General features: G+C 32.5%; 1 long non-coding RNA gene across 1 annotated transcript; it reads right to left on the bottom strand.

Annotated features, from left to right (window-relative positions):
• Positions 1–36,788: 36,788 nt before the first annotated feature.
• On the bottom strand, positions 36,789–100,037 carry LOC119085743. The gene is made up of 4 exons (XR_005089342.1): positions 99,794–100,037; positions 92,436–92,483; positions 66,579–66,610; positions 36,789–36,947 (listed from the first exon to the last, which is right to left on the bottom strand). It is a non-coding gene; the product is annotated as an uncharacterized LOC119085743 (long non-coding RNA).
• Positions 100,038–124,805: the final 24,768 nt, after the last annotated feature.

Below are 124,805 nucleotides of genomic sequence, written 5' to 3'. Positions count from 1 at the left end.
TAAATAATTTTTAATTCATCGCAGAATTTTTATTTTTGTTTTTTTCTTTCGCTTGATAAACGGTAAAGTTCAGGGATTTGGTGATTTGGTAATCATTGCTGGGGGTCCTCCCATTTACATTTAAATTGAATTTTCCGTTGAAAATTGATGGGGCTTATTTCTGATTTTTTTTTTTAGCATTTGTAAAACTCGCCTGAAATAATTTCCCAAGAGAATTTGAGAACATGCACCCTTGTATATAAATATTAGACAAAAATTGAATCGATAATTTTCCGATGAATGCATAGGTGCGAGGAGTGTCGAAGCCAGTTTCTGCCAAATAGTTTCTCTAACTCTTCTTTGAATTTTAAAAGAATTCTTTTTTAACAGTTTTAGTTTTAAGGAATTTAATCAATTTTTTTGTGCAAAAATCAATAGATTTCAGCGAAGAAGAAATTTAAGAAAATATGCTCTGACCTGTACTCATTCAAGAAATGTCAATGGGTGCCCTTTAACCGATCGTCATAAAATTATCTCTCTTTTATATGCTCAACTTTCAATATATACCAAGGCGATCGAAATTAATAACGATCGCCTTTGCATAAAATTGCAGCACTTCTACTTTGAAGATTTGAGTTAGTCAAAAATTAAGCACTTCTTCTGATCGGAAATACTTTCTATGATTTTTCAATTTAATTGCTTGAAAACACAGTTTATTCTATCGAGTTTTTTGATAGATCTTTCCTACTGAAAGAATTGTTTAAAATTTAATTCACTTTCAATTCCACTTTTCTTTTGATTTTTTTGTATGTTCGACATTACCGATCGATTAAAATTTTTGGATTGATCGGTAATGTCACTAAAAATGAGCATTCGATTAAAAGTGGAGCACTACTGACGTGACGCCATTTCATTAAAATATATCATTAAAATGAACCTGATTTTTAAGAATTGAATTTATTGTTAAGCCATTGTTTGACATAAAGGTAGCCCTAAAGAAAAGGAAAGGTGTTTTCACTTACGATCTTTTATTGTTTATCTCCGAAAGCAATGTTTACCAATTCTTTATTACCATAACTGCCTATTCATCCCCTACTACTTAACTGAAGTGCCGACAGGGTTTTTGTAGTGACAGTAGGTAAATTGAAAATTTCCGATAGATCGACAAGAGACCACCTTACAAATCGAAAATTAATTATGGTTCGCAACAACCACTTAGTGACATCTTTGAATTTATTATTTTCCCATGTTCACATTGTGGAAGAAACAACAGCATGTCAACGTTAAAATTTATGGATTTGTAGTGGGTTTTTTGTTTTCTACACATAAAATTTATTCAATATTGACAGTTTTCTATGTAATTCTTATATCCATAAATGTTGTTCGGTATTATTTGGTTGACTGGTGTAACATGAGAATAAAAATAAGAAAAAAACTCAAATCTGAGACTCGCTCTATCGCCCTATCTCACATAACATGAGAACAAAGATCGAAACCAATAAATTGTTTTAAGGATGTTCTTGAATGATTTATTGCATAAAACATAAAGAAAATGGGGAATACTCTTTACCTGACAACGGCATGGCACAAACCAATCTTTGGTTGAGTTTATGTGGACTTACTGGGTATGAGTATTTCGCTTCTAAAGTATATGTATTAGAGTATGTCAGCAAAGATTTTTAAATTTTTTTAAGATCATTTTGGACGTACGCGATCCTTTATATGGACATGATTTACAGCAAATTTTTAAACTTTTAAATTCGAGAAGCGTAAAACTTCGACAGTTGAATCGAGCTTAAAGGACTGGTTCTGGTCATTTTTCTTTAAAGTTTCATAGAATTTCATTTCATTTATTTAATTTCATTGTAATTTTTACATAAAATTCAAATTATTGCTGCGTAGCTCCAGTATGCTAAATAGTAATTCTAAGGAGCTACCGGCAAGCGACTTTAGGTGGGATACGTCCCACTCTCGTTTTCCTAGAACGCCTCAGAAATGCAGACTATTTCAAGATAATACAATTATTCAAAAAGTCTGTCTTTAGACATCAACAGTGGCGCACATATCTATTACGTTTACGATAGACATCGAGCTATGTACATGATCTGAAAATTTTTAATTCATTGACGTCGTTTTATAATGAAATAAAGAAATATTTTGTGAGCAGTAGTGGGTGCTTTACGTAATTGTATTTTTCGTGCAAAGATTTTAAGCAAAAGGTGGTAATTGAATCGTGTGCCCTTAATCCAACCAAACAACAATTTCCATATACACTTTCGATTAATAGTCCGTTTAAACTCTAAAACTCTCATGGCAAGACAATCTTTGTATTACTTTCTTCCATCACATGTGAACGAAAACTTGCAGAGAGATCAATTTTAAGATAAAGTAAAACATACAAAACACAACATTTACCAGTGGGGTGTGGACCTGTACCTTTTTATTGGTTTTGCTGCAAATAAAAAAAGAACTATACACAGAGCATATGACTTACAAGATCGTTCAGGCTGATAGCATAAGCAATGGAAAAGCGTGCATTAAAATGTTATTTTTGGTGGGTCACAAGTTGCACTCGTTTTCCACTGGTTCAATGGGGGAGAAAACGAGACCTAATCGAATTTATTGAGTTCCCGCATCTCGGTCGTCTGCATTCTGCAATGTGCAAACTGTATCATTTTTTACTGGCGAAATTGGATTAAAGATCAGGGTAAAAAATGTTTTACAGTCGGAGTAGTTCAGTAAAGCAATATCTTTATACGATAGCAAGATCACCAAAAAGCATCTACGTAACAGAAACAGCAAGGTTGTAAAAACGATTACGACATTTTTTGCTTGTAAATTAAATTAAATTAAATGAAGTAAAAGGTCACAGGTTACGTACAATGATAACCAGCTACAAAGAATCACATCCACACAAATGGTAATGTGTAGTGCAGCTTGTATGAAGTGGCCTGGAAAAAAGTTCTTTAAAATTGTGAAAATAATCGTTCAGTAGCGCTCTTTAAATTACGGATAAATTACTTAATAACGTGTTATCAAATGCATTCCATTAAAATTATAAAACAAATATTTTGCACCATTCAAACTCAATTACATTTTAACGAGCATTTATTATGATTTTATTTTATTAATTACGGCCGGTATATGGCAGAATATCTACTTATAATATGTGTAGTAGGTACAACATTCGGATCATGATATTAAAATTGTGTTTTGCATTCATATATCACACCTATACCGTGCTCAAAATGTGTCTATATTACAGAGCTATATTCCATTCCGAATATCCCATATCACATACCGGTGTACGTATAAATATTTATGTTTCATTCTAACATTCCATTCCACTCATAAAAGTTATTATCGTTATTTCATTTACTCATCCGCTTTAAATCCGGCAAATGCTGACTTTTCATCTCATTTACACGTTAAGCTCATTTCAGCAAAGCACACCATCATTTCGATTTTCACAATGCTTTTTACGTAAAATCACTCCCAAACCAGATATACACTTCAATACATCCCATTCACACGGCTATAAAAATAACTTTTACTATCTCATACAGTCAGTTAAACAGTTAAGAAAGTGCACCTTTCATAATATTTTGTGCACCATTTCATTCTTCCCAATGTATATAACAAACATTTCCATTGATTATATCCAACAGCCGAAAGGTTTTTTTTTGTGTGTTGTTTGTCGTCATATCGATGCATTTACACCTTTCGTACCATTCATACCACTCATAGCACGCCTATAGAATTACAAAGGCTGGCAATACATTTTCCGTCATCAGGAAAAAGGAAAAAAAATTAGATTCGAAATTCGCAATAATTTGGAAAATCTTTTATGGTTAAGGTTGGAGGAGACATTTTTATAGCAATAAAAATTTTCCTGACAATTTAACCCACAAATTGTGTGTGTATTGTGTTTAGTAAGTGCAGAGAGACAATGTGTACACATAAATTTTCGGGCTATGCACGCACGGTACATTTACCTATTTTAATGTTAATAAAATGATTTATTGCCGAGAGATTAGATAAATGGAATAAATCATACGGTCTTAGGGATTTGCATAAGTTAATTTACGGTAAAGAATTTTTTTTTAAAATAATTTTCCTGTAAAATCAGATAGACTCGCATATATAACGCAAATTTTAGCATTTCGTACATAAAGCCAACCGATATACCTATACAAATAATATATATATTTTCGGCCACGCAGAGGAATTTCATAGTGATTGCGCACATTCCGAGTCTACACATATATACACAGCATATGTACACATAAGTTATTACCGACGAAACCTGATCGATAGAATATTGTTTTCAAAATAAAATAAAAGGAAGAAAAATGTGTTGGACAACGTCACCGTTTCTGCGTCAATTCCTTTCCATACATATTTCCACATATCCTTTTGGTCTTTTAGATGCCATTGTCTCGTGCAAATATTTTTTAATTAATTTCTATTCATTAGAAAAAAAATTCTTTGCCTATTGCATAATTCCGACTTTCAACGTCGTCGTGTTTTTTTTTCTCCTTCTTCTTCGTATCGAGTTGCAATTTTCTTTTCAATAATAACTTGGGTGATAAATAATTTCGATCTGAGAAATATGCACAGTAATTTGAAATATTTACGCCTGTGCAGCATAGACGTTTAGGAATTTTGGAATGTTAAACCAATATTCGAATGGTTTAACAATTTCGCAGAATTTAATGTGCTTTTTATTACCAAACTCATAACCAAATGGGCTAAGTTCATCTCAGAAATAAATTCATTTTCAATGGTGCTTGATCGGAGAATAAAGAATATGATGTAATGGCCAATTCAGCAGAAATAATGCACCCTTACAGTGTACATAGCGATCAGCATAAATTTCATGGAAAATATTTTTTTTTTTGCACATTTCATCGATGATAAGTGTACGTTCAGAGACTGTTTTCTGTTCGCTTGTTTGTGACACGTTTAATAATAAAATCAATATTCCAAACGACTTTGCATTTCCGAAATCTTCAAATAAATGCTTCCACTTCAAAAGCACTGGAGATTTATTTTATTTGGAATCGAACGGAAAGCGTTCTCAGCAATCTTTAAATTTGTAGGATCGATTTTTCATTTACAAGTTTAGCTCACACTTTCAAAGTTGAAAAGCGTTGAACTACCTATATAAAATTGACCGTATAACCGAACCAATCCAATTCAAAAGCTTTCTGCTATCGGTTTCAATGAACTTTGTGAAACGAACTGAGTCAGGAAGGTAATAAGGGTTGAAGGTGGTTTCTGGTAGCAATTGATGATTCAAGCAAGAGAATTACAGTCTTATTAGACACAATCACAGAAAAAAAACGTAAAAATTATTTCTTATATCAACCAACCAGGTAACCATTCCATTCGAATTAGAATTCAGTTATCAAATGGGAATTGTCATATTTAAGGACACGTTTGCTAGCGCCATCTGAATAACTTGTTGAGAACTTAATTAGAAGTTCGTAAAAGCTTCTTCACCAAATTTAATCAATACAATGTTTGTATAGGTAGCTATAGTAAATTTCAATCGATGCTATGCGGAACGAAGGCCACAATACGCAGGACAATATAGTCGTATTATTTATAGAGTAGCTCCGACGAGAAAAAAAAATGGAAATGTAACCAAAAATATATATTGTTGAAACCATATTTTGAAACACGTGTTCATCTGGGAACTTTATGGGATATATATCACATACGAAAAATGTGTGGTGTGCTTGAGTATGCATTACATCACAGAATGCATGCATACACCGAGTCTCATTATATGTATATAGGCGAATAGGAATAAAATTTGTAATGGCTGCTGAAATAGCTCAGACCAATGTAGGTTATGGTTGGAATTTTCGTCGGGTCATCAACCTGACTTTTGAAATGGAGAGATAATTTCACCATGAACCATTTCTCTTCTCGTTTATCTTGTGACAATATTTTCAGCCTTTCTGTTCGGTAGTTTTATTGAAGGAAATTAAAAAGTGACTGGTCGATGTGGTTTTCTCATCATTAACATGGCAAAACGCTCTTTCGGTAGAGGTACAAATGCATTTTTGTTATCTAAACTTGAAAAACTGGTAATTTGAAACCGTTTAGTATATTTTAAATTCAAAATTTAAGACGATCGAAATCACAATCACTTTTATATGGATCGTTATCGGTCCTCAAATAACCTTGCACTCGTAGCTACGATATTTTATATTTAAGTGGTACCCGGTATCCTAGCACGGTGAATGTCTATTTATAATTTACGAGACAAATAATTATTGAGCTGACTGCATGCATGTTCAGTCGGATATAAAACCATAAAATGTTATTATAATGCTTGTGAAAAATATAGGCATTTGATCAAATCGTTATTGTCACAAGTTGTGCTGAATAGCTGCACCATTTTTATCCAAACAAACACAAAACGTGCGCAAATTCGTCGTTTTTTATCTGAATAAAACTCAGATGCCATACAGTAATTTATGTTGTTTGTGTGATTTGCATGGATTATCTTTTATGTTTAGCTTTTTTTATCAGTGGTGTCATTTGGTGAGTCTGAACATTTTTTCATTTTGAAATTTGAACAAACAGTTATTTGTTTCCCAAGCGGGAATTCCAGCAAGAGTGACATTTGTTGCCAGAGCGAAGCGAGTTGAAGTTTTCTTTAATCCAGTCGAAAACTGACTCAAATGACACAAGAAATTTTTTTTCTTGATAAACAAATAAAAAAAACTAGCGTAAGTTGCAAGCTCACGTAAAGCTCGCAAACATTTGACTATTGAAACGAAAGTTGAAGCCAATACAAAGTATATAATGGTGTAAGTAAACAATGTAGTAAGGCGATGTCCGAAGGGCTTTTGATTTTTTTATGGACGAAATGCCTTCAACAAACTTTAGGCATTCAATGTGCGAATGGCTTTTGGGTGTACAGTTCAGCCCTGGGTTGCGGTATTCAAGAAAGTTATTTTAACCGACTTTGGATAATGCCACATCTAAGTGTTTGTTATATCTCGAAAAAGTTTGCTCGTCATTTTATTTTGTAAGGTTTGTCGCTTCTGACTTCTGCTTTATTTCCGGCTCAATTTTTCCATGGCCCTCACTAGTTGCACTTATGTCAATGTGTATACTAACGACTAAACTGAATAACTTAAGGATTTTTACACAAGATTCTTGTTCTATGTTTCAATGTTGGGTATTACATTACATCCTTCGGCTCTGGCTACAAACCTCCCTCTCGGCAAAACAAAATCTCCAAACAATTACGTAAGGTATTTAACTTGGGAAGCACTGCGACAATGAAAATTATCGCAGGTGCCAACGGTGTCCCTTGCGAAAATTTCATTTTTGCAGGGTGTTGCAAGTAAATATTATTTACATAGACTGATCCATCCAAATAATTTTCTATAATAAATGCCTACTGTTTCGGAATGAAGTCTTTTTTTCCAAAAAGGAATTATTAAAATTATAAAAACAACTCACAACTGACAATAGTAATTCCAGCTAAAGAGACGATCAATTATCATAATGTATGAACTGAACATCCGCTTCCTACGAATGTGCTACCTTATTGTAACATTCTGCAATTAAGATTTGTAAGAGTGCATAATTTAATCAGTTTCCGGCTGTTCGTATATATAATGATGAAATTACATCAGAATTAAAACGTTGATTTGCCACACGCAATATTTACCGAAAGTTTTTTTTTTTTAATTCGGCCAGATCACACAATAAAAACAACATTATTTATCGATTTACGAAAAACATTATTACAATATTTCAAAAAGCAATAAAACATTGTGCAAAAATGTAACCAGTCGAGTAGAAACGAAATTCTTTAACTTCCAAAGAGTAAGAGAAAAAAAAAGAGCTGAAAGAAAAACAACAACATAAGAGTATTCGAGATCATCCTATAAACATAAACACACAACATCCATTTAATATCCATATAATTTGTCTATAATTCGTTTGGAGTATAATAAAAAATTTTACTGCCAATGAAATGCCACTAAAAATATCGTAAAACTGATTATGCAATGAATCCTATAATATCCATTTGATTTACATGGTAAAAATTAAATATAAAAATATTAATGTTTGAATAAAAATATCTTATGTGTGGACTCACCAAAATGATAATAAATGAACTTTTTATATACTCCGATAGATAGAGAGTTTAACTATAAAGATTATTAATTTGTGTGAGATATCGTTAAAACGACACTTTGTAAAAATAATTAATTTTTAATGTTGTTATTATTGTTATTTTTATGTTTATATTTTAAAAAAAATTGTCTATAAGATAGATAGAGTCTCTAAAATCTATAAAATGATAGTGTAATAATAACAATAATAAACCATTTGTTGACATAATTAAATTATTAAATATTTTGATAATTTTGCATGCTTTAATTAAATTCTAATATTATTGCAATTTCGCGTTTTTCCCGCTTTTATTTTTATTACTAATTTTTTTGTCCCGCCGAGAATGATAACGTTCTATAAATATGAATTATTTGATCGTAATTTGCTTTTTTTTGTTGGAAATTTTGAAATTGAATTTCATAACTTCAAACGCAGAGTTCAAGAATAACAGTGAAACGTGTGACTTAAGACTTTTTTGCCGCTTAATTTTAAATTAAATTGGTGACCGTGTCGACCTTCGATAAGGCGCTTACGAAAGTACTATCGGTAGCCATTGCCTTTTTTTGGGTCAATGATGACAGCGAAAGATCATTTCGCTAGAAATCTTGAAAAATGGAAATACCAACCGATGGGAAATCGTTGCCAGTTTGGAAAATATGTATTAAAGAAATAGTCATTGCTGGGCTTTCGACTTCTTACAAATGTTTGTGGTCGAAAAGCGACAACTCGATGAGATTTATATTTTATTCATAAATCTTCACAGGTCTGTTTTACGACTTCGATTGCAAAGTTTCATGAAACGATAGCTCAATTCCTATCAGGGTAATTCCAGGGTTACTTGCGTTACAAATTTCGTCATTTCTGAGGCATAAAGCGAGCTGTGTTGGCTAAGTTTTGCGGTAACCAATCATTCTATACATTTCCTAATACTCAGGAGACCCAGTGCTTTCATACCAACAAGAATTGTAATTTTTAGCATGCGAAGTGTGACTTGTGTGATTGAAGAAGTCGGCGTGTAACGCAACTATACACGTTTGTGATTTTTCTAAATATTTTCACCAAATGTAAACTGATTTCGATAAACTGCTATGGTCAAGACGTGCAGTTTAAGCCCAATATGAGGTTGGTAGCCCAAAATCTTTGGGAGATATGTCTATAAAAGTGATATTTTTCGGTTGTCAATAATAGTCAGAATAGTATTTTTCGTACCAAGACAGGAAATGACGATTTTTTCAGCACCAGTTCTAAATTAGGACGTGTGCTGAAAAAATCCATTTCCTGTCTTGGTACGAACAACGTTTTGTGCATCGGACAACTGAAATAGACAAAACACATCAATTTACTTGAAAACATACACACTTCACATTCACCATATTAAATTTAATCAATCGTATAGTCGTAGAAAAATTCATGTAATTCTTTTCCCGCACTATAAATCGTAAAAAAATGAAGTTTTTTCCCGCACGATATATAGTTCGGGAAAAACTGACATTTCTTAATGGAAAATCATGGCAAAATAGGTCGTATTTCAGTTGTCGGATGCACAAATATTTTTTTGGCTCAAAACCGTTTAAAAAATGGTAAAAAACTTTTTCGAGATAACCTCGACGAGTTAATGTTTGAAAATGACACTTATCACCTCTTGAAAGCTCTTTTCACGTACTTCACACACCCAACTAACCTGACCGAACCAAAGTAATTTTTCTCGTGAAGTCATATGCTGTAGCTTTCGAATGACCGATCTTCAGTTTTTAAATGAAAACACTACAGGGAAACAGGTTTACAGAAATCATTTGAGATTTATTGAGAATATCTCGAAATGTCGAATACAAACAAACACTTTTTGGTCGCCAATGACCTCACTACGCGTCAATAGCTTTCAGCAAAAAAAGTATAGTGAAATCGGTTCAGGTTTCGTGAAATGAACTAGAATTTTCAAAAATTTGCTAAAAAAGCATACATTTTTATGGTGGTATCTCACCGAGATTTTCGTCCACCGACCTAATATGGGGCTTAAACGACGCGTCAACAGTTTTCAAGGAAAAAAAGTTTACCGAAATCGGTTTTCATTTGGTGAAAATATTTCGAAATGTCTCAAATTTGCTGCAATTACCTGTCAGAGCTGCTACTGTCAGTTAAATTTATCCGATCAAAAAAGTAGTATCTGAGCTACAATAGCCCAATTCCCGTCAGAATTTTACGGAACTCTATGATAAAGTTCGGTTAAATTTATCGATCGGTAAAATTGAAGCTCCGACACTACTTTTTTGATCGAATAAATTTAACTGCCTGGCAGCGCTGACAGCAATTGAGCTAATAAATTTAACGATCGATAAATTGAACTGAATTTTACAATTTAATCGGGTTTGTTTGTTATCATTTCGAAGTCGACTATTAGTCGCTATTAGTAACGGCAGACGGTGATTTTACCTTGTAGCTGCTTTGTCGTGCTAGAGGAACCCGTAATGTTTTCAAATACTCATATATTAGTGTTGATTATCCCTAAACACAATAATATACGTTTTGACCCACAACTCGACAGCCTCAGGATCCACTGACACCATGGAGAACCACGACCTTCCTCACGAGTAACTTTTTTCGGTCTTGGATCACCTTCCACATGATCTGCATTTTTTTAGAGTGGTTTTGGATTCTATGGTTTAATACTTTCCTCGACACATACAGATGAGTCCAATTTCGTTCTCTTAAATGAATCCATATCATTCTTCAATTTAAAACAAAAAAAATTCATTATTTTGCCAAAAAACAAAACAATGTTCAGAAATAAACATACTTAAGCTGCAGTTGGTCATTTGTAGTAGTTCTCGTCGATATTTTTAGAAAAAAAAACAATGCTCTTTCATAATAAATTCGTAAAACAAACACATTGTGATCGTTCGTACCACATCGTACAAAATGAAAAACACCTTCCAACCTTTCTCCCATACCTGAATGTCAAATACCGAAATAAATTCACCATTTTAAATATGACCCCAATTTATATTCAAAGATCACAGCAGCAGAGAGACGAGAAAAAAAAACGTTATCGGCCATGATGCTTCTGTGGTGAATGAAAAAAAAAACGACAAGAAGAAGACATGATGGAGGTATTATAGCTTGGCCTTGAAAAGAAATTGATATTCAAATAAAAAGAAGCATTGCATAACACGTATCACAATATTTAGTCTAGTAGGAAATGTTAAATGTATTACAAAATGTTATTCGAGTGACACTCTCTAATTTGTTTAAACAAATATATAAATTTCTGAATCTACATAATTTAAGAATTAATTAAATTTCAGCAAATTATTTTCGTTCGAGCACAGCAGAGAGGCGAAAAAAAAAACATAATTACGCGAAAACGTGAGAAGACTAAGCAACACTTTATTATAATGTATTCGAAAGAGCCCATGTTTATACAATTCCACGGTTTAATCTACGCTAAACAATATTAATTATGTTTGTGCATAAGTTGAAGAGTGCGAGTTACACCCAAAAGATGTATTATGAAGAACGTGTCAGAAAATAATAAATACCCACTTTGAGACATGGAAATAATGAAAAATTTATTTATGAAATGAAAAGAACATTTTTTCCATCCTCTCTTTTCTTGTGTTGTTGTTTTTTTCCTTTCGTTATTTTGTTTATAAGACGTTTCAGTAAACAATGCTGTTTGCTTATTTATAAACACCTAATAAAAGATCAATTTGAATACCAATTTATTTATGGTGTGTTATATTCATATATTATACATTCATCAATATCATGTACAAAGCATACGTGGTTACATAATTCATAATATTTTTTGTTTTGTTTTGTTTATTAATAACGTCGATCAAATTACAAAATGAAGTTTATTTCGATTACATTCTTACGGCACTGATATTTCAGTGTCAATGCCGTTCTTAAGTTGCTCATTTAGGACTGATAGTCTTGGCTTATATAAAACTATTCTATAGTGACTATTTATTCTGCTATAAGTGCTACTATAAAAAATGACTTCTCGGATAAATATGGAGTAAACGATTAAAGACGAAATCAAGGACCGAATTCACCACATCGAGAGCAGATCATGGCTTATGAATTCTTTTTCAATAGTTTTTGATAATTTCAAGAATTTCCAGAATTTTTCTAGAATTTTTAGAAACTTTTAAAACTTTTAAAAAAATTTAAAATTGTAATTTTAAACATTCTGAGCATTCTAAAAAAATCAAATTCAAGAATTTTTGGGAATTTGCAGACATTTGTCAATTCTTTAAAATTCTACAATATTTAGAAAATTTTGAAAGAACTTAAGAATAATAATCACTGCATCAACTCGAGTTACTTATACCCACTGAGTTACGAGATCGCCAATCTTCGTCCTTGTGACATATATGACAGTTTTTTGTTATGCTGGTCTAATAGTTTGCCACACAGATTCTCACCGTCACCTTTCTTTCCCTACCGATACTGTTCCCAAGAGCCATACTTGTACGTGTCTTGTCCCTTGAAAACCTGGAAAAAGTGTTTCACACCGGAAAATCCTCGGCGGCGGTATAATGCCGACTTAAAACGGTGGCTATGATTCTTTATTATTTTTACGCAAACTATCAAAGAAATTGAGTAATAAACAAGAAAAGCGCATTGATACTGGTGTATTCAGTGTAAAGAGTGAATGTAGAATACTTTGATACAAATGAACTTCGTCGGGACTTTTTAGGAGCTACATAGGTCTAAAATAACCAAGATTGCTTTCCTCTCAGCAATAGAGTCAGTTTTTCTTCATTAGGCGATTATCGATTTCGATGCAATTTTTTTATCTTCCAGTCGATTCAAACCGCCTGGATCTGATTTTTTGCGCGTGCTCGGCTCGGCTGGTTCAAAAGGCCAGCGACGGCCCCAACGGCGACTCTCATCGCTATGTGAAAGTATAGAGCTTATTTCTATAAAACAACGACAAAATTTGTCTAGAATAGTCAGAAATACAGGCTCAGTACATTTATAAAATTTGAATTTCGCGTTTTTTTTCGAGTAAAGTCACCATATTGTATTTTCTCTGGCAGGAATCGATCTTAGATCCGCGTCGATCCGTCTTAGAATCGATAGAGGATTCCTTTCTAAGAACTTTGAGCTATTACACGACTATACCGAATGTGATTTGCCCGAATTATGTGTGTTTTTGCATATATGGTCGCCATCTTGAATAACAGCGCCACCTACAACTTTCTCTTCACTTTTATATTTTTGTGGGGTCATGAAAGGAGAAGAGAATTTAAATCAATCTAGTTCAGCGTACTTGCTCAAAAATTGGATTTTATACAGCCATTAGTAGTTTTACTATACTCAATCTACTATAATCAACAATAAAATCGCTTTTAACATTAAATATGAGCGAAGTCACTTTTCTGGACATCTCGCACTCGACTATTGTGATGAATATGATCAATGTAATATTTGGATTCAAGGAAATTTAAGAAATTATTTCCGTCATTTCTAATTTTTCAATTTTTTAACGTTGCAACTTAAAAAGCTTCTCAAGCAAATTTCCTATTGAAATTTCATTAAATCTTTCACATACGAAAGCTCTATGGTCCAACTTTTTCAAAGCTTAAATAAAAACTTTAAAAAATCCTAATTGCGAATAGGCAAGTTGTATTTTTAGGATTGGATCTCTAATCCTCAAAATATATTTCTATGGAGTTGCCACCGGGATCCCTCAAGTTACAACAAAATAATTAGAAGAATAAATTCAATAAATTCTTTTTAATGATAAACCATCAATTTTCTTATAAAATAAATCTATTGTTTGTCTGTTCCACGTTAAGAATAACCATCAACAAAGTTACTTGTATATTTTAAATCTCTTGTTTAAATGATAAAAATGGTTGATTTATTCACAAATTAGTCAGTAACGCATTTCTTGTAATTTTTGTTGAAAATGTTTATTTTTTTAAATGTAATGAATTACTCGTATTGCAGATCTTTAAATGCATCTGATGAGTGTTATGAGTAAATTCTCGTAATTTAACTTGAAATGAAAAGTATGATCTTGCCTGAATTATGTATATGTACATACAATGTCACTGTCTGTTCGAATCATGCGTCTATATTTATTGGAAATTCAGAAATAGCGAGAGTTTTACCTTATATAGTACTTCTGCCAGCATAAACTCTGAATCTGAATAACAAACGTCAAATTTCGAAGCTTTGGTGATAAACTCAATCGCTTTAGATTGATTGTATTGCATAATTTACGTAATTACATCGAAAACAAGTAATCTATCTTTACATAAGAATTATAGTGGATACTGTGTGATTCAATGCTAGAACATTGCAGTGATTTTGTATAAAAAGATATTCAGGCCCGGACAGGCCATACAGTGTTTTGTATTTTTGTATGCAAATTGGTCCTAGACTCATCTCATATCAAGTTGGTATTAACAACTGTTTCGAATTACGGAGTCCCTTAACGGCTTCATACCTTTTAATTTATAATTTTCAGAGCTACCTACACAACGTTAAGATAAATCCTTCGAAATATAATTCTTTGTCGTTTTTAAGTATTTTATGAAGAATTTCCAATATATAACACTAGGAATTTACTTGCCTTTGAATGGGTAGGATCAAACTGTTCTCGTTTGATTGCTGGAGATGACTGGGAAGAGACACTATTCATTACACATGTGACAATTTTGTTCCAGTGCATATTTCCATCGCCTTCTTTTCGATCAGGAAAAAATCGAATTCCATCCTGTTACGAGCGGCTATCATCTGCTATCTAATTGGATCTAATATATATTAAAAAAAACAACGCATCAGAACAGTCGGAGCGTTTGCTGCGACTTAGCCCCGTACGACCCGTAATCCTATTTCTTCCGTAACCATAATATGTCCGTAGCCGTAATACGCCCGGAACCCTAATACGTCTACAACCCTCTATTGCGTCTGTTACCAAAATGCAAGTCAAGTTGGGCATGGTCAAATTAACTGAAAGTGTTCATTTTTAAAATTGCGCAGAGCGCAATTACGAAAGCCCGTACGAAGTACCTTTCAAATAAAACCAACAATTTACGACATTATTTTAGAAACCCAAAATTTTTTGCCAACTTTCCATTGGGTATTCAATTACCTCTCAAATGAAACAAAAACTAGCAAAATCGGATGAGATTTACTCGCTTTATGTGCAAAGAGCACTTAGGGCCGAGTAGCGGCTTTAGTGCAAGGGCTAAAATTTGAAACTTTTTTCGCCACGTTCTTTCGGTATTCAATTATCTCTCAAACGAAACAAAAACTAGCAAAATCGGATGAGATTTACTCGATTTATGTGCAAAAAACACTTAGGGCCGAGTAGCGGCCTTAGTCCAAGGGCCCAAATTTGAAAAAATTTTCGCCATCATTCTATTCGGCATTCAATTATCTCTCAAATGAAACAAAAACTAGCAAAATCGGATGAGATTTACTCGATTTATGTGCAAAGAACACTTAGGGCCGCGTAGCGGCCTTAGTCCTAGGGCCCAAATTTGAAACTTTTTTCGCCACGTTCTTTTCGGTATTCAATTACCTTCCATAAAAAACTAAATCTAGCAAAATCGGATGAGATTTACTCGATTTATGTGCAAAAAACACTTAGGGCCGAGTACCGACCTTTGAGCCCTCCCAACAAGCCCACGTTGCATCTTACCCAAAAACAATGTTCAGCAACTTTGTTCTACTCGTCAATTCCTTTCATTTGATATATCACAAGCAGCTATTGCGTGCGTATTTCGGTAGATATCGTCGAAAGACTGAAAAACACCTATAGGGCCCTAGCTCTGGAAGGGCCGACCATACCATGCCCATTTTCGAACTTGACCTTACTTTTGTCGATACCAATCAGGGAAAAAAAGAATTTTGAAAAAAGGTTGTGATTTACTCAAGCTAGAGGGGTCACAGACGGACGGACGGACGGACGGATGGACGGACGGACATTTTTTTTATTGCGGATTCGTAGTCTATGAACATAACCAAATGCTTTGCCCTTACTGTCTGCTTCCAATTCGACGTGTTACAAACGGCATATTAATCTTATAAGCCCCCAGTACTTCGTACGGGGCTAAAAAGATTTCAAAGAAATGAAGTAGAAGATTTGAAATAAATATCTTCAAAATTTCTAGATGAAAAGAAGTAATAGATCCAATAGCAAAACTGCTGAAAGCCGTATGTGAAAAGTGTAAGGCAAAACTGTCATTTGATGCAGATAATCGGATGGAAAGATTGAAAAGATATCGTGCGGGTCTCCTTAATTTTTCACATTCAATCGAATCGTGCAATATGCTCTGGCTGTCGATAAGAGTATGCAAAAATGGAACTGAATAAATCGTAATGGATAACGGGAGTCTTTATACAGAATTTGACAAACTGTAAGCCACTCTTCCATTATAGTTTTATTAACCTACTATACGCGCACATACTACATTGAAAATCGTCGCAGTGATATGAGCGCAATTACGGACTTTTATCTGTAAAGGAGAAAAAAAAGAAACTGAAAAATATATTATGTCTTACATGCAGATAATACGACGCAATAAATTGTAATTCCTCTATTTTCCTATGCGGATAAAGTTCATAGTAATAAATTCCCTTGTTGGGTAATAAATTGTGCAAAAAAGACACGTTAGCAGTTTATGTGTGCCATGGAAATGGATAAAAATTAAACCCATTCAACGGCATTTATTTCTGTTATTTTTGATGCTATACACTTTAAGTCGTAAGTATTAAAAAAAAAAGTTTTGGTTTTAAGGTCATATCCTAAGCGTCAACAAGTGTTGCACAAATCTTTTATCTTTTATGGTCACCTTAAAATGTTTATTACTCGGTGTGTGTTGTGTATATGTTTTTGCTTTTTGAATGACAAGGTATGCTGCATTCTCTCATATATCTCAACAAGACATAACATAACCCTTCCGTGTTCGTTTTTTTATATTTTTTATTCTTCAAATTTAACCCTTTTGAGGTTCACTCAATGTTGTATAAGTAATAAAATAAACAAAACATTATCGACACAAGTTTTATGGATATAATATTTGAAGGACGATTGATTTATTGCACTGTTCGCAATTTTTATTGTAAAATTCCCAAAAAAACGAACGAAAAAAGGATCAATTGCTGGATGTGTATTGCAGTCGAGGAGAATTTATTTTTTAAATGTGTTTTTTCTTCCTCCACATTTATGGTTGATTTAACTTGTCTCGATTTGTAATGATTTTGAATATTTTCTTTTCCATTTCGTTACGTAATTTCGGTTTTGTGTACAATTTTGGTAAAACGATTTTTTTTCCTGTTCCCTGATCAGTCCAACACTTCCATGTGGGAAATTATAAAAAAAATACACAATTTCGTGCAAGGGGATTCAAGGGATTCAATTTAGCATATTTGTTCTTACGCACGAATTGCCAATTTTTATGTACAAAAAAAAGTCAATTATATGAACGAAGACTTTCATCCATTTATTACTTTCGAACACGAAACGTTGATTATTTTCGTATAATATTTTCGAAATAACAAATCACATAGCCACACACAATTATTCCAGAGTAGACTTTAAATGGATAACATAGTAATGTAGCGGCATTATTGTCTAATACTAATTTTGCTTGCTTTTCGTGAGTCATTTCAGTTGACACAATTTTTTTCTTTTATGGTAATATTGTAACCGAATGAAGTTAACGGACAAGTAAGATCTCTAAAGCATTGCCTACGAATCAGATTTCAGTACTGAATTTAGTAACAATAAAACGGGCAGCTCATGTAATTGCAGTTCAGTACGAATACTCCGATACTTTAAGATTTAGTCACGTCATTTTGTGCTTTTAAATTTACTAACGTTTCAAGTCATAAATGGGCATTTTCACTGTCATTCACGTAACACAAAATTCGTTCATTTTACGATTAAATTATAGATTTTAGATCCAGCATAACTAACCTGTCACAGACGGCTGTCATCTGTTATCGACAACGACAGCAATAATAAACAACAAGCTCTTACTATTTAGGTCTTATATAGTAAAAAAACATGTTCAAAACGGATGAAGTAAAAGATTTCTGAAATCTATTTCTGAAAATCTTCGATCAAATGAAGTAACAGTTTGAATAGAAAAATTGTTAATATGCGAAATACCCAAACGGTGCAAGCTAGTAGATGTTTTTATGCATTGAAACACCTCTTCAGAAGCAATCTAGTAAACATTACCATGAAGTATCGGCTATCAAAAACTCGGGTTAGGAGTGTTGCCACATATGCCTGCGAAACCTGGACTTTAACAGTAAATCAAGAAAACAGGCTGAGGTGTTTAGAAAGAAAAATTCAACACTCTATCTGTGGACCAGTCAAAGACGATACATGGCGAATCAGAACAAATAGAACAAATTCATGGAAATTTTTGGTGCCGAAAACATTGTTAGTGTCATCAAAGCTGTACGACTAAGATGGGCGGGTCATGTGATCCGCATGAACGATGATAGAGTGGCAAAGGAAGTTTTTGTGAGTCAATTTGACGGTACTAGGCCCAGAGGCCGCCCAAAGAAAAGGTGGATTGACTGCGTGGAAGATGACCTATACTAATCATTGCAAGATTTTTAGTGTAATGTTACTTTGCATACACAACAGCGGCACAAGTTGCGTGGAAGTGCCCATACAATTGAAATGTTAAACAAATAAAATGTTAAATGCAAGTGAGAGTAGATGTGATTGTGAATCTGAATTCCAGATTTTGTCATCAATCTAGTCTCTAATTTTAATACATGCGGTGGTATAATCAACTGAGTTCGATAAAAAATGTTTTACCTCATTCGTATTAGCCATACAATTTACGATATAAGAGAGCAGTCAGAGCTCATTCCTTACTCAATCAGTCATTATCAATAACAGATGACAAGCAGTTTTCCAAAGTCTTTCGTTTGGACAATTGATAAATGGAAATAGCTAATCTAGTATTTTGCTCAAGAAGTATGCTGAAAATAAAATCTTTTACTGTGAACACACATCTGCGAGAACATAGAAAATTTGTAGATTATTAATGCATGGGGGTTGTTTAAGTTCTTATTAATAATCAAAGCCACGTATGACTGTTAATTTCGTTTAGCCAAATACTAGAAATAAGTTTATGTGAGGTTTTCATAAAATTCCCCAAAAGTCATCCTCATCCGAGATTGAAGCTTTAAAAATTGTCTTTCTGTAAAGGTTCCTGTATGTTGGTGACAGTTGCGATGATTTAAATTATGACTGGGAAGGAACCAAATGATCATTAGATATGTGTTTCGAGATCACATGAGTTGACCAAAGTAAGTATTTTGCGTCTGGATGAGATATATTTGTTCTGATGTAAAATGGTTTTCACTTTTATTTTGCTCAAATACAAACGTTTCAATAAATGACTGTCCGAAATCCACTCCCACCATTTCTTCAGAAATAAGGAGGATCTTTGTAAAGAATTTTAAGGAATTTCAGAGTCTCTTATTGCTACTATATATTGAAGAGTTTTCTAAAATGTTCGTTAAGATTTTGCCCCTAAAGAACATTTATTTCTTAACAATTTGTTCTGGTATTTCTTAACTACCGTGTCGCGAGTTCGCCGGAGTTAAAATCTTAATTTATTTATAGGAAAATCAATTAACATTTCCCACTTACGTTGCCACATACATATTCAATGTTTAAAACGAGCCGTCAGAACAGTCGGAGCGTTTGCTGCGACTGAGCCCCGTACAAACCCGTACATCTATTGCGCACGTGACCCTACTTCGTCCGTCGCCCTACTCTTACCGTAAGCCTATTGCGCCCGTAAACGTCGTAAAATTCTTATGCAATGTGTACGTCTTAAAAATTGCGCATAGCGCAATTACGAAGCCCCGTACGACGTTCCTTTCAAAAGTAACACAAACTACACTTCCCACTGATCAGTGATTTTGGAATTATCATTTTCACCTATTTATATTGATTTTACAAAAATCCAAAATGGCGGCCGACGGCCATTTTGTTAGGAGGTGGAAAGTACAACGGCTGCTTTACATTCGTTAGTACCTTTCAAACAAAAAAAAATTCATGAAATTCGGTTAAATTTTACTCGAGATATTAACAAAAAACACCACCTTCACTGTACGGCCGAGTAGCCACATATAAGCTCACTCCAAGAGACCTAGCTCACGCTCCGGTAAACCGAATTTCATAAACTTTTTTTTCCCTGATTGGTACGGTCAATACCTATCTAATAAATCAAAATCCATCTAAATCCGTTCAAATATGACTAACCTACAAGCAAAAACGGATTGCCGCCCTGTACCTAGTTCACACCAAGGGGTCTAACTCACGAGTCGGTCATCCAATTTCCATAAACTTTTTTTTTGTGGATAGGTATTGTAAATACCTTTCATTTAATGTATCACTTACAAGTGTAGCCTTTAAATGGCCAGAGAAATCTTTGGAAAACGTTAAAGCACTTATGGGGCCCCAGCTCTGGAGGGGTCGACCCAAAATCGCCCATCTTCGAACTTAGCCTCACTATTTCAACTACCTTTCAGGGAAATTTTTTTTTTTTGAAATCGGATTTGATTTACTCAAGATATCGACGTGACAGACGGACAGACGGACAGACGGACAGACGGACAGACGGACAGACGGACAGAAGGACAGACGGACAGACGGACAGACGGACAGACGGACAGACAAAATTTTTATTGCGGATTCGTTATCTATGAACATAGGCAAACACTTTGCCCTTACCGTCTGCTTCGAATTCCATCAATTACACACGGCATCGTAATCCTATAAGCCCCTTCGTACTTCGTACGGGGCTAAAAACCGTTTACAAGCACTTATGTACAATTTTACTTGTCTTCCATTAAAAAAGGTAATGCTGAATGATTTAAACTAATTTTTGAAATTACTTGTTCGGTGCAATCAAAAGTATCATCTAGTCGAAGACGTGTGGAAAATTGTATCTCGTTAAGTCCTTTAGACAATTACAATAAAAACGTAAAAACAAGTTTTTATTCCTAGTTTATGCAACCAAACCCATTTGCATAATTACATGTGCATTTCAAATTGTATTGTCAAGATAAATTAAATGATAATTTTATGGGAATGTTTACAAATAAATTATAATTAGCTTTCTTACTTGTTATGCTACTTTTGTACTTTTGCATACAATGTATGAATATTGGAACACAGTGATGTTATATACGAATACGACACACTGTTATTATTATGTAAAACGTAATCGAGAGTACTATCTTCGTTAAATGAACGAATACAATTTATTTCACCGTATACATACCATCGGCTAAATTATAGTAAATCTTCTTGAAAGCAATTTTTTGCATTACATTATTAGCCATCTTACCTTATAAATTAAACCTGTATTTCGATAAGACTACGTTTATTTCTATTTATATATGAGAGAAATAACGAATTTATATGGAGATTTAGTTTGTAGTACGCTCGATTCTGCTCGCTTTTTCTGAACACATTCGTTTAGCTTGGAAATGAAAAATTCAGTGATTTTATGATGATATGAAGAGGTGGAACGATGAGAGCATCCTTTTTTGTGTAGACAAAAAAAAATTCGAGAGAAATTGTATTATCTTTCGAGGTATCGCCTGAAGATCTTAATAAGATTTCCGCGAAAGGATGTCCGATGAAAACTATAGACAGTAGGTATTGGCGCCAAACATATTCAGTAAAAAGGCTGGTCTTCCAAATACCTGATAAATAGTTGATAGCTGACTGGAAGTTTTCTACTAGGTGATATACATTTAATAGATGTCTTAGAAGTAGTGATTACGGCATTTAGCACTAAGATTTCATCGACCAATATATCAACAGTCGTCAGTATAATTACAGAATCTGTTACTTCTTTTAATCTAGACGTTTTCAACAGATTTAAACAAAATCTATTACTTCATCAGTTTCAATAAATTTTGCATTTTGCTATACTACCCCGAGGTCGCTGGTTATTTTGTCGATATCGATAGTAGAGGACCTAGCTACAAAACTTGTACGTATTTTTACAACTACGGCCTGTTTGCAACGGTACAACCTTGAGCTTTCAGAAATATCAACTCCGAAAATCGTCCCCGCTTCGCCAAAGCACTTCTAAAGCATGAGTGGTACTCCAAATAGAGTACTGAAATTGGACAGTATCAAACAAATTTTGGTACGGTAAAGAGCTTGGAAAACATTTTTATACAAAATAGTACTCTATTTGGCAGCTGTCACTCGAAGCACTATTGCTTGAAGTGCTTTCCCTGATTGGTATGTAGTAGATTTGTGAATAACTCGAACGTAGCTACTTGTAGTTCTCGTAGCAAACTTAAACTTACTACATACTCCCTACCATAGAGATGAAAAAAAAAAAGTTCCAAAGTACCCGGAGGGTTGTGGAAATATGATTGATAATCAGCTGATTGATGCAGGGACATGCCTTTCTCGGTCACATTGGTTCTGATTTTGTACAGGAGAAACAAGAAGTCATTCGCATGTATAATTCTATCAATTTGAATTAATCTCTACCATGGTCCTCTATGTCAGCCATAACCTATAACAATTTTTGTAAAATAATTTGTACCACTCTGCAAGAACGGAAAATGGATATAATCATATTTTATTGGCAATGTGCCCTCACACTCACTTCTGTGTGTGACTGTGTGATACACAGTGTTGACAAATGATTTACGGAAGAAATACAGACGACGCATTAAAAAATAATGGCAGAATAAAAGGTGGGCGTTAAGTAACAAAAATTCTTTTTTCTTTTTCACTTTTCGTATTTATAGAATTTCCCGAAATTCCTTTCCGCATAGAAAATGTATAGAATCATCAGCGTTTACCACTCCGAAAAGTAATTTTTTTTTTGGCGTATTGTTTATACTCCGGGAAAAAAAGGCCTAAAACCCTCTAAAGAATTTAACGTTTGCGCTTAATTGGACGCCCCAGATTACTTTGGATGATGAAAATACAATGCAAAAAGATGTTCGAAGAGAGAGAAGAAAAAAAAAATCTCGTCCAATATAACGTTTCATTGACCGCACTAAATGATTCGTACCCTTTTCGCCTAAAATAAAATGAAGTACAATAAATATTACGATTTTACGACGGTCATAAATGCTTGGAATCTGATCACATTTAAAGTATAAATGTAGGTAAGACAAAATGCAATACAGAACACCGAATCCATTTATGTATAACACACATCCAATTATATGAAGGTCTCCTCTTCTAAGTAACGTGTACAACACATTTCTTATATGTGATTTGAGAATATACAAAGTTGAAAAACCAGCGTATACAATACCCAGTAAATAACAAATGACAATGAAGATAAATAAGAATTGTTGTTTATAGTCATTGGCATAACAACTAATTGCTATAATTTTGCTGTCAATGATCTAGATAATTTATGAAAATGCATTTGTGCGGATAAATAGCATTTTTTATTGTTGTGTTGGGTTTCCGACGCGGAGGTTGTGCTGGCGGTATTTTGATATTAACTTCTTTTCTCTTCATTTTTTTGCAATTGATTATTTTGTGCGGTTTCATGTGAATTCCATTGGATATGCATTATCCACAAAAGTCAATAAAATGCTAAAATTCTTGCAAATTTTCATGATTATGAGCCAAACTTGCTGAGAAAGTGTGCAAATGGAAGGAATAATTGATTATTTTTTTATGTCTTTTTGTTGTTGTTTCTGTGTTGGGCTTTTAAAATCAAAATATTAAGTCGTTTCAGATTTTAATTTGAATCTGATAATTTTTAACAACTTTTTTCAATTCAAACTTTATTCTGGATAATTTCAATTTTCATAAAATTTACGACCGTAATTAGTCCAATGAAACGAACAAAACTAAATTTTCGACCATCCATGCGCGTACATGTAGTAGATTGATTTGCTATAAAGATTTTTTATGGCAGTGCCTCGATAAAGAAATCAAAGAAAATTGGACAATACGTAAAAGGGCAAAACAATAAATTAATTTTATTGCCACTTTGGAGTACATAAAATTGCACTGTATCTGCTTCAAAACGTGTAACGGAAAGCATCTACAAATCGCGTCATTTACATCTACTTTTCATCGATTGCAATGAAGATAGCTCCTTTATCACTTTTTCTTAAAACAAGACATAACATTTAAACTGAGAGATTTCGACATTTATGCAGTTTTGAAACTCTTGTTAGGGTCTCGCTCGAAAAGGTCTATAAGGATCTTACGGCAAACAGGCATACCTATCTTATAAAAAAGGTAGGCTCAGTGTAGGAATACTAGATTACATTGGATGCTGCGGAGGTAGTTCATTACAGTTCATTACATGAGGGATCAATTTTGTGATACGAGCCGAACTCACAAGTGTGGTTTTAAGCAACAAGCTTTGGAAAAGGTATCGTATTTTGTTTACTTCCGGCCAGTAACTTGCTTCCAGATGGTAACGAGTCTTTTTCTGGCCGCAGGCAAACAAAATAAATTAAATTATTAACGCGACACGGTGGTCGGTGGTGCATGACATTGGGCGTTTGTGGGAATTGGTACTAAGGAATTGCTCTTTCACCTAAGCCACCAGTGGGCTTGCTTTGTGCATGGTTGTTAATCAGTATCCGTAACTATTTGTTGCATTTGTCGCTTACCGTAAAGCCTATTTGCGAGGCTAAAAGCAATTGCAATTCAGGTTAGATAATATTGTCAATGTCAAGTTGACCTACATGTTTATTCTCACAAGTAGTCTGTACGGTAGCAGAGACTTATATACAACGAAAAGCCCACTAACAACCAAGTCATTTACATCCACTGCTGTCCTTTTAAAACTACAATCGAATTTATTTTCTAAAACTTGTGAACTGACCAATGATTAAATAGAGAGTATAGATTGGCCCTTCGTAGAACATTTTTTTATTTAATTGAAGCCAAAGTAACATTAACTTCTTTCAGTAAGCCGAGAGCAGATGTATGGTTTGTGTAGAACCACCTAAATTAGGTTCATATACCCCAAATATACATTAATCAATATTCACTTCAAAAAACATCTTAGTTTATTCCTAGATATCAGTCGAGTACCATAAAAGTACCATAAATTTTACACTGAACTTTTGCTTCACTTTTAAATGTATGAAATGCCGGTCAGTGTAGTATTATGTCATTGGTTAGAACAAGAGCTTTTCGTCTTTTTTTCGAGCGTCGACTTTAATAAACTGGGACTTCAATCAAACCTGTCTCAGCTAATAGAAATATTTCAGTCATTATTCTTGCTTGCAGAATTTTTCATTAGCCTGGGGTGGAATTACGGCTGCAGTTTTCTATATAGAAAAGTCTCTTTTCTACGTAGAAAAGATTCTTTTCTATATAGAAAAAGAAGCTTTTTCTACTTAAAACGTTTCATTTTTAGAGTCAATAGTATGCGTAATACAAACTGACGATGAATTCAATCAAAACAATTATGCCTACTATGAATACGCATACTATTGCCTCTAAAAATCAAACGTTTTAAGTTGAAAAAAATATTTTTTCTATATAGAAAAGAATCTTTTCTACGTAGAAAAGAGTCCTTTCTACATAGAAAACTGCAGCCGTAATTCCACCCCTGATGCGTTATAACGATAGATTCTATAGATAATTTCCATTGATTCCTGCCGGTAGACGCGTATATTTATAAAGAAAATGTGTTAATTATCAGTGAATGACTGAGATGATATAAATAATTCTGGATTCATTTAGTAAACAAAGTTTTGCAATTTACGCCAAGAAATACGACTTCAACAGCTAAACGAAAATGCACAATTATTAAGTTGTTATTATGCAGATTGAATCGTAATCAGGTTTTTTTTTCTGCAATCTCAATTCTAATAACCAAACACTTTCATAAACATTCATTTCTAGCATTTATACGTTCATAAAATGTGAAATAATTGACGATAAAAGACACCGACGGCTTAAATATTCAACTTACTTTTGGGCATAAACTGTGTCGAAATAAACTAAACAAAAATCCAGAGACACTGAGGCACCGAATTTCAAATTCTATGTTTCCTGGAATCATTAAAATGAAAAATTGAAAATGTTTTTCCCATTAATTGCTATACATACATACAACTGCGACAGTACGATACACATAATATGAGTGGATAATCGGCGATAAAAGTCTTCAATCAAACATTTTTATGGTGTTGTCTTATGTAATAAAAAAAATGATTAAAACGCTCGGTTAGAGAAGCATGTTGACCTAGTATATATATGCGTCAATGTGTGAAGACGGAAAAAAATCGACTTTAATGTAATAGCGGTAGCGGTCAAGAAACCCAATTACCAATAAAACGTTTTTATGATTTTTCATATTTTTAGTCCAGATACTATAAACGTCATTCAGACATTAATTCATTCCACCTAAAAAGAGGGACTTAATATTGAAACCGACTTCTGTTTCAAATTACGTTAAACTATCAACATTTTCAGTTCCAATAACCGTACAGCTACAGATGTTACCACTCAATTTTCTCTGCAATTCATTACTTAATAATTTTGATTTTGCTATCATGGTTGACGATTACGAAAACACAATCGATTTTTCAAACAATTCAAAAAAGTATTTTAGAAGAATTTTCCACCATGAAAAGCTTTCTCTCTTGTTTGTTTCATTGTATCATTTTCCACCATCAATTAATAATTTTCCCAGCAATCTGCGAATCTTTTCGGTATATATATGAAAAACGAGCAAACAAAAAAATATTTTTTTTTCTCCGTATTTTTCATTCATAGCGGCAAGTAACCCAAGGTACCATTTAGGAAAATCAATTAATTTCCTATGATATAAGATTTTATTATATTTTGTCGCAATGGCGTCACACACACGAAATATGAAAATGCTTTCATCTCCCCCAGCTTACATATATTTTGTTCACGTTGCCGCATTTTGATTATTAATTAAATCTTTTTCCATTCAGTACGGTTGTTCCATTCTCACCTATGGCATATTGTTTGCGTTTTATCATTCGGTTACTTCATTTGTGTGGGGAATTATTAACCATCTCTTTCTAAAAATGGCTTTATGTCAACAACCCAATTAACCACGCCCAAACTTCTTCAAACGCCCAAGTATTTTAAGAGATGAAGCTCACTCTATACCCAGATGAAGCAGAGTGTGTATAATGGTGAATATCTTTTTTCCTTTACTGTTCTTCTTTTTTTCATTCTTTGACGACGAGTCTTGAAACGGGTTTTAAATGAAAAATATGCTTTCTGTTATGAGCCTTATGGTTGATAAAATATAGGGTATTGTTTGATGCTCTGTATAGTTCTTTTTTTTGTCTGTTTAAATTGCATTATAAAAACTTCTTGCCTCATTTCATTGTGTCTAAAATGTTATACAAGGTTAAATGTTTCGCTTATAATGAATTGAAAATATTCAAATTGACTGTCTGTGTCTCTTTGGCATTGCGGTTTTTGTTTGGCATCAGATATATGTATGTATCTCTTGCGAAAAATTAATTTTGATATGTAATCTTTGTGGCTTTTATGTGAATGGCTGAGCTATTAATTTTATTTTAAAGACAACATTTGAATGGATTATGTAATCCATAAAACAACAACAAAAAATTGTTTATACGATAATGGGCTTCGGTGTAGTAGCACTGACCTTCTTCATAAATTCCAACAGTTTATCCACTTTAACTTTCTACACAAACGAAATATATGCATTTGTTTCACTAATCTTTTAATGTAACCATTCGCTGCTATACGCTATATCCATTTCGAATATTTACATAGATCAACATTCTTAGATTGTCTTTTAAACGTACGCATCAATTGGAAAATAAATGTTCTCGGTCTCATCAATAAAGATGATTATTGAACCACTAATCAGAGTAATTAGAATGGCTATTGAAAATCATCCGAAACCAAAGCGATAAAATTAAATAATTTACAACTCGTCCGGTTCGGTGTTCGACGCAAAATACTAGCCGGGTCGGCTTGTATTATAATAAACTATGCAGCAATTAAAAATGCATTTTCCATTTAACAAATTGGTCGCCAATGGATGTGAAAGGTCGTTCGATCAAGTTTTGTGGCTACATGATGCGTTAAAGGAAAGTCGCCGGAATGTGTCATCGAACTGAATAATTAATTTTAATTATGTGGATTCCGTAGTTAAAGTAAAAGCATTTAACACCTTCGTTATGTCAGCATTACACAAGGTCGATAAAAGTTACACAGAAGTTGATGTGCTATAACATTCAACAAGAATTTGATGATTTAAAAATGAGGATAGACTCGACAAGTCCAGGCATCTGAGCTGTTTTACTTTACACTATATTTGAATATTTAAATGTGGAAAAAGAAATGTCATATTACCGAATTATAAGCCGAATGAAATTTAAATCTGCTTTCCTAAAGCGACACGAGAATAAGCAGAATGTGCAACTTTCATTTTTCTTATAATTCAATAGTGCGTCACACATTTAATTATTCATTTAGAGATAAAAGTGATTACATTTTAAACTTCTGTGATCGACAAATGTATTGAGAAAATCATTTGATCTGTTACTTCTCTTATTTAAAGTGTCGCCTAGTGTCACCTCCAAATCTTTTACTTCATTAGTTTTAACATGGCTATGTAATTTGGCTATGTAAAGGAAAGAGGTAATGTTAATTGGTTTTAACAGGCAAGCCGAGAGAAATATACAAATACCTTCCAACCCCACTTCGACTATAAATTTTAATTCCTTTTTATTCCTGCCACATACCCACCTCAATGACAATCATTTTTCCACCCAGCAATAACACACATAATCTACTTACATTGGATTTATATCCGTCATAGAGAAACAGAATAACCACAGACATGTCCTTCATTTAGTGATAATAGTTTTGGTTTCACTTTCCATCAACGACACAATGCGACATTATACAACGGTTTGTCGTAAGCAGAACTGGAAAACGAATACGGAACCGGCGATAAATGAAATTGTTTTATTGCTGCGTTATTTCGTTGTTTAGTGGAGACAAACTTTGTGATTCTAATCATTTTGACTTTAACACAGTCCATTGCATTGATAGTGAAAAATGATTACTGGCTTATTGTTACCGATTACACTACAGTCTTGTGAATAGTTGTCTGCTTAGTCATATTAGTGAAGGTAATTTGGTTGGCCGTTAGTCTATATTACACTAATTTAATGCATGAAAATAGGTTTCTCAAGCAGCCAGTGGTAGAACACAAGATCGTATCGATACATAATCGGCTTGGATATAAAAGGCTACTAAAAATTGTAGAAAGAAAACTGAACCATTGTCTAACGACGGCTTTCCGAATCCTCTAGAGCTACAGCCTACAGCGAATCGGTTTGCACTTACACAATTATATTTGAACTCCTTGGACGCTGGAACTTCTAAACGCAGCAGGGCCTATTATGTAGAATTAAATTTGCAAAAATTCCCACAAAATTCTCCACAAATTTGCAAAATTTTTCAAAAAATAACTTCTACACACCATCAAAGTCAAATTAATTGCTTTATTCACTTTAAATTGTACTAAAACAGACAAAAGAACGCAAAGACTTGTAAAATGTGCTGAAAATGAAGCGTAAATTTGTGCAAATTTTTGTGAATTTCTGTGAATTTTTGCAAATTTTGCAAATTAATTCTACATAATAGGCCCTGAAACGCAGTGACTACATGGACGTCTGTTCGCCACTGAGCTGCTATTGTTCGGCTTCACAAGTCCCCTCATTTCGTTTATCATATTTACGAACATAGAGCAGCAAAGCTAATGCTGACATTCTAACACGTACTTTTATCCTGTGCTATATGTATGGTGAGGTGAGCATAATTCATAATTTGAATTCGCGTTGCAGTCTGAAGAGGGTGCATTTTCCCGTTTGCAAATCGATATTTTAGACAAATGCGTAATCAAAAAATGATTTTCATTTTCCCCCCATGGTGTATGGCCGATTGTGAGTGCACGTCATCATGAGTAAACGCAATACGATAATGTATATATGAAGGCGGTTTTATATTTAAATGATGATTTTAATGCGGTTGCAGTGGAATATAGCAAAATAATCGAAAGTTAATTTTTGATCGGAGAAATGAGGAAAATAACGTTTTGTTCCTCAATAATTTCATCGAAAATAGTAATTTCGCTGTAGATAGGGGTCCGTAGGTCTTACAAATGTACAACACGATGATTATCGTCGATTAAAATGAAATATTATCAGACTGTATTACGATCCCCTCCGAAAGCACACGAAACAAAGGCCGTTTCTTCTGTGGCTTTCAGGTTATAAACCAAGTTAAATTATCTAAAATATTAATTTAAAAAAGACGGTAGCGTAAGAGGTTGCAACAGAGCATCCCCATAATGTACATCTACCTGTTCATATAAATAAAATCAAAATGGCTGACTCAGCACTAATTAGGGTATAATTTTTTCTCATTTTTACAAGTTGCGGGGTAGAAAAATGTATCTCTCATTTATTTCCATTTATAAAAGGAAAATATCTTACAAAATGTACATTATAACGTGAACGTCATGTCTTACATCAACGAACCACAAACATCAAGGTAGCAAAAGTATATCTCTCTCCATATACATAACACGAATGTATAGTATATAAAAATGTAGTTCAAAAACAAATAAAACTCAAACTTTTTAATGAAACAGTCTTTCGCACTATACGGAGGAATACGGCAAAAAGTGGAGAGGTAAAACTTTTTGCTTGTACATTGAAGTTTTTACGCGGAGAGATAACTTAACACACCCACACAATAGAGTTCATCTGTTCAACTACGTTTACTGTCAACGGTGAGGATTTTAAATTTACCCGAAAAAGACTTAAATTCTTATCTTGAGTCCCTTGTGATGCGTTTAGGTACATGTGAATTTGGTTCATCATTTGTGAATTATTTTAATTTATGTTCATGTGGGACATTGCGGATGGTATGAGATAAAATTCTCATTCCGACTTCTTTTGTGCAAGTAGATTATGTGAGTGCTACACTTTTTAAAGTTCTGCATATTCCAGCAACAGAAGTACTTCCTATGCTGACAATGTACGAGTGTATGAAACATCTGAGAAGATCCAACGCAATAATGCCTGTAGAAAATAATAGTCATCTGCTATCGACAACAACGACAATGATAAGTGATGTGACCTGGCTAGTGTTCTTTTATATGTTAAAATCTTTACTCAAACTAATGAAGTAATAGATTTTGTATCAAACATTTTACACAAATGAAGTACCAGATTAAATGATTTTGTTGCAATATGTTTTCTGCTTCGAAACAATCTTATATGTTATTGCAATGACAGTCAGCTCGGATCCATATAATTGACTCGGACTATTATGCGTTTGGTGTATTTTTTGCTATTGTACAATGAATAAAGAACACTTTTCTTTCATATCAATGAAACCGTCGGTTGAATGCTGTACAGTTTTTTTTTCTGTACGTAGAAGTATATAACACATACACATCTCGCTGGTAGTTTGTACGTGTACATTTTTCAATAAAAACTATTTCTTTGTTATAGAATTTCAAACATTTAGGGGATGTGGCATATGAAGAATCAGTAACAACAGAATTTTTTTAACTGGGAATTTACTAGGTTGCGAAGCACCTCTTTGAGCATTTGTTAGATAATTTATAGGCTCACAGACCTCACGATTATAAATTTAATTTTTATGTGCTCGTTATGGTTGCTTTACCAAATGCACAGATATAACACAATGCCTCGAATATTGGGTCTCAAAATTACAGAGCAATTGTAATTGTACCGAGGAAAACGAAAAGTATTACCAAATATGGGCGTTAGTGGATTTGTCTCAGGATGTGTGTTAAGCGAATGTCTTTTTACGAACAATCTGAGAACAAAATGGTAAAGTATACCGCAGATCCGTTTCGCATAATACAAGTAATCCCTGTCTAATGGCACGGAATATAATGCGTCTATGAACATCTTACATCAATGAGAAAACCGTGTTGAATCAAGTTAATAGTCTGGTAGCATCTCGCTTTTGTAATTATGGAATTGCTGTTTTTGAATGTATTTATTGACATTGAAAGTGACGAGATAGAATTTTTGAAACTTTAGTGTGTATTCCAGGACAACGCAATTTTAGGACAAGAAACATTCTACATCGTTCATAAAAGGTGCGACTATCACGAAAACAGTAATGGCAATATTGACATCAAATGTGGAATGAATATGAGTAGAAACCATGAAAAGTTAAAAATTTGACATTGCGGCAACTTATCTTAAAAAGCTTTTATGGCGGCGAAAAGCTTAAATTTGACATTGAAAATACGGCAAGAATAATTGCGAATTTAGGGTAAAATTAACTCATTTCCACTAAAATAGTAATGGTAGCCATCTTCAGTCATAGCCACGTCTCAATTCCTACGTACCGACGTGGTATTAAGGGCTAAGAAACACCGGTCAAGAGATGGATGGAAAGATAAAATCATTCCTGTTCTGTTCAAGAGTGTGGTTTTGCTGTATGCTACACAAAATAATGAAATTTTAACTTCTCAATAAGCAAGGACGCTGTTGAAAACATTCGTTGGGTACTACTTCATGGTACTGAAATAAAACTTCTGCCTTGTGGCAGAAATTGGCTCCAACTGAAGTCTCATTATAGAAAACAGCAATTTGAAGAACCGATGCAGAGTATCTGTTATTATCATTTGTTATCGACAGCGTTAACAAAAACAAACGAAAGGCTTCATCTAATGTGACCTTTTAGCCAAATTAATGTTAATAGAAATGAAGTAATAGATTTTATCCTCCTTATGACAATACTAAGTAATAGATTTACGCTGATGATGAGCTTGTCTTCTGTGAAAGCCTAACTATAAAAATGCTGCAAACTCTACATCAGTATCTTTAATAACTCAGCCTATCCAATCACTTTCGACTCTTACAATTTTTGGAACCTCTCAATCTGTTTTTGGCTTATTTGTTTTGCAACCAAAAAAATACTTTTGATCCAATTAAAACGAAAATAATTAAAACGATTTTCTGATTGATCATTTGTTTTGAAAAGATACAATTCAAAGTCACTACTGTAAATGTCCCACTCGTTCTACTTAAAGCCAAATTAACGAAATGAAAACAGAATTAGTCTTAAAATGCCAGTCATAACATAAAAACTTCAGTTTTTTTTCTTCTTCTCTGCTGTGTGTTTTGTTTATGATGTTGATTTTGCAATAAAAACAAAAGTTCTGGCTCCTATTAAATGCTAACATAATGATGAACTGCGGTGCACTATTTCTGGTGGTCGATATACAAACATTTTTTGTTGTTGTACATTTTTCGTGAATTTAGACATTGACTCGAAATCAGTGTGACCGGCTCGCAACATTTAAGAGAAATGTATTTAATTTCAGACTGGGGAACCATTATTCTACGTCATTACACTTTGAAAAGTTAATTGAATAAATTCATTCCGTTAGAAAGAGTTTAATGGAAAATTGTATTTTTGTTGTTTCGAAAATCAGGGAAAATCCGCAACCATTGAATCGTCGCATTAAACGCTACGTGAAAATATAACCGTTTGAATTGCACAAGAAGAAGAGGAGAAGCGAAAAAAAATTAATCCATTCCCACAGGACGTGTTTTTCGCTTTATATATTTTTTTTTGTTGAATGTCATAAATTAACTTTGAATGAATCGCTTATCCGAAAATCACAGAATGAGTAAAATTTATTGTTAAGTACCTATTATTTATAAAAGACGAGAATGAAGAGAAAAAAAAAACTAAACATGGCATAAAATTGAGAAAAGAAAAAAAATCAACACGAGTAATAAAAATTTTATGGCGCATAAAATCGCTTTTATGTGGTCGCTTAGAGTAAAACGGTAATACCTCTATTGCTTTTATATGTTTTTAAAATTAACGTATTTCTGAATAAATAAATTCTACTTTGCGTATGAAAGGGATACTAAGGAAACTTGAATTTATAAAGAGAATGTAGATGAGTAGCAGTTGTATTATAATTGTACATATGGGTTCCTAAGTAAGTCTGTGCGGTTACTCGCAAATGTTGGATGAAAATCTAATATTTCCGTTTTCCCAACGTCAGAATACAAATATAAAAAAAAGAAGACTCATGTGCAACATCATCTCCTCGTAGAGTGAGATAGGCAACACACAACAATGAAATTTTACGGTTCCACTCATGTTCCATCCATGGACACAAACAAACGAACCAAAAAAAAAACTTTAATATTGAAATACCAATCTGCACAGTGTGCATGTGTTGAGGCGACCGAAACACCAACACATTCGCAACGAAGCAAAAGCCACAATATTCTGGCTCACGCCTTTTTATATGTGTATAAATCATCACAATACAAAAACAAAATTTTACGTTTTGAATCCGAGTACAAGTGTTGGTAATGTAGATTTGTTTCCATTTTTTCTCCATTTGTATGGGTTTTCTGATGTTTAAAGCGTCACGGCGCTGTTTGTTAAATTGTAGACGTTTCAAAGCGTCGCTAAACGTTGATTCGAAAGCATCGTTCACTAAGTTGCTCCCAGCTTTTCATCCCTTAAATATAATTTCCTTTTTTGGGAAATAGTTCTAATTTTTTTTCTAACTTTTGGTCTTTGTTAACAAGTGTGACTCTAAGTTAAAATATTTTTATCTTTGGTTGGAAGTAAATTATTTTGAACTGAAACGAAAACGAACAATCGGCATTAATACTCACATATTGAAGCGACACCGAATTCTTCTCTACTTTTTTTCGTCGTATTTAAACACATATGCGGCAGATATATGTGTATGGATTTAACAGAAGGAAAGAACAAATATCAAAATGTTTGTTTATACGATGGGTAGGCTATATAATTTGCAAGAAAAATGTAACTATTTTATTTCAGTATTGGAGAAGTGTTGGAAGAGAATAAAACTATTTCATTTCGGTTAAAAAATTTGGTTTAAAATGTGACTGAAAAATTGTGAATCAAAATTTGTTATACCTTTTTTTGACGGTGAATCTTTTAAGCTTAAATTTATTTTAATTTTTCCGTTCGCTATCAAAGTGATGTAAGTTAATTTTTTTAAACCATAAAAACAGTGTTTGTTCGATTGAATTGAAAGAAAAAAATTAGAGAAGATACAAACTGTAGGATTTAGTGAGCGTTTCTGTGCAATAAAACTTGATCTTTTTCTGTTCGAAACATTTTTTTCCCCGGAATTTTATTAACAGAAAATTTCCATAATTTGCTACCAAACAAAATGGAAATTGAATGATTTTCCAAGAGTGTTACAAAACGTAAAGAATAACGAAAGAAGAAGCAAAAGAAGCAAAAAAAAAAATTGAAAATCGATTCAGACAACACTCTAATATTGTTAAAAATAATGTCTACCATATCATATATTGTATATTGTACATTGTACCATTGTAGTGCCATCCTAAACGGATAAATATGTATATGTAACACCTTACATTTAGTGCTCTTTTTTTATGTAACACATGGAAAGAAAAGTACAGACATTACAATATGAATATACACGTTGTGTATCGCACATATATACACGTTCAATATTATGTGTGCATACATATATACGTGCAGCGAATGTACACATGTACACATGGAAAGATCATCTTGTTTAATAGGGTTCTATAAAATTCAGCTTTATAAATATATATGTAAAAGAGTAAAAGATTGCTCCACGGTGGAAATTGTGTATAGAATATATGGTAGATGGCTCAATGGTAGACATTTCATGTGAAAAACTGTTTTGTATTCAAGTTTGACGACATTGTCTATTGTCTATTGCACATAATAATGGAAACGTATAGTAGCTCAAGATCGCAATGGGAAAATAAATTTTGTAATTGTATAGTCTCTGTCTGTGCTATTCCCATTCATTGTTGCCCATTTAAATAAGTATATGCAATGTATGATGTCGAAACAGTTTTGTTGTTGCTTGTTGTTCTTTTTTTTCTTCGTGTTAGGAGGAGATGGATGGGTATAGATAGAGACACATGACAAAAAAAAAATCCGAAGAGACACACAGCTTATAACATTTTGTTTAATATTTAATTTAGCATAATATAATATGGTATATGAGTTAACAAATGAACGCGAATCAAATTAGTTATGCAATTTATTAGATTAAATATTATTTATGGTTGTTTAACCCCGGGAACACGGAATATTAGACGAAGAAAAAAAAATTGTTTGTTGGTTGTTTATGGAAAAGATTAGTTAGACTGAATGAAAATGATAATAAAATTTAAATTGTTGAATAAAATGTCGTAACATACCTGAGATTTTACGAGCCACAATATCACAATATATCACAATTGAATATCAAAAAATACAAAGCACTGATTTACATTTTTTTCCGTTTTTGTTTTTCTATTTCAGGTTTTTCTCCGTTGTCGTCATCTCGGTAGCAGCTAATAAAAAACGCAGCAGTTGTTTGGCGGTTTCAGTTGCTGGCATGTGTTACTTCGAGTACGTATACTGAATGTATCCTGAGTGTATCCTATCCGGTATACCTTCTGTATACGTAACACGAGTTAACACTTTCATCGATGAGGAGTTTTTTCGTTTGTGTTGTCCAAAGAAAATACATTTTTTTAAAATAATTTCATCAAAATAATAAATTGTTAAGATTTGAATTGTAATATAAGATTTCTTGTTACATTTAGTTTGGAAATAAGAAAAATTTAATGAAAAATTATTCCAAATACAATTTTTGCTTTTTAACCAAAAAATTTTCTTTAAAATGTTGTACGGAAATGTCTCTTACCTAAGTCTTGATATTCCAATAATTATGACGGGTCTATGATCTCGATTTTATGTTCTGAAAATGAAAAGAAATTCAAACTTAAGTCAATATTAGACTAATGATTTTGCATTGTTTAGAGTTGAACTAGAAGTAGATCGAATAATTTTCCTATACATCCATCGTATCATTTACTTTCAAATTCAGGATGTACGACAATAGACAACTCATTTTTATCAGGAAAACCCATTCTCGAATCTTAGACTTTTAATATCTAGAATTAATTGTATTTGTTGTGTAAAGAACCTATCAAAACTGTTTAGAATATAACTAGTCAATGCTACATTGAACTCAAAAAAAATCTAATGTCCATTTATTGTCAGTGTCAGCTTCATTGAAAGCAACCATTTGCTAATGTCCTCAGTACCTTACTTAAGTAAGACTAAAATGGTTTGTAGGGATATTTTCTATAAAAGAAGTTTTATTACCACAAAACATGGTAGTTCGTCCATTCCACGTCGATTCAAAGACACATTTAAATCTCTCATGCCATAATTACGTATAAAAACTGTCGCTCGATTGTTTATTTTTCTCGAAAATATTTGATTGTATAACTGAAGTTAGTTAATCTATTTAGATTTGAGGTTTAGCTCAAACTTTCATTTGGTGTGTAGATCTGTTACTTCTGTTGTTTAAACTATACGATGCAAAATCTATTACTTCATCACTTTTGTCAGACATTTTGCTATTCATAGATAATAGCGACAACGCGTCGTTTATTTTTTTGTCACTGTTGACGATTATAGATGACTAAGGCTAATATCAGACGAGCTTGACTTTAATTTGAAAATTAGAAAACACTTAGGAAGGGGAGCATTGACTAATCCTTAAGAATTCTATGGATTCTCTTTGTTAACGTTAAAGTAAGACTCGTTTCGAAAAGAAAGTAGGAATCAGACCATCACTACGGAAATGCCCTCTCACCCAGTATTTTACTCGTATGTCTGGTCTAGTAGATAATCGAGGAGCACTCGAAAAATTTTGAAATTATTTAAGGTGGTCTTTTATTCATGTTGATTGGGTTTTGTCTGTAAATATAAATTGGGCAATGAGGTGAGTCAAAAGATTTCTAACGGAGCACAATGTTTCATCCTCATAAATGTTGAGCGTAAAGTTGTTGCATTGTACACAACCTTAGCACATGGATCACAATACGAAAAGCATTTCATCATAAGTCCAGAAGATGTTTAAATCGGAAAAAAAGGAGAAATAAAAACAAAGAGACTGCATCGACGATGCCGACTTCTTAGGTAGACAATTGAACGAAAAAAAAAAACTTTTTCATTGAAATAATTTGTATTATCAGTTACATCTTTGCGTCTTTTCAAGTTGTTCAGAAATTATGAAAGAATAACAAGGAATGAAATACAGAAATTACTCATATGATGTTGCAATTGCTAATGACTTTTAATGTAAGCAGGCCATAAACTACTCTCAATTAGTTTATCCCAAATCGAAAGGGAATAAAAAGACAAGACGTCATAAGATGATAATGGTAAGTTGTGGTCAGATCGACACTAAAGGGTAGTGGAAACAGTACATTATGTCCTTGTTTGAAACTTTTGATTTGTCCAAATGAAGTGTTTGAAGCTCTAGCCTAGCTCTAACTCTGGGTCCGAGGGATGCAACCATTCAAGGCAATATAAAAAGTTCCAAACAATTACGTAAGTGATTTTACTCACTAAGACCCCGGAAAATTAGTTTTATCGCTCATGTCAATGAAGTAATGACTCATTTCCCAGAGGCTTGGTGAGTAAAATGATTTTTGCTTTTGCTCACACAACAAATTGGAACCATTCCATATTTAAGCGTAAAAAGTCGCCGCTAAGATTAAAATAGTTATACCAGCGAATATAATTTATGAAACGTTTTTAATGGCCACTGATGAAGGTGGCTGGAAAATTTAAACAAATAGAGAGCTTTATGATGCTAGTCTTTCAGAACCTTGGTACTTCTATGCTTCTTATCTAATACTTTCACTTAGTCCTCATGCGTCCTAATTTTTTTAAGGAGTGCATTATCCAGGAATTTTTAAAACTGACTTATTTTCTGTTTTGTGGTTTACTGGCTTTTTGTGAATTTTTATTTGGAGAAATCAAAAACTCAAATAAAACACAGAAATAGAAAATTTGTCGGTTTTCAAATTTCCGTGAGTGCCCATCTATTAAAATTTATTAAAAGTTCTACCGATTACAAATCGTGATGGAGGACCTACGAAAAGGCTCCAATTTGACGCAATACTATTTTTATTTAATACTTTTGGTGGCATGCGCTCAGATTGTAACATATTCATTCAAAATGATTAACTGCTAGTACGTGCAAATAGTCGATATTTCGTAACCGATTCACTTTTAATGGAAATATTGCACGTACGGGCAATAACATTTTTTATTGCCATTCTATTCATTTTGCGGTTTTTTTTTAAATGAATCGTTGAGGTTTTACTGTGAAATCATTCAGCTAAATAACCGAATTTAAGAGAGACATGTCGTTGAAACTAACTATCGAAATCTAATAAAACGAAATTCAGAACACAGGAAGAAAACAGTGTCGAATAAGAATCTGGTTTATATGGTTCTTTTGGACTGCCATCTATCAGTCAAAATCTGTATCAGAAAAATAAATTCTTACAAGAAAATATTTTTTCTACAATCGGAAAAGGTAGTTTGTAATTCTGTTAACGTAGTATTCTTATCAGCAGGTAGAAAATATTCCTTATAAATATCACAATAACAGTGTAACAATTAAAGTAAATCAAAAAGGGCGACTGCTTTTTCATAAATTTTTATAAAATATTAGAAGAAATTATTTTGAACTAGAATTTTGAATCGGTTTGAATAATTTTTTGTGAATCTGTTTTGGGTAGGTAGTGCTTTTCTATCAATTTTGGAATGATTATTGACATGAAAGTGTTCAACAACATTCGTTCTGAATATGCCCAGCTGTCTGTGGTGCCACTAGAAGAAATTGGATAAAATTTTCTGATGTCCAGTGACTTTTACCTTAGTTCTGAAAGTAGCAGCAAAAATAACTGCGAATATTCAGGGCATAGTTTTATGAGCACGTATACAGAAATGGTTCTTGAACGCTGTGGACTAAATCGTTTCATAAGTTAAAGTTATTCATATGAATAAACGACTAATTCAAACTGAGGCAAATTGGATTTGGGCCGAGGCTTAGGCCTGTTATATTTGGTAAAACAAATAAGCATTAATAAAAAATAATCAACCTCCCAAAGCTATAACAATTGTTCGATCAATTTTTTACATTTGGGGATTTCTACAGTCGCTCACTCTTAAAACCCATCCATACTACAAAGTTTTTGCAGTGTCCAGTATACTTAAAATGTCAGATGTCACAGGTAGAATAGCTCGGTAATCAACATTTTAAAGTATATTTGCTCACTTTTTTTCTCCCATAAACTTGAGAAGACGAATATGCCATGTCAGAGCGACTGATGAAAAGTTTATCAACTCCCTTTGGTTGACTTAGAGACGATGACTAGTCATCTGTAATCGACAAGATGAAAAAATAAGTGATTAGCTCCACCCCAGTGTTCTACTACATTACAAAAATTATAGTTAAACTAAATAAAAAATACAAAAAAAACAGCCATAACACTGCCATAGTTTGCTATGACAACGCTCATTGGCTGGATTCCAGTCATAAACTAACCGATTACACTATAAGATTGGATATCAAACAAAAAGCTATAAAAGGACGTAGCAAATTCAATCTCTACAAGACAAGGAGATACAATTTCCGAATTAAAAAGGTTGAACGATTTTTTAAACTCAAAATGTTGATAAAAATAGTTCAAGTTTGAGTTATCAAAGTTCGATCTTCAGGTTTACCAATTATTTGTTTCTAATTTAAAATTGCTGATTCCAGAAACCAATTTCTCTTGCAAATGTTTTCCGGCAAAATTCAGAGTTGTACTTTGAAAATTGGCATAAAACTGATCCCCAATTTTTGTATTTTTACCTACTGAGTGCCGAAAAATAAAAAGTGTTCTCTCAAAGTTGGAAAATATCTCTCAATGTCTCCTAACACATTCTAAAGGATACAAGCTATTGACCAAAATATAGAGAATAATAAATAAATTGAAAAATTCATCTTTTGTAATTTATAGGATAGTGTGTCCGTACAAAATTTCTGCTATTTCGTGTAACAGTTATTTATACAACCGAGTGATAAATGCTTTTTTAGGTACTAGATGTGAATATTGTCACTCGAGGCCGAGTGTGACAATACACATCGTCTGCCTGAAAAAGCATTTATCATCGAGCTGCATACAACGTTTTTTGCAATAAAGGCAACGGAAAGTCCTACTTTTCGTCATTCGTTGCGAAAAGAAAGTTTATGAAATTGAGTGACAGTAGAATCCAATTGTGATTGGTGCTTAAGTTTAAGAAAGTCATACTCAGAGGCGCCGACTACTGTATTGCCGCAAGGCTCGAGCAACACTATGACCAAATTCGTCGAGGCTGAGCAATGACTCGACAACACAATAAAATCATTGTTACATCAAAAACGGTTTAAACGGAAGAAGAAAACGAGTCGAAGCAAATCAAAAATTCTCGCTGCGCGATTCCAAAAATTAAATCAGCGCCTCAACTGAGTAACAAACTGAGATTTGTGCGATAGGTCTTAACTTTGTATGTTCTGTTCTAGCTTCTAATCCAAAGATTTAGGGAGATTTGTGCTATGTGACCCATGGCTAGTGCTACTTAATGAACCGTGAATTGACTCAGTATCCAATAATAAGGAAAAACGAATCATATATTATCACTCTTACTAGTCACCTGTTATCGACACTCACGACAAATTAAGCAGTAAGGTCTTGCTAGTGGTCTTTTATATGAAAACGAATGTAAATTAAAACAAACGAAGTAAAGAGTCGGATGTCACTTTAAACAAAATAAGTAGGAGATTTTGTCGTTACAAAGTAAAATGCCTCTGAGATGAATTTTTTAATGTAAATTTTAGGCTAACAACTCCTTAGCCGGTTTCTACAACCATTTCTACACAAGTATTGGCATATAAAACGACATCTGATATAAATAAATCGTGTAAGAAGTCATTCCACAGACGATATGAACTGTAGATTAAACGATAAAATGAACGAAAAGAATCCATTATTGCGAAAATAATCATTTAAGATGAAAACATTGTTTCGCTCCAACATCCAACCCATCAACCAATGCAGCGATTAACTATAAATTTAACAAATAAAACAAAAATCGAAAATAAAAAAATTGGGAATTACAAGATGGTTTCGCAAAATTGTGCCGATAAATTCCATTTTATCCTTTGCCGAAAATTCGTTTTGCCATTAGAAATAAAAAAAGGATAATCATAGTAGACTAAAACGACCGCATTTTAAGACAAATCCAATTAAATATATTGGTTTTTTCGCTATAGAATTCAGTGTCTTCGGTTCAATGTGAGCAATCCAGTAAGAAAGATTGTAATACCTTTCATTTTGCGTTCATTTTTTTTTCCTTCACCATGTCCTAATCATATTGAAAACTGGTATACTGGCACAAGTATGGCTGATTGCGTTGCCATGACAACAGACATATAATCATGTAACCACACCACTCTCTCTTATCCCCCCATACCATTTCCTTTTATTATACTTTCTATATACATACTTCTGTTACATACTTTCGAAGTTACATTACCATAATGAAGGTATTTGGTATAGAGAAGACAGTCGAAATGATAGAAAATTAGATGGCGGAAGTTACAGAATTCCTCAATGTTTACCACTGTTAACTAGTGTAAAGGAAAATTACGTTTTTTTCTTCTCACAATTACAACTTTATTAGGAAGGAGTCAGTTTAAGAGACAGGTTTTATTAGTAAGCACATACGAGGTTAGTGGCAAGGTGAAATTACTTGTGAATGTGTAACATTTATTGTGTCTGCTCATATTTATTACAATTGCTATTCTTATCTGCAGTGCGTTCTCGTCTTGACAGTAATTGCTTAATAAGCTGATCTTTTGAGTCCCGGCGTGACGCAGTACATTTTTCTTTCATTAATTGTACAATTTTCACTCGTCTCATGATTAAATGAAAGATGATTATTGCCGTCAACCCCAAAAATGGTATCGCCCTTAATTGTGTTACATATATCGTTTGAGTTATATGCAACAATTTCCGTTTTATTGCTGGAAATCTTCGAAGGACTTTTCATAGCTGGAAATCGTCGTAGGAATTTAACGTCCAACGAAACGGATCAGTGAAGAAATGGGTTCAAGGCAATTATAAAGAAAGCCGATTCATTACATTAGTTGAACAAAATTAATTAATTTTTCGTTGAAACGACTAGAGTTGATATAAGACAAAGACTTTTTAAATTTATTGGTGTCAAGTCAAGCTAAATATTGTTTATTAACTTTTGGGCTCCCCAGAATGTATATTGTGATGGGCTGATCTATCTCATTAATAGAATTAGTCGATAAAGAACAACCAATGTCATATGTTATCGACATAGATAAAAAAGCCATGAGCTGACGCTAATCTGAATTTCTGTAGTAAAATTGATGTTAAAAGCTAATGAGTGATGTGAAAGATTTTGTATCGATCTATTAGGAGCACATGAAAGGATCTAACATACTCGACATTACTTCCTGTTTCACAAAAGTTTTTGTTGAAACAATCTAATATGGACAATTTATTGTTCACAATGTTTTATGGTTAACAAACAAACGCAAACGTTTAAATCTGTTAATCCTTTTGTTTTAAGTATCGTTATATGTTTGATCGAAAGTCTTTTACATCTTCAGTTGTAATTTTATTTTTGGTACGATAGCCAGATCTCCTGTGTTGTTCTTGTTGTTAGCGAGCTGGCTTTTTCTATGAGACTTATAATTTGAAGGTAAATTTTAATTATTTTAGCTTGACTTGACTATGTATAGTGAAAAAATGCTATAGATTTTATCAAATCCATCCACACTCACCCGGTTAAATGCTGGTTAATCACTGAATCGTCATAATGTTAATCATGTTAATAAAGAGTGGTTTTGCCCCCGCACTCAACGCCGAACCGAATCGTTTTAAAATTAAGGCGAAAATCGAAAACTGAAGAAATACGTGTTATCAAGATAGACCATCACTTTCCATAAATCATTTTTATCTGCTAGGTGCTGATAGGTAATGTCGACATTAAATATCTGTTTTTAGGGAGGTAAAGTGGGTTCTCACACACGCAGATAATAGTATATTACTTCCGAGGTTCCAAGTTGTGTATTTGATAAGTGGGGTGTTACAGCCCGACCCGAAGGGTATACCCAACTTGTCAAATAACAACTTGGAACCTCGTAAGTACAATGCTTTACGTGATTAGGCAATGTAAATGAAAATGAAACATGCCGTAACAGGTAAAATATAGTACCTAACTGTTTCCAAATTTTTATTTTCGTTAGTGGCCTTTGGCTCGGGTTCCACGTGTAATATTTTTCCCAAAATTTTTGTTTGCTCTAAGTCGATTATTCATCAGTTTTTTTTTTCGAATCAGCCCTGACTTTTATGTTCGTTAATATTGAAGCTATTTAAGTTACGGAACAGTTTATACTTTGCTATATTTTTAGACATTTTATCGATTTTCGTTTACCAACAATCGCAGTAACGTTAAAATTAATCGTAAGATCCTCGTCTTCTCAATAATATTGTAAAGAATTTTTACAACGCACTTCAAGCATGAGTGATCATAGTGGTCAGCTGCAGAAAGTACTCCATTTTACATGAAAATGTTTTTACAATGTTTTACGTTTGTATGATACACAGTCCAGTTTCAGTACTCTATTGAGAGTACCACTCATGCTTGAAGTGCGTTGATTGTTACAATTGATAACTATGATATATAAGAAATTTGACAATAAAATGGCTTAATTATCTGAACTAATAAGGACTCAACATCCAAAAGGAAACCGTCACCAACAAGACAAATAAGTAATATTAATGATTGCACCAAATATTGGATGACATGGTTATCTACGACTTTCTGAAGAAACGGCAAGTTCCTCAAGAAATGACCATGAAGTCACTATTTCTTCACTTTTCAATATTTTGTAAAATATTCTGTAATTAATTTCTGTAAAATCACATTTCCTTTCATAAAATGTTACGAATCTATGTGGCAAATGATAAGGAAAATATGTATCCACATCGATAAATTTACCTAAGCTTTTTATTTATCTAAAAAGAGCTTATGTTTCTGTTTTGTCAATTACGGCTGCTTTGTAATAATTCTCACTGTGAGTTCCTGGAGCCCTGACGAAGTAGCGTCGACCACTGGTTATTTCTTCAGGAGCTCGCCGTTGTTTAGAAAAGTTTTTTAAGAGCACTTACTGCCCCCGAACTAACTTTGAAAAATTTGAGATAATGACGACGATATCAAATTACTGTGTAAAATACATATTCTGCGCACTTTTCGCATCTAAATTGTGTCAAACCAACGGAAATTTTAGGAGCATCTATGACCAATTCTCTTGCATTTTAATTGGAGCCGGAAAAACGTGATTTCAATGTTTTCTTTCAATAATTTGTATTCATGTCATGTTTTAAACTTTTGCATCAATTACAAAACGGTCGAAAAGGGTCATAATCCTCAGCCAAAGTAAAACGCAAAGCGAAAACTACTTCACGTTTACTCCCTCACAATAGATCCTCTTAAACGATTTTCACTTTTATCAAGATAAGAAAAATCAAATTTCGAGCTACAGCACATCTGTACCAAGCGCTCATCAGGTGTACAGAACGTCAGCATATGTGAAAAATTTTCCGTTTCTCGACTCCAAAATGGAATATGTGAATCAACCTAAAGGTATATCCCTAATATTTGCCAATGGAAAAAATTACAGGATTAAATGAAAAAGGGTCGAAATATTTTTTTAGGGATCTTCCTCTCTCCCAAAACGAAGGAAAAAAAAAAGTTTCTTCTTTTCATGTAGCATGGAATGAATACAAATTTCGTAAATACATAATAAATGAGTTTGTTGTACATAACGACATAACTACATAAATATTTACATGATCCAAACAATGTTTTACGAATACATAAGGACATAAAAACAACATCTAAAACATATAGAAATTTCGCAATATGTGGGCTCACTCTGCTCAGACAAAATCGATGACAAAAATATTATCCTTTCGGTTTTTCATCATGTAAAAATATAGAGAATTATATGTTTTTCGGTATATTTCTTCGGTTATTTTTTTTTTCTTTTCTCACTCATATAGACCATGTTACAACGTCATAACGAATTTTGATCCACATCATATAGTAATACGAATTGGTATTGAAAATGTGAAAATATTTTTCTTTTAGTAAAGTTACGTTATCTCTCGTAAAAAGTACTTAAAAAATGTTTTTAAATTATGTGCTTCTTAAACAGAATATCGGGAAAAAAGAGAGCTTTATATACAACTATATCTGTAAAACGAAGCATATTTCTATGCTAACAGTATTGCCTGGTATGTTAAAAATGTTGAAATAAATATAAGTTTTTTTTTCCTCTCTATATAATCAAACAGGCTACACACAGCTAGGCTATACGCACATATATAAAATGTATTGATGCCACACATAAAAATGGTGTGCTGAGTGGAATGCCAATTATAATAAATCATGTAATAAGATATTTTGTACGCATTAACCAGAAATCAATTAAAATATAATAAATTACTGCATCCGAACCCATCAGATAACCGACTCTTCAAGGTTATAATTTTGTAATCATAAAATGGACTTTCAATAGAAACAAAAATCAGAATCGTATTTGACATAAACGTTCTCTGTTTTTATGGTTGGATTGAAGTCCAAGGTGATAATTTAGGAATATAATAAATAATTCAAAAGAACTGAAATGGTTTTTATTCTCAGCATTTTAGCATATCTGTGAATTGAATAATGCCAAATGTTTCGAACCAATAACCGAGCATTTGTGAATGGGAATTTCTTTAGTTCTTTGAATTTCGTTTTACTTCAAATAAATACAATCCAGGCAGTTTAACATCGACACATCAGTCTCGAAATGGATTTTATAACTCCTAAATCAATTTAATTGGTTAAAATGAGCGATTTATTATAGAAAATATCGTGAACAAGCAAAATATTTTACATAAAAGAGCAGAAATGACAATCATCACGCCATGAAGTTATTTTCTTCGTTATTTTCTCGTGAAGAAACCTTTAACCTAAGCTAAATGTGTCCGATAGTCAAGTGACGTAAAAGAATACTATGCCAACATTTTTATTTATAGACTTTCTTCTAGCGACATTCTGAAAAATTGTGATATTAGATATCCAAAATGTTAAGATAAAAAAAACCTGTGAAAGACATATCCCATATCTTCGGTACTTTATAGAGGCTTATTCTTTATCATTCATCTTTGTTACCCTGCTTCTAATACTAGATACTTTTGTTCCGTTTCAATTTATTTTCGAGTGATTTTCTGAGAATTGAGTTCCTGAAATACCATACATAATTCTTAAGAGGTTCCGAGCGTACACTGAAATTGTAGCCTACATTTCTGCGTTTCGAAATTTTTGATCGCTGATATCTTTTTACGAGAGCCCTTTTTGAAAAATGTACGACCACATTTTCGAGTAAAAATATGTCAGCTTTGAATAAAAAATAAAATTGTCTGTGAAAGTTCCATGTGTTTTGAGAAAACTGTACCGATGCCCCAAATTTGCATCAAAGGTACACTTTTCTCAAAGAACATGGAACTTTCACAGACAATTTTATTTTTTACTCAAAGCTGACATATTTTTACTCGAAAATGTGGTCGTACATTTTTCAAAAAGGGCTCTTCTAAAAAGATATCAGCGATCAAGAATTTCGAAACGCAGAAATGTAGGCTACAATTTCAGCGTACGCTCGGAAGCTCTTAATTCGAAAGTCAAGTATTGAAGATGAATATAGAATCGTTGACGAGACTTTCCGTTCAACGTTCGAATTATAAAATAGAATGGGTTTCTTGCGATCAAGGTTCTCTTTCATTTGTCACTTGCAGGACCGGCCCAGTTATCATCAGATTTAACCAACATAATACTTCAGCAATTAGATTTACAAATTGCGGTGGAAGAAAATTTACAAATAGATGACGATAAAATTGAAGCAGAATGACGATAATACGAAGATTAAAAACCAATTCCGCTTTGTGTACTTTTATTATCGTGAGCCAAATTGACTACATCGATCAACGACTAAAGAATTTCGATATTTCGTATCTTTCTTGAGTAAGAAACACAAAAGCGGCCAAATTGCTTAACTTTAAGTGCGAAATAGTTTCTCCAACTTCGCTAAGTTTGACCAATTTTATTTTCGTGAAGTTATGGTACATTTATTGAAATTTAGGTAAATCTTTCAGTAAGATTTAGATCCAAAAATCAACCTAAAGATTATTATTCGTCAACATTCGTCAGAGCTTCGTTAAGTGTACGTATATAAATTATTTGCGTAGACGTAGACCTGTCAAAATTTTCACAGTGATTTTTACTGTACGCACTCTCAATAGCGAATTTTTGACACTTTTAAGAAGGCTACCCATATCGCAGGCATGGAGAGACATGGGTAGAGGAGAGGGATGGATAGTGAACTTTGACAGTTGTCACTTTCAGGAGAACAATTTCTGTACGCGCCCAAAGTAAATTCTGGTAAAATGTCAATAACTTAAAACTGCCTAACGAACTTCTCAAAATTGGTGAAATTCTATAGTCTTGTTTCAACATGGCCGTGTAACTTTCATACAGACTTAAGGGCCGCCTAAAGTATAAAATAAGGGCTAGCTTAAAGTTATTTGGTCATATTGAAACACAGCATGTTTGGTATTGTTGGAAAGGTGAGACTCTAGGCTAACTCAGCAATACAAATTTAGCGCAAGAAAAAATTGATTTAGGTGCCAGACAAATAAACAATCGTCTATCTCAAAATTTTGCCGTACACTCGATTTTAATGTTATGTGATTATTGATCACGAGGTTGCCCTCTACTGATATCAATAAATAAATTTCATGTGCACGAAATATCAGGTATGGATATTTTCAAGCTCATCGTTAATAGACCTTTAACATATTTCACATATTGTCTTGGTCTAGGGCAATTTTTACAAGCCACTAGCACAGTGTACAGTAGCGTGCATCGAATTGAAATAAAAATAAAAATTCTACAACTCCCCTTCAAAAAATGTACAATGTTCAGTGTTGTAAATAACTGTAAATTTTGCTATCACGAAAACATTTTTTGGTTGGAATCAATCGACTTGGCAAGAAAGAGAATTCGATAGCTGTAATTTTTAGATGATCTATGCTCTTCTGCAAAATGTGTTTAAAAACGATCATTTACTTACGCTTTTTATGTGAAGGTTGTGTTTTAATGAAATTTAAAAACACTAAAAAGAGTACTTTAAGAGGTCGGAATACTTTGCCATCGACAAATAAACATTGCTGACAAAGATATATTTGACGTGTAGTTTGGTTACTATCAAAATTTTGTTAGGTCATATCTTGCTTTGTTTATAAATTAACGACGCAATTAACTTGAGTACTAAAATATATGCTCTGCATAGTTATAAAAGTCAATCGAGTTTCAAAACGATCAATAGAAAAAAAAGAAGTTTACATTCATCTGAATCGAAAATGTATACAAAAACTAAGAAAAGTTGTGTATGGGAAGGGCCAATTTATTTTTTTCCAATATGTTTACGATGATGGAGAAACACAACGAATTTAATTCGAAAAAATTTCTGAATAGGGAATACACCAAACAGCACACATAATTGAAACATGAAAATCAATACCCAATCAAATATAAAAAAAATTCATTTAAAACTGTCTGAGAAATGCCATACTTTAAAAAAGAAAAAAAAAACTGAAGCGAAGCCATTAAGTTCTATTTTGATTGAGCGTAATTATTATGGATATTATTCAATAGTGAGCTAATAGAAAAATTGCTGCTTGATATACCGTTACTAAACAAACAAATTCGAATTAAGAAGTTAACGATTGAATTATAAAAATATATTCGATTGTGCTGTTGTACATTTATACCGTCAACGAATGCTGAATTGCGTAGTTGATGAAATTTAGATTTTAAAGTAGCTTGCGGATGAGGAAAGTTTATCTATTCTATTGACCATTTCGTTACTAAATAAAATTCTCCAATCAATATAATTTATTGTATACAATAGGCAATTGATAGAATTGATTATGCCAAATTATTTGAAAAAATAGCCTGTAACTGCCTCCAGTCTTCGAGTTAACCGGTTTTTATTTTTAAGATTTTTAAAAAAATTGTTGTTGTGGAAAAAGATCTGATATCTTGAATCAGGATCAGTTGTTTTGGTTATTCATAATTATTGTCATTTTTCGGTTCGTTAGACAGCCTATCAAGTACGTCGGTTGAAACATTTTCATAGTAATTTTGGTAGAGCAGAGAATAGGGAAGGCATGCTGTAATTCCTCTCTTAGTCTTGCCACGGTGCTAAGTTAAATGTGTAGGCACAAACCATGAGTCAGAAATCTTGCGTAGCAGCATAGCAATGGTAGGAGAACATTGTAGATTTTACAATTTTGAGAGAACACTTTCTGAGTTTCGGCAAGAACTGTGGACCAATTTAACGTCAATTTGTAAAGGAGAACCTTTGCAAGATTTCTGCCTCATGCCACCAACAGTTTCATGTGATTGTCGATAGAATGTTCTACTTAAATAATCAGCAAATGAGTCACATGATCTATCACTGATTTCGAAACGATATCACGTCTCAACGGTAGTTCAGGTTGTCAATGATTTTTTTATTTAAATCAATCAATAAATGATCCATAAAATCACAAAAATAAATGTTTGTCATTGCAAACTGCTGCTTGAAACGTGTAGCGAAAGGGTAGGTAAATTTGCTACAGCGAGTTGAACGAACAAGCAAAGATATTTCTCATCTGTATGCATATATCACCTTTTAAACATCAACTAGGAAGCAGTGAAAGTTTCTACAAAAATTTCTCTTTTACGACTTAGTTTTGGATAAATTAACCCTTTACTTCAGGTGTGTTTTTTCTCTCTCTCCTTTGCTTCGCTTGAGCAATAAAATTTTATGTGCCACTATTTTATTAACCACCACTTTTGTTGAAAAGGTCTATAAAAATAAATAGGAACCATTTGATGCATAGTAATGGAGTTAAATTTGTGTTTCGTTTTTTTTTGCTGTTAAACATATCAATGACTTTCTAAAAACGAAACATACATTTATGTGTATGTGTAATGTTTACAGAAAAAAAGGATCATAAAAAAATTCGAATACTTTTCCGGGTTACAAACGTAAATGATGCAGTGGTTTGCATAATTTTCACTTTTTTTTGTTGTGAATTCGAATGATTGAGGGATATAAATAAATAATTTAGATGGTTCAGACAAATATGATGATAATCACACACAAAATACGTAAATTCTGTAAGTGAAAATTTGAATTTTAATATTAAAGGTTCACGTTTTCTACTCTCAGCTATTACGATGAAATATCAAGTATTAACCATACCGTGGGGAGTCACGTTTCGAGAAAAGTTAATTTTCAGACCGCCAAAAATAAGATTCCAAAAAAGCATTATGAGATCTAATAAGCTTACCGCAGACATCTGTTATCAACAGCGACAGCTTCAAAAATAGGCGTGAGACTTTGGGTACTGTGGTCTTAGCAAAATATCTACCTACACTAATGAAGTAACAGATTTTGTCTCAATCTGTGAAAAATATTTAGATGAAAAGATATAAGAGAATCGATATGCTGGTAAGTGGTGATCATAAGATTTTCAACACATGTATGCGAATGCCATGGTAAAATGACAAATTGGATTGAATCAAGAAATTTTATGTTGGAATTTATTTCCAATATTTCACAATCATTTTAATCTTTGTAAGTAGTTTAATGTAATAACCTGAAAAATGTTAATCTAAAAAATTATACTTTTTTGTTTTATGAGTCTTATTAGTGTTTAATACAAAATCTATCACTTCAGTTTTCCACCACGCATTTACCAATAGAATACAGCGCAGGGTGAACATCAGATATCGCTAATTTTAGGCGCAGACTATTCTATCTATTTCTGAAAGGTCACCTTATTCACGGGCTTCGAATTTAAAAAAATTTACAACTTCCAGCAGTAACCAAATTTTAAAATTATTTCAAGATTGTTGGGACATCGGAATTAATAGATGATGTCTCGTACACAATTTCGACAATTTAATACAGAAAAAAAGACAAACGAACGAAAAAAGAATCAAAGACTTTAATTGATTACTGGGGACTTAACTTACAAGAACGGTACAATTTTAGACTCAAACTTTTCCCAAGAAGTCCCTCACACTCACTTCTTTCGAAAGTTAATTACCTATGTACCTATTACATCTACATCATCGTTAGCCACATTCGCACATTTTCGATCTGAAACATAAAACTTTCTCACATATTTCTGGCCAAGACATTCTTTAAATAGATTTTTCACCATGAAGCCATGATGGTCTTTTTTGGTCAAATGGAGACAAATGTGCCATCATGGCTTTATGGTGAAAAATCGATTTAAAGAATGTCTTGGCCAGAAATATGTCTGTAAGTTTTATGATTCATTAGGGCAGTCACTATTTAAGAAATTATTCAAGAAAACGCTACAGCCGAACTTGAAAAATCGAATTAATGTACGCTTATCGTATCGCTTCTTTTAATAATCGAAAAAAATATGCCGTCGCCAACGAAGTCTCGTTATTTACTCATACATGAAACTATAGAATGGTTACATTATGTTTAGAAATTAGGACATGGGGTTGTTCGGGTGCATAACGAATTAGAAATAATTTTTTAAGTCTTCAGTATGCGTAATCTAAAAATCGATTTAAAAAGTGCGTTGTTGTTTTAGAAAGCAATTATTTTATCCAAAATGTCTACACTTGACGATGGTAAGCAGAAAACAAACAGCATAATGATTCTTTCTTGTTTGAAATATGAGGAATGTATACTGTGTATAACTGGAGCCATTATATTAGTTCGAAGACATGTTTACTCTATACCATCGATTTGTTCATACGAAAAATTATTCATTTTACTATGTCGTTGTTTACGAGACATAAATGATTTTTTTTGTTTTTATTTTGTTATGCAAAGTACCACAATTCACTTCATTTTTTACGACCGAATCGAAATATTTCAACGCGTAAGTGCCTTCAGTCAGACTTAGATCACGTAAATAAATTATTAATTTTAATGTCGCTTCGAAACATGATTTTCAACTTATATTTCGTCAAGAAGCCATTACATTCATAAGAACCAAACCATTAAAAAGAAACTCTTTCCTACAATTTCGTCAGACGAAAATCAATTGATCCTTTATAAATACAGCAACGTCATTTAAAATAAATCAATGCACAAATCGCATTTTACTTTCTTCATTCGTTCCAAACTAAAATGGTTTATCAAAAACTTCTGTTCGTTGGAAGAAATGGGAAGTTGAGGTAATATTGAAATGATAATAAGTTCACTTCAAAACTCACTTTGGTCAATTTATTTTGTCATATACTTTAGTCAAGCTCGTACTCTTTTATCAAGAATCATTAGACTGTATTACATTCGACTATACGATGTTCTATTACTTGTCTACGTCGAGAAACTTTAGTTCATCAAGAGGAATTTTTGTGTGTGTACCAATTTGTAGCGAAAAGGAATGTCAGCTAGATGGATGCGAAAGTTTTCAGATATTTGTAGCACTTCAAAATTGCAAATGCTTTGTGATTTGTAAAAATTGTTTTATTATTGAAATTTGGAGCAGTTTACAATACGAATTTGATGGCTAAATATTCATTTCAAATGGAAATATTTTCTTCCTTTACACAACATTTTGTCTGAATTCCTGAAATGTTCATTCAAGTGCGGAGGTTATCTTTTTAGCATTTTCTATTCATGGGTCGTGAGTCAGACAAAATATTGCAGTGTCGTAGCTTTTCATAGCAACTTATATCAGTCTTAACGAAATGATAAATGTAAGTATGATGGGAAGGGATGATATAAAATTAAAAATTGGGGTAACATTTTATAGCAATTAATGATCATCTTTTGATGTAATGTATGTATGGGAAAGACGGTTATTAAGAATCAAAATTTTAAGAATATTAAAACTTCAATTTCTAAAATATCACATCCGGCATGCGTGCTGTCATAATCATTACATCTGTTACTTCATTTAAATTTCATTTAAAATCTTTTATTTCATTGGGTTAAAATAGAGTTTACTATGGAAGAGAGCTATGGCTCATTGCGTATTTTTGTCTTGGCGTTATCGATAACAAATTACTCGCCGTTTCCAAATAGGTGTTTGACTCTATTTGACAGTGCTATCTATTACAGGAAGCAAGTAGTTCGGACACGAAATATGTAATTGTGTACAATAAGGAAACCTACCAAAATGGAAGGTACAAGATGGATGGAATTATTTTTTTTTCTTTTTAAGTATTGAACCATCGCCTTTTTTAAACTGATTTAAATAGAGAGAACTTTGCCAAAAAGAAAACCAAACCAAATCTCAAGTGAATAGTCCACTGAGCTGTTTGTAGTAGACCAAACTTTTTCTTGATATTTCACAATTTAACTACAACATTTTCGAAACAGCAATCACATAAACGTACACTACTGATCTGCTTCTTCTCTCGCTTCAATTACCAAACTGACGTTTATCGCAAAATCTTTTAATTCATTTGTTTAAACAACTTTGTTTATTGTTTATTTTTGACGTTGTAGTCGAGAACAAATTGATTCAGCAGAAAAGTCGTTCATTTAGAATTTTTTTAGCGACATAATCCGTTCAACGGATATAAATCATTTCCTACTCGGGCGCATCCGAATCCAATCAGGATTAAAACTTTATTTCATTTATCTGAAATGTCATGAACTTATGGGATCCCAATAAAACCACAATTTATTTGCATGATTCCAACATTATGGATATGATTGAAGGGACCATAAATATTCATAATAAAGTCAACTTGGCGTATAATTATTTGTATTATTTTATTATACTTGATAGGTTCTCCATTTTTATATTTATATAACGCAATGGTAAATGCGTTTCATTAATTTATACTCGATTTTTTTTTCTTCAGTTTTTGGTTTTCTTTCTTATTTTGGTGAGGGCATGTACAAAAATTATTGACGAAAAACAACAACAACAACCAACGAATTGTATACTTTTTATTGGGAAAGAAGGTATGATGCCATAGCAAATGCAACGTATTATTAAAAATAAATTTAAAAGCAAAAATATCGCGCGGTTTTCTTAAAGGTAAAATCTCAGTTTTAAAATAAATTTCACATAAATTGTTGACTTTATCGCCATGGAAGATTATGCAGATGAGAATCGTATAAAAAAAATCTTATTTTAACAGAGAACACAAATTAGGTATTTTTTTCATTTCTTTTTTAGGTATACATATTATATATAATGTACGTACTACTCGATACGGTACGATATATATATTTGTATTATATTTTATGTAAAACCTGATATTGAACTCCTCTCTCTCTTATCTTATTATATTGTTTGCTTATATATGCGCATGCTTGATTATAAATTATCCTCTTATATACGTATACGTCGTGCCACATGCCACATAGAATATATATGTGGGGATACATATATCTATGTATATAATCAAATAAAGCTTTTTCAATGGGTAGGTGTGCTGTATGCTATTTATATATAGAATATTTGGCTAGGTATTTGATATTTCAAAACCATTTTAAGTACATAACTTGTTTGTATTCGATCTTTTCGAAAGCATTAGGGATATACTTTGTGAAATATGCTGTAACTCAGGATATAACTTCACTTCTATATGTACATAATATAATGATACTTTCACATTGCTATTTATATTTGTCTATATTGCTGAATTGAGGAAAAATGTGTTGTGTGTTGTGTATTTACTACGACCTACGTAACGAAGCAAAATATGTATCGTATACATACATATATAAATAATAAAATATCCTTACGCAATTTTATAAATTATGCGAAAAGGTAGTCATTTTAACGAAAAATGTTTGATCAGAAATTCTGAAATTGCATGTTCTGTAATATAATTATATATCTGTTCTTTCAGGGGTGGATGATATAGACAGATAAATTACGGCAGCAAAAAAGGAAGGAAAAAAAAGAACGAACGAACGAAGAATATTATACGAAATTGTATCGTTATTTAATGAGATGATATCTCTCGCATACAATAAGAGAGTTCTGCTAAGGTATTTTGGGTCTTTTTTAATAAATAAATACGTTTCCTTGATGGAATATTTTAAATAAAATAATTAAATGTATTCCGACCATGGACTGGAATTGAATTTTATATGCGTCAGCATAGCATCTCGTTTCGAAATTTGGCATATAGATAAAGATTTTTTTTGGGTAATTTCAATGGTACGATAGATTGTGAATGATGTACAATAAGAATCGTGAGTTAAATTTTTGGTGAAAGTTTCCATAGATTCGTTTATTACAGCAGGGAAGGTTGTATTGAATTTTGAATTCTCATGGGTTTTGGTGTAGGTTCACAAATATTTTTTTTTGTGAAGTAAATAGAAACTAAACAAATTGAATAGGGTGGATCTGGCATAGTTCTATAAAAGGTGAATTCGAATAGTTCGTAGACAAGAAAGGGACATATTGCAATATTCTTTTATTTAATTTTGAATTCATTTTGATTCCAAAGGGCATGCTTGGTATGATTGGTGTGTTAGCAAACAGAAGTCTGAGTCACTTTTTATTTCAATGTTTACACAACAAACTAAATATTTTTTCAAGGAGAAGTGAAAATAATACGCAGACAACGAGATTGTTAGATGATATAGACAAGAGATATGTTTTGGTCACATTTTTCTGTTGTATTATTGTCAACAGTTGCATATAATAAAATATACAGATCTTGAGTTGTGTCTGCTATAGCACAATGAGGTCGATATTTATGTTTATACACAAACTGTCCCGGATTTTTTGTGCTATTAAATTACAAACATTACGACCATGGTTCATGCGATGCTCTAACTTTTTATAATCTACGTCATGTTTAAATTTGAAGATATTTTCAGATGGAAAATATCGAGAAACGTTTTAACTCTAGGAAGGAATCTCACACAAAATATAAGAAAAATAATTCATGGTACTGGTCACATTTGCGAGATATTTTTTTTCTGTAAAGAAAATTGAAAATCTATAACGCAAACCAAATTTCGCAAACCACAAATAAAATGTCCACTCATTACGCCTTCTTAGTCCAAATCATTCCTTATGCTCTTAAGTCATTTTATGTAATAATACGGATGTGGGATAAATTGGATTGAGGAGGCGTGAAAATTTTTCTTTATAGTCACTTCTTAAGAACCAGAAAACATCTTCGGGCTACGTTCTTGCGCTCGAGCTATATTACTAGAACAAAGTGGCTTCACAATATAATGTAAACTACAAGATATGGAGAGAGAAAGTTGGCGAAAGTGAAGGTTTAGGGGTTTCAATTGTCATTCGATCACATGGGAATTTGAGAATTGTTATTTATAGTCGATCATGTAAATCATTACTATTCAGTAAACACATTTTTCATGATATGTAAGCGGAGCCGTACAGAATAAAATTGAGGTGATACGTCAATAATACTCTGAATCCAGTACGATCCAGTACGATCAAATGAAATATTCTCCTGTCGATAGAACAATCTCAATATTGATAAAAATAATAAAACTTTGGTTAATTAGAAAGGTGATGGACAGATCTTTCAAAACTATTTGTGTTTTTTGAAGAACTACTTTTTCAGCAACAATAACAATAATCATGGGACATGCTCACGCATAGTATAAGTATATTCAACCACCATTGCTGACTGTGCCATCTGTGGTCGACTACTGGAAATACTCAGTCAGTTTGTAAAAAATCTAATATGTTTACTTACTAACTTAATTCAAATAAGAATTGCAGTTTCCATGTATTGTTTAAAAAATAGTTTGATTAATTGTCAACGAAAACAACAAAAAGAAATATTTTTTTTGGTTAGTTTCCAGAGTCTCTTCTGTTATCGACAGCGACGAAAAAATATGGGATGCGAGGACTTTAACGAAAAAAAAAGAATACGAAAACAGTCGATGTAAATGATTTTGTATCAATCTGTTAAAAATGTTTAGATGAAGAGAAGGAATAGATTTGATAATTATACTGATGCTTGCCGTTTGTGAAAGGTTCATACCATTTTTTTTAGAATATCAATAATGCGAAATGTAAACCTAGTAAGAAATGATTGCATATCTCGATGCGCATACCAACCGGTTGTCTTCTACAATAAAGGTAAAATGTCCCTAAGAATGCACTTTGCTTCGTAGAAATTGCTATCTTAAAAACCCGAACGAAGAATTCTAAAAACCCATAAATTGAATTGATTTTCCAGTAAAAATTATTCTGGTTAAAGAAGCTTTTCTTATACACTATAATACCTTATCCTGACGCAGACGCTGCAATACTTTTAGAAACATAGACCAGATCTTGAGGTAGTAGATGATTTCTGATAAATCTGCAATCATTATTATAATTCGTTTCAGTCGACAGAACAATAAAAAAGGGTAAGACGAGAAAAGCAACAACTGAATCATAATACTAAAAAATTGAAATCAGGCTGCTCATAGAAGCAGGCTGGTGTCAATTTAACAACTATCGTTATTCGGAAATGGTCATCCTGTTTCCACATTTATCAGATCTTTGACTCTGAATTCCGGGTTCAGGAACAAAAACAATAACGACGAAATTCTCATTAGAATTAATTCATTTATTGTTAAATGGTAGGCGAAATATCTGGTTAAATTAAAAAACAAATTGAGCTCACGAGCAAACAACCAAAAAACAATAAAAGTTCCAAGTTGGTAAGCATTTGGGAATCAAAGTACTCAATAACATAATAAGATTGTTGACACACGGTGTAACTGACTAAACTGCAGATGGCAGAAAGTCTTTGAAGAGGAAGATTGAATCTCATTATTGAAGTTTAAAAAGGTTGTAAAATGAAATTTGGGTAAATAAAGAAACTTGAAATTAAAATGCAAACCCCCACTAATTGCAATTTATCCTGAAACTGGATCTCAAGATTCCATCATAGTCAGTTCGTACCGTTCTTTGTCTTTGGTAGGATTTCTGCCTTTGTTTTGTTAAGAAATTAAGTAGTTCGCCCTTAGAGAGTTTCATGCGGAATCTTGTACATACATTGTTCAATATAAGAGAGTACAAGAGAGAACTTAAAACTTATTTTTATCGTTGCTGTCAATAACAAATGCGTAGACATGTTGTTCCTTTACATAAAATTGATTAAAATTCATGAAAAAATTAGATTTAGATCTTATTACTCCATATTGTTGAGTATATAAACTCTCGATTTATATACATCAGTACCGTAGTAACCTCTTGGAAACTGCAAGGGAAACCTATTAATTGTTTTAATCTATTGTTTTTTATGTTTAATGTTCGGTACAAAATCTTTTACTTTATTATTTTCAGCAAAATTTGCTAAATAAGGAAAACACAATATAATAGTGCCATAGCCACACCTTATGGCTTAGTTTTGTTTGTCATTGTTGTCAACAACAGTTGATTAGCCTTCTCAGAAAGGTATCATCCGTTGAAATTGTTGTTATAATACAAACTGTATAATTCTAGTAAGCGATCAATAAAAGTTCGACCGTTATGCATATTCGGTAAAGATTTTGAATGGAACAATGTCATACTGTCTTAGACAATGATGTGACCATTGTAAATAGATTATGACTTTATTTATGTATTTAAACTGTTAAATTTACTTTGTTTAACGTAACTTCTTAATTTGCATATTAAAAATTCCGTGACATATTCGAAAAAGAATATTACACATTAAGTGTTCTAATTGCGGTTGATATAAATTGAACAAATAGCGATATATATATAGTGCCACATGGCTATTAAATTTAAGTCACGTCACATTCAAAATATGATAAATGGAGCAGCTAAAGAGCCTGGGTACGACGGATTCTGGCAAACTTAGATATTATGTTAAGTAGCACCAGTAAATTTAATATTCGAACTTTAGTTGCCCACTTAAATGGAATTATTTAAGAGAAAATTGAATCTTTCACGTATCACACTTAGAATTATTATTTGCCCTTTTTGTTTGTTATTAAACTCTCCGGAAAACTTCAGGAAAATTTTGATTTAATTTTTTATGTTCGGTGGAACTGGTCTCGTTAAAAATTTGCATAAAGAAAATATTTTTTTTTACCGTCACATTTTCAAAGTCTAAAAGAAAATGAGTCAGCAAAATTTGAAAGTATCCACGGTCGATGTTTATACTTTTACGACAAATAATAAAAAAACGAACGGCGGCACACGGAAATTGTACATAGTGACTATTAGCAACACTACCTTATCGAGTAGTACAGTCTTACGGTGTACGGTGTTACAGCCGGCAATTTAATTCTGTTGTTATTGTTGTTACATAAGGAAATGGGAGATAATGAATCATATCTGAGAAATAGGTGTGTAGTACTGTGTACTGTACTAATCTTCATGGATGATTGATATGCCTTAGCTATATTGTTTGTATGAGTTGAATATCTAAATAAAAAGTTTGTAATTGTTCAACAGAGGAAAACAATTTTATTGCCAACAGAACACATTGAATTGTTAAAACCATTAACGATTTTCTTTGGCTATATACATTGTCATGTAACCATGTTTATTAGCCGAAATGAATGTAATGAATCTTGGGTCAATATAAGGAAATGTGTCCAAAATAGAATATATTGACAAAGAGCTCTACGAATAGATTGTGTGGGCGAAGTACATGTAAGTTCTTTGTGATATCTGCCGTTCGTAGAGAAATTTACTTTTTCTATTTTTACAAAACTAAACAAAAAGAAAAATTATGTTAGGTATTGAGAACGAAACCCAATGCCTACGTGTCGTCGAAACAATCAAACCGCTGAACATTGACACGTATTTGTGCCATTAATTTTTTATTTTAATGACAATCGTTCAAGCAATTCGGTTAAAATTCGGCTTAAAGTTAGTTTATTCATCAAAGTACTCAAGAAAATTAGTTTTGCTGAATACATTTCGGTTAAGTTTGTAACACAATTACGAAAAGTTTAAATAGAGTTGGCAACATTCGTCGTATAAATTCTTAATGGAGACCGGAAGATAGTAAAAAAAAATCATTAAATGTCGCTGTAAATGTATAAATTTCTTTCAAAGACAGTCCACATGCATATCAATAGTGTAAATATCGAGTCGGTTCCTTGAGGAACAGCAAGCTCTTCTATGAATGTAAGGATTTTGAAAATTTTCGAAATATTTTACTTCATTGTTCTCATAGACAACATAAGCCAAAGCTTATCGCCTATGTCGGATTTTATGAAAGAAGAAATTAACGTTTTAATGTGTATTATGTGATTGTAAGGACTCGAAACAGATTGAAGAACTAAGACCTTTTGATCGAAAGTCGATGAATCTTCTTATTGGAAACAGAACTTTGACAGCAAATACATAGTCCCTCGTTTTTCTCAGCACTACAGGACTCGGGACACTACAGGACTCTTTCGTTTTTTCTGATGATTCGACTTCGGGAGAGTCCGTGAAAACTACGGTTGACCCTTTTGGTGTATTGTGGGACCGAGACTACAACTTATTTGATAAAAATTACAACAAAAAACGGCTGCAGAGAGGGCACATTTTTAAATTCTTCCAAAAATTAAGTTGGAATGTCTATTCGTAATCACTTTCATATGAAGCTGACAAGAACCAGTCAGCGTACAGGTGCTTGAAACATATCTTTATTACCGTAGTGCCTTTTTTATTTAATTTAATTGAAACATAAAATGAACTGATAATTATCTGCATCGAAATTGTGATATTAAAAGAATTCTTTCAGTGTAATTTGTAATAAAGTACACGACTGATTAGTTTCACTTCGCATTTAATTGCATCGATAGACGTCACAAGTGTCTTCGCTGCCCATAGAATAGTTCGAGTTATCGCACCTTAAAGTCGTGATGAGCTAATTGCGGATTCCATTTATTACATTAATTTATCTAAGCGCCTGACAGACAAAGAAGACATAATTTCTTGAGTAAAAAAAATTATTAATTTTCATTGAGCAATAAAAAGCTGCGGTTTACCTTTACAAGTTGAATAAATGTACGACTTTTATAACACTACATGCTTCTCCGAAATAGCAGGGAGCAAATACGGTAAATAAACTTGACTATAAACTAATTGGAGATGACCTATCTGCTATTCGAGTTTTTCATGTGCAAGCAAGTTTAAGAATGAAACGATTATGTAATTCGTGTGCTACGAATTGATAAGCTAGTGAATTAGCATTGAATTTGCCGAATCAAAATGAGTATTAATATCTACATTTCAAATGTAGATAGACATCTCATTCTAGATTATCAGCAATAAGTCTTGGTCAAATTAGAATTTTGTATTTTCAATGCATTGTATTTCTAGCCAATAATTTAATGATAAATAATGATAAAAAACTGGCAAAGTACAAAGTCCACAGTGACTGGACACCATACCAACGAGAGCCTAGCCATCGGTGCTAGAATAATCCACTTACTTTTAAATTAAATACCCGGCAACGGAGTCTAATTTAATATTTCCTTATAAGATAAGCCATGTGCTGCCATCTATTCAAACACGTTTGAATTACCAGCTTCACCGTAATTCCAACAGATGGTGGTATGAATGAAAATGGGAACATGCGCGGTAAAAATCAATAACTGAACGTTTACTCCATGCGTTAGAAAGAGATGGAAATAATAAAGACCTTTTGTTATCTACAAACCAACACATTCAACAATAGAAAATGGGTTTTTTTACATTCATACACGAATCCGTGAATCCGTACAGTGTGTGTACACACAATTTTCCTGTACGACACTGTGATTGAATAAAGAATATACGTGAATGAATATGAATTTAGTTGGCAGACACACACATATATGCATAAGTTGAAATAAAGTTATTTTAAAACCAAGAGTTTATTGGTGAATGCGAGCAGCCATGATTTTAAGTTTATTTCTACCAATCACTGCTCGGTATTGTTGAATCGATACAATTCAGCCAGCCATTATTAAAAAGGCGTGAAACTGAATGGAAACATTTTGTCGTTTGTATTAGTGATCGGGGGTTTATATTTTATTTTTTGGTTAAACGGTTTCTATGGCCCCAACACAGAAAAAAAAAACTTCTGTTCGAACAGCCATGATATTCTTTCGCACTATACCATCTCCTTTATAAACGTAAATGATGTGGATTGTTTCTGAATTTAAATTGAAGCTTTTCATATTGAAGTGAATGGAAAAAAATATCTTGCTGACTTGTTAGTATGGAAGGATCTCATCATGCAATAAGCTATATTCATTCTATTTATATTCACTATGTTTGTGGATAAGTAGTTTTAATAAATTTGAACTAATTTAAGGTAATTTACAGTCAAATATCAAATCGATATTGATATAGCGCATATATTCTATTTTAGATATGTCTCTATATATTCACAAATGAAAATATTAAATAAATAACAAAAATATATTATTTTTTGCTGTTATCATCGCATCGTAGCGCCGGATGAAGAATTCTAATATTTAAATTCATCATAATTCCATTCCAAATCTATATCATTCTGGTTTGTTTGCATTAATTTTCATTTCCCTAATATTAATCAATAAATGAACATTCCGTAGATTCTTTGCAAAAATATAAACGCATACGCCACGAGACTTTTTATGACAACATTTATGTTCAATTATAAAACAATTCAAATCGAATAAAAGTGTCATAAAAAAGTCGTATAAATTCTGTGACATACAACAACATGGGTATTAAAATATATAAAAAAAAATCGTAACATCTCTCACGGTTAGCAATAATTAAATTATTGTTAACTAGGTAATAAGGAAAACCTTTTCTTTTCTTTTTTTTATATTTTACGTTTATTTATTTTTTTTTTCTTCCTCTCATTCCGTATAAACCAAACATTTTGCTACATTTTTGATGTTATGTGAACCCGTCGTAACAGTTTTATTCAAATACCTATATATATAACATTATGATTATACGGCATACCCAGTGATTGACACTGACATTGACTGTTAAGATTTTTTTCTTTATTTACGTGACGTTTTATATACACAACTTTATGATATATAGAACAGACTGTTAAATGTTTTATTAGCTTTTAAACTTATTGTTATTGCGATTTGATTGCGACTAGACTGTAATCATAAAAATTCACATAGAGTTTGGGAACATAAAATCTGCTTTTTTTATTTGAATTTTATTAAATTAAAAGCACGTGTCTGTTTTGGGTTAAGTGTATATTATGATGTAACATTAAAGCTACAGCTACAGGTAGGTATGTGCATGGTAAATACTATTTTTTTATAGTAAAAATATAAAAATTATTTTGCTGACCTTGACATCGTAAAAGTTTTTAATAGCGTCATAAATTTTGATTTCCTTCTCGTAGACATATATACATAACCATAAGCTTAGACAATATAAAAAAAGAAAAATTTGTTGTTTGCTGTTGTACTATATAGTCTGATGTGCAATATTCTTTATTCTGCTCTTTATATTACCATGCACGGTGCATAGTAGACATACACAAATTTATTGTTTAAATTTATTATCACGGTGAAGTAATTAATGTTACACATTAGTGGTTTTCTAAGATGCTGAATTCGAATTTGGTTTTATTAGGTGTTGAATTTTATTCACGCAACATTTAACGTTTTAAGTGCGATATTATTGTTTCTTTTAATGTAAGACAGTATCCGTCGGTAGTTAAATTACCACTTCACTGTCAGATCAACGAATGGGTTTTGATAAATATTTCCGTTTCGAATCGATTGTTGGACAATATGATGTCATTAAATATATTACCATTCAATTGATGAGATAGCACGGAAGAGAATCTACTAAGACTATATCTACAACGAACGGATTTGTTTTCTCAAGAGATGTCGGTAGATTACCGCTGATTACTCTTACTTCTGATTAAAAGATAAAACTAGGAAAGATGCTGAACTACAGCCATGTACATTTAAATGTACCGTCATATTATAAATTTATTATTTCTCCAATTTCTCTCATTTTTCCATATATGAGTATATGGAGAAATGATAGAAGGAAGCAAAATAAGAGAAATAAGAAATTTATAATACGACGGTACATTTTAATGTGCATGGCTGTATAAGCAAAACTCTTGACAATTAATATAAGAAATATCTTAGTCGCAAGTGAATAAAGAGAACAAAGACTTAAATCCTAATTCATGTATGGATAACGAAACAGTACTCTTTTACACAAAAAGGAATAAAAAGATGAAAGAGTCTTCGTGAGCATTTTGTCGATCGGAGGCGAAGCCGATGTCAATAAATACACGAGAACGAAAATTTTAATTTTTATCCAGAGTTATATATAATGCTTTTGTACTTAAAGTCAATTTACTTTACATGCTTATGCACGGTAAAGTGCACTTTACATCACTGTTTGTGACAGGGAAAATACACTAACCGTCCACAAACATGTAAAATGTGCCACATCAATGCTTGTAAATGCCTGTTTAGGCACGTGTGATTACTCCACTCGCCTTCGGCTCGTTCCGCAAACCTCACACATGCCTAAACAAATATTTACAAACAGTGACAAACAGTGGGTCTAGACAACCAAACTGCAGAAATAAAACGTAGAATTGGTCTTGCGTTCGGAAAACTCAGGCTAATTTTCAAAAGCAAAATGAACAAAAACGTAAAGTGTTCGATACGTGGGTCCTTCCTGGGAGCGGAAACGTTAACGTTAACAAAAGCTTCCGAAAATAAATTAAGAGTGGCACAAAGAGCCATGGAACGGAGTATGCTTGGAATTACGCTCAGATATAGAATGACAAATCAATGGATTCGACAACAAACAAAAGTCGTTGATGTCATGGAAAGAATAGCATCTTTAAAGTGGAGCTGGGCGGGACATATTGCAAGAAGGACGGACGAACGTTGGACCAAAAAGATCATGAACTGGAGACCACATAAAATACGACCTAGAGGTAGACCACCAGAGAGATGGAATAATGGTATAAAGAGAATTGCAGGCGCAAATTGGCAACAAGTGGCAACTAATCGTTCGGAATGGAAGAGAATTGGGGAGGCCTACGTCCAGCAGTGGACAGAAACAGGCTGAAAAATATGAAGAAGAAGACGTAACATACTATTTCATCCCTGGGGTTGTAATATTTAGACATTAGGAAAAACTAAAGAATGTAAATTGACATTACGTTGCTTATATGTTCACGCTAGGATTGACTTACACATTTACGAAATAAATAAAAGTCAAACCAGTGGTTTCCAGCATTGTCCAAAACAAAAATTGGATAACTGTACTTCAAGATTGAAAACGATAAATTAAATTTTGTGGAAAAATAAATTGGAAAAACAGAATGTAATTTTGAAAATTACAACGTGAATCTGATAATTGTATGCGGACCATCATCAACATTTCCTCAATAACAACTAAAATATCAGAAAATAATTACTTACACTTCGCCGCCTGACAGTGCAACCTGAGATCTCTGCAAAGAAAAACAAAATATAAAATTATTTAATCAATTTATGTAAATTTCTACTCATGGGTAACCACAGCGCATAATTAGCATTTAAATACATCGAATCAATTAATATTATTTCAATGGAATTAAATATAGATTGACGCTAACGTATTTGCTCACAAATCACTTAACCTCGAGTCTAACCTGTTCTCTTCACACCGAACCGAATAGTAAGGTAATAAATAACGAGTCACGTTGCATGTCATTCAACAATGTTTTCTGAGTGGAAATCATTGAACAATTCTTCTTTTACCTAATTATCTTTAAACTCCTCTCCATGCGTTATCAACAGAATCACGCCATGCCAAACCTTAATGCATTTCTCAGTCCATTGCCGAAAAATTTACATCAGAACATGAACCGCTTTGGAGGGTATAAAAAAACGTTGCATCTTATCGAAATGCATCGATGCGATTCAAGATACTTCCACGCAATTAAAGTAATAATTAAGATAATTGCCACTTTCAATTAATACAAACTAAGCTCAAACCATGCTCACTGTGTTGTCGCACACAACGAGCATTAATTGCAAAAATGTGTACAATAATAATAACCAGTTTGTGATATGATTGTGAATCCAAACAAAGTAAATTAAATTATTTAATTAATGCAAAAATAACATAAATTGTGCAGAAACATAGTTTGCCAATGCCACAGGCTATAGGAGTTATACATATATGTGGATACTAATTTACTTTTATATGAATGAGGCAATATAATTGTTGTTGTTGTTGTTGGTTGGCTTTTTTTTGTTTTGTTTTCTTCTTTAATTTTCTGACATATTTACTAAAATAACAAAAAATATTGGCATTTTTATCTTAAAAATATCTTGTGTGAGTAGCGTGCGCGTTCATAATATAACTCGATGGAACTTAAAGAAAAAAAAAAATTGTTTAAATAAAAACTGGTTTGCTTGTATGATAATTTGTAATAATTTCCGAGATAATTTCAATAAAATGTAAGAATTTATTTGAGAGAAAATAATCTGAAGTGTAAGCCAGCGTAAACTCCCATTTCGTTTTTTCGGTTCGAAATGTGAAGCATCCAGAGGTGAATCCGTTCGGTTAAATTTATTTTTTTTCCTCGTATAAATACATCATAAATATTGGATTTGTGGCAAGCAATGGTCGAAATCTGTCTTGGCAACTCATTTCAACTGTAGCTATTTATGAAAATAACGTTTGAAGTGCTGTATAACCCAAAGATTGTCCACACTACACGCACGAAGATGGGTCGAGCGTCTATTTATGGTTCGTATGTTATAATCTATAAAAGGTCATTGGTCCTAACAGAATATTGTCGAAACTGTTCTTGGTCAAACACGAAAAAAAAATTGAAGCAAAACTCTCCCGTTATACAAATCCAACGACATTATTTTAAGACCAAGCAACAAATTAGAGGAAATGCCGTCCTGACTGACAAATTAGAAATGCGTTTTAACCGTGTCCCATGGGTTAACCATGTTTGTACCCTCACAACAACAAAAAATTGAACTCGCAAACTTAAATCCAATATAACATTCTTTTCTAAAACCCCTCAGTTAACTCAAGTGCGGAATAACGCAAAAATATTTTTAAAGATACATCCACTCAGGTCATAATGTTGAAACTTGGAGACTCATTATGCGTATCCCTTTAGTCATTTTCTTTTAATAATGGAACCAAATTGCTTATCATCTTTGAAACAACAACATGCTTTCTACATTCAGACAATATTTTCCATTTCTATCGTTGTTATGCTTCCATATCATATACACAAGACTCAACATTGTGTTAAGGCGATGATATATTAGAAAACTTTTAAGTCTGCATTTTGGTTATTAGTTATTGTTATTATGCAATGTTTTTCTTCAGGGTTGCAAAGTGAGGCCTGTGTTGTAGGAAAATGTACATTTATTATAATATACACCAGCTCGGGCATAATTGGTATATTATACACGGTGGATGTAACCACGTTTACGTTCCAAAAATAGAGTATAGGGTGACAATAACGGATTATTCTGTTGCTGTTTTGTGTTTTCCAGTACAGTTAAGAATATAAGATGTGGATTTTTTTTGACTGCACAATTAACGTATAGGTTTAGTTTCTTATATTATTCAAATATCAGGCCCGCTGAGATGCACCCAATAAACAAAATCCTTACTGTGACAACTCAAAACCTTTTGCAGACGGCTTTGCCATTTCAAATTACGTCAATTGTGAATCCACCCGATTTATGTTCCTTTCAAATAACCTACCTACCTAGCATATTCTCATTTTCAGGGATTCGTTTAGACTAAAAATCATTATAAAATTATCTGTTCTACTGATGAAAACACACTCTCACAGCGGATTAAGTGATATAGGCTGTGAATGTAGTTTAATACAGAAATTACAACTAACAAAAACTCGCTATCATCCTCTGAATGGGTGATGCCTATTAAGATCCCACTTGGAATGAGCGGAATACTGACATTTTAAATGTCATTCAATTATCACCTTCCAAGTGGGTGTCCTAAGCTCAATAGCAACTATGCCAACTTAAATAAAGTGACAGGAGTAGATGGATCTTCCGAGCTCTTTGTAAAAAAGAATTAGAAAGTTCGTGGACTGTGGTTTGGAAGTTGAAGAACGTTTGGCAACTCTGCAAACGAGATAGGTAACAATATATGAGCTATGTACTGTATGTATTTAATATAAAGAGGGCAAGTTAAATTTTTTGAAGTAGTAGATTTTGCTATGCAGATACTTTGAACAATAGAAAGATAGATTACACGATTGATCTCTGTAAAAAATGTTTAAGAGTCAAATCGCAAAAACTTCGAACAGTCGGGATTCAAGCCGACGCCAATCCAATCGAGCTATAGCTCAAACGAATCGTCGTTTCATTCTGAGATATTCGTGGAACAACCTTTTTTCTAGAAAAATTTTTGTTGGGCTGACATGGCCCTCGACATGGCCTTTAGAAAGTTTTTCTCCGGAGCTGTCGCGAAAATCGTTTTTTATCAATAGCTCTAACATGCGTGATGTGAATAATGTCAAATATTGTTGATCAAGAAACGCTAATGTCCAACCCACACAGCTGTCACAACAAACGAAAAACTTCGAAAAACTGAAATTTGTGAAGGGCTCTGAGCTGCTGGGGAAGCAAGTAGCAGGAAGCTCTAACCTGGAGTTTTGGAGTTCACTTCACGCCCTATCCATTGACACCCCACACGAACTTACCTACCGTCACAGATAGAAATGGAGTTGATTTTTCACAACCCATCAAATTCTGGAAAATGGTTGAACGGACAACTCCGGAGAAAATTTTTCTAAGAGCCATGTCAGACCAACAAAATTTTTTAGAGAAAAAATTGTTCCAAGAAATTGTCAGAATGGAACGATGATTCGTTTGAGCTATAGCTCGTTTGGATCGGCGTTGGCTTGAATCTTGATTCTATATTCAAAGATTTGGCGAATTGACTCTTAAGATTCTCATGTATAAAATTTGAATTGAAATGAGGCTTAAATGAGGTTTAAGCAAGTTAAACCGTTTGATTGTAAATATGTTTGTAATCTCAAATGAGTTATTTATAAAAGGTTCCCAAAATCCTCTTAAAAGTCCTATCTCCATTGAATTGGTAAACTATTTAACTTATTGTTCCCGGCCGAATGTTGGCTCGAAGTACAAATTTTACATAAGAATCACGGACTAAGGACTTACATCATTTGTCACACACTTTTTTCGCTGTGTTTCGTCTCTATATGAACGATACGTTTGAAAATCAAATGCAGTGACTTTGCACCCTGTGTTTATTTATGAAAAACGAACAACCACCCGTCTTATTAAGAATGATAGGCAGTTTTCAGTTTCTGTATATAGGGGAACAAAAAAAATTGTATATTTAATGAGTGTGGGTTGCGTGCAAACTTAAAATTTATTAAAATAATTTATATCCACATGTCTATCCTGAATTGTAAATATAGCGGAATTTCTATGCAAAGTGTACAAGATCGATATGCTATTCCATTTAAAAATAGCCAACTTTTTGCCAAGATCTGTTATTGAAATTTTCCACACAAACACAAGAAACAAACTTGTTTCGAATAATCAACCATTGTCCTTGTTAAGAACATTTTTTTCCTGCGTAAATAGACCGATAAAATGTCTCGACAACATTTCGACCGGCAACTTTGGCATTTTGAATGGAAATTTGAATTCGGTTTCGGAGTCAAACTGTCTGTGGTACTGTTTCAAAATGTTTGGCATTCTTTTCGTATAGCATTTCTCTATATACTTATAATTCGAGACATATAATTGAACATCCCATCAATTACTGTTTGCTGTCTGTGTCGGTATTAATTTATGTGTTAGACAAACCATGACGCAAAGTGATGAACATGGTGTTTCATTTTATTAGATTCCTCATACACACTGAACCATATCGCACCTCTATGGTATTATTTTACGCACATGTGTAACAATAACACTGTGTTTACTTACAAAATAAAATGAGAAAAAACAAAAATATCTTCCAGATGCGAATTATTGTTTATTAGGTCATTTGAACTTATGTATTTGTAAACATGTGCATTAAACTATGTTTTTTTTTGTCTTCTTTTCATTATATTATTTTTGTGGTATGTAGATGCCTTCATCATTTTTTTTCCTTTCCTTTTAATAAAAACTATTTTCATGTGTAATATGCATCGTAAAAACCCATCGGAAAATATTATGTAAAATGCCCGAATGCTTATTAACCACACACATGACTATAAATATTGGCTTGTCGTGGCGGAATGGTAAATTGCAAAATCAAATTATAAAATTCGAAAATGATCTCAACTTTATTTCGTTAGATATCCCGAAAATATCTTTTAATTTCTTCATTATATTACACTTTGTGTGCATGTATGGCTGAGTGTGTGTTTGTGTGGAATAGTTAATTTTCTGCAACGAATATTTTAAATTAACATCACAACCAGAACCGTGTCGAATATTAATTTCAACGAGATCTGTTCGACATTATGGTGTAGCAAGCAGCAGCAGCAGCAAAAGTTATAAAGTTATAGCGTACACATTGCATTTAAACATTTTTGGCAATGATTAACGAAAATATATATGCATGCACCAGCAGAAGCAACGTATACAATTTAGACATAAATATACATGTTCGGTTCAATGTTGAATCTTGAAATAAATTACACGAAACTTAAGTAAGAAAAGTGTTCATACATTTAAAACTGCAGTTTTATTGGAGACGGTTGGTTTTGATAGACAGAATCTTAATGTTAATGCAACTCTTTAGGTTGCATTTCATATGTTGAAATTGGTCGAGAGTGTTAAATGAGAAATAAAGTTCGGTTGGTTGGCGTAACATCAAGAGTGGTATACGATACCGTCAATTAGTGACGAGTGACTTTCTGTGACCATCAATTGGATCAAAATTATGGTTCTCTGAACGGTCACTGGATCAGGAAATGAATGTTGATTGAAGACAGAATGATGATAAAATCAGCATTAAATTCGTTGACTGATTCTGTTACCATTGTGGAAGCCCAATTTTGCTGTATAAAAGGACTGTAGGTAAGGTCTACTCGCTCTTATTTTTCGTCGACGATAGCAGATGAATAACCAATTTAAAAAGGTTGTTACGACTAGTCTTTGTTGCATTTCGAACACTTCTGATGTCTTATGACGTTCGAACGAATTTTGAAAGTAAAACTTCTAGCAGAAAATTGTGTTTTTCCACGTACTGCATATTTTAAAAATAAAAAAATTTCTATAAAATTGAATTATCGATATTCATCGGGGTCGTTCACAAACGACGTAGCGCTTCAGGGAAGGAGAGTTTGAACTTCATGTTATCATACGAAATTTCGACTATAATATGGATCGTATCTGGTGAACTGTCCCCATTTTGATATTTGTAAAGCAGACCACATTTTACAAAATTGATTGCTGTTACATCCACCGAGAAAATTATAGTCAGAACTCATTGCCCGCAACAAAAGCGGAGAGAAAAAGATCATTTCTTCATTGAAAGCATTCCCTCCTTCGGCACAATGGAACGGTTCATCACCAATTTATACATTCTTTCAAAACTATAAGAAAAAACAATTCAAATTCTCCTCTCAACTCAGTGGGGGCGGATTTTTTTTTCCCTGCCGCCATGTATAGAATAATTTGCGATATATCACAAGTTATTTTTCTTCGTCTTGTTATACAAGAGCCTTATTCTTAACCCATCCTGCGTGAATTTATTTTCATCCCAGACGCTTTTCTATATTATAAAATATTGTTCCTTTTACCATGTGAATGGGATGTATGCTTGGCTCAACGATCATATATGATGGTGTTGTGTTGTATATTGTTGAGGAACATTATTTTGTATTATATTATTTGGAGAAGGTAAACAACTTCGTATATACAATAAACATAAAAGAAAATCTAGTTTGAAATTTTTAGATAGTACACTATTTGTCTGAATGGGTAAGACGCGGCATTCATACAAATTATAAAAAGGTACATCGAAAATATGTATGTGTGGAGTGGATTCTCGTTTATAATAAGACAGAAAATATATTCCAACTGTATGCACAATATTATGCCATTTATTCCATCTAAACTCTTGGAGTCTGGGGAGTCTGGTTTTCATCTAATTCAAAACATTTATGGAGAAAAGAGATAAGTTTTGAAAATTTTGCCAGGCGACAGTGCCAGTTATGAGTGTGTATATGCAAAGAATTAAATGAGATTAGTTTCAAATTGTTTTAAAAGATTCAACATAGCAAGGTAAAAATAGCAGACGGACGTGTTTGACAGCAAGGGCAACACATTCTGCATTCGTAAGCTAAAATATTTATGAATTTGGTTGATATATATACACTCTCATACCATCCGTCCGTGTGCTTTTTGTCGCTTTAATTATAATGGAAAAAGTCACATTTTTCACTTCGGGCTACAAAGAAAAACCTCTGTCGTATACGACAATGATTTATGCGAAGCTAGAGAATAGTTTTACTTTACAGTAAAAACATCTCCAACTTTATCCGGTAGTTACTTTTATCTAAGAACATTTCATTGCCACTCTAACTTAACCGATTCAAGTAGTTGAATATTTCATTCTTCTTGGCAAATTGGGTTCGTCAATCTGAATGTTTTTATCAGGCATCAGACAACACAGCCAGAATAAAATTATATTCCGTTTTTTGTTCCTTATCTGGTGTTTCAGCAGCCATCTACACATTCTGGGCTTTACCAATCATTGAAAACTAACGAAAAGTTTCCAAAAAAAAGCTCTTTGCATAAAAAGCACCGTACCAGCCTGAAACAAGCGCAATAACACAATCCTGAAATCAATTATGTCGGTTACAAAACAAAACGAAAAAAAATGTAAATCTCATTTCATTTAACACTGCGTAAGGTTCACTCCGTCTCCTCGTTGCAAAGAGTTTTACATTTATCTCTCCGATTCTTTGTAATATACACAGAAGAGTACAAACGCAATCTTCAAGGATAGCAGAAAATTCTGTTTTTGCCAGAGTTCAGAGCTACAATAAAAATTTATTTTTCAACGCAATTTGAACGAAAAAGTCCCTATGAGTTTCGAAAACTTTCCTGCTTTTGTGCAATCAATTAATTTTGTTTGTTTGTTTGCTTGTTTTAATATTACGGAACAGAGAACATCATGGTAGTTGCGAATTAGAAAATTATCTGTACGAGTACAATATTATGGGAGTGTGGGTAGTGGTGTAGACGCTGCTGTTGTATTAAGAAAGGTTTGAGTAATTGGTTGAAGTTATTAAGTTGCATTAGAGGAATGTAGTGGAGCTGGAAGCGCCTTCCCAGTAATGTAACAGACGAAATTTATTCCAGAATTAAATTATGAGATGGCATTTTTACTTTTTGCTTGCAACGAAATTGAATGGATAAAAACTGACGGTCTGTGAATTTTTGACTGTTATTTTCTTTAATTTACAAGGAAGAGTTTGCCATTTAGTAGATGGATGTGCGTCTTGTTGTTCTGTTTTCATATTTTGCAAATTATAGATTTTATGTAACAGAAACGTTCTTTGGTCGAAATACTGGGAGATCAGTAGAATTACGACCGATGCAACTTTTATATAGATAAATTAGATGTCCAAAAGTAATAGAAGTACTGGTGTCGTGCTAGAGAAGGGTCGAGTTCTTACTTATGAAAGAATCGACGAATTTATTTACATTTCCCCAAATTGTTTTACGAAGTTCGATAGAAATGGTACTACAAATCTTATTCTTTTTTAAATTTAAATTTTGTTCGCAAACGAATTTAATATTCAGACTCAAAGACATTCATACAGTTGCTACCACACACAGCAAAGATACATTGACCGTAATAACCACCGCTCACATTCAATTATGTTCTTTTTTAATATCGGGTTTTCAATTTGAATATATCTATAGTTTGACCTCAAATGTTTAAATTATCTTTTTTTTTCTACTCATACACTGAAAATGATATATAACCCGAAACACAATGCCAATCAACAGAAAACTTCTCAATATTTTATACCCATCCGTTTGCAGAGCGGTTTCGTAACTTTATATATTCATTCGTAGCACACAAAACGAGAACAAATTATATTTTCGGAGATTGGCTTGATTGCCAGTGGATTCCAGCATTCCAATATATTGATTTTAACACAGAAAGGTCAGTTGCTTTTTTTGTCTATTATCTGTCTATTTTATGTAATCTTAGGAGATTAGGAAATTATTTTCATAATTTTATGATTATTTATAGCTTTAAAAGTTGAGTCAGAATATGATACCAACCGGAAAATCAATATGATAAAACAATTATGATCGATACTACCTTTTCCCATCATTTTATATTTCTTTTTCATTTTTTATTAGCTTCCACAGCTACAGTAGACTAGACTGGCCAAAGTTCAGCCGATGGTAAGATTTTTGTAATAATCCACTTTTTTAATACCATTTTTTCAGTGTTAGCTTTGTTTACTGGGATTTTTTGTTTGTTTCGACGTGTGAGATATTTTCCTCGCCTCCCCATACGCCTCAACAAAAAATGTCCCAGCAAGGCAGTAATGTATTATTAATCTATGGCGCTTTTTTCAATTTTAGCTCCGAAGGAAGAATCTGTAGTCTCCTTCTGTCCTAAAATTAATATGAAATATGCTACAAAGTAAAATGTTCAGACTCAGTTTCGTCCAGCTGAATGATCGTGACAAGAATTTTGTCACTTTACTTAGCAGTACACCCACGATTAGTTGCGTAAACTTTTATTAAAAAATTCCCATGAATTAGTGAATAGGAAAAACCAATCGTTTGAAGATATTGCAATAAAAAATGTTAAAAATTGAATATTATAATGAGAATACGAAATATATTCTTCAAATTCCTAATATTAACCAAAACATACTATTATTTGAGATATATCTTCGAGAAAATGTAGGATACATCACATTCCATTCTAATAAATTAGTCAACACTCGTCAAAAAACTTCAACCACTTTAATCACTTAAGAATTGGGCACAAAAAAATATTATCAAAAAATGCTTGGAGATTTTTTTTTCGTTTGATCTGTGACCTGGCTATGATATGAAAATCAAAATTGTTTTTTATAGTATAAGAATCTACACCATAATTGAAAATGACTGCTCCGTTTCAATTAACTGAAATGGAACATAACTGTGGCGATACAAAATTTGAAAATAAAACAGTTACATAACTAGGAAGTCCAATTCTCAAGGTCATAGATAAATTTACTTTCTTTCATTCGATTTCAAGGTTAAAAATGCAAGTAAATTACATGTCATAAAGCGTGATAAAAAAGGGTTAAACATAATTGCAGTCTTTGTTGATGTCATTTGACCCGAAATTTTATGATCTTTGAGTGAGTAGTTTTTGTGAAATTTGTGCCGTAAATATTATAATCACTTTTTTTTAAACGAAATCGTTTTCGTGTGTTACCAAAAAAGAAATAAACAAATAGGTTTATTGACAAAACAAGTTGGATAAGGCATTTGGAATTCGTCATGATACCGTCGAAGCGAAATTATAATTTTTCATTTAGAAAAAATAAACGAAAATGTGAAAGACCTACCTAATACATACATCACTGATAGTATGTGTATATATAATGGATATTCAATCTAAGTGGAATAAGTGGTTGATATAGAGCGTCGATTAATAATACAGTAAATTAGTTCATTCATTTGTTTTGTCCAACCAATAATCATTCATGTGGGTCTTTTACATTCCAAACAGTTTTCTGTTCGTTGTTATATTTGCTTTGCCGATGAATTTCACATAATGTTACGCGATGGCGCCTTTTCCATATTTTTTGTTTTTTGTTTATTTGAACAACAACTCTGATAACGCGATTTCTGTTCGTGGGCAAAGCAATTTAAAAATGCATTTTACAAGTCAACATTTTTCTTACTTATTCCTGCAGCAATGTGATTTCGTGCCATTAGCTGACATGAAAAAATATATACTTTTTGTATCAAAACAACGCACTTCAAGCATGAGTGGCACTTTCAATAGGGTACTGATTCTAGGTTCTTTACACAACTGTAAAACACTGTAAAAACATTTTCATGTAAAATAGAGTACTTTCTGCAGCTGACCACTATGATCTTTTTTGCTTGAAGTGTGTTGAACAAAGCGATGGAGTTCTCTGAATCCGTACCGTTTACAAATTTACATGATTGTAAATCCTACACACAGCAAATTGAATGGATGTGTTCTCCACTTTAAATATTTTTCATCTTTAAATGAAATTTACTTTCATTGATGGTTGATAGATAAATTGAGTTTTTAATCAACCACACATCTTAATAAAGACCTTGGAATATATTTAGACATTACTTTGTATACATATTTGATTGAAGATTGAAAATGAGATACAAAGTTTGATTTTTGGAATGCTTTAATGACGTTACGATGTATTTATGCATACCGTCGATGGGTGCACCGAATAGTTGAAATGTATTTCGGTGCACAAAAGAATATATTACTGTGAATGAATTACATTTCTTGTGCATTTATCGCTTCGCCAACACTGTTCTCTGTTCTTCTTATGATAGTTTGCCGGTTCTTTTGACGAAGCAACCAACAATAATACGACAAAAAAAAACAATTTACTGAACTAATTTAATTCAACACATTTTTGGTCATTCTAATTCTGACAAAGCCAAAAAAAGAAGTTTACAAAATTTCTTGAATTTTTTAGAATTACCATTTCTAAAAATAAGCCCTGGCTTCAGGCTACAGGAAGATCAATTAATCTTTTTATGGTTTTTATGCTCCACAACTCTATTTGTTCCACATTGTTTAAAATGTTTTAAATTAGCAAATAGAACTGGTTCGCTTAAGTATGGTTTCCAATCAACAAAAAGTACTCCGTGAGAGAGCCGTGAGAGAACGATGTGTCAAGTAAACAAAGCAAAAATTAAAAAAAAAATGAATTTCGTCTCTCACACGGAGTACTTTTTCGGTAAGTGAAAATTAAGCATTAAACGATGAAATTAAAGTAGAAAGAATAGAGCGAATGGAACAAATAAAAAGTAAACTCTTAAAATGGGTTCAGTTTAACCATTTAGACATTTAAGCGGGCACCAAGTCGTTTTTGGAGTTGGTTGTTTCATATCTTTCAAAGGGGTTGTGAATATAAAAAAAATTTCGTCATATTTTTGGACAGCGTTAAACATAACATTTTTCGCTCGCAATGGTTCAAATTTGTCACGCAAACGATTCACTCAATAGAAATTTCAACGAAGTGGAAAAACGGAGAAGCGCGCTGCGATGCTCAATTAATGCGGTGTATAAAATATTGTTCAATTGTTGGACGTGCAACAATGGTGCGATAGTTTCTAGTTGTGATTGTTCGTTTAATACGCTTTGTTATTGATTTAATTGTACAAATTAAGTACTTCACTTTTAATTGTGTATATCGTAGACAAAGTACTTTCGCATACGATGAATAAAATTTAATCTTTGAACATACAATAGGAATTCTAATTTCAGAAGTGTACATCAGTTTCCTAATAACACATTATTACTAAGTGCAACGTTTACCATAACCATACAAAATAAGTAATGACCAAACACAAATCACAAAGCTGAAAATGTCTTAGGAGCACTATATACCCTTCGTATCTGTGTTATTTATCACAATTTACGTCCGATATAGAGCTGTAATATCTTGAAACAATAAAAATGCCATACAGAAATGCTTGTAACACGTAACCGAAACGAAGAAATCGAAATGTTCATTCCATAAATTGAAGGAAAAACGAGACCTTGATTTTGTACTGTGGATGAATATAACATGTGTGCCGTCCAATTTTTTTTTTTTTTTTTGACACGAAACAATATGGAAGTTTGTGCAAAGAAAATATGAGTTCAGTCGATTGAATAGCATTCCAATGTTTTAGATTCGGTGATTTTATCATATATTGAAATTAAAATTGTTGGCCTCTTTGGCATCTCAGTCGAAATAACCTCATCAACCTCATCGTCTTCGCTTTGTACAAACGGAGCTCTTACCAATTGAAATATTTGAAATAGTTTTGAGCCACTTTATCTATACTAATTTTCATGTATTGAACTTATTCTCAAATTATTCTGTGAAAAAGCATAAAAGAATTCTCAAACGACTGACGGATGACCACTTTTCAAATATTAAATTCTGCCTAAAACAGTTATGCATACCATGGCCAAAATACGACAGATATAACAGTATTCTATATAGCCACGTTAAGGCAGTGATGAACAGTTTTCATATGCATGTGTCAGCGCTTTACATTTTTGTAGAATCTGTTTTTTACCGTCGGTCACGTAAGCTCAAATGAATTGATTTCTTTTTATTTTCAAATTGATCTTAATTGAATGAGTTACAATCGCTTCCTGCATATCCATAGCGCGCAAGGCATTCCAAACCTACATCAATATTACGAGCCGAAAAACATTGAAATTTTTATGTGAACATAATTTGAATGCCGAAAGCAGTCGCATCGGTGTTTATTGACTTAAATGTTTTTTTTGTGAATTATATACGCCCGGTAGTCATTGATTTAAAGTTGATCATTGATCGAACATACGAATATTTTGCATCGTTTTTTAGAAGATGGGGCAACGTATAATATCTGTCTGTTATGTGGCACACAGATGTTTCCGGAAAATTCCACATTCATAATAAGTAGTCAAACTTTCGTAACATACATTGTGTTACATTTGATCTCGTACTTGAAATTCAAAGCAAATATTTAATCAAATATTAAATCTTAATTTAGCAATTTTTTTTATAAAGTGTGATTGTGTAAGAAAAGCGTATCATTCATGCAAGACGAGTAATGATAAAATGAAAATTCTCAAGAGTGTTTCTGAAAATTTTCATATGAAATATGTTCACATATACGTATATCGGGATACATGGTATGGCAGTTTATTTCGCCGGCTGTGTATGCGTTTGTATAATAAGCATAGTTCGTATAAGAATTGCTTATACGTGTCACAAGTTGTCGATGTATGCATGAAAATAGTCCGAACCACGCCTAGTGACAAATACAAATGAACATTCCAAAATACTAACATTGAATGAAGGTATTTTGGCGTTGGTATTGATGCATAGCATGGGCACATGTACTACTACACTGAATAATATTGAACAAAAAAACGTATCATTCAACCATTCTCTGTACAGTTTATGGCTGACTCGGCTACACTATTGCCATCTTTTGGATATCGTAGAAAGCAGAATTTTGTATTTTGTGTGCTACAAAGTCCAAAAGAGAAAATCGAAATGGAATGATAAATATTGGCATATGGAATGTAGGTGTGTGTTGACACGAAAATGTTTTATCTAAATTGTAAAAATAATTCAATCTTAGGTATACCCACATGATTCTTGCTATTGATAGTTTGGTTGTGGCTGACAAATATTGTTGCAAGAAAATATGGTATTCGATAATCGAGAACAGTTAAAGCGAATGCATTTTGTAAATTGAAAAATGTTAGACGTTCGTTTGATAAAATTTTATCGAATTGGAATTTAAATTATTGACTTTTGTTTCTTGTAGAGAAATGAGAAATAGTTTTCCAATTGGATTATAACGTTTATGTGTAGTATATGTGTGTAGTACACACTGTGTACACAATATTTGTCATGTATTTCCTTAGGCACAAAATGAAACTCCATTGTTAGGTTGGGCAAATTCGTTAATTCAAAATGGACATTAACTTTCTTCGATTTTTCTGGAAAGTTTAACTGCGAATGATTGTCAATTGCATCTCAAATCAAGTATCAATTCAACGGAAAGAGAATTTTAAAAGCAGCCATAGTCCCGTATTTCGGAATTTTATTTATAAAAAAAGCTGCTCGAAATTTCAAAAATTCGACTATGATAAGCCAAATCAAGTGCCCAGAAAACTAGTGAAATTCAAAATATTAAAAATTTCTGATCCTTTTCTCGAACCCAATATTTCGGATCAAAAATGCTTAAATATGGGTACGAGCCAATTCTCTAAAGTCTTTTCAGGACAATTTACGAGAGGCACTCCGACAGTTTGAGGAATCGGGTATTTCTCGTGGAAGAAATCCTTTGGAATGATTGTATTCATAAACTAAATGATTTTCTGAAGTCAGTCGCTTCAACAGAATCTAAAACTTTATTAGTCTAGTGACACTCAACGAAGGTCCTCAAGAGTGGACTTTACATTTTCAAGCACTTATATTTTACCAAGGTCACAATCTTTTCCACCTTCTGAGATCTTCCACCAGCAACCAGGTGCAACCGAGACTATCTGAGGTCTGTTTTGAGGTCTACTGGCAAAGACCTTTCAAACCATGTAAATATCCATCACAGACAACATTTTTCCGATTTTGATAGGTGGATTTTCAAAAGAATCGCTTTGTTCGTTCACAAATTTGTAATTAAGACGTAGGGGATAATGCTCGAGCAGGCACTTTAGGCACGCCGGAAAGTGCTAAGGGAGTCGAGGAATACCGCCACCAATTGCGCAATATTGTCTTTCAAAGTTTACGAACTTTTCCAATATTTTCGACTTTTAAAGGGAAACGTATAGCCACCAAGTGTATATGAGAATGAAAGAGATCACGGTTCTGGACTATTCAGGCCAAAGGTGTATTAGGTATATACTAACAACTAATAGACGTAGGTCCGTTTTCAAATAAAAAGATCTCTTACAACAATTAAGTCCATTCGTCATCATAACAATAAGTGGAAGAAAAATTATTTTAGTTTTCTTTCTGTGATATAATCGGACTTCGCACTATTAACAGCACTCAGTACAAAAAAACCGTACATGTCTATGACAGGGCAGTCGTCACACGAGAGGAGTGTGATCGTATATCGCATGTTGAATGTATATTTGTATGTGATGCTGAATGTTTTTCTAAACGAGACGATGATTTTGCATCTTATAAAACTACATTCATCTATTCAGACAATATGCGAAGGTCGAACACAACAATAATTGCATTTAATGAGCATCACAAATATAATAATAATTAACAGGGAAAACCTTCTAGGAAAAACACAGCTCATCGCCATTCACGGTAAATAGAATTTTCAGAACGAAATAACTATAACGTAATTACAAAACAAATCATAAAGAAAAAACCATTAACCAAGATCAACGTCAACTCAAATTAAACGATCTTTACTTGAAGCTAACTACATCAAAGGATATATTCAAAATGATAACTGAAATAGTATGTTGTGTTACAAGTATTGTAATGTTGATTTTTTCAGCACTAGACCCAAGTTTTCCTTACGAGCGGAGCGAGTAAGGAAAATTGGGTCGTGTGCTGAAAAAATCTCATTACAATACGTGTAACACATCATGCTTTGTGCCAACCGAGAATTGAAATAGACAAATGCACAAAAAATCAGAATTTTCATTGTAAACAATCACTCTTCGAATTTGATCGATCACGTTGCTTTGCATTTTTTTAAAACGAATGCTGTAATAACTCATACGAATTTCATTTCAACACTGGTTTGAGTGTTGTAATAAGCCATGAAAACGGGTGTTGTAATTTTGGACATTTCAATCTAGTTATCGATATTGAAATCCGTCGTATTTCAATTCTCGGTGGCACAAAATCTTTTGTGCCACCGAGAATTGAAATACGACTCTTTTCAGCACTCATTTTAGTGTTGTAAATTGACTTATTTCAGCACCTGTTTGATGTGATATTACAACACTCAAAGCAGTGTTGATATGGAATTTGTATGAGTTGTTACAGCATTCGTTTGAGAAAATGCAAAGCAATGTGATCGATCAAATTTGAAGAGTGATTGTTTACAATGAAAATTATGATTTTTTGTGCTCTTGTCTATTTCAATTCTCGGTTGGCACAAAGCATGATGTATTGTAATGAGATTTTTTCAGCACACGACCCAGCACACATCGTGTCATTTACTATACGTTTTAAATGTACATAGTGTACGGATAAGTAAACCATTGGTCTTATCGTGTTTTTGAGCGATTGAACACAAAGCACAAAACTTTTTTGATTTTTGAGTGGACCACTCATTCCATTGATGATTGAGTTGAGGCAATTTCACTTGTTGCAGACTTGGCAGATGGAGACAGGCAATGACATTTAAATGTTTATTTAAGAATAAATGCAACTTAATTGATGATTCGTCTGTTTGACTGACTTTCGACGAGACACAAGCAAAAATTTTAAAAATAAAAATAAAAATTTTACACTGGATTTGAACCGGGCTCCACTTACTTGCCAGGCATAGACTTACTAGCTGAACTACTAACGGGCTGCTGAGAAGAGTGAATGTAATTTGAAACAGCTTATAATGGACGTTTGAAAAGCAAAGTGAACCATTGATTGGACCAGTGCAGTGACATGGTTGGGTTTTTAAGTGTCAGTTTCTAATTATCAAAATGTTTGTCGATTTTTTTAAATTTTAATAAAGTTTTCTCAAACATGTAATTACCGATCGAGGTCGGCCAAATCTATAAAAAGGCACGTTTATATTGATAACTGACACGACACTATGAATCGTTGATTGGCAGTCTTCCGCCAGAAAATAGGTTTGCTTAACAAATCTAAGCATTGGCTAGCCCCATCAAAATTAACTTGTTTGAGGATATACAGTGTCGTAGGAGTCTGACGTGTCAAATATAGAAATCACAACGGTCACCTGATAAGTACGGATTAATCCTACAGCAGTATACGGATCAAGTGTACATCGATGTACGGATAAAACTCCTAAAAAAAAGATCAGACCAATAGTTTACTCATCCGTAAATTGGACATTTAAAATGTACTTTCTGCGAGTTACTCGTTAAAATCGGGCGATTTTAATGTACATCCAAAATCTCATTTTTTTGGGTGTGATGAACGTCAGAAAACTGAGAAAATTGTAATAGTTATTTACGTCTCAAGGACCGTTCACTTTCGCGTGACGTATAAAGTTTTTCATGCTTGTTATGGGAACTGAAAGTAAAAAATGACAATTTTGAGGGGCAAAAGTGACGATCAAATATGTTGAAAAAGTTATTGTTGCATTTTTTTAGTATTTCAAATTGACGTCAAGATATATCAGTTTGCACTTGCCACAAATCTGCAGAATAACCTGTGCATATCTATACTACTGCGGCTACGATTATTGGAAGAGTAATCGATATTGTACTACGTTACGACTGTTACTAAGAACTGCGTTGTCATCATTGAATGAATGTTTAATATTGAGAAATACTTTACTGAATTTCCCCAAATTTCACCAAAAAATTGTCAATTCTTAATATTAGGCCCTACATTGCATATTTCGGCCGATTATTGATAGACTTCGTTGTCAATTAATTATTTGCGTCAAAAACAACCGCGACAAATAATAATTGAGACTGTGATGTGCGCAGAAAAAATACCTCATGTCACGCGTTTATATTCATTAAGTCTTTGAGCGAAATTCTAGTGAATAGTTTTTTCAACATTGCAAATAATTAATTTGGCAGCTTGTAGAAATTTTGATAGAGTGCAATATTTTCGATGCCAAAATTTTCTTATTTTAGAGCTGTGTGCTCTGACGGATGACATTTCTGTTTTATTCCACATTTTTAAACGGAGTACAGTTGCTGTTTAAATAATTGACACAAATTTCTAATGTCAATAGGTTCATTTAATTATGGTAAAGGTGTGGTGTGTTCGACCTGTATCTACTTCTGATGTAAAAAAATTGTCTACATAATTTATGGACGACCCCTAAACATATTCTGTTTCTTTGCCATGTAAATATTTAATTTTATTGAACATATATATACACACATTTAACATTATTTACCTGGGGACCAAAGTGTGTACTCAGTATTTACATGCCTTTTTGCCTTGGCGAAGTCGGTATTATGGTCTCCATACTCTGGTTTATACCAAATTTATTTCGAAAATATAAATGGAAAATATTTAATTAATTCGACAAACAAACAATTGTCTGTCTTCTAACAAGACTGAGTAGAACATGGATATGTATAAAAGTGGACGTAGAATACAGAGAGGGCTACTGACTCTTGTATCTAGGACGTTGTTAGGTACATTGTATCTAATGTTAAGTGATCGATTTCGGGAAAAGCTTCGAATAAATACATTTCAGAGCCATTCCTGCTTTCGATTCGAAGAAATTTTTTTCCGGCAAATAAACATCGCAAAATATATTGACCAATTGAAAAGTTAAATTTAAAAATTCTGTTTAGTTAATTGACGATCGATTTATGCTGACAGTCTCATGGCAAACGGCAAATCCAATTTTTTCTAATTTATTTTATTTCGATGCCAATTAATGAATTCCAAAAATATTTTTCGTTTTCTAAATGTTTGCCAATTAAAATTGAAACCATAATTCAATTTTCCGACTATATAATACTGTCGTCGTGACCAACAACGTGATACATTTATTTATACTTAATTTTTCTATATCAATACACTTGATTCTGCTCACGTTTTAAATATACACTTTTCGGGTGGGTGTTTTCAGTTCTGAAATTTCGTTGCATTAAATTTATTCGTTCTGTTCAATTATTTTCTGGTTTTTATTGTTGGTTTTTCTCTTTAATATAAAATTAACTCCGTTTTATACGTCTAATCTTCTTTAAATACCATTTCTGTAGCCGAATAGCTGACTCAAACAATTGTGTGTTTTTGATTAACGTAAAAAAAAACACACGAAATAGGTGCTCGACAGAAATTTGATATGAAAAGTTCTTTCTAACCTTCCTGCTCAATTTACTTTTAGATAATATCGTATAGATATATAGCGGTACACTCTGTCGTATACGAGCGTACATTATGTATGTAAACCTAAGTTTAAACAATCTTAGGAGAAAAAGGGTGGCAATCCTTTTGTGTGTGTATATATGTTTTAGTCAATTGCGTAAGCATTGATGCTCTGTGCTCTGTTAAACATATAAGGTTTGGTTTTTGCAGAATGTAATATTCCAACCCTTTCAGAAGTTGCTGTGTCTTATACAAATCTATGTACATGATCTGCATAAACAAAACATAAGCTCAACGAGTTCAGAAAAACGTGGTGAATGCAGGAAAATCTATTCAATAAATGTCTTTTTCGTGTTACACCAGATAATGTTATAATGACAGTACTGAGTGAGCAAATGTCATTCTTTTATCCATTAGTTGCAGAGACGTTTGAAGTGGAAACATTTATTATAAATAAAATTTGGACGAAAAACATAAAATTTTTACACCCTTTCACTAAAATGCAATTTGAGCATAGTATACATCCACGACAAAATTTAAACTCACCTGTTGATCATTTACCCTCAAATTCGTGTATTTCTGTATTACACCCACCCTCCAAACTTCAATAAATGTGATCTCCAGTAATATTTTCGAAAGACTATGTTTAAGCTCTTACCAGTTTATTTAAAATTTATTTTTCTTTTGATTAGAGTGGATTTGTTTAAAAAAAACTGGGGCGTCATCTGTTTTATAATCAGGACTTATAAAGACGTCAAATTAAATTTTTGGTTCTACTAAATTACTACCGGTTGCACAGTCATTTATATACAATTTTGTTTTGTCAATTATTCGATAATATCAGAACTTTAAACCACCTGAACATCGTATCTGTTATCGACTACAAAGACTAAATTAAGAGATTAGCAGTGGCTAGTGTTGTCTTTTATCTTAAAATAAATGTTAAAACTGATGAAGTAAAAGCTTTTGTATGAAACATCTTTGAAACAAACGAACTAGCAGATTTCGCATCTCATTGTCTTGGCAACTTACTACATAGAATATGACTGAACTCAGTGAAACACTTGTGGATCTTTGAACCAATTGTTGCCAAAGTTTTCTTACATACGATAATACGTTTGATACGAGTGACTCAAACTTTGAAAGGTAGGTGTTTCGACCTAAGTTGGTTCTCGTTCAAGAATGATACTCAATTTTGATTTTAATTCTTACATTTAATTAAGTCATTGACGTGGTGCTAATGTACCTTTTCACAGTACTCATCAAAGTGATGGTATTTTTTATAAAACCCACAGGTCATTTGAATTGAGGCATTCTTTTGAATTTCGACTGACCGGAATCGGCACTATTTATTAAGGGACCTTCATATATATGCCTAGGCCCCAAAACCAGTACCAGATATTTTTGATCTTCCAAACCTGGCTGTTCACCGATGTTACATCGACTTTGAGAAATTTTCCGCAACTCATATTTTCGCCCGTTTATCATCAAATTTTATGAAGTTTATGTTTGCCCCAGGAGTATTCGACATCAGCTTTACAACGAACCCATTCACGCCCGTGTCCTCGCCAGCTTACGGAAATGAAATCCGGACTACAAAACCCCATTCTACGACTTTTGGCCACTAACCAGCCAGGTTTGGAAGATCAAAAATATCTGAGACTGGTTTTGGGGCCTAGGCACCAAGGCCGAACTAGGCATACATAAAAAAGTCCCGGAATAAATAGCGCCGATTTCGGTCAGTCGAAATTCAAAAGAATCCCTCATTACGATTAGTGGGTAAAACTTTACGATTCTATAGTCTGTGATAGAAATGAATGAAAAAAAAAGATTTAAATTCTCGTAATACAAACTTTGCACCCTTAAGAAATAGCAACCGTTCGCAGATTCTTTCCCATCATCGCCACAGAATGTAATTTATAAACACTGAAATTGCGAACAAAGTTACTCTTTGCTATATGAAAAATCCAAAGGTAAAAGCCATAAAAAAGATAAAGTCTCCTAATAACTCAAGCTCGGAGCTCGAATGAAACATAAAGTGCAAATACTCTAAACGAAATTGAATTCGAATCGACCAACACAAAACAACAGCCAACAACAAATATAATCTCTGAAATATGTATCACTGTGTGTTTGATTTTGTATAGCAAATACGACACAATATCACAAAATGTATGGTCTCGGTTTTTGTTTTTCTTCATCTTGTTCTCCTTATTCCTATATATGATGGGAAACGAAATGAAAAACACTTTTCTTTTATTTTCGTTTCGGAAAAAGTCTTAATTGAAGGTGTGATCTGGATGGGTTGTGTACAAATAAATGTTGTACACAAGCAAATATTATATTCAGCACTAAGATGCGTTTCAATCTATTTTCATCGCTAGATTTACCAATATTATTGGTCATACATAATACATTTGCTGGAACACCGACCAAAAAACATCGAAACATTATTCGTAATGAGTGTAATAACACAAAATATATTAGGTATGACCCATTTATGTATATCTCAAGAAAACAATATTTGTGAATTACTTCGAGTCGTGCAAGCACGTTCACGTATTATTTTCTTTATTTATAAAAGTAAATTGTAGGGTGGATTGAATACAATCTCTAAAACTCCGTATAGATGAGGGGATATGAATGAATGTGGTGTGTATCACAACAAAATGTATACGAAGAAAGGTAAAATAAATACAGAATGCAATGGAAATGGTATAACGGCAAAAACACAGTCCTACTGCTATATAAATACATCCATATACATATATATATATATAATTCAATAGCATCAAGAACTACCCTTTTTGAGGAGGGGTGAAATGAAAGCAGGCAGACATATTTGTTATTGAAAATATAAATATATCTTGTGAGCGACATGTTCCGATGGGACGAACTGAGGCATAAATCCTTGTTAATAAGCATCATTTTTTGTCATTGTTTCAATGGTATATATGGTAGAAATAAGGTGAAATTTCTGGTTGTGTACATTTTGGCATATAGACACCCTTCAATTAGACATTGCTTTTGTGGGATATTCTTTCTGCTTTAAAAGGAAAAAAAATAGAACATTTGATGGTCTAGAAAAACATATATATCTATCCACCGATGGGTGGACGTATGTAATTCTTGTTAAGTGCAATTTTCCGGTTTTTATGAGTTTATTTGTGCTGCAATGTGACTTGCAAAAACTTTTGTCGTCATATTCTGTTCATTGTCTTATTTTCTGTGGCAGTAATAATGGTATGATGTCTCGTTCTTGGTATATTTTTTTTACGACAATAAATGCTGTTACCATTTTTTAAATTACAAATTCGAAACAATTAAAGTCAGGTTTTTTTACATGATATAGTGATTGATAATTGGATTAATCACTCTTACGGTTAGCTTCTTGCGAGATAAGTCATAAAAATGTAATTTGAGAGGGAAAACCCAACAAACGTTCGTTAATATTGCATCAAAAAGTAGATTTGATCTGAATGATATCGAAATATTAGTAAACAATTTTCATATTTGAATTCAAAACAACATTCGTTTTACTGCAAAAGCAATCGTGTGACTTTTGGTAAGAGAATTTATTATACGAAAAACAAACTGATTGAACTAACAGTACTGTGTGTTCAATCGTGTTATAGTCGAAAATAAATAAATAAAAATGAGAAACGTATTTCATCAGTTATTCACTTGGCATAATTCTAAAATTACAGAGCTGACTTGAGTCTTGAAGATTTAAATATTCAACAACACAAACCGACAAATTCGTCTCGTTTGCTTGTCTCGCAAATTTTAAAAGTTATTTTGGATAGCCAATTTGCAATCAAACGGAACATGAGTCCAACTCTCTAGATTGACGATACATTTTCGGTGCATCGTTTTAGAATGAGAAAAATGTCAAAGAAGGCAAAAAAAACTCGAAGCATTTCGTTAGAACTTAGATCGTTGAGCCACATTTAATCTAAAACTGGCATGACTGTGTGAATGTCTTTGCCAAAATAGATAAAAGATAATATTTTGTTTAACCGCGTCGTCAACAATTTTGATAATTCAAGAAATTTTGTTGAAGGGGTTGTAACTATTTCGATGTAGCAAATGTTTTGCGAGACTGTGATTAAAAGGTATATGAAAGCGAACGACTGAAGAAGTTCGAGGTTTTCATTTACAATTTTCCTTTTATCGGGAGAGGGATCACTGCATCAGTTCTCTTTTCTTAATTCTACATGATAAAATACTGTTCCCCAGTTTTCGAAAAATCTCGCTGCCACAAAACCGGTGTCAACAGAAAATTAATCACATTTTTACTCGACGGATTTTACCTCAGATCTCCAGACTAGTAATGTTTTTCAATCAGTATTATATCAGCTTGGCGATAAATGTTTCAAAAAATGTTTTTTGTAGTTTCATCATGTCCAAGAATCTATTACCAAGCTGATATGTAGCCAATTTCAAAACTGATTATTGTTCCAGAGTCCTGAGGTCATGTGCTATATGATGGCATTTTATTTGCCAAAATCTGTCGAGTAAAAAATTAATTATTTTTCTGTTAACACCCAGATTGTTGCATCGACATCTTTCGAAAAAAGGCGAACCGTCCTCTATCAGTTAGAAATGAGAAAAGAGAATAATATAAGATTATGCATCTCTACCCAAAATTGCTATCGAGACGTGTGGGTCTCTTGCTGGTCTAGCCGAAGGCGAGAACCGTGATGATCACACGTCAAGATAACAATTTTGGCAAGAGGTGCATACACTTTTTTATATACCGAGATAAGCAAAAATGCTCTAGAGGGATAACATGCTGTTACTGCTGCTCCTCTCCGTTTCTCGGCATTCTGTCTTTTCGTATGCTATTTCAAATGGCAAACGAGAGTAACCAGAGAAGAAGAGCTTACATACGAAAATGTGGCTTTTTCGTGTGATCCATTCAGCATGAAAATATTAACGGAAAGGGCATGATCTAGCCCATGATAATCCGTGCGTTCTACAACTACAATTTTTTAAAGTCTATAAAGGAAACGCTAGGTGATAACAAGAATAGAGCTTGTAATATATATTATGTACCTGTTGCCAAGATTGTTATTTTGACGTGTAGGACATTATTGCCAGAGCCGAAGGCGTGGGCAGTAATGCCTACACGTCAAAATAACAGTCTGTCAATAGGTGCATACTATATTTTATCTGTCGAGAACAGATATATCGAGATAAGTAAAAACTCCCTAGGGAGATAAGCTCGAGATTATCGTTCTAGATAGATAAAAATAATTAATCTGTTACTTTGATTGACCTGAGTTTTTCAGCAATAGATTAGCGCAAAATCTTCTACTTCATTAGTTTTAACATGCAAGCATGTTTTAATGTAGCAATACATTTGCAAACAAATGTTTGAAAAACGATTGCAAGTGATCTCAGTGTGAAAAAGTTCATTACTATACCAGTGAAGTAATTTGATGTCTCGTATCTGATAGCCCTCGGATACTTTTACTCATCGTGATACGAGATATCAAATTATTTCACATGTAAACATAACGTTTTAGTAAAGTAAATACTTTTTCACACTAGACATCAATTGCAATCGTTTTGATTGCCATAGTATGCCTGAGTCGAAAAATTTAATAACTTTCAAAGTGATTTCGACGATTCTAGTCGAAACTAAAGCCAACTAAAGCTAATAAAGCCCTCACCAGTTCCTTGTAAGCCCCACAATTACAATAAAATAAAAAGAAGAAACTCCGGAACTTGTACAATACGATTACGGGTATTACGTGAGTCGATGCAGGCAACTTCCTCGTATTTACCGTTACCATCTTCTCCTTTATCTATGCTTCTTATATGTGAGGTCTAATTTGGTTTCATATAATGTATTGACGTGCATCAGGCAGATGAAATGTAATTTCGACAAAATATTTTCTATAAAAAATTCAGCGTGCATAGATGAGATGAGAACACCATGTGTATCAAATATCGAAAGATAACATTGATGAAAGATATTTATGTATATAATACATACAGCTATGTTGGCGGAACGTTATTGTGTAGCAGCCGAGAAAAAAAGAACAGTTTTTGAATTTTTTATGAAAGAATTTTCAAACAGAAAATCCATCAAAAACATTTTTTAAAATGTTTGAGACACGAATTTTTCAAATATAATATTAGCATAGAGTACATTTATTTTGGTTAGGTATATAAAAATTTAAAGGCATAACCTGTCGTGCACGTATGCTTTTGACATGTCCTCAATATGTCTATTTAGCATATACTGAATTTAAAATATTCTTCTGCCATTTTCTCTTTTTTTTATCAAATAACTTTCAAATGATGTAACCACATGTTTCATTCACTTATTTTTGTATGCAAATTACAACGAAATGCGATTGGTATTACTCTCATTGGTACTATAAAATCATATAGATATATGTATTCCATATCAATATTGAACGTGGTGTGCTCGTGTGTGGTCTTCCACGCAAAAAAAGAAACATGTAGCACTACGATCGCGTTTCGTATTCGAATTATATGTAAAACATTTTGTCCTAACCTAAATTTGTAATTAATTTGAAATTAAACTTACGATTGTCGTGTTTAGCATCATCCGTCCGATTAACGTTTAAATACATATCTGGAAAAAGAAAGTTAATTTTAGTCAAAGAACCGAAATAGAAATGAATTCTTAAAGTTGAATTGTTTGTCTTTCATTTTATATTTTTAATCCCGTTTGAAGTTCGGTACGACTGTATCGTGATAATGGCGGAATCGTGTTGATGGATTTGGTTTAGCATATATATAATAAGAGAAGAGATGTAATAAGACAAGTTGCAGAGTTTAACACTGCTTGAGTATTCACCTATATAACACAGCATGTGTGTGTTGTATATCTACTGCTGAGTGTAATTCAAATTTATGTGTTTACATTTTGCACGAATTCAGAAGCGTTGTTAAACAATCTTATCCAGTCAAAGAGCAAAATTAGCTTTTACGTCTCTTTATGCCATGGATAGAATACAACTCGTGGAGCATTTACGTTTATTCTGTCATTGTAAATTGATAAAAGATCATAATAAATGATAGCCGACCATCATTTGAACACAACACCCGTTTTAATGGCTATTAACGAAACAAAATTTAATGAAGCAATCACATTCAGTTGATAATTTTGCTGGTGTTCAGATTGGAAGTCAATTTATATTTGTACGATACGCAGGAGATATTATTTATTCAGTAGGTCCTTGATCTCTTTTCGTCTGTGTCTCGTTAAAAGAATCAAAGAAATAGGTAGAAGGTCAAGGTTTTGGACCTGATATTTCTTCAATTTTTGCATTCTGTCTTTTCCTAAGATTATTTTAAAATCGAATGTTGATCATGGCAAAGAGTGGAATTGGATAATCCAATTTGGATTAAAGAAAATTTTAAATTATTTGTCGCCTAGTACCAGACCACTACTAATTAAAAAGAATTACCCGTTTGTCCCGGGCAACGACCGCTCATAGGTGGATCCGTGTATCACTAATAAATCAGTGCATTTTTCAGTACTAACAGCAAATGACAAAATAATTGACTGTCTTGGTTAGAAAATGAAGAACCTTGTAACTAAAACAGCAAATCGTTTTTATTCGCGTTCCGTTTTATGTTACCACTCAACCGCTCCTTTCTATTTATTGCAAAAAAGAGCGAAAAACGGAAAAATAATTGAATCAATCCTCAACATTATGCTAAGATTCAATCCACATTATACGACGATTAAAACTTTTGATATTCTCAATTTAACTTGAAAATTACAGTTTTACGTAATCATAATTATATGACTTTAGTTGACGGTAATGACGCTAAGTCTTAATTGTTTTTCATTTTAATATAGACTTAACGTCATTATATGGCCATGTTCACTTGTACAAGTTAATAGTTTATTATATCCATTTTAAAACAAAATCCAAAAGTGTTTGCCATTGTGCCATCAGCGATGACTTCTATCACCGAAACATGTACGTACATACATGTTGTATATAATAATAACATGTTGTTTATATTTTAATTAACTTGTGTGTACGGCTCCATACAATAAGGGATTATTATTATTCATTAAAATATTTCATTTTACTCTATGCCTTGCATAACATGGTGAATTCATAATATATGTCTTATAGACGTATGCTTATATTCGGTGAAAATTGTTTTATGCAAAAAGGGTTAAATACTATATGTTTAATATTACATCACCTCCATGGTATGGTCGTATATGTCAATGTAAATGGTATTAGTAGAAAACACATTTAATATTTAAATATATATTCAAAATTATAATATTATTCAGAATTTGCATATACACAAGTTTTACGTAAACCTATTAGATATAACCATATCAGCCATAAAGTTATTTAAATTTTGCAAAATTATATTGTGTCTATTGTAGTAAATAAATTTCAATTGGATCATTAGTTTAAACATCAGTTGCGTTTTATACTGATGATCTCTATGAAAATTGTAAAATAGTTTGCTTATATTTTGTGTCGATTAGTGAATATTATTACTTCTTTCATACACATAAATATTATAGGATGATTCAGACATCTTTTTCGTATTTGCTTCAACCGTGCTATTATAGCAATCGTGCGTTATATTTGTTAGGTTTATGGCTATGGTTAGTGCCGACAAAAAGACACATTTATTTTGCGACTTATTTTAATCTGAAGAGTACATTCAAATCGAAAAACATCATATTTTCCTGTGGCTACCAATGTCTAATGTTTCTTGCATCATCATGCATGCGAACTATCGATTTGTTGGTATTTAAAGGGAATATACACTCAATAGGAAAAAGAAATTCGATTTTATGGCTGGAATATTGACTACACCGAATGCATCAACTATTTAATTGCTTCTGTCATTGACATAAAATTAACGGTGTGAACATATAATTGGCTGCTAAGACTAGCATACGAATCGGCTATTAGGCATTGAAGAAATTTTTATGTGTAGTACATCGCACATCAAACAAAAAAGTTTTAATTTATGATTTTTGCATCGTATAAATAGCAAAAGTGTTTTGTTTGCGATGTCTGCCAAAAGACCTAAATTCGTTTTCTCAGCGGACCTATTTACGAATATTAACGTGTGAAATGAACAAAAATTCAGATTTTTTTTTTACTCTAAAATAAAATTGGAAAAGTTTTTGAGTTTATTTGATATTTCTTGATTACTCGTGTCGCGACCTGACATAAAAAAATTTAAGTGAAAATGCTGCAACTATTTCAGATTTTTTAAAACAATTCTTTAAACTCTGCAAATTAATCTAAGCTACTGTAAGAAACAGTAGGATTAACCCAAAACTTATGTGAATTCATTGAATTTGAATATTTACTGCTCATTTAGTGAGCTTCTAAGTCTGTTCCAAGTCTGTAGCCAAATGGTTGCTCCATATTTCAATGAATTTACATGCACATTGAATGTCGATTGAAATGGATTTCTATTACTGAGCTAAATATCTAGCATTCCATTCATATCTTGAGTAAGTAAAGTGCTGAAGAAAACTAAATTAAACCAAATCAATTCTCAACATTTTAAAACAGACTCTCGCCGACAAACGATTTCAAAAATATTTCGACCTTCTACAAGTTGGAAACGTGAAAAAATGGTGAATTATAAGATAAATGAAATGTATAAGTTTAATACTGCCCTACAACGCATAAGAAACTTGCATCTCTTTTGTACTAGACCTCAACACAATTAGAATATTAAACAGAATCAATCAAATTTTCGTAACTCATAGAAACAAAAAATCAATTTTTACATTAGAAGTGATTGATTGGTCGATAGATTGATTGATTGAAATTTATTTTTACTTTTGTAAATATTTTGCCATTTTGCGTCATAAACATGAATATTGTGAGAATAAGACATGTATACATACAGCCCAAGACGAGGAAATATCGTTTAAGGGCAATAACTTTATAAAAGTAAGAAAATCTTCTCTTTCACATAAATCATTTTAATATTGACACAAACGTAGCACATTTTTTTTATTTACTGATCTCTCTCATCCCAGCTAATAATCCAACTTATAATTTACTTTTCTCGGTACACAGTGTTGCAGTGTTACTGGTAATGTAAATTTCGAAAATATTTTATTTATGTTGATACAATGAGCTAGTATATATATAAACCATTAATAAATATTTAGATAGGAGCGAAAATACAACTCAATTGATGATTTCATGTTTACATTTTTAAATACGTGAACAAAAAATTTAATAACTTTCCTAGTCGCAAGTCTATACAGTTGTTTATGTTATTTTTAATTTACATTTCCTTTTCACGAAATGTATTTTTAACTTACAATAGCAAATGTATAGCATTCACCAGTGATTTGAAGTTGAACGATACGGGAAGTAAAATTGATACTGAGACTGTTAATTGTTACTGTTTCGTCCCACTTACCAGCCCAAGGCTATACTACTTCGTAACCGACTATATTGATTGAAATCGATTTTTTTTTTCTCGATAACAGATATCGATTGTCTCGATATACAAAATCAATTCCAATAAAATTCATGAGTTTTGTTACAATGTTTGCATTTGTAATTTATTTATTTATCGATCGCCAAGCGTTGCACGATAAGAAAGTTAATTTTTTCTTTTATGTTTGTCCATTTTTTTGAAGATAGATCGGTTTTGTCCGACAAAAGAATCGTATGAAAACAAAATATGGCAAGTATGGCACATGTATCGCCACATTATTTATAGTGTTGTTGTGTCTGTAACAACGAATTATACTATCCACAATTAGCACCTAGCTTAATGTAATTTTTTTTTAAAGAAAAGTAATTCAACGGAATATTTTATTCGTTCGGTGTCGTCATCGCATAAGTTAAATGTTTAATTTTTGTTGTATATGTTGGTGGTATATGAAATCTGTCTGACAACATACACACACTCGTTCTATGAAAACGTTTAAATTAAAAGAAAATAACTCAGTCTTGCAGATTTCGCAACGTGTTCTGCCTACAGCAGGCATATCTACGGTCATATGACAAACTCAATACTACTTTCGTTTAATTGACTTTACTAAGTAATGTTGATGGCAAAGGGTATATCAGAATTAGCGTCGTCATTTTGTCATACTCAATCTAATTAATGCCAACGAATATGCAAATTGTTTTCAATTAAATTTACATACAAATTATTTTCAGAAAACAAATTATTTTAGCATTGACTTATTATAGTCGCATCAATCACAACGAATTTTTTTTGTTCGATTAGTTCGACGACGACACAGACTGTAGCGAGTTAAACAAAAAAAAATTGAAGACGAATCAATCGACCGATGAACCCTATTTTAATTAATAATTCTTTTTGGGTTTGTTTTTCGGAGACGCTATGAAACATTATACAAATATTCGCCACGACTTATTTCACCTTATTTACATATCGACGGTAAATAGGGACATAATTGCAGTCATTCATATATGATGGCTACAGCGCCATTAATTGGATGTGACCGTTTATTTACTGAAAAATGTTTTAATCTTTGTTTTAATGTTCGAAAGGGAGAAAACAAATTGCATGTAAATTATCGTTATGTAGACTGTAGCGATTGAATAACGTTTTTATTGAAGAAATAACTGTCACTGCATGTAATTATTGAATGGGAGTACAGAGCAAAATAACGGTTTTTAATATTTATAGCTACAGAGTTACAGCTATATTGTGTCATTGGACGACAATAAACGATGAGAACGATTTTTGATGGTGTTTATGTGAACCTTTTTCAAAAATATGGACCCACTCCCAGCACACTTACAACCTATTTACCCATATAGTTATGCCAAGGATATGTACATACGAAATGACAAAAAATCAGTTCAAATTCCTATTTACGATTAGTTTAACATCGCATATACTCTTGCTGAACTTTCAAAAACGTAAACTTCCCAAAATAACTTTCCGCCTAAAAATGAGTAACGGTAACGGTCCTATTGTTGAAAACAAATTTCAACGTCTTCCAAAAATGATACCATAAATCCTCTCAGCCAAAAAAAATGCGAGCCATTCAAAATGCTGCAACAATTTTTTTATTTAAATTTTCTAAAATTAAACAGAAGCGACACAAAAACTTTTTTTTTTCGGCTGATGGCAAAATCAATGTATAAAAAATTTGAAAATATTTTGGTCAATATGAAAAGGGTTCAATTTGTTTATTGCTGGTTATAAAGGACGTTATGTAAAAGAAGAAGGAAAAAAATGGTGCACAAAGAATGTCCTACATAAAATGTGTGTTTTTTTCTAAATTTGTATAGAAAATAAAGTAGGATGCGCTGTTACTGTGTGTGCTGTAAGAATTTCATGCGTATATGTTTGTCATTAACATATAGTTCATGTTTGCGCAACGAGTTGAATTTCATGCAATTGTAAGGGAATTTATATTTTGGGTAAATTTGAATTTAAATTGTACTCTTGCATGGCATTTGCTCATATACTTTGAATTTTCTTTTATGAAACTAGGAATATTGTAATGACAGAGTTGATTATGAAAGAATTTCAAGTAAAAATCGCACTGGCAACGTAATTCACATTCTCTATACATAAAAATTACTCTGATTTACGAGTATGTGAGACTGTAAACCTTATCTGAATAGGAAATTAATTTAGTTAACAATTCTGGCAAAAAATATTGTAATACCAATTGACTAAGCCTCTATTATCCACAGAAACGAACGAAGAACCTACTGGTAATTTCGAATGTGAGCGTTAAAACGAATGAAGCACAAGATTTTTATATCATTGCTTTGAACAATTGAAGTGCACCTAATGTTTATTCTGCTTACTGTTTATAAAGACATACCACAGATTACAGACATGTGACGTAGCTAACGAGAGAGTTTCATACATAAAAATATTTGAAACGCCATCACGTGAGCTATTTTACACATTACAATCACGTGAATTTCCCCATATATATAGCTTAGGGAGATTGCAATTTTCACTTATAGGCCTAAATTGACGTATAAATGGGAAATTATAAGTTGACTATCCATATACTATGTATGGAGATGCCACTTATAATTTTCAAGTTCCAAGAGAAACCCTTAACTATAAGTGAAAATCACAATCTCCCTATTATGTATGTATGTACGTAAAACTTTCATAAAGGACATGCTGACGAATAACGTCTTTCATTATTTGATTGACTCCTTTTTCAAAGTATCGTCAGGTGTAGGTGATATCAATGTGCACGTCGAAATTGATATAAATAATGAGAATGAATTTGTTTAATTAAGATACAATCTCAGTCTTGCGTTGACAGTCATGAAGCTGAACGATTTTTTTTCTTAGCATAAGAAACTTCTCCCATTAATATATGCTAAATAGTTTCCAATTTTATTTTTGATTAAAAAAAGAGAGTGACAAAGGTCCCGGGGTGAGAACCCGGCTGTGTCTAATCGTTTGCTTGTTTTTTTTTTCTTTAAATCTAATCAACATTTCTGTATAATTTTGCTCGGAGAACTGACATAAAATGAAGGAAAGGAAAAAAAATCGGTCACAGTTCAACTTGCTATTGGAATAAGCAAGAAAAACAAAATGATAATATCTCCAACCGTCAGAAGATGCAGTCAACTCAAACACTCTTAGATAATATTGATTAATTTCATACGCCAACACTCACAAACGAAAATCACTCCCAATATCCAACATTTTGTGTAAATATTTTGAAGCATCAGCCATTGCCATTGCGCAAACACCGAAACTTTTATTTGGATGTATGGTACGAAAACAAGTCAGTTTCGAATATATTTTAATTTTATTCACATAATATATGTTTATCAAGATAGAAACTTTCAAGAGTATATTTATGAAGAATTCTTTCTTGTTTTTTCTCGTCTTCTTTTAAAAATAAAATTTACCATATGAATTGACTAATTTTAAAAGATATCTCACCAATATATAATGAGTACGGGTTTGGATTTTTGAATGTTGTTGGTCTGCTGGTTTTATTTTTGCTATCTCTGCACTCTTGGTCGGTAAAACATGGAAACAGCACAAACATCTTTATTATTATATGCACACAAATATATCACCACAGTCTTCATTTTTTCTTATTCTTCGTTTTGATGATAGTTCATCACGAACAATAATTTCTTGTTACGGATAGAAATACGAATCTATCCAATCGAACAGTTATTTGACGAATGAAATTTAAGCAAATGAAATTTATCAAATGCATCCAATGCTATTTATATAAATTTTAATCGATTTTTCCTTATCAATACCAATAGAGCGATAAAGTCAAATGAATAAAAAATAAAATCAACAACAACACCCGAACATTACTAAAACTTTATCGAGTACAATATATATATATATATATATACCAATTGAAGTGGATAACAAACGAAAATCATTGGAGCTACACGAAACAATATTTTACAATTTGCATGAGTGCATATCGAAATTGCTTCGGTTTTTTCGATTAGTCGAAGAGAGTTAATATATAATCAAAGATCATTGTAAAAGAAAAATTGTTCGAATGAATTGGTGTGTTCAGTACAACACATATTGTGTAACACATTTTGTTATAGACAAGCATTCCGACATATTTCCATGTAACTAATAAAATAGCAATAAGGTCGTTGACTAGCTACATTCACATACATTTCAAAGAAAAAGAATTTCTCACCGAGTGTAAGTCCCACCTAATAAAATTTAATTTGTACTGACCTGGTCACATTCGATCTTATGAAGTACTTCATTCAATTTTTAGGTTCTATCTAAGTTTCATATAAGAAAATATTTGATCCTGGTTCACATTTTAGCGGATCAATATTTTCATTCTCACCTACAATCTATCCGATTTAAACTTTTCATCTTAGACTATCTATTCCAGAACACCTGAACAAAGTTTGTATTATCAATTAATACAAAATTATCGAAATTTATGCCGTCGTTTGATACGCTAAATAAAGTTTTCTCGGCAAAGTATTTTTCTTCTGATTTCTTTTTTTCGTTTTCCACATTTTTTAATGTACTGACACACCTTTGGCATTTTCTTCTGTAAACTGTTGGGTGTAAATTTTAACGGTTTTGAGAAGAAGAAAAAATCATTCTAGAAAATCGTAGCATTACTTGGAGTATTACAAAGTTTATTTTTATGTTTCCTTAATCCGATGTTGAACGACAATATTTTTTGGTGTGGATTAGGGAAGAAGTCATCGCAAATTATTGGTAAAAATAAAGAGAAATTCAATACTCAGATGACTGTAATATTATAGTATAGTTGGGGACATGTTCTTCAAATAGCTTTTCGAATCATTCGATAGGTTAACACAGGAAAACTGTTTATTTGTCATTTTCCATAGACGACGATGTAAGAAAAAACATACAATTTTACAGTTAAAAATAGGGAATGCATTTCAAACGTTTAGCCAGACTTTATCTTCGTATCTCATTCAAATTATTTTATAATATTCGATTCAAATTCAAGAAGAAAAATCTTCCATTCGACCTTTTTTTCCTTTAATATCTGCAAATATCGCAGTAACGTGTTATGTTTGGGGTGAATTACATAAACATTCGGTAAGGTCATTTAAAAGATGCTTTGTTGGTATGTTTGAAATGAATCTCAAATAAAGATAAGAAGAGTCACTGGTTAACGTTAGGTTACTGTCTGCATGGTTTTTATATGTCATTAGCACTGTGTTGCAGATGGACAAAAAGAAATACGTGCAACGTAGAATAACAAACTGCATCAAAGACCAATCTATTTTCTCGACACTCAAATCCTTTCTGTCCTTTCACGATTCGATTTTTATAACTCAAAAAGTAGTTTTATCAAATTTCTTATGAAAATGTTTAGGATGTCAGACACCTTGGAGACTACAGTGTCATGTTAAAGCGATAGCTGAAAATCGATAGTGAGAAAACGTTGGTGACTTGAAATCCGATTTTTTTTTTAAATATTTATAACAGAAGTTCTGTACATAGATGAAAATGACGTCGATTAGATTTCAATATGCAAATGTGTCGATTGATTTTGCTGGCAATTTATTTGGAACAGCTTGAACCGATTTAATTTTCGGTGAAAACAAACAATTCGATTTCACATATCAGCGAGTATTACACTTTTCAATTGTTTCGAATGGATTGAGGATTTTATTGATTCGTAATCGGAAAAGATTTTAAACACAGTCTAGCCCATATAACGTTCCATTGAACGATAATAAATTTGGTATACCGAAAAAAACTGATTCAAATATTGGTAAGTGAAAATTGAACTTTTCTTTCTACCGTCGAATATAATACAAGAAAGACAATTGTGCCGGCGGTGAAAAGTTTCGTTAAAGCTGAGATGGAGCTTTCAGAGGTCGCTTTATAATGTAGTTTATATACGAAACAAACAAATATTTTGACTGTTCGGCTATATCGTTGTCAGTATTTGCTTTTCGTTTCATTTAATGTTAATATTCTTGTAACGATACAAAAAAAATTCAATAAAATAAATTTTGAATAAATTAATCCGTCGGGATAATTGTTTCAATAAAATGAATTAGAAACACCAAATTGGTTTTGTGTACATTTTTAATTATTTTCGCTTTTTCGTTGATTGCTATCGACGCCAATGCTCAAATTTTGTATTTTTAATTAAGATTTTTGGATAATTTGTTGCCCCATTTGTGTGTTGGTATAATTTTCCCATCTTAAACCCAGAGACAAAATTGATTATTAAAGACTTAATTTAGCCTGGATGGAATATGGTCATTCAAGTTGTAAATTATTGTAATCGTTTTATGCATAAATTGCAAGAGTTTTGCGAAAAACGCGAAAACAGTACGATGAAATGTTTAGATGCTGCAAAAATATAAAATCAAAGATTTATGTTGGGTGACTGATACTGTGACAGTTTGTTGGAATATTTATAAATTCCGATTTGATTGGACATCAGTTCACGAGGTCTAGAGCACTCCGCCTCGCACTCCTCAGCATATTGGTGTTTACTTCTCGTTCAATTTATTTCATTCTCTTTTGAATGATATATCAATCGCATGGATATATTTTATCGACAATATGTCATTCCATATAAATCAATAATGATAAATAATTTTTATTTACCACAATCGTTAGATGTGCCATAGGCATAATTCTAAATCAATCATCAGTCTGGCTCGTCACGAGAATTTATGCTAAGTATACAACATAAAATCCGACGAATAAAACAAAAATCCATTGCCAAAAAAAAACGTCATAACACACCTTTGTTATTCGTATAAATTATTGTTGAAATTTTATCTCCGTCAGATAAAGTGTCATGTATAATGGATGGGCTCAAATTGCGAAAGCCATTCCCTATCGATGTAATTGTAGAATGTAGAATTGTAGAATGCGTACGATTTTTCAACTTTGTTAATTAAAGAGACTTAGGGAGGGCTTTGGCAAAAATTATTTCATGCTTCGGGGCCGAAAATGAGGGCAATTTTTCGAATTTTCTCGGGTTTCCGGCCCTCTGCATGAAAACTCACATGTGCACCTGTTTGGGACGGTTGATTTAAGGCACTTTCGCTTGTAAGCCTCACTTCGTTCGGCCTACAATCCGCGAAATTGCCTAAAATCAATCGTCCAAAACAGGTACAGAAATGACTATTTCGAGTGATACGGATATCTGAGACAGTAAGCTATAAATGAATGTGATCACAAGTTTTGTTTTGTAAATTGGCGACCTAGCCATCGAAATAACCTATTATGAACGGTGAGAGTATTGCTGTTTAATCTGTTAATATTAGTGTTTACATCAAAATCTTTCAGTCTCAGATGATCGACTGAGCAATCGGGAAATATTCATTCATTGTTGAGATTAATTAATTTTTGTTTCATTTACGATAAACAAGTACATTCGACAAATAGTGAAAGCAACAACGTCAAAAAGAAACGAGAAAATCTTTTACTTCATTTACCTTAGCATATCTTCCCAATTTGAGTGCTGGTCAAAGTTTAACGATTATTTTTGTCCTTGATAGGTGAAAGGAAAATATCGTCACTTCACGAGATCGAACTTCGTCTTAAAGCCAAAATGTTGGTATTCAACGCAGAAACGTAATTGATGTACACACGCGGAATTTTGAAAAGCGACACATTTTCTGTTTCTGTTTTACTTAAGTTTGTGATTTAAAAATACATGCAAAATTCACAAAAAAAAGGTGTTAAACGCGAAACAAAATTACGCGAAGAATAAAGAATAATTTTTTTGCAGAGGCAAATACAAATTAGTGGATCGACTAAGTCGACTAACTTAAAATTTTAGTAAATTCGGGCAATACATTTTAGAAAAACCACAAATTGACTCATGTTCATCTCAAAATCAAGTTAGTAATACAAAACAGAAAGAGAGAGAGTTACTACCACCAATCTAGGTGAAAAACTAACCTAATTCGATAAGTAGTTCTTATTTCGAAACAAGTCAGTTTGACAAAAGTCTTCATCAAACCTGGTTGACTGTTGACGACTGTAAATACGAATGTTAAAACAAATGAAGTAGAAGATGTAGTATCACACATTGGGCGGTACTTCAAACAACGAAAGTAACAGATTGAATGATTATACGATGTAGCGATTACGATACGCTAGGTATTTTTAAAGGCGGTTTAAAAATTTTTTGTTCGGGATTAAGGGCATAGTTCAATTTTTAGGCAAGATAACAAATGATTCAATGATTCTCACCTAAAAATATTTAGGTAAAGTCTAGTCGCTTCAAAGCAGAGAGTTTATAATAGATGGCGTCCAGCCCAGCCCAGCCCAGACGGAAACAACGTTATCTGTTATGATCTCTATGATAAAAAGAGGCCTAGCTTACATCACTGAGTAATCCCTTTAAAAAAATGTACCTCAATATTGCTAGGCCTTTCGGTCAACCATCTTGAAAGTTGGATAATCATAATGTACGTAGCACAAAAATCTGTGATTTGGGATCTCGAACTGCCAATTTTCATAAAATGAGTCATTAAAAAATTTCAAGTGTTACCCCTCCTCTTCTTAAGTTACTTAAAATGTTCCTTACTTATTGCAAATTTAAAAGAGGTGTGAAACGTAGACAACTCTCCTAAACTGTGAAATTTGATTTTTTTTTCTATTTAGCAAGTTCGAGAATACTTTTTTCAGGTTCAGGTCTGACCTGAACCTGTTAGACTTGTAACAGTCAAAATTTATTGCGATAATCATTTAATCTATTACTTCATTGTTGTCGTTGTCGATAACTGATGACTTGACACTTTCCGAATCGTTTCGTCATGTAGCCGTACACTGCAATCCTTCAATATTTTTTTTTCGACGACTATCGGATATCGGCAGCTGAGTTGAACACAACATTAAATTTATCCCCCTCAAAATATAACAAATTTTTTTTGGTTCTTCGGTTCTTCACATTGACCGAGATAAGAGTCCTACATAACAGTTAAGCGTGTTTGGTATAGTTGAAGAAATTATACCATTACAAAATGCGGGACCATATATGAATGTGTTGGATGGATTTTGTTCTTTATTTTCTAAAATATTTTATTTTGAACAAATATCTTTCTAACACAAACAACAAGCCATTGAGCTCGGTATTTTATTGAAATGAGGCGCGTTTTTTCATGTATATAAGCGAGAGAAAGAAAAGAAAAAGTTTTGTTACGTCACCGTTGGGTAACATTAAAATGTTAAGAATATATTAGTGCACATTGGCACGCATGGATTTCATGTGTTATACGAATATTTGGTCTATAAATCTTTCCAATATACTTTCACACACAAACTGAACTAGTTGAACATAAAATATTTATATTCGTTTGTTCGGAAATGCGCAGGCAGATATTCTTTGCCGAGTTCTTGTTTTTCAAGCGATTTTAAATTATCCAATTATACTAAAAAATGTTTAAATGAAAGGAAAAAAAAACATTCCATATCAAGCATAATTTATAAAATGATAAAAGTTAATGCAATTCGCAGCCATTACTTCCACTTTGGAAAAGCAAATATAGACTGCAACAATGTTGCTTTAATCGTATCTCGTATACTGAATAATTTTGCATAATTTACATTGATCACATTAAATAAAATGTGTGTAGACTGTGCGAATGGTGTTCGGGATGTGCATTATATATCTATAGTTTATTCACGAATGTATTGCAACGTTGCCTCTTCTTCCTACACTCAATTATTTGCATGCAATTTACGTAATTATTTGATAAAAAGAATAATTTTTGTCCGGCTATCATAATTATGACGAAGCGTTGTCGCCGCAGTCGAAACAAGGTGATAAAAAATATAATGGAAAAAAGCAACCATGCATATTATTCGCATCGTAATATTCATCTTGTTCATTGAATATTCAATCCATTACAGTCAACTTAGCTTAACTTGAAAAGTTGAAAATCAAATACTTCTTATAAGAAATGGAATGTGAAGCAAATAATATCTGAAAATTATTACAAACACTTGTTGGCTATATATATACCCAAACCATACGAGTTGTGTGCATTTACATTTTCAAATAGGAGGTAAACGAGGTTAATTTTTTTATACATTGTATTGGCAATCCAATAACCAATCAAGAAATCAATATGAAATCGGTTAGTTTATAGTGCTCGGCGTAAGATGCGTACGATTACATTTTCACTATGTTCTTATAATATAGGCAATGGATATGTGCAATGTGCACTTGTGATCGTAAAATCATTCATTTAATTACTGATGACCTGTCTCAATATTGTAGGAAAACGTTCGTTTTTCGTGTGTACCTTGGATTGGAATAACATCAAATAAGCTACTTGTGCAATTAAAGAATAGTTTGCAGCAAGCACGAGGTTATTTTTAAGATTTATTTTTACAGACATTTTCGCTTTTAAGCTTTCAATGACATAATTTGTGGACTATATTTGAAAACGAAGACAAGCTTGATATTAAGTATCGGCTTTATACATTCAAATTCAATTACCAGGTCGTCTTGAAGATAAATTTTTCTTTGACGATTGTTCACAATAGTTGTGTGAATACGTTACGATGTCCGTCCAATAAGACTCAAAATATAATCAAATTAGATTTTCATTCCACAAGTTTTTTACTTAGCAAAGACACAAACCTCAATTTTTCTAAGTTTGAAAATAACTAATTCGATTCTGAGGGTTGAAAACTAAATATTTTGCAAATATCTGCTATTTTGGTCAAAGCAATGTCATGATTTACTGACTTAAATCCATGCTTTCAGCTCCACAGTTGAAAAAAATCTCACAATATTCGACCTCCAGGTCTTATTATTCTGAATATTTTCTTAATTCTTACAGCTCTGAAAATTGTCTTACAGTCTTGGAAAAATGTAAAAGTTTTTTTTTCTCTCAGTTTACCTTTAGAAAACACAATTTTAGATTTGTCACAGTTATAAATGTCATCGATGTTCCTATAGTCAATTAAGAAACGTAGATGCTATTGGCAGGCCATTTTACCTGAAATAGTCTTTGTAAAAGGAAAAATGCTATTGGCAGGCGCCTGCCAATAGCCTGTGTAAAAGAGAACATGCTATTGGCAGGCGCCTGCCAATAGCCTCCGTAAAAGCGAAAACCCTATTCGCAGGCAAGTTCGCTTGTCAATAGAATTTTGTATTGGCGCCTGCCAATAGCATCTTTAATAATAATTTGGCTATTGGTAGGCGCCTGCTACGATTAAGAAATTCCCAATATATGAAATTTTAGCGCAAAATTTGAATTCACAAGCGATTTTCAAATTTTGTGGCAAAATATCTTGACCTGGAAACACTTTATTCACTGGAAACATCGATGGCCCTTGAAACTCTAAAAAATGTCAAATTTGTTTATAACTAAAAAATCGACTGTAATTTCAAAAAAGCTTTATGAAATAAATTCAGAGTAAAAAGCTCGATTGTTTGCTCGGAACAGTTCATTGCTTCCCTAACCTGAACCCTAATCCTAACCGATTGACCTTCAAAGTCTGTAAGATTTCAGGACAACCTCAATGGTTTTAGGTAAGTTTTTTTGAACCCGGACCTGACCTCATCGGACCTGAAATATTTCTAGTCAAATGTTTTAGGGTTCGGGTTGCTTCAGTTTTAAGTTTCGATTTAAGGTGACCTGAAATGCCTGTTTTTGGAAATTCAATTTTTCAAAATTACACTCGCGGAATTCTGAAAACCGACACATTTTCAGTTTTGTGTTTTTTCAGTGTTTTGTGATTTTTGCATGTATTTTTAAAGGGAGAAATCAAGAACTCGCGTAAAACACAAAAACAGAAAATATGTCGGTTTTCAGAATTCCGCGTGTGTATGTACAATTTTACTTCAGGGATTTTATTAAAAAATAACCAATGGCTGTCATCTTCAGAGGCATAAATAACCATTATCTTCCCCATCTACAAATAACTATTGTTAAATTTTAATTTTAATACATAAAAAAACAAGTCCCTTTCTAGTTACAGTGGGTTCATTTTAGTTCGGAACATATTTGAAATTTTTGAGAGTTCTAAAAGTCATCGATGTTCCCAGTCAATAAAGCGTTTCCAGGTTATGATATTTTGGCACAAAATTTGAAAATCCCATAGCGAATTCAAATTTCGCGCCAAAATATCATAGACCGGGAAGAACTTAATTGACTGGGAACCTCGATGACTTTTAAAACTCTGATAAATCTGAAATTGTTCTTTCTAAAGATGAACACACTGTACGCAAATAACTATTTCACCTAATATTATTGTAAACCTTTGGCCCTCCTAGCCCTAATTATGAACACGCGAGAATTTCACCTTTTACCCGTAAACAAAAAGTATTAGTACGATGTTATATTCGCTAAAACTAATGTAGAAACATTCTATATAGGTTATGTACCATTGGTTCTGACAACCACAAATTCATTGATTCACTCGGTAAGTGTGTCTAAAATTTGAATTTTAAGTGAACGATTCGATGAAAAAGTGAACCGAAAAATACATTTCAACACTTCATTGTATTAAAATGACGCTATGTTAAAATGACATCAGCTCTTTCTATTTTGAATTTCAACCGCACTTAAGACGTGAATTGTACAGTTAAAGTTAACCAAATATGTATCTAATTTTGACTCAGCTGTATTACCAGCTGGTCCACTCATACAATCACACTATTCATACTGTTTTACCACACTCGGTTGCGTGTGACTACTAAACCCGTAAAAAGGTGTGTATTAAATCAATCTTAAACAAAAGGAATCGGTAAACTTAATTTTGGTCAAGACGTTTTTTAAATCGTCATTTTAATGTGAAGCCATGATGACACTTTTTGGGCCAAATGAAGAAAATGTAGTAGACAAACGGATCTACATTTTTCTTCATTTGGCCAAAGGCATCACGGTGAAAAGCTGTTTTAAAGAATATCCATATTGACACATTGAGCAACACCGCTCGATATAAAAACTGGTGTCCGAAAAAAGACTGAAGATAACCACCCGTGGCTCTCAAAAAATAAAAAGCGATCCTGCTTGGCCCAAAATAAGTCAATAAGTCGTACAATTCTTTAGTTATCATCAACTGCAAATAAAAATACGAAGCTGATTCTCGTTTTTAACATTGACATCTGTTGTTGACAACGGTGAAAAAAAAATGTAAAAAGCTCTGGCTTGAATTGACATATATATAGTAACATATGCAGTGAAACAAATGAAATAAAAGATTTCAAACATTACAACACGATTCTATAAACAAAAGAACAACCAGATTTAACAAATATAATATCACAATATGCCTGCAATTTCTAAAAGCTCAGACATTCATATTTAGCTTGCACGTTCGTACGAATTGTCTTTCCACAACAACATCTACAGCGCACATGTAAGACAGTTCATAATGAAACCATCTTTCTTTTTTACAAAAAATGTACCTACACACGTTTTCGTTTGCTTTCATTAACATTGTCTCCTCCTATATTCCAACTTATACGTCGTGTATATAAAGTTGGTACTACTGAAACAGCAATGGAGTGGACTATCGCATACTATTTTCGTGTATGTACACACAGAAAATCCAATGAGAATCTGTTCATGGCGTATAATATAGTACACCTAATGCATTCGTGTTTATATTTATTGTATTATATACATGATGCAAGTCTGAATCGTATTGAATATGTGCACTTTCTTGCATGATACGAACGAAAAATATATTTAAATTGTTAGAAAAAACCTACTAAAAATGGATTTGGGTCATAGTTATAGTGCATAATGTCACCATTATTAATGTGTATTACTATTACTAATGTTATTCGGACTTTAATCGCTTCCATTCAATTTATTTTAACGGGAACGGTAAAATATTTCAAATTGAACAAATTAAATTGAATTTATTTCTGTAAAATGCTAAGTAGTATACACATTTTACTTATTTTCAACTTAACAACTTATGAACTTATGAAGAAAATAAATTATTTTTTTCCCGACGTAAAACGCATAATGCTAATACCTCTATATTGCACACTTTATATAGAAGACTATGTGTGGTGTAATCTAACTCACGGTTGAAATGGGTGCGGCATAATAGACGGAAAAAATTATATTGGGAAATTGCAATGTAGGGAAAATTGCGACCATAAAAAGTTCAATGGAATAGCGATTGAAATGCAGAAATCATTAACCATTTCGCGTACTTTACCAGCAAAACGTATTACATCGAACGTTTAATTCGATTAGCGCTTCGCACGGAGTTTTTCGCATGTTCATCTGAATTCTGTCTGACTGATATGTCCAATTTATTTAATCGTTTCATTTTGAAATTAAGAATCATCAGGTTTTGTAGATTAAAGTAAAGTTTTGCGTATATCATCTACTAATGTACTACTTTTACATTCTGAAGCGACTAAACCTTAATAACAATCTTATTTTCTGTAAACCCTTAATTACAATCTTGTTTTCTCTAGTCATTTCTCCCAATATTACGACACGTACGTATGTGAATGTCTATATGGTTTGTGTTATAAAAAACATGAAGTAGAATTGGATTGAAATTATTACAAGTTATCCATAAACGAAAGCGGAAGACTTATTACTCTATCTTATTAGTCACCTGATATCGACATCTATGACACGAATAATGAGCTTTGGCCAGTGTTCTTCTATATAGGCAAATGTATAATAAAAATATTGAAGTAATAGATTTTTTGTCCAACACTAGGACAAACAAATGAAGTAACGTTGCTTTGTTAAAATGTTAATAAAAACTTTGGTTGTTCTTATCGTCGTCATGATCTTGAGTAGGTTAATTATTTTGTCTACCTGGGGCAAATTTGTTTATCACGATATATATGTCCTTGGCAGATTAAATTGCGTATTCAGTACATACTATGCACCTCTGTACAAAATGGTTATTTCGACGATTTGCATTATGCATCACGCCTTCGGCTCGGTACATTTACTTGCAAATCGTCAAAATAAACATTTTGGACAGAGGTGCATTGCATAATCTACTATTGCATACCTAGGACCCGAAAATTGCGACTTCGTCGCACTTTTTCTCAGTCCATTATGAAAAATACTATTCGTACCACGGACTAAAAGTCTCTTTTAGCGTATTCGATTATAGACCTCGCCTTCGGCTCTGTCTGGAAACTTCTCACACGCTAAAAAAAGACTTTTAGTCCTAGGTACGAAGTGCACTATTACAAATTTTGTTCATGAGTGTCTAATACAACTTGTTTGAATTTTCCACAATAAAATGATGTCATTTCCCAACTTAAGTGAACCTTCAGATGTTTAACTCAAATGATAAGTGGAAGAGGACGACAAAGACATTGTCTTAAAATGGGATTGTCTAAAGAGTTTTCCGATTATAAATTGAAAAATGATGGCACATGTGCCAACCAAAAGAAGAAGAAATGGCCACCTATTCCTAAAATATACACAGGTAAACGTGTCACAATATATTGTCATATACATTGTAAAACTAATTGTTTTGATCACCTTTGTGTAATAATTAATACGCATTGTATGGATATTATATAAAACTCTACAACAATATTGTTTATTGCTACTTCATAAATGTTTTATTCCGAGCAACGAATGTCTTTCCGACACAAAACGACAGACATTTCCCTCCTTTCGAATATATTAATCACTGTTACAACACCAGAATTTGTAATTATACAAGCGATAAGTAATTTGTCAAACAATATTTTATGAAATTACTTAGGGAAAAGGCACCATCGCAATATTATTATTATTGTTTATCAACTCAACAGTAATAACATGAAAACGAATATAATGATAATCGGTTATTGTTTATAAAACATTAAATAAATCTAGCAGCACGAACAGATACTATAAACCAAACATGAAATAAAAAAAAATCATCAGAGAATTGCTTATAATCGTAACCGTTCAACTGTTCCATTAGGAATTTTGAAGAAGATAATCGAACTTCCAAAAGAGAAGCCATAAAATGTAACATAAATGGACTTTTAAATAATAAAATAATCATCGTTCTAAGTGCAATTGAAAGACTTGAAAGTGAACTGATTAAATTGTATGATAACTAACCAGCTGATGATTTATTATTTGAATCGATCGGGTTTTTTGTTTTGTTTGAAAGAAAATATCTTTTGAGCCATTTAGTGCATATGTTTTACGAGAATTTTTGTTTAATGTTTTAATGGCGTTACTCATTCAGAATTTATTGCGATAATCTGCTATAATTGGTTGTTCATTCACTTTTGCTGTTCCGACTGAACAGCCTCGACTACAACCGTAATTAAGAATTTCCACACAAAAAATGCGATAACAATTGAAGTCTTTCACCGATTCAACAATTCAGAATAAAACATTAGCCAAAAAAAAAATGGAAAACTTTAACTGTTCACTTTCATAAAATTGTATTTAAACGACGATGAAGACGAACATGAAATTGTTCATGTTGCAGCAACAAAACGGTGCTGTACATGTAACTCATGAAATTAAAAACAATTCCCTTCGTACATTTTGCGTCTTTTTGATAGATCAGAGATATTCTTACGTTGTAATTAAAGAATATTTTCCATCAACCGTGTAACCTTCTTATGGTATACATACACATATATACATTGTAAAATAACATGAATCATGCATATAATATCACAAAATTCAACGTAATTGAGGTGTACATACACCTTGTGCCATTTTGGAATAATATACCGAAACAGGTATTTCATGAAAAGAAGCAAAGAAAAAAAAAATTGTTTCATAAAAGAGCACAGAAAGCTTAAGGTAGAAAATATAAATAAAATATAAAGGTACAGCATGTCGGGAATAGCAAATATGTTTTGCGAAAAATAAATTTAAAGGCATAACATCATTTCCTTACACTGCTGAAAATTCATGACACGAAAAAGATTTTCACACAATTTTGATATATAATGTGGAATAGCTTCAGCAACAATGTTACAATATCGGATAGCAACATTTCTAAAAACATTTCCATTTGCTACCGAGAACATTCCAAGGTATATTCAACATTGTTGCCGAGTTGCGGATTTTCTTTTCCAATTCAAAGCTTGGTGTCGTTCAATGGAATAAGCTAAATTGTACGTAATGCCAGACCTGTAACGTTTCGCGAAGGTATCATAAACCTTTAAGATTTAAAAAGATTCATTTAAAAAGTCATAAATATCACTGAGAAACTAGGTAATATTGATGACATCGATCTTCCGTAATTTTTTTTTTATTTTACAAAGTGGCTAAATATTAATTACTCGTGTAAAATAAATTAAAATTTTTATTTAAATAATTAAGATTTGCAATTAAGAAACAAGTTAGTGTGCTTTTGGAACGAGGCAATACGCTTTTAACACTTTTTGTTTATTTCCTATTAAAAACTTTGAGATAAATTTCTGAATTAATATAATTTTCAGTATTGACATCTTCATTTTTAGTGCCCAGCTACTGCATTTACCAACATTGTTGCAAATCCATTTGCCATATTAACCACCATTTAATGATCGACATTTAAGATGTGACAAATGGTGAAAATAAAAATTGTTATAACTAAATTAACATTCGAATTGCGAAAAAAATATTCCTTTTTGATTAAGACGAATAGATGTCGCCGCATTATAAATTCTTCAAAGTTATATTTTGCAATAAAGTCCAATCGGCTATTTTGATTAAGCAAGCGATTACATTTACCACTTAGCCACAAAAATGCCGATCATCATGATGAATTTAAACTTTTTCTTTTTTTGATTAGCAATTTATTTGATTGTGCAAATAAGTCTCTCACCCATCAAAATACACTTTCTATCAATCCAAATAAAAATCAATATGGAAAGTGAATACTGATGGATACTGATAACGGGCACCATTTCGGATATTTATCGGTAATTTTGGTTGATTGCAGAAAACTACAGAAAAGTCCGAATGTGGATAGTGTTCCATCAAAAAATAAATTAACTAACCGATCAATCGAACCGAATAAGTGGAATGATTACCTGGAAAGCGAACAACAATTTATTTTTCTGAATTAAACATTTTTCAGAATTATCACAAAACGCTATCCTATCCCACATAAACTCATTACCTCCGGTTTAATATACTAACGTAAACTACCACACGTACTTTCCTACAAGTGAACGTAACATTTTGGATTTTTGCTTTGAAAATAAACGGATAATCGTCAAAGTTTTTCCCAGAAAATGTTTCTAATCCATTAAGGAAACGTTAGAAAATCGAGATTCTTTCCACCGATAAATATACAATTTTGTAACAGTGTACGTACATTTTCTGTAGAATTGTGTATTAAGCTAAAACGAGTTTTTGCTGTATATCAGAATATAAAACAGTATTATCGTTCGTCGGTACAAATATTGCAGAGTTTTCCTTCTAGTATAATATAAGAGTATACATTCGTTGTAATATAACATAGCGTAAAAACAAAAATAAAGTTTAAATAGCATAAGAAACTGGGAGAGATATCAACCAAAATATATATATATAAAAAAAAGAAGTTCAACTTATTAGATCACCTATGTGTTTCTTGTATTTTTAGACTAGTACGTATCGGCGACGGTGAGAGTCCTACACATTTCGAAATAGATTCGTACACCACTCCTTCACCAATGGAGGTTCGAAAATACTTTTGTTATTATAAAAAAAAATTGTTGATCCACCTACGCTTGTTTCGAAGCAATTATTGCAATGCAATTGCAATATACAATGTAAATGCGATGGAACGGACTGCATATTTGTACCTTTTCGATGTTGTCAATTTTTTATTTATTTATTTTTTGTTAAGAGATTCAACCTGTTATATTTGAATTGTAGATTAGAAAGATTCAACCTTCAATCCGGTTAAAGGTAAGACATTGCAGTCAAAGTTTTATTTAAAGAAAAACCTGTTGTTGAATCGATGTTGTTTGAAGCCAACCGTCAAATTTTTATGGTAGCCAATCTATAATGTTAATCAGGAGATTACGGTGACTGCGGTTTTAGATGCAACTAAACGAAAGTATATCCATGATGCGAAACCCATACTCATTTATTCTAAACAAGGGGTAACGAGTCCACCACAAAATTGATTTAGTCAAACCTTTTCCATTTTTCTTTTTTTTTTCCCGTCCGAGCATCCACAACCGTACGAATTTTCTTTTTACCTTTAGTTTAAAAATATATCGACAGTTTTATTTATAAAAATTTATGGAAAAACATGCGACTGAAATTTGAAACAGAATTTTCCTTTCAAGCGAAAAGAGAAATCGTAGGTGGAAAATTATTGCCACAATTGAAAAAGTTTAACCCGAAGAAGTTTTGCTGCAATAAATTTTATCTTTGTCTCAACCCGAATCACTGATGGTTCAACATTTTTGTGAGCTGCAACTTTGTTTCACCCTAAAGTGGCCAAGAAAAGTTTTTACTGTGAGCATACAAAATGTGTATAATGTTTTTTTTCCTCTTAGAATAGAGCAAATAAATGACCTTTATTCCCGTACATGTATCAGTATCATGTATGAATTTTGTTATTTTTATTTGGATCGATTCGTCGGATAAATATTAATAATCAGAAAGGATAAAACTTTTCCACCCTGAATGTCTGAATTTTGTTGAAATGTCATCATGCAATTCTTTTACCGCAATGGGATAATAGTAAAAAAAAGAAGAATGTAGAAGAAAAACTCCGAAATATCGTACATACCAGATCCACTACAAAAGTACACATTCATAAAGTTTATACGACATTTTAGTACAATGTAAATAAATATTGAGTGTGTGCTTAGACAAAAGTCAGAAAAACTTCTAACACGCTTTTAGAAAGTCGTGTGTTACGTTTTGTGTAAATAAAACATTGTTTCATGTTTATATTCTTATAACGTACACACAACTTGAATAAAGAGAAAAAAAACCATGGCCTTAGCAAACAAGTAAATTAAATATTTTTTTTTATTCTGGATGTATAGGGAAAAATATACCAAAAATATATTCACTAGATACACTGTGTAAACATTTACGAGAATATACATATACATACATTCCCAGTATACATCCACAAACATTTATGGAATCCATATAATATTATAAACTTTTCATATTTTCATGTTGTTTGCTCTATGTTATTAGATTAATACATTTTCCTATTTGTTTTTCGTGCATAATTTAGTTGAATGTTATGTGTATATACACCAATTGGCACTGGAATGTAATTGACAATATCCATTTTGTTGCAAAACTGTCTCGATTTTTATTTTACATACTCTGTCCTTCTTGTACATCCTAAATAATTTCGAATTGTGTCAACTGTTCCATATAATATACACGAAATTGCGACAAAATGGCGCGGCTCTAATGTATATATTTTGCACTATCAGGATTTATCGGTAGAAACGAGAGCTTATTACTTACATCCCTATCCCTCAATGCAAAACTAAATGTTTATAAAGTTTCTGCACGACATTCAATTTTCGAGAGATTAGACATAATTTTGATAATTAAAATAGTCTGTAACGAAAAACTGGTGTGTGATGCATTCGTCAGATAAATAAATTTTCGTTAGATGACGACAGAGAGATGATGATTATGCTGATGACGTTCGCTGTTGATTTTCATCGTGAAAAATGAGGTCAACGCCATCTTGTCGCCGCATAACTTTATTGTTTATACTAATTGAGAAGTCATGGGAAAAATGAAAAGTTAGACGAAAATATTCAAAATTCCTGTGAATTTTTTATACAGTTGGTAAATCGTCAATAATTGTAAAATGGTTTAAAAAAATGTCCCATGAAATTTGTCCGAAAATTGAATTGATTTTTCAATTTTGAACTTACAGTGTGAGAAAATAAAGAAGTGACATTTCCAAAAATCTCATTGATGTTTTTCATTCTACATGTGATATCCACGTTAATATGCAAATTCATTCATAAATGTATTGATGGTAACGCATGCGGAATAAATAAAGAGAATTGTACTTGTCACAGCTACAATGTGACTCCTTATTTTTCTTCGCCTGTAAAATGTAAATTGAAATCCAATGAATGAACCTTTCAGGTTAAAGCGCTAACAAATTAGTATTATCTTTATTGGCAATATATAAACAATGGCGAGAATAAGAAAACTAGAAAACCATTTCAATGAAATAATGTTATATAACGGACATCAAGACAACATTGTTCTTCGTGTGTGACAATGTATTCTATAATAGTATGATGAATCTGTGTGTCTCAGTATGTTCTAAACGAAAATACACATAGATTAGCATATTAGCATACACGCACCCAAAATATTGTGATAGGACTAAGCAGGGCCTATTTTTAGTTTATTTTAATTCCATAAAAATTCTATAAAATTGTTTTAAAAAAATTCCTAAATGTTTGAATGCTTAAATTTAGGAATTTTTTAAGGATATGTCCTACGATATAATTCTGCCTGAAGGCATCATCTCTTACCACAAGTAAATTTTACGTGGTGCGGTCATATTATACAATCACCGTGGATGTTTGTTCTATTTGCAAACTTTATATATGGTAACTTGCAAGCAAAATATGATGGTAGACTCACCAAATAAGGACAGATGCTCCTTGCATGTTTTCATGCATATACTACAGATTTTGGGAAACATGATTTCTTGTGGTAGATGATGTCAGAAAGCAAAATGTAGCTATCTTTCGACACAATTTTCATTTTAGGTAGCTCAATATAATTCTGAAAAACATTTGAAACTGTCGAATTCTGACGAAAATGTTTCCATTAAAGTTTCTCTGGTCTGTTTCAACGTCATGGATATAATTAAACTATTTTCTCGACTATTTCATCTATTTCAGTTTTTCCGCTTGACATCAGTCTGAAAAATCAATCAGACAGCTCACACATATAGCTGCAACTTCCGAGAACTTTGAAAACGAAAGAAAAAACCAACATCCGAAATTAAATTAAATTTTCTCTCAAACTGTGAAGATTGGTTTCGTTTCATTTAATACAAAACAATCGACTAGAAACGAATGTGAAATTTTCCTCTTCGTCTACAATTTTATTTGATAGAATTTAATTAAAGATTCTAATGTTCATTCACCCTTATGGAAAACTTACTTATTTAACTTAATGATTGCAAAAACGAAAAGAATATCATAAAAAACCAATGAAACGATATACGCTCCGTGATGAATTCCATTGATCACATTGTATGGTTATAGACAATTCTAATACATTGAACGGAATTAGTCTAAAAAAAACTATGAAACGTTTTCTTTATGAGAAGGAAACATATTTTTTTGCTGGTATGGTATCAATGCTGTATATTGTAGTTAGAGAGTGTTTCGTATAGTACACACAACCATCTTTGTAATAGAATTTTTATGTTCTATTCCATTACAAAATTTTTCATCTGAAAATCTTCAAAAATATTATGCCCGTATTATTTTAGGTTGCTTTAGTAAGACTTATGCCGAAATTTGTTTCTTACATTCTCTTCATTGCTGCCGTTGTTCACATAATACATATGAAATGACGACATTGCATTATACGTATACATATAGAAATACATTTTCGGGAGCTATCTTTAAATGTTAGTATAATTCTTTAGCGAAAGAAACAAGAGAACTAGGTTACCATCCGAAAAACATAATTGCAGGATTTATGTTTGGGTATATAAAGACCCTCCATCCAGTTCTCATTCTGATATCAGTATTCATGTTTCGTATTATTTAATAAAATTTGCATCTTTCAGTTGTTCAACAAATTTAGGAGTTTATTGTTTAACATTTTGTTGTATACCTACTATGAAGATATATCTGGTACTTTGGCGTACTTGTTTTTTAGGGGATTCAGCGAATGCTTCTACAATATTTTACAAGCCATTAGTTTTAATATCTGATGTTAAAAAAATATTCTGACCAATGTAAATTCGTCTAATTCTAGTGGATTGCTACTTGTACCTTATACATAAAAAAGATATTTATATTCAAATGAAGTAGGAGGTGGTTCATCATATTTTTTTTTTCTTCATCTAAATAATTTTCATATTCATGTCGAACTTAAGAAAAATAAGTAGAAAAAAAAATCTGCCATTGCGGTGGAAGAAAAAGTTATTTGAAATCGTTACAACCTGTCTGTGTACGTTTTTAATTGACAATATTTTTTCCTCTCGAAAAATAACATCTTATAGTCAAAAGGTAAATAGTTCGTCTGGCATTTTTAATACTAGACCGAGAGCCTGCGTGCATATTAGTCATTCATACGCTCTGAAACCTATGTCATGTTTATTATACTATCCAGCTGGAAGAAAAGCATTGGTTCTATGAGCTCAAGATGACCTAGTCAACCGTAACCGATTGTATTTTTTCGTAATTGATGGTAAAACAAAATGTATCAAGTAATGTAATAATATGACATAGATTTCAAACCAAGGTCTAATGAGCGACTGATATGCTTTCAAGTTCTCGATCGGTCTGAAAATATTGCGGGAAATGACAAGCCGAAGAAATTACCGACTCGATCTGCCGATGGTATAAAATTTTATTTTATCTGTAGAAACTAACAGAGCTATAGCTCCTCCCTCCCCATTATCTAATTATATACGATAGAAAATCGAAAATCGATTAATTTACGCAGTCATCTGTTATCGATGTTAACGACAAAAATTGGCTATGCCCTACGGTCTATGTGATGTTGTTATAGGAAAGTGAATGATTAAATAAACGAGGTAAAAGATTTTTAACACTAGGCGATACTTTGAACATAAAAGTAACAGATTTTATCGCGTTACAGCGGTTCAAAAAGTTTAAAATGATTTAGCATACTAGCAGTTTATTGTATTAGCCTCGGTGTTAGCTTAAGTGATATGTTTAGTTTCAAATCCATTTTTCGTTTTCACATTTTTATAATATTCAAAGTAGTTATACTATCGTCGATCCTCGCCCGATAAGATAAGGTACGATCCAAAGAATGATCTGCAAAGTGAAGTAATAAATTTAAATGTTAATTATATCAGACCATAAACTGGAGTTTTCCTCTACATGTTTCATTAGATATTTTATGTACTCATTACAGTTCACATTTCTTGCAGCTAATTTTCGATTCAAAGCAAAAAAAAACATCAGTATTTATGCTCCACTTTGTAAGTAATATCCGCAATATTATAAGCTCATAAAAATTGCAGAAAAATGCAGGGATTTAATACAAAGTGTATGACTTGCTTCTGAATTTCATTTTTAATACTTATAAGACGTTCAATAAAATTAGCTGTACAACGTCTTAAATTGCGTTGTAAAATAATATGAAGGATGGAGGTGCTTTAGCAATATGCCAAATTAAATGTCATCATTTCATTGCTTGAAAAACCAGACCGTAGACCGTATATCTTGTCCAAGCAGTTATTTTTAAATATATATATCAACGGAAAAATTCACTCTTTCATCTTTCATCTTTCTTTAACTGATAACGGAAAGAAAAAAAAATCGGTTTATTTGAGACATGTACGTACAGTTACAGTGCCGTATTTTAATGTTATTAGTTGAGTGTAATCTGAAAAAATTATTCATATTTCCCATCGAAAGACGACAGAAAAAAATCTACTGAAACAATCTAACAATAAAATCAAGTAAAAAACAAGAATGTCGCGAATATTTATGATTTCACTTCCATTTACTCGATTAGGTTTTACAACTTCAAAAAAAATGTGTTTATGAATATTGTAAATAAAACATGAATTTCCTCTAAGTATATAGTGCTATGTACTCGTGCAGAAGTTTTGTTATACAATGGAATCCCTTGGATCGTTAAAATAAAACTCGGCAGTCGGTTGTATGTAACATACAATCAAATAGTTTTTTTTATGCATTCGAATCGAATTGAATTTTAACTGACCGTTGTAATAGTTCAGTAGCGACCATGCCATTTAACAATTACCGATAGAGAAACTTTTTACAATTTTAATCAAATCTGAAATTGCTTTAAAAGAAAACTTTCGTTAAATTCATTCCCCTTTACACAGAGGTAAGAAAAGTTTATTTAATCGGCTCTAAGATGGGGAGAAAACATGCAGAACATTACCTAACTACAAATCATATGAGCACTGAACACTCTCAACGCTTCCCATTAACAATAAATGGGATTAACTGGGTTCATTCACTGGGGTAACTCAGAAGTCAGAAAATATTGACTGTTTTTTGAGTTGGAATTTGGAACAAATGGGTTAGACATTCATCATTTTTCATCTGTTAACAACAGCGACGATAAAAATAAGCGGTGGGCTCCAGATAGTTCAAAAGATAATTCTATTACGCTTCTAGTACATTTCGTCAGAAAATAGAGCGGAAAGAATTGCTGCAAAATATTGTAGAGCCTATGCTGTGTGCAGTTATCCAGCCCATGCTTACCGTTTCTTTGATGCTAAATTTGCCATTGAACTTATTCTTGGTCGTAATTCGTATTTTGACTGCAAAATCTACATTGACTCTACCTGTCCAGCTTTGAAAACAGTTCTAACACAAGACTAAAGAATGATTTCAAAATTGTTTCCCCTAATACGGTCTAAACAAAACCAAGCAACATGCAAACCGAAAATCAGACATTTTCAATTTTCAAAAAAGAAAACATAAATTTTATAGGTATACTCATATTCCATTCCGTCTTGTAAAATATTACAGCTAAACTTACTCTATCCCCTAGTATTATATATGTTCAGTTCCCCATCCCCATCATGAATAAAAAGGAAAAGAAATTGTGATAGGCCAAGCAGGCAAGCGAAGGAAAAAATAAAGTTCATTTACTTAAACGAATTGAAAAATTTATTTTAAAAGAGAAGAAGAAAAAAACGAAAATTTATTTCCATCACGATTATTGTTCCCTAGATAAGTTTCGTTCCTTGTGAAGAAGTAAAAAAAAATGCCCAGTCGTTGAAAATGCAAATGTTTTTATACCTATACCATATACAAGACGCACGATATTGCGTGTAGTAGACCGTACTGGTGTAACCCAAAGTAACCTATCGGATATTCATTTTCTTGCATATATGTTTCAAAAGTAATTTACTATAAATGAGGCGTATCGATATCGACTAAATTGGATTACTTTTCTAAGAGAAAAAAAATAAATAAAATTGAGAAAAATGGTGGCTATGCAATATGTATATTCATATCGAGACCTAGTACGTACTTTTTTTTTCTTCATTTCATGTTACTTTACGTATATATAGATTACATATCGTATTGTACATACCTATGTATACATTTATGATACATGGTTAGTTTATATTATGCTATCAGAAAAACCTATGGAATATAAAAAGAATATGAACATGTGCCTTTTTCGCTTAAATAAGGTATATAGGCATCACAAGATCTATCTTGGAAAAGTTTCGTTTTTATAACAAAATGAAGCAATTGCTTTGGAATATTATATATTGAATAAGATAAAGGGAAAAATTTGTGTTGGATGGAAACCATTTTACGTTGAAGGCAAACCGCACCATAAACTACCTTTATTAAACACATCACGTATATAATTCCGGTAGCTCCATCACCATAATACGGTAATACGAAATTTATACACGTCAAATAAGAACATTCCTTCAGTTAAAATTCATATACAAAAAAAAATAGAACGGAAAGCTTATTACAAATTGAGCTATATGACAATTTTGTTGGTATAAAATTCGATGTTAGATTTGTTGGCTCGGATATATAAATGTGGTCGAGTAAAACGGTAGATTAAGCACTCACATCCTCTATGATTCGTTAATAATATTTGTTGCATGAAAGAACGTTTTCTTAACAGATTCAATGACAATCACCAGCAAATATTATTAACAACTTTATCCAGTAAGACAATTTTCAGGACTCAACGACACACAGAGCCTCTGTGACAGAGGGTTCGGAGACATATTTTTAATTTTTTTTTGTTTCTAATAATGGTTTCCGGTTAAACATAACATCAGAAAATTCAAATTCAACTATCTGTTGAATGTCCCAATGCGTTGATAAATGTAATTGATAAATCGATTGCTTGTGTGTACAGCAAGAATGGCATCTTTTTCTATAGTGTGGTTCTACTTATTTTTTCAGAGTTGAATATGTTTGTACGTATCATTCCAGAATAATGATTGTCCCTGTGAGACTCAGCTCTATCGCCTTCGGCCCGGGCTTCAAACTTCCTTCAAATGCTAATAAATAAAAAACGTCCATAGTTACACAGCTACGTGATATACTACTTCGTTTAATTTGTATCAGTCGCATAGAACACTTTTCTCAAAGTTAAAGTATAGAATTATTCAATATAGAGAAAAAGACTTAAAAGATCCAACAATTTCAGTTCCAACAATTCTGTTTATTCCACATGAGTACAACGTTACAATACAAACGTATGCCTTCTATGTAAGGAAATTGCGATATTGCACGTGGAAAGAGTACCATAAAGGGGTCCCTTGTGTCGATCAGCTACATCTTACTTGATTCGGAATGAAGGGTTGTGTACATTTTTGGAGAACAGAGCCATTTTTTCTGACACAAGTGCCTGGACTATAACGACTAATTTGCATCTGAATCATTGATCACATAGTGTGAATTAAGAATTTTTTGAATTAAACAAACTGACATTGGACACAACCAATAAACATCCACTTTTATGTCACTGGGTATTCGCTAAAATTACGTCTCAATAATAAAATTGAGTAGAAAATGCGCTGCATAACAACATTAACCACGCGAAATAAATCTTTATTCATAATTTTCTTGTTTTCATTTCGATTCTTCAGCATTTTAACAATTAATATTTTCGTCCGAACAGTAAAGAAACAAGAAACTTCAGCGATAAACGTCTAACAAAAGTAATTTTATTTTTCTGTTGCCTTTTCCACTTCTCTTATTCTGGGGAAAGACGAAAGAGTTTTGTTGTACATATCATGTTTTCGAGATTAGATGCGAATATAAAAAAAAATCCTTTGCGATACCATTTTCTCAGGAGTCGTGAAACAAAAACTTTTCCCAGACCTAAGGGAAAAGTTCGTCAGTATTGTGTTGTATTAATGATGTCAACTTTCGTGTGTAACAGCAGAAAGTAATTGTTGAAAAGAAACGGTTATCAGCTATACATCTTGAACACTTACATATTCTTGCCATTATTCAACAAAACACTCTCGCAAAGTACACGGCGTTGCCATCACATTTTCATCCTACTGAGTACTGATGTTGCTAAGGAGTTAAAAACTTGTTTATTGATACACCAGGAAGAATATGCCGCTTTTTACACTAGTTCTTCGTTTATTACCGTATTGCCGAAAGTGAAGGCATGCACTACTGACTGATCTGATGATCAAAAATATTTGTTGGTATTTTCTAACCAACCGTAGGACGTTCGACAAAAATAATCTGAATAAAATTTTTGTCTCAAATATTATTAGAATTCTGCAATCTTTACGAACATTTATTTTAAATTGAAAAGTCTGGAGGTCTGTTACATCAATCTTAGACACAAAGTTTGCAAAAACGTAAACTTGAAATGATCAT

This window comes from Bradysia coprophila, chromosome X (assembly GCF_014529535.1).
Source record: "Bradysia coprophila strain Holo2 chromosome X, BU_Bcop_v1, whole genome shotgun sequence".
NCBI classification, from domain to species: Eukaryota; Metazoa; Arthropoda; class Insecta; order Diptera; family Sciaridae; genus Bradysia; species Bradysia coprophila.
Note: the sequence above shows the minus strand (reverse complement) of the source record. Positions and strands in the feature narration are given on the sequence as shown.